Genomic DNA, 144,179 nt, shown 5'->3' on the forward strand with positions numbered 1-144,179 from the left:
CCTTTCAGTATCCCTAGAGATGTCAGTCGATCACGATACACTTGCGACTTCAGGTAACCCCAAAGCCAATAATAGCACGGACTGAGGTCTGGGGACCTGGGAGGCCAACCATGACGAAATTGGCGGCTCAGCACACGATCATCACCAAACGAAGGGCGCAAGAGATCTTTCATGAGTGTAGCAATACTTTTTTTTTGTTCTAAAAAAACCACATGTCATTCCAAGTACGTGTGTCAACTTTTACCTCTCTATCTACATTATTCTGTGATTTATTAAGTTTTCAAATTTATATTGACTTTTTGATCACCCGGTATATTTTTATAACTTCTTGTTGGTATGCTAAATTAACAGGAGATGGGATATTTCTAACAGTAAAAAACTGGGTGTTTTTTTTCGAAAGTTTATAGCTATTGAGAGCAGCATTCTCTCAATGACATCGGTTACTACTTTCTTTGCTGATCCTTCTTTGCTCGGTTTCACAACCATGCCTGTACCACACGCAGACAGGGCTAACTCTTTCTCTCAATTCACATAAAATGGCATATCATAACATAAAGCCAAACAGTAATGGTGTAATGTGTTACCCGAACACCCTGTCTGCAGAATTTGATGAAATAAGAACACTTTTCTAGCATTATACTGTCTATTTATTAACGTCATCACACTTACACTAATAAGGTGGCAGACTTTGACGCCTGTCGTATGACTCACTGAGCCAATCAGTGAAGTTCGGAAGTGGAGGGCGGAGGACTTTAGTATTCAACGTCCCGTCGACAACGAGGTTATTAGAGGCAGAGCACAAGTTCGGAATAGGGAACGATGGGCAAGGAAACCAGCCGGGCCCTTCCAAAGGAACCATCCTGGCACTTCCCTGAAGCGAAGCGATTAAGGGTAATCATGGAAAACAAGGTTTTAATTTTTATAATTGATAAATACTACAATCAATATACGAATAACAAAAATTTACGATTATTTTTCTCACTTATTTATAAATTGACCACATACACTGATGTGCCGAACCATTACGACCACCTGCTTAATAGCTTGCTCCTTCGTCGTTGGAACGAAATACATCACCGATTCTGCGTATCAGAGATCCGAAAGTTTGCTGGTAGGTTTATGGAGGCATTTGGTATTAGATGTCTACGCACTGGTCATGTAATTAGCATAAATAACGAGCTAATGATTTGCGTATGCCGTAATGGCGCCTGATAGCGACGCAGATGGGTTACACAGGATTTACATCCGGCGAATGTGATCGCAGAGACATCAACGTGAGTTCATTATAATGCTCCTCAAACCACTGTAGCATATTTCTGACTCCGATGCACGGACAATTTTACTGCTGAAAGATGACATCACCGTTATGGAAGACATCAAGCACGATGGGATGCAGATGGTACGCAGCTGTCAGCATGTCTTCGATTACCACTCAGATACCATGCAAGCCAAGGAAAATGTCTCCCATAGCATAATAATGCTCCCACCAGTTTTTGTTCATGGTACGCTGCACGTTTCGAGTCGCCTTTGTGGAAACGACCAGCGACCTAGTGTAGCAAAAATGTGATTCACCGAAGAGCCGACACGTTTCCACTGATCGACGGTCGAATCCCGATGGTCCTATGCCCAATGCCATCGTAACTGCGATGTCATTGGGTCAACATGTGAACACATAGGGGTGGTCTGCTGCGAAGCTACATGTTCAACAACATATGGTGGACGGTGTGCTGGTAAACACTTGGGTGTGCACCAACAATGTGCTCTTTCGGCAAAGGTGCTACAGATCACAATCTATTCTACTTTATAGAAGGACAAGCCTACGAACCCCACGTTATGTTAAGAGTCGTGGATGTCCAGCCATTTAGCCCCTAGTTGTAGTTTGACTGTCCTACCTCTTTCCGTAGATGCTCACGACAGTAGCGCGTGAACATTCGACCAGATCCGCCGTTTTCGACATAATCGTTCCCAGGCTCTGCGTAATAATAATCTGACCTCAGTCAAATTCGTTTATCTCAATGGATTTCGCCATTTTCATCCCATGCTAGGGTGATGTCCCGTCCGTGTCTGCTCCGCTTACATACTTTCGTTACCGCGTCACGTACCCGTAATGCCACCAGGCGGCATCCAACGCCACAGTGGTCAAATGTTTTGGCTGGTCAGTTATGTATATTTAACATTTCACCGCCAGATGCCGAACATAAATAATTAATAAGTTGGACAGAAAACGGTGTGAAAAACACGACGCATCAGTGCATACAGCACAAAATTGGTCTTCAGGTACGTACTTTATACACGAATATTTGCAACTTAGATATACAATAAGCAGAAGCAAAATACATAAATAAAAGGAATAATAAATGGTTACACAATAGTATAATTGCAATATTTAACATCTGTTCTGTTTGTAACTCGCGCCCGGATACTATCTGCTATTTCACTACAAGTTCGTGACCCTCAACAGCATTAGCACCACCGTCACTGCCGCCGCCGCCATCACCACCAACAGCATAAAGACAACACTAAGCTTTAAACGAAAGAACTGTAGTAAATTTAGTCAGGTAGTTTTTATTACATCCAGCATTCCATTGTGTCGTCTGTATCTAAATGAATCAGAACGCGTCAGTTTGCAGGCTACTAATACACGATTTACTTGTTTACATCTCTATATATTGGGCACTTAGAGATTAATCAATACCTTCACTAAAACTAAAACTCCTCCCAAACAGGCCATGAAGGTCCAACGGTACCGACCGGCCGCCGTGTCATCCGCAACAGCGCTCGGCAGACCGGATGGTTACCCATCCTAGTGCTAGCCCAGCCCGACAGCGCTTAACTTCAGTGACCTGAAGCGTACCGGTGTTACCACTGCGGCAAGGCTGTTGGCAATCAATATCACAACAGAATACATTTAAATCTCAGAACGAAACTAAACATAGTCTTCCACTCTACTCCTGCTGCTAGTATTTTAACAAATAATTCGCCTATAAAGCAGATGATATGTCTATATAAAACGATTTTACCTTAATATCAAAATATGCTTCATGAGAGACAATTATTGTTGTTGAGTAAATGGTTCAAATGGCTCTGAGCACTATGGGACTCAACTGCTGAGGTCATTAGTCCCCTAGAACTTAGAACTAGTTAAACCTAACTAACCTAAGGACATCACAAACATCCATGCCCGAGGCAGGAGTCGAACCTGCGACCGTAGCGGTCTTGCGGTTCCAGACTGCAGCGCCTTTAACCGCACGGCCACTTCGGCCGGCTGTTGAGTAAATGAATTAACATTTTTGTGCCTGTATAGTATACACCCCTCAGAGCCACAGGCAACTTGGGTATGTAGTAATGAAGGTTTCCCTCTCCCCCGTCCCCTATAATGCTTTAGCCTACTACCCCTTTCAAAATGTGATTGATTATTTATTACAATTTGTCATTAGTGCATGTAACTTACGTGTTGTGACAGTACAATTCAACACGAAACTGACAAATCCCTTGAAGACATCCCCGCAAGCTGAACTGTGGTTTACTTAGTGCTGAATATTTCTTTACGAGACGTATGAATGAAATATGCCAAATACTTCAAAGTACCGATTTACACTGTACAGTTGCACTTTAGACAAAAGCCTATATTTCCGAGGAGATGCATACGTGCAAGAAAGTCACAAAAATATTTCCAGTTATAATCGACTCTTATTAGTTCGAAGTTGAAGAGACCCCAGCAAAACGAATAACTGAGTTTCAAATAACAAAAGTTTGACTGATTAAGTTGGACTCGGGAAAATGCCGGAACGATAAAACGCTAAAACACGCTGTGATTCCAGTAACATTCGTATTTCTTTACAAACCAAAGCAGAAAGTAATACCTAGAGCTCAACCTATAAAAAAATTTGTTGTTTTTATGATTTATTAATTTTTGTTTACATTCACAGTTCAAACGAAAGGTAATAGAAATTTCCGAAAATACATAACTAAACTTCAATTTCATTTTGTAAACAAATCCACGATATTTAGTAATCTCGGGCGTGTTGCGTTATTTGCATTTTCTGTTGTGACCAAACCCGAAAACAAATCATCATCTACTTCTGTTCGAAGGATGTACGTGCTAACTAACTACTTTGCCACTTTTTGAATCACTGATGGAATCGGCTTTTGCTTCTTCATCGTTTTATATTTTGTCATGCAGAACAGCACAAAATTCAATGTCCGCCTGAGCACCACAGAATTCCACATGATTATCATAATGTATGTAATCATCAAATATACACTTCTGCCAATGTCAGCGTGGGGGCGATCTGTTGTGTTGTAGACACTGAATAAATTTTAAACTGCGAAATCGCTAAAATCGTTTGTTCATATAGATGACCGGTTTCGACAATTCTCTGTTGCCATCTTCGGATCTACAGTACAGTGCAGTAAGTGGTGCTATACAATGTATCTCCATGTTGGAATAGCCGAAATCGGATTTCTATATTAATAAAATGATTTTACCGACCTTGGCAGTTGAAAATTTATTCAGTGTTCGCAAATCACCAAATGCCGCATTTTATTCAAAATCAAGAAGATAGACTTGCGAGAGTCAAAAACTTGTGCCTCTTTGAAGTCGTTAGTACAACACACTTTAATACGTTATCCAGCGTTGAATGAACAGAGGAGCGTCGCAAAGAATTGAAAGTCGAAAAAATTACCGAGTGTTAGACAGCCGCCAACTTCCATTTAGTGTTTTGTGGGCGATCTATCATGATAATCCTTCGTTTTATCGAGTGTGCCGAAACACATAGGATTACTTATTGAGGTTTTCTCTACGGATCAGATATCTAGTTCGACGTACCGAGAAAGTCTATTTATCGAGGTTAGAATTAACAAGTGTCGACTGTATACGTAAAATTCATGTTTCCGTAGGCGTCGTTGTTGCATGTAGAACATTCAACAGATATCGTTACGGATGAATATGAATTAACGCCGCCGTAACGATGACACAAACAGCCGAAATGAAACATGCTTATTGTGTGGAAGGGGAAAGTGGACTGGAAGGTCGTAGAGACTCTTCGGAACAGATGAGCGTACAGCGCACGGGGCATAAAGCGAGCGAGCGAGCTGGTTTCATGTGCCGTTTGCTGACAATGTGAGGGGAGGCGCGTTGTGAAATACGTAGATTAGCCACGCGTCACTCCAGGGTGCCCGCATTTCCGCGACGACCGTATCACCGATCGGGATCGAACGCTATCAGCCGTCCTGTCGCCCGCTTAACTAACGTCAACAGACCAGTTTTTACGAAGGTTTCGTGAGTTAAACAAAAACTCCCACAGATTAGCTATTAACATTAAATCACTACCATCAAATCCAATCATTACTGGTGGTGACGTTCACTTAATAGCTTTCCTTCATAATTTCCCTTCAATAATTACCTCCCACGTGTTTAGTGGTTTTCCACTGCAGTATGGTATCATCCTCTCGACACCGTCTTATTTTTATTTTTGTGTATATCCTAGGCAGGCTTACTCCTTGAAGGGCGGGCGTATTGTAACCTAGACGCTCTCAAAGGGCATTGGTCACTGTGGCTCACCAAATATTTTTCTCAGTTTACCACTCGTGCGCCGCTGTTCTCTAAACTAACCAACTAATTGTTGGCTAAAGTTTCACTAAATGGCTGGAGAATTACAGTGCAGTAGTTTTGCCGCATATTTATGACACGACTTGATATTTCATGCATCGTTGGTGTTGTTTGTGGAAACGTCATTCATTCTTCTCTGTAGTTGTTCTTTTTACGGCCATTTTTGGTAAGTAACTGTTTATATATATGACCTGACCGTCCATAAATCTACAAGTAATATTGTATTGTATTGTATGTTAACCGGGGACCTAGAAACGACGGAGAGGCTCCGTCCCCGCCGCAGCCGCAGACCACAACCCCACGATGACTGAAGCAGTCCACTTCACCCCTTCGCCGCCCCACACCGAACCCAGGGTTATTGTGCGGTTTGGTCCCCGGTGGACCGCCCCAGGGAACGTCTCACACCAGATGAGTGTAACCCCTATGTTTGCGTGGTAGAGTAATGTTGGTGTGCGCGTACGTGGAGAACTTGTTTGCGAAGCAATCGCCGACATAGTGTAGTGAGGCGGGAATACGGGGAACCAGCCCGCATTCGCCGAGGCAGATGGAAAACCTCCTAACAACCATCCACAGACTGGCCGGTTCACGGGACCTCGACACAAATCCGCCGGGCGGATTCGTGCCGGGGGCCAGGCGCTCCTTCCCGCCCGGAAAGCCGTGCGTTAGACCGCACGGACAACCGGGCGGACCTACAAGTAAAATTACTTTTTATTCGAAAAGAACTTCCTATAGTTCACAATTAGTAACTAGTAGAAGCTGACCTCGGGAAAGATCAGTTTGGATTCCGTAGAAATATCGGAACACGTGAGGCAAAACTGACCCTACGACTTATCTTAGAAGCTAGATTAAGGAAAGGCAAACCTACGTTCCTAGCATTTGTAGACTTAGAGAAAGCTGTTAACAATGTTGACTGGAATACTCTCTTTCAAATTCTGAAGGTGGCAGGGGTAAAATACAGGGAGCGAAAAGCTATTTACAATTTGTACAGAAACTAGATGGCAGTTATAAGAGTCGAGGGACATGAAAGGGAAGCAGTGGTTGGGAAAGGAGTGAGACAGGGTTGTAGCCTCTCCCCGATGTTATTCAATCTCTATATTGAGCAAGCAGTGAAGGAAACAAAAGAAAAATTTGGAGTAGGTATTAAAATCCATGGAGAAGAAATAAAAACTTTGAGGTTCGCCGATGACATTGTAATTATGTCAGAGACAGCAAAGGACTTGGAAGAGCAGTTGAACGGAATGGATAGCATCTTGATAGGAGGATATAAGATGAACATCAACAAAAGCAACACAAGGATAATCGAATGTAGTCGAATTAAACCGGGTGATGCTGAGGGAATTAGATTAGGAAATGAGAGACTTAAAGTAGTAAAGGAGTTTTGCTATTTGGGGAGCAAAATAACTGATGATGGTCGAAGTAGAGAGGATATAAAATGTAGACTAGCAATGGCAAGGAAAGCGTTTCTGAAGGAAAGAAGAAGAGGAGGTATTGAATAGGATTGGGGAGAAGAGAAGTTTGTGGCACAACTAGACTAGAAGAAGGGATCGGTTGGTAGGACATGTTCTGAGGCATCAAGGGATCACCAGTTTAGTATAGGAGGGCAGCGTGGAGGGTAAAAATCGTAGAGGGAGACCAAGAGATGAATACACTAAGCAGATTCAGAAAGATGTAGGTTGCAGTAGGTACTGGGAGATGAAGAAGCTTGCACAGGATAGAGTAGCACGGAGAGCTGCATCTAACCAGTCTCAGGACTGAAGGCCACAACAACAACATAGTTCAGAAACGGATTTCTGTGTGGTTACTGGCACTAGCATTAGTGCAGTGGCAACACTGGTTCCTGCCAGATCACTGAAGTTGAAGTGTTGTCGGGCCTGGCTAGCGCTTGGATTGGCCACTGTCCGGGTCTGCCGAGCGTTGTTGGCAAGTGGGGTGCACTCAGTCCTTGTGAGGCCAACTGAGGAGCTACTTGATTGAGAAGTTGCGGCTCTGGTCACGAAAACTGACAAGGGCCGGGAGAGCGGTGTGCTGACTACATGCCCCTCCGTGTCCGCATCTGGTGACGCCTAAGGGCTGAGGATGACACGGCGGCCGGTCGGTTCCGTTGGGCCTTCAAGGCCAGTTCGGACAGTGTTTTTTATGTTTTACTGGCGCTAACCACCAGTATGTCCCGCCAAAGAATAATAGAGGAAGAATGTTACCGAATATTATTTGACGAAGATTAAGACTTTCGTCGAGACGTGTACAACAGTTTATTGGCTTCAAAACTAGTGTCAGTGGCTGCTGCTGCTTCATCCTCTGCAACCAAAAATAATTTACCCTCTCAGATCAAGACATACCACTCATACATAGAAGAAAGTATTCGCCGCGAAAGCAGTAAATATTAACACATTCACCCATTATCTAGAAGATGTGCAGTCTGCAGTTCAAGAAAATTCTCAGCCTGAACTGTATGGATGTGTTCTTTGTGCAGCTTCCCTTTGTGCCTGAGAGCAGGCAAAGAACTGTTTCAAGAGATATCACGAAAATTAAAAGAAAGTTATACCAAAGCTGAACCACCAAGTATTAAACCTGTATACCGTAATGGGGTGATGGTTAGCTGCGCTGACCACATTTAATGCTAATATTTTGTTGCTGTTAAGGTGAATTTTAACAAGTCTACTATAAAAACAAATCAAAATAATAAAACTAAAATTTTACAAGCGGATCAAATTTGAAACACGTAATTTATTGCTTATGCCTCTCTAGGGTAAATTTGAATCGCGTTTATCTGCCCCTCAAAGAGCTAACTTCGTCTTCTCTACACCTATACTGAAATCCGTGGAAGTTCTCAAGAATACTTACAGAAATATTGTGAATATGTATGACCTTCTGGAAGAGGTTATGTCACTGTGCTTACACTGGCTGCAGACAACTACTGCAAATATGACTGGCTTACCTGAAAAAAAGAAGAAAACTACAAGTTATGAAACGTGACATACAAGCATAGTCTAATCTAGAGTATTATTGGATACCTTGGAGAGCTCCTCATTGTAAAGTGTTGTCACTTGCGTTGAAACAGTCATGTATCAACATGAACAGCAGGTTGACAATTTAAAGGATGTTACCGTTAGTGTGATAAACCGCTGTGTAAGAATTATTTATTTTCTGGAAGGAAAATTTCTAACACTCGGGCAAAAATGAGTGAGAGGCTCTATGAAACCCGCTCACATAGAAACGATGCCACAAAAACATATTTCCCATAAACATTAAAATGCGATGTGAATGTACTTTAATGTGTAACATGGGCCAAACGAATGAGACGAGAGTAGGTTCATAATTTATACATTAAACTATATCAGAAATCGCCGAGACCTGCGTGTACCAAAGTATATGTATCAGCCAACGGTAATCAGTCCGATGATCTGTTAACCGTATGAGGGTCTCTTAATGCATTCATATCCCGTTCCTATGGAAAGATCGGTGGCATATGAGAGGGTACAGAGTCGGTGCATAGGGCACTGTTGACTGTGATCTGTCTGTCGTTCGTTTTTAACACACTTGTTTCGCATCAAAAATATAAACATGACACCACAATTCACAAACACCCATTACACTCATATTCCCGGAGACAGGAATATTTACGACAGTATTCTTTATATCGCAAGGGGCGGTATTACTGTACGCAGAGAAGACAAAATTTCCAGTTACGCAGCTCTAAAAGCCAACGAGCGTTTCTTTGGCAGTCGTATCATAAAAGACTCATCGTCTGTTTCGTTAGTTGGCAGCTTTCAAGCGTTTGGCTCCTATCTCATAGCCTGTAGTCAGGAACTCTTCTTCAGCCTTTCATTTATCATTCAACTTGCTTTCTCGCGCTGAAAGCCCTGGCTTAAACCTGTACAGTACCACAAAGACTATAACACCTGCCAAGATCGAGTATCAGGTAGGAACGGAGCTGACATTATAAGAGACGCATCTCTATTACACTTGAATGAGTTCGAAGGACTGGTGAGAGTAGACGTCGGGCGAGTGGGGGGGAGGGGTCTGAGAAATCAGGAAAATCCTTTCAGAAGGAGCCATTTCAATATTTGCGTACTTTATTTAGGTTAAGCTCCAGAAAAAAACAAAATCAGGATGGGTCGACGAAAATATGGGGTATACTCATTAGGAAAACGAAGTCCACAGGTTGGTCCTTCAGTACAACTTCTGGATGGTTCTATCGGTCTGCGGGACAAATGTTCTCAGCTCGTCAGCTCGAGGTGCAGGGCACCCCTCTCTACTCGTCGTTAATGTCGTACTTATTGTTTCTAAAAAAAAATGGTTCAAATGGCTCTGAGCACTATGGGACTTAACATCTATGGTCATCAGTCCCCTAGAACTTAGAACTACTTAAACCTAACTAACCTAAGGACATCACACAACACCCAGCCATCACGAGGCAGAGAAAATCCCTGACCCCGCCGGGAATCGAACCCGGGAACCCGAGCGTGGGAAGCGAGAACGCTACCGCACGACCACGAGATGCGGGCTATTGTTTCTAAACCGGGGCTAGGACTTCTACAAAGAACTCCTCAGTTCTTCGACAAGGCTGTTCCAGACGTCCCACTGAAGCAGATATACACTGAACAGCCAGACAAACTGGTACACCTGCCTAATATCGATTAGGGCCAACGCGAGCTTGCAGAAGTGCTGCAACACGACGTGGCATGGACTCGACTACTGCCTGAAGTAGTGGTGGAGGGAACTGACAGCACGAATCCTGCAGGGATGTCTATAAACTGGTAAAGTACGAGGGTTGGAGATCTCTTCTGAACAGTACGTCGCAAGGCGTCCTAGATATGCTCAATAATGTTCATGTCTGGGGAGTTTGATGGACAGCGGAAGTGTATAAACTCAGAAGAGTGTCCCTGGAGCCACTCTGTAGCAATTCTGGACGTGTTGGGTGTCGCCTTGTCTTGCTTTAATTGCCCAAGTCCGTCGGAATGCACAATGGACATGAATGGATGCATATGATCCGACAGGACGCTTATGTACGTGTCACCTTTCAGAGTCGTATCTACACGTATCACGGGTCCCTTATCACTCCAACTCCGCACGCCCTACACCATTACAGAGCCTCCACCAGCTTGAACAGTCCCCTGCTTTCATGATGGGTCCATCGATTCATGAGGTTGTCTCCACACCCTTACACGTGCATCCGCTCGATACAATTTGAAACAAGACTAGTCCGACCAGGCAACATGTTTCCCGTCATCAACAGTCAAATGTCGGTGTTGACGGGCCCAAGTGAGGCGTAAAGCTTTGTGTCGTGCAGACAAAGCGTGCGCATTCGCACAGAAGGTCAATGGCCGGGTAGCCTTTAACTATATGAAGTTGCTATATGTTCCCGAAAGAACAGATACCATTGATGCGAATGCGCACTCTTTGCCCGAACTCTTACGGGAGTCGTCAAATTAGTCTGGCGCGAGTAATCAGTGAATGGGCAAATACCTATTAGGAACACTACGAATATAGGTTGTGGACAGTTGGCAATGTGGGTCTCACGGGAAGCGTACAAGGGATGAGTCCCTGCAGTCGCACTATCCTCTATGCCCTCAGTGACTCAGATGGATAGAGGGTCTGCCATGTAAGCAGGAGATCCCGGATTCGAGTCCCGGTCGGGACACACATTTTCAGCTGTCCCCATTGATGTATATCAACAACACCTGTCGGCATCTAAGGGTTTCGATTTAATTATCATTTCATCCTAGAGAAGCTGCACGGTCATCAATGGTATCTATTCTTTCGGGAACAGATACCATCTTCTTATACAAAATCGTTTGGAAACAGTTACTGTACACAGGATTGCGAATATCATGCTGCCCAGTAAGTTATAATGAAATTGCGCGACTATCACTTGCGAGGAATGATTTTAGACTGCTTCTCAGATAAAATTTATTATCGAAACTCACTTTTCTCTTTTTGGTTTCAATGAATCAGATGGCATCCTCGACTCATGAATGTAGATCATCAAAGAATTAATTCTCTTTAATATATTTAACCTGCTGTATGGTTCAAAATACGGCTCTTTTACCTCCGTTAGAAAATCTATCTTTGCAGTCAGGTTCAGAGGCGTGGTTGGAGAGGGGGTAGGACCGTGTTAATATGAGGTGTAGTGTGAGAAAAAGTTTTGTTTTACACGAAAAAAAAAATACTGATCGGAGTTAGTAAAGGAAATTTAAATTGCAAGTTTTGAATTGTAAGAATATAAATCGACACGTCGCCAAGCCCATCTCTTTCCAACGTGATTAAAAAGCTGAAACATTAAAGCAAATTTACTTATCACTAGTAAGCGATGTTGTATCACTTCCCGTCAATAAAAGATACATGTCAGATAGTATTGTTATTATCACAAATTTACAATTAGCAAATAAAAAGGAGTGCTCACAATGTGCGAGAAAGTCAAGAGGCGATACGTGCCTCTTTTAAGCTGACAGTCGAAAATATATCATGTTTACAAAGATACTTGATACGTATAGATCTTAGGGCGAAGTATAATGAATTAATTTATCATACAATGGGGACATCGAGACAACTTTAGAAGAGACGAAGTAAGCAAGCAACCTGCTGATGATCTAGGGAGGAATGGAGTGAAAATTGCTAGATCAGTCCCTCGTAGCCCACCGCTACTGCCAAGTTGTAGCAAACTGTAAATTGAGGGGTTAGCAAGTCCGACCAGGAACAATCATCTTTTGTAAAACAATTTGTAGTAAGGGTAGAGGCGCTACACCGTCTCTGAAGGGATGTGACGAGTGTCGGAAAAGTCAGAGCGCAGCTGCCAGACCGAGCCCCGGACTTACGGATGAACGAATCGCTGCAGCATACGGCAGTAAAAGAAAAGGATGCACGCCGCGTGGCGCGTCTGAGGTGACGCTAGACAGCGCCGGCACGGCAATAGCTACAGCCAGTGGCGCTCCACTGAGAGGGGGCGGCGCATCGACGCGGATCGGCGGCCCGTGTCGCCGCCTTTGTCTGCCGGACGCATTGTTCCAGGGCGCAATCCGACGGATGCGGCGTGTCGCCTGCCAGGCCCCTAGCAGAGCTGCAAGCACACACACACAGGTCACCGTATCCACTCAGGGTGTATCTGTGGACACTCCATACGTCACTTCATGAAAACACTGTTCAGTTCACGAGCAATGTCAAAGGGAGACGCCCGTGCAGACCTGAAACGCTTTATTATGTGTCACAAGCTGCGACATTGTCGCGAATAAAACAGTGGCCCGTATATACAATAATTTTCCTTTAATTTACGTCTATGGTCACAAATTTTTGTTAACAGATTACCGTTTTCGGTCTATAAATACCATAATCAGATCTGCAGCAAAAGTTGGAAAAAAACATAAATACAGTCGCAGATTGTCTACAGCTTAAAAACAATAAATAGACCATAATGAAAAGTACTACTGACATATATATGCGTTTGTGCGCTTTAAGTATGAAGAGGCACGCCTGTTTTATAGAAACAAAGCCCTAATGTACAGCAGCCATAGTGACATCGTCAAGTGTTTTGTGCAAAATCAGCACCAGCATCGTCAAATATATATAAATATAACATCATATGCACGAGTCATGTTGTCAGTAGCGCTACTGTTCAAAACAAGCTGCCGTACAGTAGCCACAAGATGTCTGTGCTGTAAGTTCACTAAATGTCGCTAATGTAGGCATACACTAGTTTCCAATGATTAATTGAAAAGCGTTAAATAAAAGGGGATGCAATAGTTGAAGTCTGTAATGAGCTTATAACGTATAAAAGGCAAAACAGTAATAAAAAGCGATGAAATAGAACACGACAAAAGTCAGATTGCCAAAAAGAGGAAGAGTTAAGAGACAGTAGTTGGCATATGCTCAAGTGCCAATATTCTAGATAATGACATAAGTAATAAATACCTTTGATTGTGCACGGAATAATATTAAAAAAAAAACCGGCCGAAGTGGCCGCGCAGTTTTGGCGCTGCAGTCTGGAACCGCGAGACCGCTACGGTCGCAGGTTCGAATCCTGCCTCGGGCATGGATGTGTGTGATGTCCTTAGGTTAGTTAGGTTTAACTAGTTCTAAGTTCTAGGGGACTAATGACCTCAGCAGTTGAGTCCCATAGTGCTCAGAGCCATTTGAACCAATATTAAAAAAAACTATAAAACAAATCGCTAAAGAAGCCACTATGAAAGAAAAAAAAAATACTGCACATAACCAGCGCCCTCTGTTAGTTCTAACGCCAGAATTACGCATAGGCGAGAAGTGGTTGGAGGAACGTAACTGCCAGAGGGCCCCTCCTACCCTGGGGCACTCTGTTGCAAGCAAAGAATGATAAAAATCCGTAACAGCGTATGACCAACATTACCTAGTTAATGCAGTATATGACATGATACAGAGAAGGAACACCGAAGCGCCTAGAACCGCTGGGCCACAGCGGCCGGCACAAATTAAGAGCACGGCCTTTTTCCACTCTATGGAGAATACGCATACAATTCTCAATGCTCCTTATGGAATGACCAGTTTCAGTTAAATGCTGTCCTAAAGCAGTTTTGTTCCGTGGCTGTGAGTGTTCTATAAACCTTAATTTAAAAGAGCGGCCTGTTCTCAACTGTACCTGCAAAAAAATGGTTCAAATGACTCTGAGCACTATGCGACTTAACTTCTGAGGTCATCAGTCGCCTAGAACTTAGAACTAATTAAACCTAACTAACCTAAGGACATCACATACATCCATGCCCAAGGCAGGATTCGAACCTGCGACCGTAGCCGTCACTCGGTTCCAGACTGTAGCGCCTAGAACCGTACGGCCACTCCGGGCGGCAACTGTACCTGCACATAGCAATACTGTCACAGATTCAGTTTATAAGCACGTCGGACAAATACAGGGTGATTATAATAAAACTTCCGCAATGTAGGATGTATAATAATTATGGACAATAATTGTTATTTATAGTAGAGAATAATAATTATGTGTTATTTATGGTTGTTCAAAGCAGAAAAATACAAGACTTGTCACAGGTTAAGCTAACATTTTAGACTTTGACACGTTAAGCCACAATACTCGTAAGCGGCAGCAATCGAACAGGGAAAGCCTGCACGTGTGTCAACATTAGTCACGTTTCTGCCCAACGTGAGAAGCAAAGATCAACGACCGAAGAGTCAGTGGGCGCCCTAGAAACTTCGCGACATTGGCAAAAACACAGAATAAATACCTCCAACAAACGAGCGCGAGGTGCTCCTTTGAGGAGGTCCTTCGAGGGGACAAAGAAGACACGAAGAAACGTCGCCTTGACGGACGGACCGATGGTTACTCAGCCGACATCATACTTCGTTACGACTACTTACTAATTAGCCGCTACGGTGCTCGACAGAAGAGGATGTCGGTACCGCGCCAATAGATCAACGCGGAAGATGCCATCACAGATGTTACCAGAAAGAAGTTCGTGTGGTACCTACCCATGTGGCTGGCGAGGACGAAGGGACTGCGGCCGCACCAAGTGGGTCAACTGTGAACCTAGAGGTTGATGAACCCCTCCAGAAGACGCCGAACCTGAGGGTCGCTGGTTGATTCCGGAACGGAGCACTCCGCGCCTCGCCGTCGCCGTTTGTTGAAAACGCAGCGAGCGAATTTACGAGGGGAAGGCAGCGCCGCCGCCGCAGTGAGTCACGGGTACGGTATTGAATGGGAAGAATACGCCGCCGGCGCGCCGCTGCAACACGAGCCGGCGCAGCATCAGCTGTCGCTTGAATCTGCAGGCTATGACTCCGCCGCTCCGCATCCGCGAGGAATCGAGCGAGTTAAAATACACTGTATTACTCTGTTTAAAGGGTCTTATGTCTCAAATTGGCTCTGAGCACTATGGGACTTAACATCTGTGGTCATCAGTCCCCTTCTTGTGCCGGCCGGAGTGGCCGTGCGGTTCTAGGCGCTACAGTCTGGAGCCGAGCGACCGCTACGGTCGCAGGTTCGAATCCTGCCTCGGGCATTGATGTGTGTGTGCTGTCCTTAGGTTAGTTAGGTTTAACTAGTTCTAAGTTCTAGGGGACTGATGACCTCAGAAGTTAAGTCGGATAGTGCTCAGAGCCATTTGAACCCTTCCCCTTCTTATGCCTCAAAAAATGACAGTGGAACCACCAATGTTTCACTCACACCTCACCCATCGCTTCCTTTCCGCCATCCCTGGCAAAACAATGGACCTTTGCTCCGGTCTGTCACTGATGCTCAATATTTACTGTCACTAAACCCTGACCCGTTACAGCTACCTGACAGTGCCCCCATAACACCGAGTGATCGTAGAATAATGAAACTTTGTGGAAACATTTTTAAGGACACGCGCAAGAGAGATAATGAACAACCACTGAAAGAAAGAAATTTAAATTTTTACATGAGAGGGTAACATTTGTTACTCCGCACCGAGTTTATGTTCCATGTTACAAAGACCATCAATGTGACGACCTCCTGCATCCACGACAGCATGGAACCGCACTAGAGATTTCCCTACTGCTGCCCGAAACAATAGTGGACCGTGAAATGTTCAGCAGTCGTGACACAGCTCGTGCACAGCTTGAAGATCGCACATTGTGTCCAGTATTCGCTGTCACGGTAAGAGTAACTTCTTCAATAATTTGTGGCTCAACTGGCCGTCCGTCGCTCCCTGGAGCAATTCCAAAATGGCCAGATAATTAAAACTTCCGAAACGCTCTTCACCCCGATGCGGAAAGAGGACCTCTCCATATTTTGTAATGCGTCGACACTCGCTATTGCTGTTGTTTCCATAAAACAGCTTTACGGGTAAAGCGTTGCTCACCTTGTCCACGCCCATATTAGTTACATGTTCCATGGATCATTTTGCAGGATAGATCGTAATGATATGCAAGGAGTCATTTTACATTCACATCGCAAATTAATTTGTATATACGGTTACATTCCGAACATTTATAAGTCTTTTTTAACAAAAAGAAAAGATATATAGATATGAGTTAGTAATTCCTAGCCACCACCTTTTACAAATTACAATAATACACGCCTTCACCCAGCTACTGCCTGTTTCTGTGCTTGGTCCACTGAAGACGGGCAACTTACGTGCCGCTACGACCAGCGCTTCCGTGATAATGAACCGCTCAGTAGGCAGTTCAGTTGAAGAGGGCAATCACAGAAGTTGGAGAGAAAAATGTACGTAAACAGAAAGTGACTGGGTAACAGAACAAATGCTTCAGTTGATCGGCGATAGACGGAGACGGAAGTACAAAAATGTTCAGGGAAATTCAGGAATATAAAAATACAGGTCACTTAGAAACGAAATAAATAGAAAGTTCATGGAAGCTAAGACGAAATGGCTGCATGGAAATTTTAAAGAAATTGAAAAATAAATGATTGTCGGAAAGACTGATTCAGCATATAGAAAAGACAAAACAACCTTCGGTTAAATTAAAAGCAAGGGAGGTAACGTTAAGAGTGCAATGGGAATTCCACTGCGGAGGAGAGAGCGGATAGATGCAAAGAGTACATAGAAGGCCTCTATGAGGGCAAAGAATTTTTTAATGTGACAGAAGAACAAACAGGAGTCGATATAGAAGGGATAGGGGATCTAGAATTAAAATCAGAATTTACAAGAGCTTTGGAGACTTCAGATGTAATAAGGCAGAAGGGATAGATAACATTCCATTGGAATTTCTAAAATCATTGGGGGAAAAGAGAACAAAAACGACTATTCACGTTGGTGTGTAGGATATAATTATGAGTCTGGCGATACACATCTGACTTTCGACAAAATATCATTCACACAATTCCCAAGATTGCAAGGACGAGTGCGAGAATTACCGCACAATCAGCTTAACAGCTCATGCATCCAAGTTTCTGACATGAATAATATACAGAATAGAAAAGAAAACTGAGGATCTGTTAGATGACGATCAATTTGAGATTAGTAAAAGTACCAGAGAGGCAGCTCTGACGTTGCAATTCATAACGGAAGCAAGAGTAAAAAAAATCAAGACGCATACGCAGGATTTTTTGACCTGGAAAAAGCACTCCACAATGTCAAATGATGCAAGAAGTTCGAATTTCTGAGAAAAATAGGGGTAAGCTACAGGGAAATATGAGTAACATACAATATGTACAAGAGACAAGAGAGAATAATAAGATTGGAAGACCAAGAACGAAGTGCTCGGATTAAAAAGGGTGTAATACAGGGATGTAGTCTTTCGCCCCTACTGCTGAGTCAATACATCGAGGAAGCGATGACGAAAATAAAAGGAAGGTTCAAGAGTGGAATTAAAATTCAAGGTGAAAGGGTATCAATGATAAGATTTCCTGATGACATTGCTATCTTCAATGAAAGTGAAGAAGAATTACAGGATCTGCTAAATGGAATGAACATTCTAATGAGTACAGAATATGGATTGAGAAAAAAAATCGAAGGAAGACGGAAGTAAAGAGAAGTGGCAGAAACGAGAACAGCGAGAAACTTACCAGTAATGGTGATCATGATGTAGATGAAGCTAAGGAATTCTGCTCCCTAGACAGCAAAATAACCCATGACGGACGGACCAAGGAGAACATCAAAAACAGACTAGCACTTGCAAAAAGGGCATTCCTGGGCAAGAGAACTCTACTAGTATCAAATATAGGCCTTAATTTGATAAAGGGATTTCTGAGAATGTACGTTTGGAGCACAATATTGTGTGGTAGTGAAACATGGACAGTGGGAAAACTGGAACAGAAGAATGGAAGTATTTGGGATGAGGTGCTATACAAAAGAATGTTGAAAATTAAATGGACTGATAAGGTAAGGAATGAGGAGGTTCTCCGCAGAATCGGTGAGGAAAGGAGTAAAAGGAAAAGACAGGCAAGAAGAAGGGACAGGATGATAGGAGATCTGTTAAGACATCACGGAATAACTTCCATGGTACTAGAGGTAGCTGTAGAGGATAAAAATTGTAGAGGAAGATAGATTAGATTACATCCAGGAAATAATTGAGGGCGTAGGTTGTAAGTGCTACTATGAGACGAAGAGGTTGGCACAGGAGACGAATTCGTGTCGGGCTGCATCAAAGTCAGAAGACTGGTGACAGAAAAAACATTGTACTGCTTCGCGCCACGCCCAGTATGTGATTCCGGCTGTCTGTACGGTACTCCAGCAGTATGATACAGTCGCTCTGAAACCATCTGCCACACAACTCAACGCACGGTACTCTCTCCCGACCTCGGTGGTACTGAATGCTCCGGTCCGACTGATAACAAGTAGAAGTAAAATAGCAATGTGGGTAAAAAAATGTGGTACAAACGCCATAGTATCACATTGTTGCATAAACTTCTCAACGAGTTTATGTCTTCGATTCGCCTTCCCTGCCTTGGTACTGATTTCACCAGGTCGTCTCATTTTGTACAGTTTCGTCGTGTTATACCTAGATATATGAACGCTGCGATAGGCGCCAGAAATTTATTACTATTGCTCTAATAAGATACCTTCGATCTATTTTGGGCAGTACCTTGAATTTGCCCAAGTTTACATGCGACATCTATTCACTACGCCAAGCGAACATGTTTAAGTTGTTCTGCGCTTCCTTACGATCATCCAACAACGGCAGTTTTTCTGTGGCCAGAAGACTGAGGCGAAATGCAAGGAGGATTGATTATGGTTCCGCGGTCTGGCAGTTGATCCTGAATGTAAATAACTGTAACGATTTATGTACAAATTGGTGAGGAGTTCAACTAATGTTCGATTAGCCCAGTGGTTCCCAAACGTTCTGAGACATTGCTCCTGAGTGCAGGCAGAAAGTAACTAGTAACCCCTAACCCCCAAACACACACACACACACACACACACACACACACACACACAATTAAACTTTAGAATGAAAAAGAATTTTCTTTGATTACTTATTTTCAAAATGACGGAAGGTAAATGATATCTAGTTTTAGAAGGTGTTTTATGAAATCGCAAACTAATAAGTCGACGAGTCAATAGCTACTCATTATAACTAATAATTTTTTAAATACAAGAATGAAGTAGTTCTCGGTGCACTGCGAATGCTACCTACAAGTCCTCCTCTGAAAAGTAGTCTACACTGGGGATAGACACTTGTTGCAAAAGACGTTTCCTCTCCACCTTTCCTCTAGCTAGCTACAGTTGCTTCACCTACACTCTGCAACCCCATTTGAAATCAAACAAGTTGAAACATGTGCACTACACTTAGTTTGTAAATCATTTGATTGCTGGACTCCTTACTTCTGAACTGGCAGAAACTGGAAGACTTCAGATTGCCAATGGTTTGTGGCTGACCATGGCCATTAATAAGAATAACAACAACGATGATGATAATAATAGTAATAATAATAATAATAATAATAATAATAGTGTGTAGGCCAAAGTCAGTGTAGTAGCCACTACATAGTTACAGTTCTGTTGTGCTGTCAATTAGTTCATTTATTTGTTGCGAACTGAATAGTGGAGCAACTTCTGGACTATTGTGGGCACTACCCACAACTAGGAGAGGGCAATTTCATGAGATATTTAAACAAATGTGATGTATGTGTCTGAGTTATCCTGTCACAGATGCATGGTACAAGGTACGAGGGACGTTCAGTAAGTAATGGAACATATTTTTTTTCTGAAGGCAGGTTGGTTTCATTCAGGATTCTAATACACCCTATTATACCCAACACTTTTGGCTACAGAATCGTGTTTCACAATATAACCTCCGTTCAATGCGACGGCCTTGCGCTGCCTTGCTGGGAGGCTCTGTATGCCCGCATGGTACTACTTCTACTGGTCGACGTCGGAGCCAGTGTCTTGATGCATCGATAACCTCTCCATCATCCAAGTACTGATTCCCACGGAGTCACCATTCTTTGGGCCAAACACATGGATGTCGGAAGGTTCGAGATCCAGACTACAGTGTAGAAGAGGAGGAACAGTCCAATGAAGTTTTGAGAGCTCCCCTCGGGTTCGCAGACTTGTCAGGCCTTCGTTGTCATGGACAAGGAAAATTGGGTTTTCTTTTTTGTCGATGAACACGCTGAAGCCTTTTCTTCAATTTCGTGAGGATATCACAATACGCTTCATAGTTGATCTTTGCACCACGAGGGAGAACATCAGATTAACTCCTTCAGAGTGCCAGAAGACCGTCGCCATGGCACTAGCGCCTGGAAGCGCGGCTCTGAACTTTTTCTTTGGAGGAAGATGGTGTGGCGCCACTCCATGGATTGCCGGTTCGAAGTGACGGACCCATGTTTCATCGCCTGTGACGAAGTTTGACAAAAAATTGTCACGATCAGCCTCGTAACGCGCAAGCAGCTCCCCGCGGACGATCCTTCGTTCCTCTTGATAGTCTTCTGTTAGACGGCGAGGAACACAGCGGACACATACTTTGACAACCCCGACTGGCGGACGAGCGTGTCAGCACTACCAACAGAGACGTCCAGTTGTGCAACGAGGCGTATGATTGTGATCCGCCGATCACCTCGAATGAGAGCGTTTTCCCGTTCCAAATTTGCAAGAGTGGCAGCTGTGTGAGAGCGGAAGACAAGCGGGAGATCGAAGAGGTTTGCGCGACCTTCTTGCGATGATTTGCTAATGACTCACCGTGCTTTTGTTTACTGCCAGCTCTCGGTAGGCATTCTGTAAGCGTCTATGAATATCTGCGATGCTCTGGTTTCCCGCCAAAAGATACTCAATGACAGCTCTGTGCTTGGAACGCACCTCCGTTATAGATGCCATTTTGAAGGCTACGTATAGCTCCGAACCCTGTCGGAACTTCATGAAACTATAGACGCTGAAGACGAAATATTGCAAGATGACCTACAACAAATTTCACATTTTTTCAACCGAATTGGCTGAGAGAAAAAGGAAAGAGTTCTGTTACTTATTGGACGCCCTTCGTGAACTATGTGACTAAGAGGATCACATATTCGTTTCACAAGATGTAACCACTGCCGCAGCGTGTCACGCGTTGATGCTACTGTTTAAAAAAAATGTAATTATTCGTAACTTACGTAATCCATATTACAGTCTTACGAAATAAAATAATTCAGATTCGTCACCGAAACAATAGATCCCTTTTGTTTGTACCCTTCAAACTATTTGATTTTAATTCTCGATAGGTAATTACCCCCAGGTAGGGAACCACTGGATTAGGGCATAGGTGAAAAATTACTGGTGACATTAACTATCGTAAAATGCTTGACAGTAACCCAGACAGAGCAACCTAAAATGGAATGACAAAATAAAATTAAATGTAAGAAAAGCAGATGCCAAGCTAAAATGCATTCGAAGAATATTGAAGAAATATTATTCATGAAAGAGGCGGCTTAGAAAACACCCGTTTGACCAGTTTCTGAGTATCTTCCATTGTTCATCAATCTCGGACCCTTACTAAGTTGAATTAATAAAAAGGAATAGGACTGATCTAACGAAGAGCGGCGCGTTTCGTCTCGGGATCGTTTGTATGTATTGTATTGTATGTTAACCGGGGACCTAGAAACGACGGAGAGGCTCCGTCCCCACCGCAGCCGCAGTTGTCCACAACCCCACGACGACTACCGCAGTCCACTTCACCTCTCCGCCGCCCCACACCGAACCCAGGGTTATTGTGCGGTTCGGCCCCCGGTGGACCCCCCAGGGAACGTCTCACATCAGATAAGTGTAACCCCTATGTTTGCGTGGTAGAGGAATGGTGGTGTACGCGTACGTGGAGAACTTGTTTGCGCAGCAATCGCCGACATAGTGTAGCTGAGGCGGAATAAGGGCAACCAGCCGGCATTCGCCGAGGCAGATGGAAAACCGCCTAAAAACCATCCACCGACTGGCCGGCTCACCGGACCTCGACACAAATCCGCCGGGCGGATTCGTGCCGGGGACCAGGCGCTCCTTCCCGCCCGGAAAGCCGTGCGTTAGACCACACGGCCAACCGGGCGGGCCGGGATCGTTTAGTCGGCGCGAGTGCTTTATCGAGATGTTCAACAAACTCCACTGGCAGACGCCACGAGAGAGATGTTGTGCATCATTACTTCCTCCTAAACTCTTCACGAAATGACTGCGATGAGAAAATCAGAGGAATTACTGCTCATTCGAAGGGTTATCGACGCAGTCGTTCTTCCCATGCGCCAATCGCGAATGGAGCAGGAAAGTCGGAAACGATAGCGGTACAAGAAGTACCCTCCGCTTGTAGATTATGGGTGTAGGTGTACCGCCTTTGTTACAGTTGCTTACTTTCGTTGCCGTGGAGCATTCGGCGCTGTAGAGAGCTTGCGGTTAGAATTTAGAGACTTGACGACTTGACGACTTGGCGAGCGTGTCAGTTCTTTTATTGGGTCACCGAGAATTGGATTCTCCAAGATAGGATATTTCCCGAATGCATTGTGGTTGACGCGAAGAATTTCATTTTCTTTGAAGGCTGCTCATGACTGTCGTATGCGTCGCTCTTAGACCGATTACAGTCCACACAGTAGAGACAAAGCCTTGTTACGGAGAACATCCATAAAAGTATTCCGGAGTGGGAAACTGCTGTTGCAGCAGCAGCTGCTGCTGTGTTCGTGAAAGATGCGCCGGGAGTGGGTCAAGGTTCGCCACGCCTCCTCTCGCAAGCAGCAAGTGTAGCGCGAAATCTGGGCTTATTCTCCGAAAGTTTCGCGCAGAACAGGCCAACCGAAGTTCGGCTGGTGGCGGAACTGAACCCTTCGGATAGAAATTTTCCATGCTATCCTGTCTTTACGCCCTCATATTTGCTACGCGCTATTGCCGACTGCGGAGAACTTGTCTCTCATTCTTGGCAACAGTTTCACCCTGTCTCTCTTCCATCCCCCCCCTCCTCTCCCAATCTCTCTCTCTCTCTCTCTCTCTCTCTCTCTCTCTGTCTCTCTATCTGTCTCGCCAGTGGTACCCATCCACTACTTCAATACGGCAATGTCAAGACCCACAAAAAGACACCTAATATGTTCATAACGAACACTTACGGAAAAGACTAGGCGCCGTTTCGAAGTAGCAGTCCGCCAACTCATTCAGTTCGGACCGAGAGCAGTCTCTGCTGTTGCTGGTAAACTGGAAAATCTCTGTTTTAGGTCATTTTCTGTGTTACGACAGCAGGAATGCTGACTCAACCCATCCAAAAGCTCATAAACTGGCATTTTTTCATTCCGCCATTCACCGAATGGTCATCAAAGCGATTGCGGTTAATAATGGGTATAACCAGAATATGATCGATTACCTGCTTAATAAGAAAATCTCCCAAAAATGTTCGACTTTGAGAAATATTCTCCCCACGGATACCACAGAAACTAAAAAATTTATTTCCATCGCTTTCCTGGGTAACTTATCGTATAGGATTAAACGTCTTCTAAATAAAAAATATAACTGCAACGTCTCCTTTTCTACAGATAACAGTTTAAAAAGAAATCTTGTACAGTCAGTAGAGATTGCCAGCGATTGGTTTTCTAATTCAGGTATTTACAAGCTAACCTGTAATAACTGCCCCTCTTATTATATTGGTCAAACCGGCAGAGCTGTGAAAACACGATATAAAGAACATCTTTTAGGTAAAAAAGGAACGAATATTCGCAACTCTACCTTTGCTGAACACCTCTTGATAACCGGCCATACGCCTAAACAGTTAGAAGACACGGTTATCCTACATAGACAGGTCAAAGGACGGAGACTAGATCTGTGGGAAGAGCTATTTATTTTTAAACATCTAGAGCTCAAAGATGGCAATATTCTGAATGATCAGTTGAACCTTGCCTGTAAACAATTTTTCGAAGGCTTTAAACCCGTACTGTTTAATATATAATATTAATGCTAGTAACCTCAGTAGTCTATTTCCTCAGGAAGCTATAATGCACTTTCAAATCTTTCAGTTTACTACCGTTTATATAATGTGTTCTTCTCCCGATGTATGGCTGCCACTACAGCGGCCCTCATGTAATTTTCTCTTATTCTATATTACGTAGTAACTGGATTGTAGACCAGGTCTCGTAATTTTCTTAAAAGCCATTACTGATTGCTCTTGATGTTTTGACTTATATACGTTCTATGGGCTTCACTAATATGGTAATATAATTTTTTTTTCCTTTATTGTAATTTTCAGCACCTCATACAAGGCGGGCTGGCAGCAGCTTAATACGCCGCTCTTCAGCCGTATGGGGTACAATAATATGAGATAGGTGACACAGAAAATACAAAAAATGGCGGGCAAAGAAAGTAGTTACAAAAAAACAAGAAGCCGTTCACGTTGGACGAAAAAACACTAACACTTGTTGACACGGCGCACAAAACACGGAGAGCTGCGACGGCACATGTGAACAGTGGAGTTGTAAGTGCACGAAACACAAAACGAAGCACACACACTAGACACTGACGGCGATGATCTCCGGCGCGCGAATGTTCACCATGCGTGTGCGAGTCCAGGGACCTGCCAAGAGAGGAGGAGGAGGAAGGGGAGTGGGAGAGGGAGAGGAGAGAGCGGAGATGCCACGGGCAGGGGAGAAAGGGGGGAGGGAGGAAGGGGGAGGGGAAGCCCGGGGGGGAAGAGTGGTGGAGGGAGGGGACGGGGGAAAAGGAAAGAGAAGGGGAGGGAAGGGAAGAGAAGGGAGGGAGGGAGGGTGCCTAAAGGAAAGGACACCGGAAGTGGGTGGTGGGGCAGGGTCAAAGTTGATAGGAGGGGTAGATGGAGGGGAGGAGGACATCATCAGGGAGGGGGAGCTGGCGGAAGCCACCTTGGGAGAGAGTAAGGAGGGTGGAGAGATGGAGACCGGGCGGGACGTGGGAATACAGGCGCGGCAGCGGGCGGGGATGGGAGAGGATTGGGGAGACGAGCGGGTGAGGAGGATCAAGTTTACGGGAGGTGTACAGGATCCGTATCCTTTCAAGGAAAAGGAGGAGGTGGGGGAAGGGGATGAGATCATACAGGATCCGCGTGGGGGAGGGGAGACGGATGCGATAGGCGAGGCGGAGAGCATGGCGTTCAAGGATTTGGAGGGATTTATAAAAGGTAGGGGGGGCGGAGATCCAGGCTGGATGGGCATAACAAAGGATAGGGCGGATGAGGGATTTATAGGTGTGGAGGACTGTGTAAGGGTCCAGACCCCACGTACGGCCGGAAAGGAGCTTGAGGAGACGGAGTCGGGAACGTGCCTTGGCTTGGATTGTATGGAGATGGGGAGTCCAGGAGAGGCGACGGTCGAGGGTGACGCCAAGGTACTTAAGGGTGGGAGTGAGGGCGATGGGACGGCCATAGACGGTGAGATAGAAATCAAGGAGGCGGAAGGAAGGGGTGGTTTTGCCTACAATGATCGCCTGGGTTTTCGAAGGATTGACCTTGAGCAACCACTGGTTACACCAAGCGGTGAATCGGTCAAGATGGGATTGGAGAAGGCGTTGGGAGCGTTGCAGGGTGGGGGCAAGGGCGAGGAAGGCGGTGTCATCGGCAAACTGGAGGAGGTGGACGGGGGGCGACGGCGGCGGCATGTCCGCCGTGTACAAAAGGTACAGAAGGGGGGAGAGGACGGAGCCTTGGGGCACACCGGCGGAGGGGAAAAAGGTGTAGGAATCTGTGTTATGGATGGTGACATAGGAAGGACGGCGGGAGAGAAAGGAACCGATCAGACGGACGTAGTTAATGGGAAGGGCAAAGGTTTGGAGCTTGAAGAGGAGACCGGAATGCCAGACGCGGTCATAAGCGCGTTCGAGGTCAAGGGAGAGGAAGATTGCGGAGCGACGGGAATTAAGCTGTTCGGAAAGGAGATGAGTGAGGTGAAGGAGAAGATCGTCGGAAGAGAAGGATGGCCGAAAGCCACACTGGGTGACGGGAAGGAGGCGGTGCTGGCGGAGATGCTGGTGGATGCGGCGGGTGAGGATAGATTCCAGGACCTTGCTGAAGACCGAGGTAAGGCTGATGGGACGGTAGGAGGAGACGGCGGACGGCGGTTTGCCAGGTTTAACACTTTCGCTGCGGCTGACGCTTATAAGCGTCACAAGAATCCACGAGCCAGTGCGGCTGACGCCGATAAGCGTCCGCGCTCACTGTCGGATTACTGTCTAGTTGCAGCATCAAAGCTAGCATCAAAGCGTGTAAAATTTTGTTTTGTGTGGTCAGTTATCTAACGTATATTGTTCGTAATGGCGGCTAATGAACAGATACCAGGACCTTGCTACGTGAAAAGGAGCAGGAAAAGAGTTAAATTGACAGTGAAACAGTTACTTAGTGTACTAGACGACAGTGATTTTCTGTCTAGTGAGGACGAGGCATACCACAGAGATTGTCATTTAGAGGCTGCAGAAGAATTGCAGTGTGATGATAGCGCAGATGCACAGCTTTCGAATCTGTTTCGTAACAGTTCCGAATCTGACGATACGGATCACGGCGATTGTGTGGAAATCGACGACGAGAAAGTAATGCATCTAAGGCGTCATCATTAAGTCAGTATCGAACATGATCCTACGGATGTTACGAGGTCTTGACGTCGGCCTGTAGCTCAGGTGTGCTTAGGAGCGTCGGCTCCGAGCGGTACCTGCCGTTTCAGAGTGTTACCGGCCCGCACTCGCACGTTACCGGGCCGCACTGGAGAGTTGCGCGCCTGCAACGATGCCGCAGCCAAAGTGTTAAGGAACATGAGGATACGGGAGGTTTTCCACAGGTCGGGGTAGTAACCGGTGGACAGGACTACATTGTAGAGCCTGGCCAGGGTGGAGAGGAAAGAGACAGGAGCTTCACGAAGGTGACGGTAGGTGGCACGATCGTGACCAGGAGCGGTGTTGCGTTTTGTGCGGAGTGTATCAATGAGATCCTGTGTAGTGATAGGGGCATTGAGTTCCGTGTGGGAAATGTTGTCCAAGTACTGGAAACCAGGAGCGAGGGGAGGGACAGAGGGGTCAGTTCGATCGCGGATATCCGGGAAGAGGGAGTAATCGAACTGGGGATCGTCGGGGATGGAGAAGACATCGGAGAGGTAGGAGGCAAAGTGATTGGCCTTACTAAGGGTGTCAGGGAAGGGGTGATCATCGTGGAGAAGAGGATAGTAGGGGGAGGGTTTAGTTCCGGTAAGGCGACGGAAGGCCGACCAGAACTTGGACGAGTTGATTGGTAGGGTGGCATTTAAACGGGTGCATGTCTGTCGCCAGTCCCGGCGTTTCTTAGCCGCGAGCAAATTACGAACGTGTCGCTGGAGTTGCCGGTGGCGTCGTAGTGTGTCCGGGTCACGCGTGCGGAGGAGGTAATATAACTTTATATTTTGGCTATATAGACCACTGCATGTAACTCACGGCGGAAGCGCCACCTGTCTTTTTGATGTATGTATCTACGTTATTGTTCCTATACCTCCCACAATGTCATAACGGGAGTGTTAAATGCTTGCCAATTTATTTATTATCACTCTATTTATGAACGCATTTAATATTGATGTTTCAAATGTTACTTCAGTACGCCTATCGGCACATAGTTCGCGACATGAGCGCCACCTGCCCTGGCCGCTGTGCTACTACGCTGGCCGATTTTACTCAGTCGCTTAGGCGCTCTGCAACTTCTATGTACCTATTTTATTTGTCTGACAAACCCTGTTTTCAGGGCTATATTTTATATGATTAATGTAACTATGCAGATGTTTGCCTAAACGATAAGGACATATCACTTCATGTTGTTATAATACTGTAAGTACCAAGAATCTTTATCACATCTTGTAATACAATATTTTCCTAATATATGTTAAACTTCATTCTTGACTCATGTTTCATACCTTAATATATATTACGATGTTCATTGTCCCCAGGCCGTCTTCTGAAGAAGATAGATTTATATCTATTGAAACCTAGGTAAAGATTACTTTATCCTTTGCAACTGGTCGGCTGCTCTTAGTCTGATTTACGTGTAACCGTTGCTGTAGCGCAGCTATGTTTAAAGTACTGAAATATAATTGTGGTTATAAACAGAATAAATTACAGCTACATAATTACTGCGTCAGGAGACCACGGGCCACTCCCTGTACCAAAGTACTCTGAAAACATTCCTGCACAACCTTCGAATCTACATCTACATCTACATCCATACTCCGCAAGCCACCTGACAGTGTGTGGCGGAGGGTACCCTGAGTACCCCTATCGGTTCTCCCTTCTATTACAGTCTCGTATTGTTCGTGGAAAGAAGGATTGTCGATATGCTTCTGTGTGGGCTCTAATCTCTCTGATTTTATCATCATGGTCTCTTCGCGAGATATACGTAGGAGGGAGCAATATACTGCTTGACTCCTCGGTGGTTCAAATGGCTCTCAGTACTATGGGACTTAACATCTGAGGTCATCAGTCCCCTAGACTTAGAACTACTTAAACCTAACTAACCTAAGGACATCACACACATCCATGCCCGAGGCAGGATTCGAAACTGTGACCGTAGCAGCAGCGCGGTTCCGGACTGAAGCGCCTAGAACCGCTCGGTAACAACGGCCGGCGCACAAACTTCGACCTTTCGTCAATTGAATTGGCGTTCACGTAGCGGTATACTGCCGGAAAGATATTAATACATCTGAGAAGACGCCGTCGTTTTTGATCCGATGACGGTATATGCCACAGGGGGATAGATGTAGTGATAATGGTTTCAACGCAATCCTCCTACAGATAGCGTAGTAGCATAGTTACCAGAGTGCCATCTGTGTCTACCCTTTAATAGAGAATGCTCACAGCCAGAAGGCTCACTGTGGTGCAAACGTGTGAAGCAAGCAGGCAACCAAACGACGGAGATGCACTCGTGATTCCTAAAGCCAACGGAATGTGTCAAATTGTGGTCTCCAAAGTGGCGGGGTGGTCTTTTCGGAGAATTGCGACGCAAGTTAAACATGCTGCGTCAATTGTGCAACGATGCTGATATCATGGCTGCTGTAGACGAGTTTCTGGATGTCCACGCAGCACAGACGGCTGCCAGGATCATCGTATTGTACAAGCATCAATGGCAGATCGTACAGTTACCACAGCACATATAATAGGGATCGCGAGCCCAGACATATCAACACAAACTGGTTATAAGCAGTCGGACTACGGGCACACTCACCTCCAGCCTGTCTTCCACTCACGCCACAGCATCGACGTGCGAGGCTCGACTGGTGCCATCAGAGGATCATTGCTGAAGACCACAGCGCGCTTTCGCATCTTCCAAGTGAAAGGTGATGGTGGTTTGGACTTACGACGTAGACCTGATGAGTGCTGTCTAATAGAGTGCACTCGTCGAAGGCACTCTGTCCCCACTCCAGGCCTTATGGTCTGGGGTGCGATACGCTACAACTCTCGTTCACCTTTGGTGTTTCTGGAGAGGTCGCTAACAGCGCTCGGTACGTGCAAAATGTTGTTATAGCCCTTCTTTTGCCATTCTCGCAACAGGAAGGTGGTCTGTTGTTCCAACAGGATAATGCTTACCACACACTGCCCGTAAAACAGAAAGTGCTCTGCAAGACGTGCAGCATCTTCCCTGGCCATTACAATCTCCGGACTTGTCTCCAATCGAGCACGTGTGGGATACGGTGGGGCTCGAAGTGACTGGTGCGACTCGTCAGCCAACAGCTATTATAGAACTACGTTAACAGGTCGAGCCTGCGTGGCACAATGTGACCCAGGACAGTAGTCGATCGACTGGACCCCGGAGTCAGCACCTGCATTGCCGCCAGTGGAAACTACACAACGTACTAATATGGGTGTTTCGGCATGGATACATCAGAACTACTTGTGCATCTGATCTGTAGTGTAATCATTTCATGTACTCCACGGAAATCGTTAGATGAGATGCACATGTACAGACAAACAAATGATTACAATTTCAGAAAAATTGAATGATTTACGCAAGAGAAAGATTTTCACAAATTGAGCAAGTAAGTAATGCGTTGGTCCACCTCTGGCCCCCACGCAGTTATTTGGACTGAGATCGATTGATAGAGCTGTTGGTTGTCCTCCAGAGGGACAGTCTGTCCGATTGGCACGTTAGATCGTGAAAACCTAGAGCTAATTGGAGGGCCCTGCCTATAATGCTCCAAACGTTCTCAATTTTTGAAAGATCCGTCGACCTTGCTGGCCAAGGTAGGATTTGCCAAGTACGAAGACAAGCAGTAGAAAACCTCTGTCTGCGGCCGGGCATTATCTTGCTAAAATGAAAGCACAAGATGGCTTGCTATGGAGGGCAACAAAACGGAGCGTACAATATCTTCGACGTACCACAGTGCTGTAAGGATGCCGCGGAAGTCAACCAAAGGGGTCCTACAGTGGCGCCGCAGTCCAACACTTCTGGTTCTCGGCGACAGTCAGGCTGGCATCCCACCGCTTTGGGGAGCGTTTCCCGACACGTCTTTGTTGGTCGTCGTGGCTTGCTTCGAAACGGGACTCTTCACTAAGGACAATTCTACTCGGCAATGACAATCCAGGCCGAATGTGCGTGGCAGCACTGCCAACGGGCTCGTTAGTGTACAGAGGTCAACGGTAGTCGGCGCAAGGCGTGGCATGAACTCTGTCCCCTTTCTGTGAGCCGCCTGTTAATGATCCTTGTCGTCACCGAAAAAGCCCCAGTTGCACATCGAATCGATGATAATGGTAAATCCTGGGCTCTGAGTGCCTCTCTGCTGGGTTCTAAAATCCTGTCGTCTCTCTTGGTCGACCGCTTTCTTCTTGACAGTGTATTCAATTATAGTCACCCATACCTACCAATATCACCGAATAATGGCATCGCTACTATTCAAATGTCGAGCGATTCGCCGATTATATCAACCGCTTTCTTTGAGCCCAACTGCACGTCCTCTCTCAAATACTGGCATCTGCGTATATTTTTCACGTGTCTGTCTGCTAGGCACAGTTACTGTCCAGCTGAGACACAGAATGAAATTGTCAGAATGAACATGTCCCCCGTTTACTATCGTCATCTGCTGCACGATGAAATTGCGCTGCAGCGTCACGCAGTCATCCATTAGCTGCCAAACTTTACAGGTTTGCATTTTCCGTCGATACCCGTATGAATACCAATCCGTCACTAATTTGCGTGATTCCTTCGTTGTGTGTCGTTTTTTTACGTTAGAGTGTATGTATTTAATTTTTACCTCTCGGTTTTGGTCGCAGTTTGTGTAAAATTTCAGATAATAAGTGTAACATATTTTATCGGTTGGTTATCAATACTTGTCAGATCTCATTGCACGTACTCCCTCGAGAAAAAAAAACTAATACGAGATTCAGAAAGGGCATATCTAACGCAATATGAAATTTTTTTCCTCAACCGATAACTGTAGCTGTATGCACTATGCAGAAGTGTCACGTATACCCTCTGGGACATAGTTTCGCTGGCTGTAGATGGTCTTGAAACTTGCAGAATGGACATATGTGGCACAGTTGTTTCCTTTCTGCACGGCAGGGAATGTCGGCCATCCGACATTGTCTGTTCACCACGAAGGAATTCCAGAGACAACTGCTGATTGAGTTTGTAATATTCTTTGGACTACAATCAAAAAAATATTAAACAACAAGACGTGGAGCATTTAATACTCTTCAGTGATGCCTATCCTGGACAAAACAGAAATTAGACACTGGTTCGTTTTCTGCTTATCACGGTTGATAATGATATGTTGAAAACTGTGATCCACTAACTGTCTGTATGAGGATGTTCATTTTACCCTGTGACAGAGATTTCCCGGCTATTAAATGGTTCATCAGGAAGAGTGACAGTTGTACGGTGGAGAAAAACAACGTGTCTGGTGAATTTAGAGGATATTCTAGCTTTCAAGAAATGGTGACATAGGCACTAGAAAAATATGTCTCCATCATATGAAACTGGAGCAAGTGGGCCGCGCGGTTTGAGGCGCCATGTAACGGGTTGCGCGGCTCCTCCCGCCGGAGGTTCGAGTCCTCCTTCGGGCATGGGTGTGTGTGTATTGTTCTTTGCGTAAGTTAGTTTAAGTTAGATTAAGTAGTGTGTACGTCTAGGGACCGATGACATCAGCAGTTTGGTCCCTTAGCAATTCACACACATTTGAACATTTCGTAGGAAGTGATATCCCTAGGGGAAATAAAATTACTTTTCAAATGTTGAAGTTGAAGCATATTGAATATAATTTAGACATGAAAGTGACGATTGCTGCTATTGAGTACACTGATGGATTAGACATGCTACACTATCCCTCATGGGGAAGTATACATCACTGGTAATGCTCCAAGAACGATAACAAAGTTAAAGACCTGCAGAAACTTGCACAACATATTCCTGTAGCATACAGTGAGTTTTATGAGACACTTTTCAAACGGCCCACAACATCCACAGAAGAAGAGGACAATGAATGAGAAGGAAAACTGGCGGTAATCACTCTATCCAAACGTTCCTCTGAAGATGCGTATCAGTTTTTTCCTTCACTAATTTTCCATCAAATTAAATAACAACAAAATGTTCTTTTTTTGGTGATCGCTGTTTATTTCATTACATTTTTTAAAAATTTCTATGAGAGTAAAAGTCATACTTTTTAATTAAGGCATATTTACAATACAAACAATACATAATAATTGCCTGGTATGTCACATGTCGCAGTAGCTTTCCTTTCAGTATTGTGACAAAAAAGCTGCAGGTAAATTTCATGTGCAAACTCTGTGTTTCAAATTATCTATGAAGTTTTTTGTAGCTGCTGAACATTTTCACTTTTGTCAGACATGCCCTTTCTGCATCTTGTAGCTTTAATGCTTAAGTAACAATTTTAGCAATGTAACACAGTTTGTACATATTTATCAAAAATCATTTACAGCCACCATCAGATGCTATTACAACCTTTATCACTCTAGCAGCTTCGATTTTACTAAAGATCATTGGGTACAAATTGTCTTTCAATAACAATAACTGTGCGGGTATATCTCTGACATTCCTTTACACTCTAACGTCACAAATGCGAACTGTGAATTGAATTTCCTTGTTGAGTGCAGTTCAGCTGCTGATCGTTAGTGAAACAAGAAACTGGTGGCAGTAACACATGTTTCCACTGCAGCTGATGATAGTTGATCTTTCATTCCCTCCTCAGGGAAAGGGGGGGGCATTGTAGTACTTTGTTGAGCCCCAACAGGCTGGGAGTGGAGCAGATGAGTTCCCAACAGCGAATATTTGGAAGGGCATTTCCAGTCCCGGTATTAGCCTGATAACAAGGGAAATCTCCCGAAAACCTTGGAACTGGGGGATTGGAACAGTTGTAATATATTTGTGGGACAATGTTGTCCATAGTCTCAGACAGACAGGAATTGAAATTGTGTGTGTGTGTGTGTGTGTGTGTGTGTGTGTGAGAGAGAGAGAGAGAGAGAGAGAGAGAGAGAGAGAGAGAGAGAGGAATTGTGATTTTCGGGAAGTCTCTCTCTGTCCAAGCATTTATCCCGACTGGTGGGGTCTGCTATTATGGTTAACCGGATTTGGCATGTTAATTTTAAGGGGTGGCCGGATGCCCTTCCTGTCGCTACCCCATAACCCCGCCACCGGGACGGAATGTGTGAACCCCAACTATCTGTGTCTAGTAGTATCCATGGAAGAGTGCAAACGTGTAACTAAATGTCTGGGAGTCGTGTAACTGAGGAGGAGCGTGGGGACCAGCCCAGTATTCACCTAGTGGGATGTGGAAAACCGCCTGAAAACCACACCCACGCTGGCTGACACACCGGCCCTCGTCGTTATTGCGACAGGCGGATTCGATCTGGGGCCGGCGCGTGTAACGCCGGAAATGCATATCCTCCTATTTCCATCTATTGTACTATAATTTTTTTCCTTTACTTGTTACCTGAATATATGACATTTCTGTGTCTTTATATATTGTAATTGTTTTACTACTTATGCATTTATGTCGATGTATAACTGGTTTGTTTTGTAAATATTATTTGTACTTTTACGCTGGGTCTGGCCTAGGGAAAACTATGTTAGCGAACGACTATATCGATAGGTCGTGTGGAGAACCAAATTGTTTAGGATCTTTGGTAGTGTTAACTCTGCCGCATGGAGCGCGGGCAGAGAGAGTCTGGCTGGAGTAGGGCGGTGGAGCAGGTGTGTTGAGTGACGCTCTCGCGAGTTGCCGCGCTTCCGGGGTTTGTCAGTATGTAATTTCGCTCGACTTGCTATGATAGTTTCTGACACGGTGTCGCGGACGGGAAGAATTAGCTGGCGCACATCAAGAGTCCGTTTCGCCTGGTGACCGTGTCGAGAAGAAGGCGCGCCAACATCCAGCTTCTGCAACAGCGACGGCCGACAATGAGTGACTGTCGCCACCTCCTCGATCGACGACTTCAAACCTTCAGTCAACCAACAAGAAAGACTGGAAGCACGTAAAGTTTTAGAACTGTATGGCAGACCTCAGCTTTACAAACTATTGCATCACAAAATTACAGCAATTTAGCATGAACCTTTGTTGCTCATTGTCCCAATTGCATTACCAAGCAGGGTCCCTTCCTTTTCAGGGATGAACCCGAGTGACGTTGAAATTCAAACGCCAGCATTAAAGTAATATCATTCGATTTCACTGCTTTAATTTCAAAGTTCAATTACGGTATCCATAGCTGGCTACAATATTTAGATTACACAAGCACAAATTAAGAGTGCGAGTTTCGTTACCATATTTTAGCTTACCTGTGACTGCAGCTCAGCTTGGTACGTACTAAATTTTACTATTGTTAATTGTTCAGAATCATTTAATTCAAGTTCAAAGTTAAACCTCTTATTTCTAAATTGCGTAGATTCAAGTAGCTTTTGAAATGATTGTTGAGGTAGCCCAAGACTAACCCTATTTTACTGAATTTCGTAGTGCTTCAGAAAAAAAGCTCACTATTAATTACAGTCACTAAATTAACTTTCAATTTTCCGATTTTATTAATTCTTTTGCTAAATTAAGTCAGAGTGTATCGAAATTTATTACTTCTGACAAACATTCAGTTTTCACACAACACGTGTCAACCTTCAGTTGCCACGCTTTTAGTGCTAATTATATGTGCATTAATCTTTCATTTTCAGATATTATAGTAGTTGTCCATAGGACTGGCGACCGTAATTTTCCCCAAATCTCAAATATCTAATTAACGCCAATTAATTGTTAACGTAACGACCGCATATTTACTTTCTTTATTAACTTTACCCCTTTGTAAATTAATTTCCACCAATTTCATTTGCATTTTTCCTTTCATTTAGATGTAACCTTTCATTTAGATGTAACCCTTTCCTCCCTCTTTACCAACGAATTAACTTCCCAAATTTCCATTAGGTGCACGCGGTTTAATTTTTCACTGTCATTAAGGTCGATAAGTGAGGGGGAGGTTACACGCGCCTACCCGAATCCAGGAAGAAGCGCGTTGGCACTCTCGGCTACCCTGGCGGGTTATGATTTTCGGGAAGTACACTGATGGAATTAGAAAGTGTTCCATTATCGAACATCACTTTAATATTTATCACACTTTATTTTATTTCAATTTTTAGTTATTTATTTACTAGGCTCTGTGGGACAATCCGAGTCAATGGTACTTGTTCACGGAACGTGTCAGTGCATAGTTTACAGAATGCCGATTAGAAAACTTAATACTCAAAGAATTATGAATCAATAAAACGCGAACTACCAGAGTGTACAAAGAAGTAACGCGTTACACAGAAAATTTGTCAGCTACTACGAGAAATTCTTATACAGAGTGAAAAGAGTATACCCATAACGAAACCTTTCAACTTGCCTGGGGCTTATGAATCAATTATTTTTTCAGTTCTGCTAGAAACCTACTGAAAATAAAAACTGCTGAGTAGTGCACATCTCTCTGTACAATGCTTACGGAAGTATTGTCCAAGTCTGGTGATCACTGAACGAATGTTGCAGCTTCTTCTGAGTGACCCAATATTGTCAACAACAAACCCCAAATTCGAGTATATGTTTGGGTCGGCACGGTCAGAGTTCCGACACATCTAAGCGACGGCTCACACGAACTGCTCGAAGTGACACCGCAGAACAGTCTGATCGCCCGCTCCTAAGTGAGTTACAGATTTGCCCCAAAATGTAGCTCCATACGAGAAAGTAAACAAGCCTCCGTGTTTCTGAGTCAGGGACAGTGGATGTCATTCTCATGGCGAGGATAGAGGCATTCAGTTTCTGAGTAACATCTAGAACGTGATGCCTCCACGAAAGCCTTCCATCTATCCTCAGGCCTAAGAATTTCTTTAAAAAAAAGGGCGACGGAATGACGGTGTGACCATCGCCGGTCAAAATAATTTCGCTTTTACAACAATTACGTGTCTGTAACTCTACGCACTGTGTTTTATTACAAATAAGCGTAAGTCCGTTCTCTGAAAGCCATGTGCCGACGTTACTGATTAACCTATTAGCTCCATCATTTATATTACGTTTCACGTCTTTCACTATAATACTTTTGTTGCCTGCAAAGGGAACATTTTTGTTTCATCTGTCACGACTTTCCAGGTACGAAGCATTGCTGAAATTTTTCCCTGTTCCAGTTATGTTCCAATTTATGCAAAAGTATTGTCGATTCACGCAATCAAATGCTTTTCTTAAATCAAATAAAATTCCTATTGTCCTCAACCTATCGTTCAGCCCTGTTAGTGCCTCGCACAGAAAATAATAAACAGCATTTTCTGTGGATACTCCCTTCCTGAAGCCAGACTTTGAGTCTGACAGCAAATTACATGTACTGAGATGTGTCACTACTCTCCTATACATTGTTTTCTCATAAACCTTTGAAAACCCTGACAGCAAGGAAATTGACCAGTAATTGTCTACGTTATGTCTTTCGCCCTTTGTATAAAGTTATTTCACATACGGGTACTTCAGTCTGTCAGGAAATTGTCTACAACTAAAAGAGACACTGCACTAGTGACTGAATACAGAACTAATGTATGGAGCGCTGATCCTCATAATACTACTAGAAATTTCATCATAGCCATGGGAATGGCTTTAATGATGTAATAACTGATTCAGTTTCAGCTTTGCTTGTTTCCTGTAACTCCATGTGACGTATTTGTTTCGGAACCCCAGCTTTCAAAAGTTCCACCTATTTAGCTGCACATATAAAATCTGGATTTAAATAGCCGATTACTGACAACGAGTGGTTATTAAATACCTGCACGGCTATGTCGGATCATCATTGCCACACAGAAAATGTTGAGCAACCAAATTCTGCCCTGGTAGCTCTTTAACAATTGACCAATAGTTTTAATTTCGTTCTGAGACGCTTCTGTTCTCTAGGTGCAATGCATTGTTTTAGCCTGTCTAATGATATAGCTCATCTCTATGCTGTATTGTCTGCAGTGTAATTCTGTCATCAGGCTCTGAATGCTCCTCATATTACGATATAGCTTGCGTTTTCTCCTACATGATATTGCAATGCCCTTAGATATTTAAATCATTTGCTTACTAGAAATGTATATGTGCCTGCACTTTTATAATGGGAAATAGCTATCAAAGAAAGCGACAATGGTTTCAAGAAATATATTTGTCGTTTAAATCATCTGTATTGTAAACTTATTGCCAAGTTAGCCCATCGACACTGGCTTTATATGTTTGTAGTTGTTCATCACACTACGGATATTAAATCATTAATCCCTCAATCCATTCAAAACTAACGTTTATCATCAGTGTCAGTATGAGGTAAGACCCCCGTGAGCAAAAATACACTGATATTTGTTGTAGCAGGGAAGCAGAAAGCCTCCAAATACTATGTTGAGGAATTTATTGCCATGCCTCAAACACACGTTGTGTCGGTTCATGACAACTGCTGGCTGGAAGCTGGTATGAAAGTATACGTCTTCCCATTTCATACCACGCATGTTATGGGGTGGAAAACCAGGTTTCCGAGCAGGTCAGTCAATGATCTGTACATTCATCAAAATGTGTATAGTGTGAACTGCAGTGCAGGGTTTGCATTATCGTGCCGGAATATTTGGTACCCAAGGCACGAAATGTGTAACGGCAATGTCGATTTAGAGAAACGGTGCTAGCTGTCTCTTTCCACAAGGTGGTTTACAGTCACACTGGCATCTGTTCGGCTACAAACAAAAGGGGGGACTCAACGGCGTACACCAGGGCTCTACACCATATGCGTGTATTATCTGTGACAGGGTGCCTGTAAGAAATTGAATACGGCAACTCGAGACCTCAACTCCGCTTCCAACACTCTACACCGACGGAAAATCGCAGTACCAAGGAGGAGTCGTGCGACAGAAATGAAGCTGGTAGGTGTGTTTCTTCCCTGAGAGCTGATGTTTCAAACCGATCGCATAAGAGTGGCACTAGTAGCGCCAATATGAGGATGGAAATTAGGTTTGTTTTAAATACACGCTGTAACGGCCGTGAGCTTTAGTAATCTTCGAGATTGATGTTAGTCAAGAATGCCTTTAAGGCGACGAAGACGCCATTACCAACGTCTCACTGTGTGTGTAGGAGGTCGTGTAATAGGACTACGAAAATATGGATGTTCCTTCTGCGATACTGCAGAAAGACTTTGCAGCAATGTAGTCACTGTACATTACTGCTGGCAGTGGTGCTCACGAGACTACGGTCGCAAGATGACAGGCTCCTGACGACGACGTGGCACGAGAGGAAAGACCATCGTGTTTGACGTATGGCTGTGGCGCATCGTACTGCATCTGTAGCACCAATCTTGAGTAGTAGTTGGCACTACAGTAGCACCACGAGTTGTTACAAATCGGTTACTTCAAGGACAGCTCCGAGCCAGACGCTCTTTACGAAAGCTAGTTCTGTCTCAGTGCTACTGATGTCTGTACATTGGTTAGAACGAGGACTGCAACCAACCTGTTTACTTGCTGGACACACTGGACCTACACCTGGAATTATCGTCTGGGGTGCGATTTCGTATAACAGTGGGAAAACGCTCGTGGTTATCTCACGCACCCTGACTGACAATTTGTATATCAGTCTGTTGATTAGCCCTGTTGTGCTGACATTATGTACAGTATTGCAGGGTGCGAGTACATGATGGTTTTTGGGTGTGTCTGACGTTATTGGAACTTTTCATGTGAAGCCCAACAACCCCAACGAACGGGGACGTTCAACTTATGGCCACCTTTCGGACTCTGAGAATGTCGAATCAGTCGTGTGAGGAACACAGGAGCAACATACTGACATTTCTCACACACAGTTGGCCGTAGTGCAATGACTGCACAACGAGAGGTGACGAGGTGGATCAGGACGATAGCGTGGCGAGAGGAGTAGCTAAGGGTACTCTCAAGGAAAATGTTAGGATTTTTCCACTGTTTCTCACGAATAAACGGAAAACAACAGCTGAAATCCGGGCAAAAGTTACAGGCAAACGGCCACCACGAACCGTTGGGAATACTCTGACGTGTGTTTTCCGACAGGAGTTTTCCAACAAGATAACGCTCGCCCACATACCGTTGTTGTGTCGACATATGGCTTGTCCCCAATCGAGCACATACAGGACCTCATCGGATAACTCCAGCGTAATCCACTAACAGCATTAACCGTCCCTCTACTGGCCTACCAAGTGCACCAGGTATGGATCACCATCCCACAAACCGACATCTGCCACCTTTACAACACAATGCATGCACGTTTGCATAATGGCATCCAACATTCTGGCGGCTACACCGTTTATTAATGTGCGAGCATTTCACAATTGTAATGGCTTATCTCCAGCTTACATTACCCTGTGGTCTTGGATTGTTTATCACTTAAACATGTTACCTGGACAAATGTAGTCTCAAAATTTCATTACTCGTCATTAATTATTTTTTGGTGTTGCGATTTTTTTCCGTCAGGGTATTCCCCACGGTTCGTGGTGACTGTTGGCCGGTAACCTCTGCCCGGATTTCAGCTGTTGTTTTCCGTTTATTCGTGAGAAACAGTCGAACAATCCTAATATCTTACTTGGGAGTACCCGTACCTACTCTTCTCGCCTCACTATCTTTCTGACCCACCTCGTCACTACTCGTTTTGCAGTCATTGCACTACGGCCAACTGTGTGTGAGAAATGTCGATATGTTGCTCCTGTGTCCCTCACGCGACTGATTTGACATTCATAGGGTCCGAAAGGTGACCATAAGCTGAACATCCCCGTTCTTTGGGGTTGTTGGGCTTCACATGAAGAGTTCCGATAACGTCAGACACACCCAAAAACCATTACGTACTCACAGTATTCTTAATTTGTAGGAATGGCTTTTTTCAGTATTATAAATACTGAAGTTGGTATAAGCAAGGAAATATAATTTACACATCACACAAGTATAGAAGCACTGGACAATCAGTCTGGTAGCGTTAAGTTAAGGTATTCAAGGTGTAAATCTTTTATTCCCCTCAGTGTACTTTCGTATTTAGTATCCGTATTTTCAAACTATATTTATATTGCAGTGCGTTCAGTTGGTGGACTACCAATTTCATCATCAACGAAGAAAAACTTTTTATGTTGGAAAAAATTGTAGCTGATCGTTCAGTCCCACGATTCAGTATTCGTTACTTGGCGATTTTTCAGTATCCAATGCAACTATTGAGTGATTACCTAACGTTTTTAATTGCTTCGGTTAAAATTACCTGTGTGGCAGTATTCTCTTCACCGGAGCAGATATCGATACCAGATTAAAAGCCCCCAATCTGTGCGAGGCTGCGGGCAGCGGAGTAGGCTTTGCGGGCTGGTATCGGCAGCTGCTGCAGGGGACGGATAGCCGATTGGCTGCGAGCCGGAAACCAACTCGCTGTGCACGTCCTCGAACTCAGCGCTCACGTCCTTACCTGCACCGATTCGTTCGTCTGTAGTTCCCGTGAGTGGCCTACGTAAGTCACTTACCAATCATGCAAACGTCCCACAAACATTTCTACGGCCCCTCATACATCGCCTCACAAAAAACAGGTTCTGCAGTGTGGAGCAATCAAATATGATTAATTCTTCATTCTGTTCTAAGCTAATGTCCGTCATTAATGTGAGTATGAGGTGTGATCTCCACGGACACAAATACATGTATTTGACGGATTATCCAATATTTTATATTGTTTTGTTTAAAATTATCTTTGTGGCGGCATAAAGACAAGTCTTCCGGTCCCGATTGTACACCAATTAGGCTTCTTTCGGAGTATGCCGGTGAAATAGCTCCATTTTTAACAATCAGCCAACCACTCGCTCGGTGAACGATCTACAACTACAGACCGGAAAGCTGCAAAGGTTAGACATATTCACAAAAATGGAAATGGAGGTAAGTGACTGAATTATAGACGAAATTACTGACGTGGATTTTCAGTAGGCTGTCGACACGCATCATAACAGGAGGCTCCCGCACTGGTGGAAGTTATTCCGAGAACGGTCGTTCATTGAGGCGTTGACATGGGGAAAAATGAAAGTTCCAAGAACTAGACTTTACAGGAGAAGCAAAAAACCTTTGTTGGGGTATTTGAAAGGAATTTCAGTTCCACAAACCGGTTGTGAAACATGTAAAACTCATGTGAAACAACCTCATTTCCCGCAAATACATGAAACCTCACAATCTACTAACGAGCAGACACATATCGCAGATGGACCAATGTTTGCTAGGGAGCATATTTCAGTCTGTCAACATTGGCGTGAGTATCATTTATTGCAGGTTCGTGCATGCGTTTTTGTAGCTTCCCTCTACATTTTCTAGATGTACTAACACATCTCGTATATCTACACATCTCAGCATCTATGGCTCCACATTTACTTCGTCTTTGGTCACCGTTAGGTCAGAAGTCGCGTAAGTATCTGAACTGAGTCGGAAACATCAAAGCCTCTTGGTATATTTTGTGAAAACTAGGCCACAGAGCCACTGATCAACGTTTGTTGTCGAATGAAGTGTCTGTAGTGCCCCATACATCCTGCAGATCAGCTGACTAGTGTGCTGAATAACCAGTTTGTTATGTCACGAAAGGGAAAGTGTGATCTGTTTTAATAAATCGACGTCGTATTCTGTGTATTTCAACATATGGCGGTGAGACTGCGGGTTTGCTCAAAATGGTTCAAATGGCTCTGAGCACTATGAGACTCAACATCTGAGGTCATCAGTCCCCTAGAACTTAGAACTACTTAAACCTAACTAACCTAAGGACATCACACACATCCATGCCCGAGGCAGTATTCGAACCTGCGACCGTTCTGATCGCGCTGTTCCAGACAGAAGCGCCTAGAACCGCTCGGCCACTTCGGCCGGCTTGAGGGTTTGCTCCTCGGAGGTTTTGATCAATGTAATCCCCTCTCACTTTTTTGCTTTATGAAGATGTTAACACGACTGCCAGAGAGCTGCAAAATATTTTTAAAAGATTGGCCACATACTTCAATGTGATGACAACGCGTTAGTGAAGCATAGTTGAGATTTAGGATCGTCAACACGCGGCCCGGGGTCTTCTTTTTATTGGAGCATGCTGTATTAACCCCAAAATAAAAAGTCCTCGTTTTTCGACGTTTTAAAATTCATTATACACCTTGCTTTAATTAATCGACGCGTTCAGGCGACCTAACACAAGAAGGCATTGCTGTCATCAACTCGAACGTTGTTTTGACATTCAAAGCCTGTTACTAAGCGTCGTTTTACTGGAGCTGGTATGTCTCTGCCTCACTCCGACTTTTGAGCTGACATACCCGGCAAAAAATCTTGGGAGCAAATCTACAAAGAGATGCTTACCCTACGAGACAGTAAGAAATGCCTCCTTACTGGTTTGCAGGTAATCTTCTTATTGATATACTGTCCACTTTAACAAATGACGAAAGCAGACACCAACACTTAAAAAAAAAGCGCTGTTCAGAGCTGGTAACACTGAAAAGTATGAAGGTTACTCTTGACCACATGTTTGACATGTGACTTGGACTTACTGCCTCTTCCATGCCATAACATTTACGCCTGCCGTTGACGCTATCTTTGGAGAACCGCAGAAACGAAACCACTCCATCTAGCGACTTCATCACCATGCCCCCTTGCAACGGTCCTTACTACTCGCATATTTACCACCAAAAAATTGGTTTTCGGCTTTTTTTACTTCCATGCTTTCACATGTCAAGCCTCCGTTAGAGGCGGATTACAGCTACAAACGTACGAAGTGCGTTCTTGCTGCTGAACCCTTATCTGCGACGCCGGCTGGTTGGAACGCCAGCTAACGCGGCCTGTCCGCAAGCCGCTTACGGCGGTAATTTTCCTCGCGTTCTTTCCTGCGGCGCCGTCCATTCTGGATAATTCCCTCCGCCTTGCATCCATTAGACTTGCGACCGTTTGGCGGTACACAGCAGTTTAATCTGGTGGGCGGTAATACGATGCAGCAACATGGCGGTTAAAGCGCCGCCAGCAAATCCCTCTCGCACAGGGGACAGCAGAATAGCCGCGCTATACTCGTTACCCCTGGCTCGTTCCAAAATGCATGGCCAGGAAAAAGGACTGTAGTGATGGTAACGAACGATGCCAGAAACACTGCGCATTATGCCGAACTGCAAGCCAACTCACATGTGCCAGCAACTGGGCCGTGGGCCGGATCCATACTATCTCTCTCTCTCTCTCTCTCTCTCTCTCTCTCTCACACACACACACACACACACACACACACAAGCACACACAATCACACACACAGATCTAATCACTGAATTAAAACGGTCGACCTGATAACCATGAGGTGCCCTGTGGCTAACAATACTCCAAGAGGAACTGGCTTCAGCGCAATCAATTTTGACGGGGCAGACACGGAGTCTGCGTAAGATGCTTCATGAAACACCCAACAGGATTAAGATATGCGAGTTTCGGGGTCATCGAAGATTGTAAAACTCGTACACTGTTTTTTAAAGGAAAACTGTCAGAATCTACATTTACACTCCGCAAGCCACCCAACGGCGTGTGGTGGAGAGCACTTTACGTGCCACTGTCATTACCTCCCTTTCCTGTTCCAGTCGCGTATGGTTCGCGGGAAGAACGACTGCTGGAAAGCCTCCGTGCGCGCTCGAATCTCTCTCATTTTACATTCGTGATCTCCTCAGGAGGTATAATTAGGGGGAAGTAATATATTCGATACCTCATCCAGAAACGCACCCTCTCGAAACCTGGACAGCAAGCTACACCGTGATGCAGAGCGCCTCTCTTGCATTGTCTGCCACTTGAGTTTTCTAAACATCTCCGTAACGCTATCACGCTTACCAAATAACCCTGTGACGAAACGCGCCGCTCTTCTTTGGATCTTCTCTATCTCCTCTGTCAACCCCACCTGGTACGGATCCCGCACTCAAGAGCAATACTCAAGTATAGGTCGAACGAGTGTTTTGTAAGCCACCTTCTTTGTTGATGGACTACATTTTCTAAGGACTCTCCCAATGAATCTCAACAATTAATTACCAACAATTAATTTTATATGATCATTCCACTTCAAATCGTTCCGTACGCATACTCCCAGATATTTTGCAGAAGTAACTGCTACCAGCGATTGTTCCGCTATCATATAATCATACAATAAAGGATCCTTTTTTCTATGTATTCGCAATACGTTACATTTGTCTATGTTAAGGGTCAGTTGCCACTTCCTGCCTATCCGCTGCAGATCTTCCTGCATTTCTCTGCAACTTCTCTGTATACTACAGCATCATCCGCGAAAAGCCGCATGAAACTTCCGACACTATCTACTAGGTCATTTATATATATATTGTGAAAAGCAATTGTCCCATAACACTCCCCTGTGGCACGCCAGAGGTTACTTTAACGTCTGTAGACGTCTCTCCATTGAGAACAACATGCTGTGTTCTGTTTGCTAAAAACTCTTCAATCCAGCCACATAGCTGGTCTGATATTCCGTAGGCTCTTACTTTGTTTATCAGGCGACAGTGCGGAACTGTATCGAACATTAAAATTAACGCCAGTGTGAAGTAACTGATGTTATGGTTCACGTGCCGATTAAAATAAGCAACTGCAGTAGAAGTTGGCAATAATAATAACATCCGGTAATCGTCTTTTTCTACTTATGATAGTTGAAGAGTACAGTCGGCTATAATAACGCGCGGAAGAAAACTTATTTTTGGTTGAATGTTATGCTGAAATATATGATTAGATATCAAGCCATGAGATACCTCATACCATCATGTCGGACCTACTTTTGCCCTGCATAGTGCAGAAACTCTACATAGCATGGACTCAACAAGTAGTTGGAGGTCCCTTGCAAGATATTGGGCTACACTGCATCTATCAGTTCTTAATTGCGAAAATGTTGCCGGTGCAGCATTTTGTGCACGAACGACCTCACCGTTATACCCCATAAATATTCGATGGGATTCATGTCGGGCGATCTGGGTGGCCAAATCATTCGCTCAAATTGTCCACAACGTTTTCAAACCAATCGCGAACAATTGTGGGCTGGTGACATGGCGCACTGCGGGCCATAAAAATTCCGTCGTTGTTTGGGAACATGAAGTCTATGAACGGTTTCAAATTGTCCCCTAGTAGCCGAACATAACCATTTCCAGTCAATGATCGATTCAGTTGGACCAGAGGACACAGTCCATTCCATATAAACAGAACCCACACCATTGTGGAGCCGCCACCAACTTGCACAGTGCCTTGTTGACAATCTGGGTACATGGTTTCGTGGGATCCGGGCCACACTCGTATCCTGCCATCAGCTCTTAAACTGAAATCGGCACTTAGCCGTCCAGGTCACGGTTTTCCAGTCGTCTACGGTACAACGGATGTGGTCATGAGCCAAGGACGGGTGCAGCAGGCGATGTTGTGCTGTTAGCAAACGCGCTCGCGTCGATCTTCTGGTGCCACAGCCCATTAACGCCAAATTTCGCCGCAATGTCCCAACGGTTACGTTCGTCGTACGTCCGACATTGATTTCTGCGGTTGTTTCCCGCAGTGTAACTTGTCTGTTAGCATTTACAACTCAATGCAAACGCCGCTGCTTTGGGTCGTTACGTGATGGCTGTCGGCCACTGTATTGTCCACGGTGAGAGGTAATGCCTGAAATCTGGTATTTGCGGCACACTCTTGACACTGTGAATCTCGGAATACTGATTTTTCAGACGATTTCCGGAATGGAATATCCTTACGTCTGGCTCCAACTACCATTCCGCTTTCAGAGTCTGTTAAATCCTGTCGTGCGGCCATGATCACGTCGGAAACCCTTTCACACGAGTCACCTGAGTATATATGACAGCTCCGCCGACATACTGCCTTTTTATACCTTGTGTACCAGATACTACAGCCATATGTATATGTGCATATTGCTATCCCATGACTCTTGTCCCCTCAGTGTTCAAATGGCTCTGAGCACATGGGACTTAACATCTTAGGTCATCAGTCCCCTAGAACTTAGAACTACTTAAACCTAACTAACCTAAGGACATCATACACATCCATGTCCGAGGCAGAATTCGAACCTGCGACCGCAGCAGCAGCAGCGCGGTTCCGGACTGAAGGGCCTAGAACTGCTCGGCCACACTGACCGGCCCCCTCAGTGTAAATATATACTCCCGAACTGGGGACCGCTAAAGAGATCGTTAAATCCGGAGATTACACAGAAAACGATTCCTCACATACAAGCAATACAAAAATTTCTGTCGCAAAATTTCGTCCTGCGCAATTTTTTGGCAGTAAATGGACGTTAAAGACTGGCAAGACACTGTAATCACATGTGAGGTAACTACCTGTGTGAGAATTTCAGAGTAGCGCTGTGCAGTTGATGCAGTGGATACAATGCAGTAAGTCGAGGGTTCGATTCTGGGTCGAGGTGTATTTGTTTTTATTCACTAAATACATATCTCAAATTCTTCTGGGCCTGCAGCGTTATGTATGTCTTGTATGGACATTATGTGTACATTAAGCCAAAACGCTGCTTTATGAAACAGTTGTTATTATTGTCAATTTATTTTCATTGGCTATAGGCCTATTTTGGCTCAAAGGCCATTTTCAAGCACTTTCCATATTAAGTCGTTGACGCTCTTGCTGTCAGATATCTTACTCGGTGCGTTTTTAAGCAAAGCACAGGCGAAATTACAAATTACTCGCTAAGTAATGTCTCGGCAGTGGAATTTTTTTTCTTTGTTGGACAATATCGTTAAGATATTACAAAATGTTTACAAGATCTTAACGATATTGGCCAACAAAGAAAAATATTCCACTGCCGAAACACTACTTAGCGAGTAATTTGTAATTTCGCCTGTGCTTTGCTTAAAAAACACACCAAGTAAGATATCTGACAGCAAGAGCGTCAACGACGTAATATGGGAAGTGCTTAAGAATGGCCTTTGAGCCGAAATAGGCCTGTAGCCAATGGAAATAAAGTCACAATAATAACAACTGCTACATAAAGCAGCGTTTTGGCTTAATGTACACATAATGTCCACCACTGCATGTAGTCTGCATGGTACGGTACCTGGCGTCTTAATCGGCATACAGCAATTATAGTGGGTCGTCTACAAAAGATTTGCACTTACATACTACGAACATAGAAATGGTAGTACAAGCGTTTTTTTTTTGCTCAGTTTTTAGAGAAGCCTTTTACACGTCCTGGACGCAAATTGTTTCGCACCACTGCACCTACTAGATCCTAAACCTGTTTTGTGTGTACTGTCCCCCAACAGACCCCATCATTAGTACAAACAATTATACTCGCCATGTTCAGGTCCATTACATTTCGTTACGCCTTTGGGTCACCAATACGTCTACCAACGTGCTTTGCCAATAATTTCCAAACTCGGTTACCGTTTGTAAATGCCATCACCATGGAAGCACTAATTATACCTTTCACCATTGAGTCTGATAAGTGCACGCTGTTTAGTATCTCCATGCGTTATTATTATTATTATTATTATTATTATTATTATTATCATCATCGATGGAAATGTGAAAACATTACATCCATTACCTTTACGGAAACACTGTAATTCGAAAACGTACATTTCACAGTTAGCAGTGTCGGGATGAATCATGTAGAACAAAGCTGTAAAAGAGGTGATACGCTTTAGTTGGAACAGCACGCTGCACTAATGACGCGTTTATACTACACTACTGGCCATTAAAATTGCTACACCACGAAGATGACGTGCTGCAGACGCGAAATTTAACCGACAGGAAGAAGATGCTGTGATATGCAAATGATTAGCTTTTCAGAGCATTCACACAAGGTTGGCGCCGGTGGCGACACCTACAACGTGCTGACATGAGGAAAGTTTCCAACCGATTTCTCATACACAAACAGCAGTTGACCGCCGTTGCCTGGTGAAACGTTGTTGTGATGCCTCGTGTAAGGAGGAGAAATGCGTACCATCACGTTTCCAACTTTGATAAAGGTCGGATTGTAGCCTATCGCGATTGCGGTTTATCGTATCGCGACATTGCTACTCGCGTTGGTCGAGATACAATGACTGTTAGCAGAATATGGAATCGGTGGGTTCAGGAGAACAATACGGAACGCCGTGCTGGATCCCAACGGCCTCGTATCACTAGCAGCCGAGATGACAGGCAACTTATCCGCATGGCTGTAACGGATCGTGCAGCCACGTCTCGATCCCTGAGTCAACAGACGGGGACGTTTGCAAGACAACAACTGTAGTGACTTGGCAAGACAGCCAAGCCACTCGGAGGTAGCCGAAAGGCACGCGTTTAAGCTCACGCAGGCTGGCGTGAGGTCTGGAAAATGACAAGGATTTATAGTAGCCAAAAATAGTACATAGCTTCTGGAATACTTAACTTTAATCCGTAATTGGAGAACATCGCTCTTTATGATACATAATTACAATCTCAATATAACTGGTAATGGCGCCTTGCTAGGTCGTAGCAAATGACGTAGCTGAAGGCTATGTTAACTATCGTCTCGGCAAATGAGAGCATATTTGTCAGTGTAGCATCGCTAGCAAAGTCGGCTGTACAACTGGGGCGAGTGCGAGGACGTCTCTCTAGGCCTGCCGTGTGGCGGCGCTCGGTCTGCAATCACTGACAGTGGCGACAGGCGGGTCCGACGTATACTAATGGACCGCGGCCGATTTAAAGGCTACCACCTAACAAGAGTGGTGTCTGGCGGTGACACCACAACAACCATCTGCACGAACAGTTCGACGAAGTTTGCAGCAGCATGGACTATCAGCTCGGAGACCACGGCTGCGGTTTCCCTTGACGCTGCATCACAGACAGGAGCGCCTGTGATGGTGTACTCAACGACGAACCTGGGTGCACGAATGGCAAAACGTCATTTTTTCGGATAAATCCAGTTTCTGCTTACAGCATCATGATGGTCGCATCCATGTTTGGCGACATCGCGGTGAACGCACATTGGAAGCGTGTATTCGTCATCGCCATGCTGGCGTATCACCCAGCGTGATGCTGTGGGGTGCCATTGGTTACATGTCTCGGTCACCTCTTGTTCGCATTGGCGGTACTTTGGACAGTGAACGTTAGATTTCAGATGTGTTACGACCCGTGGTTCTACCCCTCATTCGATCCCTGCGAAACCCTACATTTCAGCAGGATAATGCACGACCGCATGTTGCAGGTCCTGTACGGGCCTTTCTGGATACAGAAAATGTTCGACTGCTGCCCTGGTCAGCACATTCTTCAGATCTCTCACCAATTGAAAACGTCTGGTCAATAGTGGCCGAGCAACTGGCTCGTCACAATACGACAGTCACTACTGTTGAACTGTGGTATCGTGTTGAAGCTGCATGGGCAGCTGTACCTGTACACGCCATCCAAGCTCTGTTTGACTCATTGCCCAGGCGTATCAAGGCCGTTATGACGGCCATAGGTGGTTGTTCTGGGTACTGATTTCCCAGGATCTATGCACCCAAATTGCGTGAAAATGTAATCATATGTCAGTTCTAGTATAATATATTTGTCCAACGAATACCCGTTTATCATCTGCATTTCTTCTTGGCTTATCAATTTTAATGGCCAGTAGTGTACTATATGCGCTGTTCATCAGACGGCGACCAGTTGCTAAAAGGGAGTAACGCGACTGTGACAGACTCCACGTACATTCGTACACATATAGCATTTTTTGCGTTATTCTAAAACAGTGTGGCAGAAATATGGCATACACAAACGATGAACATGCGGATATGCTTCTGGTCCTTGATGCATCTGATAACCGGGTTGGTGTTGCCGCCCATGAATATGCTGCTAGATACCCTAATCGACGTCATCCAGATAAAAATGTGTTTCGTCTTCGGGAGCTTCGCCTCCGGGAGACAGATTCCTTCGTCCTGCCATGGGTTATAAAGGTCGTCCACGGACTCGTGGTACTCTAGCTGCTGCGGAAGCTATTGTGGAGGTCATACACAAAGAGCGCCAGCGAAGTATATGTAGCGTAGCAAGGCAGCTGCGTGTCTCGCAACGCACGATCGCTGACGTGTTGCACGAGCATAGGCTGCACCCCTTTCATTATTCTTTATCACAGCACCTGCATCCTGCACACTGCCGTCTGTGGATGCAGTTCTGTGAATGGTTCCACCACCACGATTAATAAACACTGTAATATGGTCGGATGAAGCAGAGTTCAGTCTTGAGGGTGTCTTCAATATGCACAATGCCCACCATTGGCGAGTCATTAACCCGCACGTCACCCGCGACCGTGGATATCAAGTTTCGGTTTGGCATCAACGTCTGCCGCGCGGGATTAGCCGAGCGGTCTCAGGCGCTGCAGTCATGGACTGTGCGGCTGGTCCCGGCGGAGGTTCGAGTCCTCCCTCGGTCATGGGTGTGTGTGTTTGTCCTTAGGATAATTTAGGTTAAGTAGTGTGTGATGACCTTAGCAGTTAAGTCCCATAAGATTTGACACACATTTGAACATCAATTTTTGGGCCGGAATATTGGGAGACACGCGTTTGGGTCCCTACTTGTTGCCTGACCGGCTGATTGAATGAAGGTATCATGCACTCCTCTTAAACTATTTGCCTGACGCACTAGAAGATGTACCACTTCACGTACAGCAGAGATTATGGCTCCAACATGATGGTGCACGTCCACACTTTACAATTAAAGTGCAACGGTATCTAGACAGAACACATCCAGCGGTGAGATCCAGTTGTATGGCCTGCGCGTTCACTTGACCTAAATCACCTGGATTTCTTCCAGTGGGGACACTTGAAGGAGCACGTGTATTCTACTCAGCCGACACCTGTGGAGGAACTGATAGCGCGAGTTCATGCTGCTCTCGTATCTGTAAACGCAGCTATGTCGCCAAGAATCCAGAGCTGTATGATCCAACGAGTCCCGCAGTGTTTGGGCGTGCAGGGTGCTCCCTTTTGAGCGCCAGCTCTATGGACAACGTATTCTTTTGTAAATATCACGCGATCATTGATATGAAAGTTAATATTGTCACTGATTCCTAATGCGTTACATCTGAGCGGACACATTGCATGTAGTATAAATGACTAGTAGATACTGAGTTATTTAGCCGTGCAGTCATGTTTAGCATCTCGAAACTGACATTGTTTTGTAGATATTCCATGTTATCACAGGACATTTGCTTCCACAACGAATTTCTGATTTGTCTGACCATGTTTTTGTTATGTTCACCGTTACAAAACACTGTACTATGTAAATGTCGGACACGCATCGCTTAGTAAACGGTGTATATTGCATTATTATGTGCCACAGTGAAAATAGCAACTAAAAGAAAATACGCCTCAACCCACAATCGAACCCTCGACATCCTGCATGCTAACCAAAAACGCTATCAAGTGCACCCATGCACAGTACATTTCTGCGATGACGACAGAGGTCAACAAGTGAATAGTGTTGCCAGACTGCCGAAAATATGTGCAGGACGAAATTTTGTGACAGACATTTTTGTACTGCTAGTATGTGAGGAATCGCGCTGAGAAGTCAGAATGCGCGAATTTTTCTTCGCCCTGTATGTTGTTACTGTCGCTGTTAGTGATCGCTGTTTTCGGTTCAAGATTCTACGTAAGCTGAAGGTTCCAGTTTTGCGCACCATGGAATGGAATACTACAAGAGCAGTACAAGTACAGTCGCTGTGACAGCGTAAATAAGCGGCCATGGACCCTGAAAAAGTGTGACGGATATTTCAGTTTCCGAAAGCTGTATGATTTGTCACCCACTTCGTTAAGATCTTTCCTACCCGTCACCCCTTTGGGGGGAGCGAAGTCTCAGGACGTACACCGGCAATTGATGTGTAATGACTGCTACTGCGAATTATGAAGAAGATGACTTCCGCTTTATGACTTAACAACTCCTATTTCGTTTATTTCATTTCACTTTATTTTCTGCATATGTTACCTAGTATTTTAAAACACATAATACATAGTAATATTGTATTCAGTAAAGAAAAATCATAGTAATGATAATGAGTTACAAAGAATATTTAGCAAGTTGCAAATTATATATATATGGAAATCCCCCCCCTCCCGCCACAGGAACCATGGACCTTGCCTTGCCGTCGGTGGGGAGGCTTACGTGCCTCAGCGATACAGATAAACGTATCGTACGTGCAATCACAACGGAAGGGTATCTGCTGAGAAACCATACAAACGTGTAGTTCGTGAAGAGGGGCAGCAGCTTCTTTTCAGTGGGGGCAACAGTCTGATGATTGACTGAACTGGCCTTGTAACACACCAAAACGGCCTTGCTATGCTGGTACTGCGAACGGCTGAAAGCAAGGCGAAACTACAGCAGTAATTTTTCCCGAGGCATGCAGCTCTTCTGTAAGGTTAAATGATGAGACTGTCCTCTTGGGTATAATATTCCGGAGGTAAAATAGTTCCCCATTCGAATCTCCGGGCTGGAACTACTCAGGAGGATGTCGTCGTCTCGAGAAATAAAACTGGCATTCTACGGATCGGAGCGTGGAATGTTAGATCACTTAATCGGATAGTAGGACAGAAAATTTGAAAAGGGACATGGATCGAGTGAATTTAGATATAGTGGGAATTAGTAAGATTCGGTGGGAGGAGGAACAGGACTTCTGATCAGATGGATACAGGGTTATAAATATAAAATGAAATAGGGGCAGTGCAGTACTAGGTTTTAATAATGAATAAGAAAATACGAACTCGGGTAAACTACAACCAACAGCATAGTGATCGCTTTATTGTAGACAATATAGACACAAAGCCCGTACCCATCACAGTAGTAAAAGCTTATATGCCAACTAGCTCCGCAGATGATGAAGAGACTGAAGAAATGTATGGCGAGATAAAAGGAATTATTCAGATAGTTAAGCTAGAGGAAAATTTAATAGTGATGGCAGACTGGAATTCGATAGTAGGTAAAGGAAGAGAAGAAAAATTTTTAAGTGAACATGGACTGCGGGAAAGGAATGAAAGAGGAAGCCGCATGGTAGAGTTTTGCACAGAGCATAATTTAACTATCGCTAACACTCGGTTTAAGAATCAGAAAAGAAGGCTGTATACGTGGAAGACGTTGGAAGGTTTTGTATTGATAGTGTAACGGTAAGAAACAGATTTAGAAACCATGTTTAAAACTGAAAAACATTACTAGGGTCACATGTGGATTCTGACCACAATTTATTGATCATGAACTGTAGATTTAAATGGAAGAAATTGGAAAAAGTTAGGAAATTAAGTAGATGGGACCTAGACAAGCTGAAAGAGCCAGAGGTTGCTGAGAGGTTCAGAGTGTGCATTAGATAATGGTTGACTAGAAATGGGGAAAGGAATACAGTAGAAAACGAATGATTAGCTTTAAGAGATGAAATAGTAAAGGCGGCAGAGGATCAAATAGGTCAGAAAAAACGAGACATAGTAGAAATCCTGGGATAGTACAAGAGATATTGAACCTAACTGACAAAAGGAGAAAATATAAAAATGCAGCAGATGTAGCAGGCGGAAGGGAATACAAGAAAATTAAAGAGGCCTTTGAGGAAAAGAGGAGCAGGTGCATGAATATAAAGAGCTCAGATGGTAAACCAGTCCTAAGCGAAAAAGGAAAAGCTTAAAAGTGGAAATCGTATACGGAGTGTCAACACAAGGGAGATTAACTTGAAGGCAATATTATAGAAAGGAAACTGGACGTAGATGAGATGGGAGATATGATACTGCGAGAAGAATCTGACAGAACTCTGAAAGCTCTAAGCCGAAACAAGGCCCCGGGAGTAGACGAGATTCCCTCAGAACTGCTGATAGCCTTCGGAGAAGTATGAGCCAGGCGAAATACCTTCAGCCTTTAAGAAGAATGTAATAATTCCAATTCCAAAGTAATCGCTGTACACAGGCGTGAATATTACCGAAATATCAGTTCAATAAGTCATGGTTGCAAAATAACAACAGGAATTCTTTACGGAAGAATGGAAAAACTGGTATAAGCCGATCTTGCGGAAGATCAGCTTGTAATTCGAAGAAATGTAGGAATACGTAAGGCAATACTGATCTTCCAACTTATCTTAGAAGATAGACTGAGGAAAGGCAAACCTACGTTTATAGCATTCATAGACTTAGAGAAAGTTTTTGCATTGTTAACTGGAATGCTCTCTCTGAAATTCTGAAGGTAACAGGAGTAAAATACAGGGAGCGAAAGGCTATTTCTTGTACAGCAACCAGATGGCAGTTATAAGAGCCGAGGAGCATGAAAGGGAAGCAGTGATTGAGAAGGGAGTGAGACAGAGTTGTAGCCTATCCCCAACGTTATTCATCTACATCTACTACTACATCTATACTCCGCAAGCCACCTGACGGTGTGTGGCGGAGGGTACCTTGAGTACCTCTATCGGTTCTCCCTTCTATTACAGTCTCGTATTGTTCGTGGAAAGAAGGATTGTCGGTATGCTTCTGTGTGGGCTCTAATTTCTCTGATTTTATCCTCATGGTCTCTTCGCGAGATATATGTAGGAGGGAGGAATATACTGCTTGACTCTTCGGTGAAGGTATGTTCTCGAAACTTTAACAAAAGCCCGTACCGAGCTACTGAGCGTCTCTCCTGCAGAGTCTTCCACTGGAGTTTATCTATCATCTCCGTAACGCTTTCGCGATTACTAAATGATCCTGTAACGAACCGCGCTGCTCTCCGTTCGATCTTCTCTCTCTCTTCTATCAACCCTATCTGGTACGGATCCCACACTGCTGAGCAGTATTCAAGCAGTGGGCGAACAAGCGTACTGTAACCTACTTCCTTTGTTTTCGGATTGCATTTCCTTAGGATTCTTCCAGTGAATCTCAGTCTGGCATCTGCCTTACCGACGATCAACTTTATATGATCATTCCATTTTAAATCACTCCTAATGCGTACTCCCAGATAATTTATGGAATTAACTGCTTCCAGTTGCTGACCTGCTATTTTGTAGCTAAATGATAAGGGATCTATCATTCTATGTATTCGCAGCACATTACACTTGTCTACATTGAGATTCAATTGCCATTCCCTGCACCATGCGTCAATTCGCTGCAGATCCTCCTGCATTTCAGTACAATTTTCCATTGTTACAACCTGTCGATATACCACAGAATCTTCCGCAAAAAGCCTCAGTGAACTTCCGATGTCATCCACAAGGTCATTTATGTATATTGTGAATAGCAACGGTCCTACGACACTCCCCTGCGGCACACCTGAAATCACTCTTACTTCGGAAGACTTCTCTCCATTGAGAATGACATGCTGCGTTCTGTTATCTAGGAACTCTTCAATCCGATCACATAATTGGTCTGATAGTCCATATGCTCTTACTTTGTTCATTAAACGACTGTGGGGAACTGTATCGAACGCTTTGCGGAAGTCAAGAAACACGGCATCTACCTGGGAACCCGTGTCTATGGCCCTCTGAGTCTCGTGGACGAATAGCGCGAGCTGGGTTTCACACGACTGTCTTTTTCGAAACCCATGCTGATTCCTACAGAGTAGATTTCTAGTCTCCAGAAAAGTCATTATACTCGAACATAATACGTGTTCCAAAATTCTACAACTGATCGACGTTAGAGATATAGGTCTATAGTTCTGCACATCTGTTCGACGTCCCTTCTTGAAAACGGGGATGACCTATGCTCTTTTCAAATCCTTTGGAACGCTACGCTCTTCTAGAGACCTAAGGCACACCGCTGCAAGAAGGGGGGAAGTTCCTTCGCGTACTCTGTGTAAAATCGAACTGATATCCCATCAGGTCCAGCGGCCTTTCCTCTTTTGAGCGATTTTAATTGTTTCTCTATCCCTCTGTCGTCTATTTCGATATCTACCATTTCGTCATCTGTGCGGCAATCTAGAGAAGGAACTACAGTGCAGTCTTCCTCTGTGAAACAGCTTTGGAAAAAGACATTTAGTATTTCGGCCTTTAGTCTGTCATCCTCTGTTTCAGTACCATTTTGGTCACAGAGTGTCTGGACATCTTGTTTCGATCCACCTACCGCTTTGACATAAGACCAAAATTTCTTAGGATTTTCTGCCAAGTCAGTACATAGAACTTTACTTTCGAATTCATTGAACACCTCTCGCATAGCCCTCCTCAGACTACATTTCGCTTCGCGTAATTTTTGTTTGTCTGCAAGGCTTCGGCTATGTTTATGTTTGCTGTGAAGTTCCCTTTGCTTCAGCAGCAGTTTTCTAACTCGGTTGTTGTTCATTCAGAACAAGTAGTAAAGACACAAAAGAAATATCTGGAGTAGGACAGCGAAAGACTTGGAAGAGCAGTTGAATGGAAATGACATAGTCTTGAAAGGAGGATATAAGATGAACATCAACAAAAAGAAGGATAATGGAATATAGTCTAATCAAATCAGGTGATGCTGAGGGAATTAGATTAAGAAACGAGGCTCTTAACGTAGTACATGAGTTTTGCTATTTGAACACCAAAATAACTGACGATGGCCGAAGTAGGGGGGCTATAAAATGTAGACTGGCAATAGTAAAAAAAGTCTTTCTGAAGAAGAGAGATTTGTTAACATCGAATATAGATTTAAGTGCCATCAGGGCTTGTCATCAAGAAGGCAGATATCGGAATGTGGTCATTGAGTTCTGCATTTCTCAGCAACATTTCCTTTATTCGTACTCTCCTATGTAGCTGTGTTTTTATTCCTATCTCTAATATTTTCCTACGTGTTATATGGTTTTGCAGCTAGTGTTGTGTGTTTTGTATTGGAGTGTGCCCCTTCACGTTTTATACCAGAACACGATATTTGATTTTCTGTATCATTCTCCTCCTCCTCCTCCTCCATCCCTCTTCTTCTTCTGAACAGCCGTGTTCGCTATCAGTCCGTCACTCGTAAGCCGAAGTTCTGAGTTTGGGATACCCTCACACCGCCCAGCGCTGAGTGGCACGCTGTTCAGTGCCAGCTGTCGTCGTGGGGGCCTTGGGCACCAGCTGCCATCCCAGCACCGTTGAGCTAACCCCCCTCCCCCGCCGGCCGGAGTGGCCATGCGGTTCTAGGCGCTACAGTCTGGAACTGAGCGACCGCTACGGTCGCAGGTTCGAATCCTGCCTCGGGCATGGGTGTGTGTCATGTCCTTAGGTCAGTTAGGTTTAATTAGTTCTAAGTTCTAGGCGACTGATGACCTCAGAAGTTAAGTCGCATAATGCTCAGAGCCATTTGAACTAAGCCCCCTCCCCCGCTGTACAAACAACGCACCGCACCGCACCGCACCACCGCTCCCCGCGAGCTAGAGAGCGGCACCTGACCGCGCTCGTGGAAAATGGACGCCGTGGGGGAAAGGGGGGCGGTGGTGGTGGTGGTGTAGGGGGGGGGGTCGGGTGACCTACAGTTCACAAGACTACGTGCAAACGTGACGTCGCTCTGAGGTCACACGCTTTATCGAAATGGCTAAAAGTCTGACAATTTTCGCGACCGTTCGGTTCTCAGCAGGCGAAAGGAACATGACGTTCAAAACAATAACATTCATCTCCAGTAGAGAGAACTGGAGGTGACGCTTTTACTTTACTGTAGAATACGTTAACCTCGAAGTTACGTTGTTTATCAATGTGTTGAGTACTGCATCGTGTGGAAAGGGCTGTCGATAAGAGACAGATTAAAGAGGTGGCAAAAATTAACTCCGAAACTTACTGAAAAGTTGTCGAAGATGCTACTCCAAGCGGGTGTAAAATGAATGTGCGCAACGGAAATACTGAACGCGAAAATGAAGGTTTGCCTCGTTTGACTACCCCCTGAAGCAGATCTTAGGATCTCTTAATGGTGATTATCACCTTCTTGCTCTTTAACATTTAAATTACAACATAAACATAAATGAATGATTAAGGGAACTAGTAACTACCAAATGATAAATGCTGTTTCCACTTACACATTTATTGTGGATTAAAAACCCTTTATATTACAAATATTTATATATCAATGTCCAATGGACATAAAGAGATACAAATGACGCTAGCGTGATTGATCAATTGCCCAAATCTGCCCCTTCTTATGGCTACGCGATCTAATATAAATAACTACGTACCAAACACTAGAAGACACTACTTTCAAAGATGATCTACAGTGGTGTGCATCCTCAGTGGAAATGAAATTTACGTGATCACAGCTGTTTAGCTTTATAGCCCTAATAAGCCGAAGCAATTAGCAATATCACCATATGTACTGCGACCGGTGTGTCGGAGTGATGGTTCTCGTACACGACTGCGACGATGGAAGAACTCCAGCCACAAAATACACTCAGCCACAAAATAAACTCTTTCAAACACTAGGACGGCAGAAGGCGATCCTCTGGCCACTATAATACTGCCTTTTCCTCACTGTGTTCCACAGTCAAGAAACGCGAACTCCCAGCCCCAAGGACGGAATTCAGATCACGTCTCTACGTGAGTACAGACAGAAGAAGTGCTCTCAATCACTGAACGCTGCGTGCTCAACGATGACTCCCTAACTGGAGGCAAAGTCCGGAATCATATAAGTTCGCAACAGCACGGTGCCTAACCGTTCCAACTATAAAATTCTCTGAGAGCAAAGACAGGATCAAAACGGAAGACCTCTTCCCTCCACCGCTGGCTTCCCAGCAAAGCTCGGTTCCCCTCCCTCGTAACTCAGAAGGCGAATCATATTCTCGAAACCACGGAATATTCTCCCTCTCTACAGATTCTTCCGAACGCCGACCAACCATATTTTAGTCTTTTGTCGTCCAACGCGGATAGTTTGCGAGGTACGCTTCTCAGAGTAAAAATCCTCGGAAATAACCAAGCCTGCGATTTCCGAGGTAACAATTCCTCATTCCTCTCTGCTGTGTCCAAGATTTTCATAGTTTCCGAAGTATTATCCGGTTATCCTTCCGGCCCCATGAATATCGGCCGGCCGCCGCTGTATTGTGCTTCCGCGCTCAGGTGCCGTTTGATTTCCACCGCCGTTCCAACCTCTACTAGTATAGGCAATCATTCATTACGCCGTTTTGATAATAAAGGCACTCCGCCACCTTTCATGCAATAAGCGTTAACAACCATTTACAAGGTGTTTGTGACAATGTCAGGCTTCTTTAAATATTCGTATATACGATATACAACCTACCAAATGATACCTAATTGCGGTTGTATATCACGGCAAAGTATGTAGATGAGTGCGAAGTTATAGCCACCTTACAGCTTTACAAACTATTTCTCCTAATACGCCTCCAACAACCGCGAATGTGAGACGACTTACTGATTTGCAAGTAAAAAGGTGCTTGAAGCCAGTCAGTATTGAATCCAATGGCGTGTATATTCAACAGTGTTCATTAAGGTGTCTCAACAAAATGAGCATATTTTTAGAGACTCTGAAATCAAGTTTCAGGTGTTAGTCTGTAGTTAGAAAGGGTGGGCAGTCATTATAGCACCCGAAATAAAGAAGCCGCTCATTTACGTCCAATGAATAAACACTGTTTCAAAACACCAACACATTGAGGATCTCTCGAAAACGCGTCGCTATTGGTAAAATGTGTTACAATAAAATTATGAAAAGCGTAATATTGATGGTTAAAGATGTAATATAATTGAAGACGTTTGTTTGAAAAAGAAGTGCCCAGAGAGAACTAGCTTATAAACTCTCTTTTATACATTTTATATATGGGCGAGAGTGTTATCTTTTTTAATTCTGTTGCAAACGTGTCACTCTTTTCTATGCTTTTTATTTTGAAAGGTAGTTTCTTCACCAGAAGATGAACGTGTGAATCTTTATTCGCATTTGAGTGTTTCACGCTTAATTTGCTAATTATTGGCAATTCAACTCAGCCTGTGAGAGAGGGGGGGGGGGGGGGGGAGAAAGAGACAGACAGACAGAGAGAGAGAGAGAGAGAGAGAGAGAGAGAGAGGACGGGGGGGGGGGGGAGAGAGAGAGAGAGAACGCACTCCTATACGTACGCAACATCGAATATCACAGAACATACTTATATTAGTTTAACAAAGAAGTCTCAGAACGTTTCAGAAACGCGGAGGCGAAAAAAACATTTTGGATTGGCAGGACACGAACCAACTCCACAGCTACTCTCCACTCTGTAGCAACGCTTGTAATCATGTAATCACTTCACCACAATCTACTAGTGGACTTTCATGCTTTGTACTATAACTTAAATATAATGGGGGCTTTGCAGCCGATATTTCATTATATGACGTTTAATTATACCAAAACGTACCAAGAATGAAGTGTTTTTATAAATCTTCAATGTGCCATTACCTTGATACGGCACACTTTCATAATATGCAAGTTACGATACGAAATCCAACACGGTCTCCAGGTACCCCGCACCCAGACGCGAACAAGTCAATAGCAGTTCCTACGGTCTTCGATAATTGCGTGTGATGTCAAAATGACGTCACGTTTGCACAAAGTTTTGTGATCTGTAGATAAACCAACGCCGTGGATAGATGCCAGGCTGCGCTACCGGACATGGCCGCACACCTTAACTGCTGTAACGAATTGGAGCAATACAGAGCTTTCATGCAGGCCGCCTTGCTGCAGCCACCCACCTCCGACGGGCGACTGTAACCAACGCCAAACCATAGAACCCTCATCACCCACGGTGGGAAGCTGAAAGCCATCTTGGCAACTAGAAGAACGGCTCTTCCTAACGATCACTGCACACTCGATCTGCTACAAATGAATGGCACTTCACTTTAAACTGCAAAACAAAATCCTGAATGAACTCCACAGTATATGATCACAATATTAGTTTCAAATTTCTTGAGCCCATCTGGTTGTTTAAGTATTTTTGAGCAATACTACGAAGCTAAATGAAACTGAACAAACAAGTAAAATCTAGGGAAAGCGAATAGAAGACTTAGATTTATTGGAAGCATTCTCAGAATGTGTGGTGTGCTCCTGTACGGGAAATCGCTTACAGGAGAGTTCTGCGAGTAGTTCTGGTGTACTGCTCCATTGTTCCAACGCTTGGAGTCTCTACGTAGAAGGCATGACGGCAGACATCGCGCGAATTCAGGAAGCACTACTAGCTTCGTAACAGGTCCACATAGCCGACCCAGAAAGCGAAACAAAAATCCTCAGGGAACTTAAACGAGATGCTTTCGAAGAAATGCTATATTGTTCTTGAGAAGTCTAATTAGGTAAGTTCGAGGGACAGTGTGGGATATTTCTGAAGCTATCACATCGCTAACGGGTAGTGAGAATAAGGCTTCAGTGTTTCCTTCGTTGAATACGCGAATTGAATAGCAGAGAAAATCTCCAATACGCGCTACACCATGAACTATAGAGTGGCTTGCGAGGTATATTGTGGCATATATATATAGATACGTTATGAACAGGAGTTATTTAGTGACAAGGTTACTTTCAGGTCTACTCTGCCCAGATTGGGGAAGTTTTCTGCACTATTGTCTCGAACATCCAAGGACTGACATCAACTACAACAAGATACCACAAAGATCTAATTTCATTTTATCTCTCTAGAGCATACATAAACAATGAGAAATTATACTGCATACTTACACATTGAATGAAAAGACAGCGTTTGTATTATTCTCAACTTTTTGATAAATTTCCAAAATTGTAATTCTGAAGTGTACGTATACTCCGACAAAACACTTTTCTCCTTTTTTTTACTGATGCGGTTACAAACTTGCTACCGGTCTGGTAGTACGTCGTTTCTGTGAGTGACAGTAATTACTGCATTATTCGTACGCTGATACATTGTTCTTTTGGAATGGAAAATACTTGCTGGTACGCAACTGAATGTTTCATTATCAAAGTAGATACACTGACTGAGAGACAGCGGTTGTGGTGGACTTTTATCAAACTTATTGATTAGTCAATGTCGCTATTATACTTACGATTACAGCCGAGTTTATAACGTAGCAACTATCTTTATATAGCTACATTTTGTTTTCCCCTTTCCATACTTTAACATATCATACTCTGCTAAACACTTGTCGAAACCAGTCATAGTCTTATTTGGAATGGTCACCTTCATTGGTTTATAAATATTATTATTTTTGGAGATGTCTGTGCAACAAATTGAAAGGCTATTTGTTTTGTAACGTAGGCGTTTCACTTCCTTTATTTATGAAATCTTCAGTGGTTTGTAACATGTGTTTGTTTTATGTATATAATAATTGTGTTCACTGATTCCAGATATGTGGGTATACTACAGTTTTTTTTTGTTATTCTCTTATTTTTGGGTACGAAAAAACTTTTTGGTTAGCACGGTTAAATTACTGTTTGGCTCTACTTTCTATTTTGTGATTTTATTATTCCATGTGTGTCCTAGAGCTGTACTCAGTTACCCTCTGTACACCAGGATGTCAAATTCAATTCAACACTTTATTTACGATGTGTGTGGGTTATGTTAGTTTAGTATATATAGCGTTGCCAGCTGCCGATGTATCTTTTGTATGTATCTTTTCTTTGTGCTGTGTCTGCATGTTGTTTAATATTCGGTAACCGCAGGCATGGTCTCCCAGCTGATAGTCCATGCTGCTGCAAACGTCGTCGAACTGTTTGTGCAGATGGTTGTCGTCTTGCAAACGTCCCCATCTATTGACTCAGGGATCGAAACGTGGCTGCACGATCCGTTACAGCCATGCGGATAAGATGCCTGTCATCTCGACTGCTAGTGATACGAGGCCGTTGGGATCCAGCACGGCGTTCCGTATTACCCTCCTGATCCCACCGATTCCATATTCTGCTAACAGTCATTGGATCTTGACCAACGCGAGCAGCAATGTCGCGATACGATAAACCGCAATCGCGATAGTCTACAATCCGACCTTTATCAAAGTCGGAAACGTGATGGTCCGCGTTTCTCCTCCTTACACGAGGCATCACAACAACGTTTCACTAGGCAACGCCGGTCAACTGCTGTTTGTATATGAGAAATCGGTTGGAAACTTTCCTCATGTCAGCACGTTGTAGGTGTCGCCACCGGTGCCAACCTTGTGTGAATGCTCTGAAAAGCTAATCATTTGCATATCACAGCATCTTCTTCCTGTCGGTTAAATTTCGCGTCTGTATCACGTCGTGGTGTAGCAATTTTAATGGCCAGTAGTGTATTTTGTGCATGTCTATATCAGCCCACTGGACTTAGTCTTTCACTGAAGAGGATCGCTCTGTGATTGAAATCGATGTGCAATACCAAAAAAAAAAAAAACTTTAAAATTTACGACCAATGATGGAGATCCCTTATTTTCAATATTCGTTTGTTTGTTATGTATGTGCGTGTGTTATTGCGTGTGATGGGACCTCCTCTGGTAATAAGGGAATTTTAAATAGGGAGAATCGCAAATTCTTGGTTTTAGAGTCTTTGCTGGGAGGTTTAGCTATTATTTAGTCTGGTCGTGTTCTACATCTCTGTTCGTTATTATTTAAATTATTTAAGTGGCTAACGTGATTAGGCCACTGAAGATACTTCATAAATAAAAAGAAACGAAATGCGTAAGGCACAAAACGTAGGCGGACACACGCCAAGAATATAGTAGCAGCTAAGGAATGACGGATAAAATAAGAAATCAAAGAAATTATTACATTGAGTGTTCGATGGTCATGGAATGTGTAATGCATTTAAGATTTAAAATGAAAACTTTGTTCTGTTTTTCACAATTGTGCTGGATGCTTTCCATGACGTTGCCTATCCAGCCAGTGCCAGTTTCGTGAGCAGTACAGACAAGCGGGCTAAACTGCACGACGTCGCATTCACAGGATTTGGAAGTGACACCTTGATGTGTCAACAAGTGTCCCGCCCGCATCCTCCGTCCCGCATGGGTGTAAGTAAAAATACCTCGTGTGTTTATAAATCGCTCCCGCTGCAGGCTGGCAAACTGCCCCGACCATCGTCGCTGCGCAGCGGGTAGTCTACGCGCAGGCGGTGATGCGACACTGGAAAACGCCAGCAGCATACGTCCCCAAGCCGCTCCATCAGTGTCGCGCGGCCATTTACCGCATAAACGCTTCTCGTGAACTCATCCTGTCTAAGCTTTCCTGCCATATCAGGCCTCAGTAACGTTAGTCACACGTGCATCGAGCACAGACGACCAAGTCACAAAAGCTTTTAAACTTACCCCTGTTGACGCAAAATAATGCACAAAACCAACTTGCAATACTGTTTACGAGATTTCTGTGGACGAAAACAATTCGCGAAAACTACAATAATAATGTAAATATTCTAATTTAAAAAATTAGTTAAAAGTATAAAGCAAACCACAAAACTATCAGCGTCCTCTCCGTAATTCTCAAAATGCCAACTAAAAATATTAGTATACAGAAAAGAGCATTAGATTTTAATCACGGAGGCAAGAAGATGGTTGTGGAAGTGGATACAACATAATGCACTACTTCCAAGTCGAAAATGAGCACTGAGTATGAATTTCCACTGTTTGTGGGACTCACAGATTTTGAGGAAGCTTTTGTCTCAGTTTATGAAAAATTTGTACATACTGCCCTTTGCGATTCCGAGATATGAACTTACTTTCGAAATTCTTTCACACAATATCTGTAGAATGTCACAGGTATCTCATCTGTTCCAGATCACCGTACACAGTTCGGCGATTTTAGTTGATTTTCTATTCCGTGATCCTTATCTCAGTGTCTATCAATCCGGCGTCGTAACGAGGAATATCACGTTTGAGAGCACTTGCGAACGTGGACAGAAGGATGTTACATGTCTGATTTATCTCATCGCGCAATCGAGCGTGGCGCTAGCACACACCATCTTGGAGTACATTAGCTTAAATTTAACTGCCGTATTTGGTAGTTTATGTATTAGACGTAGAGACGTATGAAAGTATGCCGTTTCAAGGCAGCAGCGCATTAAAAAATGTATCTTTCTTGATGCAAATTCTTGTAATAAAAATTTTAGTCAGCCAGTGGCTGTTGCGTCCCAACTGTGTACGTGAAATGGACTCTGAAATGAACTTGGAAGTTATGGAGGAAAACAACTTTGGAGAAGCTTTGAGTTGATCCAGAAGGTGAGCACAAGCAACTCAACTCATACCGGGAAGCTGCATTCTGAAGGCTGAGATCCAGGTTAGAGCCCCAGAGCGATACATAATTTGAACAATTAATAACTGTTCAAACATCTGCCTTCTTGTTCATGTCTGTTGTCATGAAGATTTATTCGAGATAAAATTGAAATATTTTCAAAGGTCTATTTTCTGCACATTAAGCAACCTCGTATTCATTGATGCCTGGACGCTGTTCTTCGGGATTGAAAAGAGGAATCGTATTACGTTCTTCCGCGATGAAACAGTTTCGAGAGATCATCGAATTCGGTATTTCCAAGCTTCTCTTTTTCGCCTTGTGTCGTGGAGCCAGCATTGGCACTGAGCGACTGACCAGTTGATTAAATCGACGGGAAATCGAGAAAACTGTCTTCTCTCGAGTTGTCCCAGTAGGTCCCCGCACCAGCATCAGCATATCACGTTTCATCTCCCGTAATCTCATCTCTTGACTTATAATGGCCACAAAACCGCCCATTGTAAAAACGGTTGATTTGTACTCACCAGGTTCTTCTCTCATAGGACGTGGACACTCAACGTGCAAAAGCGGTTTCCATAATGTGGCTGCTGCAAGCTCAGAAGGGATCTGTCATATCTCAATGTGTGTGGTCTGCCACCGCAGCACTCTCTAGTCGCACTTGTCGATTACATCTGGTTCCTCACTCTTACAAAATTTCGTTTCCATAAATGGACACGCGTGAGATAGTTTTGTTAATTTCATCGGCGATTGTTACGGATACATAGTAAATTCCGAAGAACAGCGTCCAGGCGTCAATGAATACGAGGTTGCTTAATGTGCAGAAAATAGACCTTTGAAAATATTTCAATTTTACCTCGAATAAATCTTCATGACAACAGACATGAACAAGAAGGCAGATATTTGAACAGTTATTAATTGTTCAAATTATGTATCGCTCTGGGGCTCTAACTTGGACCTCAGCCTTCAAAATGCAGCTTCCCGGTATGAGTTGAGTTGCTTGTGCTCACCTTCTGGATCAACTCAAAGCTTCTCCCAAGTTGTTTTCCTCCATAACTTCCAAGTTCATTTCAGAGTCCATTTCACGTACACAGTTGGGACGCTACAACCACTGGCAGACTAAAATTTTTATTACAACATTTTGCATCATGAAAGATACATTTTTTAATGCGCTGCTGCCTTGAAACGGCATATTTTCATACGTCTCTACGTTTAATACATAAACTACCAAATACGGCAGTTAAATTTAAACTGATGTACTCCATGATGGTGTGTGCTAGGGCCACGCTCGATGAGATAAATCAGACAAGTAACATCCTTCTGTCCACGTTCGCAAGTGCTCTCAAACGTGGTATTCCTCGTTACGATGCCACATAGGTCTTCACGCTAGCTTCCGAGTCCGCGTTCCGTCTGAGGACTGCATGCAGATGAGACCTGTTTGTCCCTACGTATGTTCTGACGTTCACTGTTCAGGACGAGTTCATACGTGCTATGTGTGGCTGTTAGCTCCCACTGTCATCGTCTCAGTTCTTAACCCAAAGATTAGTTAAATGTTCTACACGTCCTTCCTCTTCACTTGAGATCCACTGTTGCCTACCACATCATCTTCTATTCGCCTGATCCTGCTATTCCTCCCTGCTACCATTCCTTCAGTTGCAATTTTCAGCAACGACTCAAGCTGTAATACGAATCCAGTCATTATCTCTCTTCGTTTCACTGAGCTCTTTTTTAGGCATGTCCCTTAGGACACACTGCAGGACATTTTCATTCCTACAGTCGGTTTAAAATGGTTCAAATCGCTCTGAACACTATGGGACTTAACTTCTGAGGTCATCAGTCCCCTAGAACTTAGAACTACTTAAACCTAACTAACCTAAGGACATCACACACATCCATGCCCGAGGCAGGATTCGAACCTGCGACCGTAGCGGTCGCGCGGTTCCAGACTGTAGCGCCTAGAACCGCTCGGCCACTCCGCCCGGCCCCTAAAGGCGGCTTTAGGTCTGTGCACATAGGTGAACTTCCCTTTCTCGACAAATGCGCATGCGTCATTACATTAACATCCAAGTAAAATCACGCAAACTGTTCCAATATCAAGATACCCGCTTTGCTAGCAGCAGTTATCGCCGCAGCGAGTATATTTTGAGACAAAGAACTGTCTGTAATTTACTGCGACTATGGCTTCACTACCGTACTGAAGTCAAATAAATCTGAAAGAAGAAATTGTAGAAAGACGTCCAAGTACTGGGATAGTTATGTTGTGCAGCAGAGTAATTTTATTATGCAGGTCTAGAATTTTGTTGAAGTTCTACCAGGCGAGCTTTGAATAGAGTAGGTAGGTGCGCGGCTGATAATGCCAATCTCCATGTCAACAAGGCGTACCACCAACGTAACAGACCACAGAACGGGGCACACAGGAATGCAAGTGCTGCCGTGCTACTTAAGAAGACATTGTGAGGTAACACTATGTAACATCATCGCCCAAGAGCCACTACAAAATCGGATGTAGACATAAAAGAACCGACTGAACATTCTCATTTTGAGAAGACAGAAGGAGCAATCTGTTTTACTTGTTATAAACTTTCTAATGGAAGATCGCGTAAATGTTTCTTTATTTAAAACAACCGATTTCGACTGATTTTGCTGTCATCTGCAGGTCTTAAAAAATCTTTTTGTGATGAAACGTATTTATTTTAAGTTGGACGTCACGCCAAGCTGTCATGGTGAAAAAAATAACACGTTACAAAAGGTTTGTCATAACTGAAATATTTAAAAACATAAAGCACCTTGTGGAAATGGCTACGTCCATATATACACCACTCACAGATGATTGTCACGTTACAAAAACCAAGTGCACAGTAGCACATCTATTATGTAAACAGACGTGCTACTGTGTGCTGTACACTCGACCTCCTGATCACGACGTGACCCCCGGCACGCTGGTCACAACATGTAATACCTTTTACGTATTGTATGTTTAGCGTGGTGCAACAGATTAAGCTGATAAGGGATACTGTGTTTAAAAACTGTACTCGTGATTACGAAGTAATACTTTATCCTGCTGGGCCACTAACAGTGGAGAAAGACAAAAGACATAGACGCTATACCAATGGCGACAAGGTTAGCTATGACATTCAGAATTCTTGCCACTGGGGACAACTATCCCAATTTGTAGATACAGTTCAAGGTGTCTAATTGTTCCAGGCTCTGGTGAAATCACTGGGAAACTACATTACGCTAGGTTCATGGCGACTTAATGTGGCATTCTCTGGAAAACGAAACACCTGTTTCATGCTTACCGTTTATAGACAACAATCCAAGAACATGCGAATATGTGTCTATTTTTGAATACAGAAAACTGTAGATGTATACGGAAAGGAAACACTGAAAGGATAACACATTTCTGTTTGTGTTTGTGTCAGTCACATACCACCAGCGTTGGTGTGCGTGTGTGTGTGTTTTGGGGGGTGAAGAGGGGAGTCATTTTGGCAGTGGAATTTTCTGCACTGCACGATTTCAATGTTCTTTTATTTGCTCTCGTCAGTGCAAACTATTTATGAATCGAGCAGTTGGTAAAGCAAACAGTACGCTATCAACACATCATGGACCTCAGAATCACTCTTCTGCTTCAAAATGTATTCGCCGGAACAACGAACGAAGGCTTTTTTAATTTTTTTGTTTCGGATTGCCTTTGTTTTTTTCAGGTCGTTTCGTTTCATCCTGTTTTTATTATCCGTGAAATTAACCAGCCACAAACAAGGAAATAATGCACTTCAAATTCCATGTGTATCTCACTGGACGACTCAGCAGCGCAAATTTCAATGCACGCGAAAAACTGAATTTTTCAACAGTGAGGCGTAGCAAAACAAAGCACCACAGGGAGAGAATCACGGACAGGTGAACGACTGTTGCACGTGTCTCCCCGTCCGTGATGAGGACACTCCCGCGCCTGCGCACGGTGGCTCATGCGTACAAATAAAATGCGTGCATGAAATTGCACCAATGCATTCCCACCCTTGCCCCTTTCATGCAACGGATGAGTGCGCCTAGTCCTCAAGCAAATTTGCACAGATGTAAACGCACCTTTACTCGATCAATCCATCTGATCTTAGCTGTCTCCTGTGACACCGCGTTTCGGACGCTTCTAATCATTTCATCCCTGTCGTCCACTTTTGCACCCATGCGGAATCTGTTCCAAACATCGCTCCTTTCCATGAATCATTTTCTAACCTGAAATTTTAAATTTTTCGATGTTATCAGCCACTTTTAAATACAAAGTGCTTCTGCCTTATGTGATCCTTGCTATGTCTGACTTGCATTTTCCGCCTTTATGTACCTCGTCAGACGAAAAAGCTTCGAGACTGGATTAATAAACACAGGGGAAAATTAAGATGGTGGTTTTAATGCCTCAGGTGTTCTACACAGTCTTTCCCCACTTCATCAAAACGCACAGAACGTTCATACAACCTTGTTAAAATGTCAGATAAGTCGTCCATCGAAATTTTGTTCAAGTCGCGTGTCACACTGGCTTGAAAGTCGGTAATGTCGTCAAAGCGCTGACCCTACATGTCATTTTTTTTTTTTTAAGTGGAGGTGTGCAGGATAAACTTTGCACACTCTTTTCTCATCTTCAAACCATTCTCGAGAATGTCTTTAACATTTGATTTAGAGATGCTGCTGCATTGCGAATTGTGACATAGCAGTGTTGACACTCTACGGCTGCACGTCCGCCACTTAACACTGTCTGCTAAAAACTGACTGGTCGAATGCTCATTTGTCGTTTACAATACTGTTAGTTCAAGTTGCCATCGTACTTACTGCGCTGACGTCACTTATACGCCAGGAATAAACCCGTCTCGGAACTATTTGGACGGACGGACGGTGTCCAGGGTAGGAAAATTCATCTGCCTCGTCAAGAGTCTTTTGGTCTGAGTTTGGCATTCAGACGTCCAGCAGGTCCACCTAATATCAACATTGTTACCTTCCTTTTATGTTGATGTGCTTATTGGGGCCATCAGCCGGCAAAAAGTCCAATTTCATTAAGCACACGACACTGTTACTACTTATTTTTAGTGGCTCCTGCTGTGTTGTGCTGATTTTTTGACCGTGACACACAACGCCCACACCGCATACTACTTTCCGTCCATCATTGCGTCGTCCCGCGCTTCCCTAGCCGGGTCGCTAACGCACTCTCTCTGCAGTAGCATTCGACTTGGAGGAGCGCCGGTTCGAATCCTGGCGGTGGGTCAAAATTTTCACTGTTTATATTTGGCTGTAAGCTAAGCAGTAGTGCTGGCGTAATCTTCTAAACCACCAGTGTTTCGGTCAGCGTCCTTGATAAATTTCCAAAATTCTTCGCAATGTCCCATGAAGTGAGGGCATGCGACGCTGTTGCTTGTGATCCACTAATTGGATAATGACGTTAAGCTCGGCGACCCTACGGGTGCTGTTCAAGAGTTGTAGGTTATGTGTCGGCACCGGGTTTCACCCTCTCCCTTTTATCATCATCAATGTACAACACACACATTTAATACTAGACTATACATGCAACCATTACACTCACCTACACTCCAAAAATACACATACGACACAACTGTCTCGTACCCACAAGGAAAGGGGGAAACACAACCTTTCCGACCGATGGCTGAACTCACCTCGTGGAATTCCCCGGCCAACAATGCCATGCGACGTTTACATTTACAGGGTGACAATTATTGAACTGTATGAAGTAAAATCGTCATAACTTCTGAACGGTTGGCGTTAGGACGTCCAAACTGCAAGGTTGGCCGCGGGGCATGATGGGAATTAGTATGTTTTGACTTAGCGATGAAGCCCAGTTTCATTTGGATGGGTTTGACAATAAGAAAAAAATTGGCGCATTTGGGGGACTGAGAACCCGCATTTCGCGATCGAGAAGTCTCTTCACTATCAACGGGTGACTTTGTGGTGTGCAATGTCCAGTCACGGAATAATCGATGCGATATTCCTTGATGGCACGTTTTGACTACTGAACGGTACTTGAAGGTTTTGGAAGATGATTTCATCCCCATTGCCGGCCGGAGTGGCAGAGCTGTTCTAGGCGCTACAGTCTGGAACCACGCGACTGCTACGGTCGCAGGATCGAATCATGCCTCGAGTAAGGGCGTGTGTGATGTCCTTAGGTTAGTTAGGTTTAAGTAGTTCTAAGTTCTAGGGGACTGATGACCTCAGAAGTTAAGTCCTATAGCGCTCAGAGCCATTTGAACCATTTTTTCATCCCCATTATCCAAAGTGACCCTGATTTCGACAAGATGTGGTTCAAGCAAGGCGTACCTCGACTCCATCGAAGCAGGAGACTGTTTTATGTCCTGGAGGAGCACTTTAGGGACCGCATTCTGGCTCTGGGGTACCCAGAGGCCACTGGCATGGGGCTCGATTGGCCGCCATATTCTCCGGATCTGAACACAAGCGACTTGTTTTTGTGGAGCTATATTAAAGACAAGGTGCACAGCAATAACCCGAAAACCATTGCTGACATGAAAACAGTCATTCAGGGGGTCATAGACGGCATCGATGTTCCGACACTTCAGAGGGTCATAGAGAATTTCGCTATTCATCAGCGCCACATCATCGCCAAGGATGGCAGGCCTGTCGAGTGTGTCATAACCTAAATCCGAAGATCAGTAGTGACGTTTGCATGTTGAATAAAGTGTGTGCACACCGTAATTTGTAACTAATTTACGTTTTTTTTCATATAGTTCCTAATTGTCATCCTGTACATTGCGTCTTCGGTACACATATTAAACATCACTGGTGATAATGAGTAGCTCTGTCTCACGCCTTCCCTGGTTTTGGCCTCTTGTACCACTCGGTCACTGGTATTGGCCATCTAGAAATAAATCTAAAGATAGAGAGACCAACGGAGCTACCAAGCTAATACATTGCGCAACAGAACTGAAGGATCAGTTTTTTGAAACCCCGCGATTCTCTCCCATTCTGGCGTATGAGCTGTAAGGTAAGGTATGTCACTTTGGCACCAAATTTCACCACAATTCTGCCCAACGCGACCATGCACGATGGGAAGGGGTCGTCACCACCTCCTCTCTTGACGCCTCAGCGATGGAGGTCAGAACCGCGACATCCAGCGGTGAAATCAAGCGATTTTCTTGTGGGAGACCGAGGAAAAGATTTCAGACACACCAGCGATCAGAATCGATTCGAAAACGCCTAAGGGGGCTATAAAGGATGTCAATGTAACCACCCTCTTCGCTTGATTCACACGCACATTTCGCGATCGGAAACGACAGTTCGCAGTGCGATGGACATTAGGACGACGTTCTTCACTGTAGACACTGCTGCCACCCTTGGGTGTTACCTCTAAGGACATTATGGGCCTGCAGCCCCACTGAATGTGGTCTGACGCATTTGGATTGTAGAGCTGCCGCAATTTTTGCTCTGCTTTACAGCTTGAAATATCTAGGGACTCTTAAAACTTAGTCGACGACATCAGAACGCGATCCGAAACAGCGAAGCGTTGTTATCCTTCTTCATCCCTCCCTTTTATGCGTCCTCCTAGGGCGTGATCACAGAGTGCAACACTAAGATGTGTGTGAATAAAACGGCAAAATGGATCCCTTATTCCGTCCCCCCCCCCCCAGTTCGCAATACCCTCGGTGCCACACACGCACTTTATTTCAGCACGCTACGTGTGCTACTGCGAACTGTCATTTTTGGCCGCGAAATGTGTGGGAATCAATGGACCACGCGAAGGTGTGGTTTCATTGAAGACCATTAGGCCACCTCCTGTGGCGTTTTAGTGTCGATCCTAAGCGGCGATACGTCTGAAATGTTTTCCTCGGCTACCCATAACTAAAACGCATATTTACAACGTTGGATGTCGTGGTTCTGACCTCCATCCGAGAACAGATGGAACGCGGACAGGAGAGGAAGTGATGACCTTTACACCGCGTGGCAAGTCCACGGTCACGTTAAACATAATCGTGGTGATTTTTTGTGCCATGTGACATCATTAACCCACCTCACAATTCACAGGAACTTCTGAGCTGTGATTTCCCCCCCCCCCCCCCCCCCCCCCCCCCCCATGAGTCGACACCTTCCTGGCTGAAGCATCGCCGAGTCAGAGAGTGAAGTCGCCGGGCGTTACGCTTTTGCACCACTACAGAGAAAGATTGTAGGTATCTTTTGCGCTACATTCAAACTTATGCGCCGAAATGAGATTCCGGAAAAGTGATCCTTTAGTTTCGTTGCGCAGTGTAGCAGAGACGCAAAAGGGATAGCGCGGGTAACAAGGTGAAATTGCCGTGCTGTGTTCTGTCTTCGAAACGATGCGGACACTGTAATCCAGACTGTTTCCAGTCCGCAGCCCGTGGTGTAGTGGCTAGCGTTGCTGCCTCTGGATCACGAGATCCCGGGTTAGATTCCCGGCCGGGCTGGGGATTCTCTCCGCCCGGGGACTGGTGTTTGTGTTGCCCTAATCATTTGATCATCATTCGTGAAAGTGGCGAGACTGGACTTTGTAAAGACTGGGCATTTGTACGGGCACTGATAACCGTGCAGTTGAGCGCCCCGCAAACCAAACATCATCGTCATCATCATCATTTTCTCCATTGTCGCAGCAACGTGTCTCCCACCCTTCACTGTATGATCTGCCGCCTTCGGCAATAAGTGTCTCCGCAGCACGCCACGGCTGTGTTTGCGAGCTAAACGGAACCTCCGCCTTGTTCCGCGCTTACATCAGCCGTTTCTTTAAATAGCCCATTGTCTGCCGTTGAAACGGCCGTACGCGAGTTTCAATAGCGTTACGCCGCCACTGCACGGAGAAAGAGACAGTCGTGTCTCAGCAGAAGCGTCCGTTTAAAGGCTTACCACCGGCTATTGTTCACCTCTGCCTTTTTATTACTTCTTCCATCGGGCTGTGGCACATTAAACGGCGAAACTGGTGGATGAACTTCTGCAAGCAGCAATTCGATGTGAAGAAATTTTTATCATGCAGAACAGACACTATTTGGAACCATACAGTCACTAAAAGGAGACGATATCGTAATAATAAATTAGCTTCCAGAAACCAGGGACCAATTTTTAGGAATGACTACTAAAAAAGATAGTAAATAAAACTTAGCAAATGGCTCTGAGCACTATGGGACTTAACATCTATGGTCATCAGTCCCCTAGAACTTAGAACTACTTAAACCTAACTAACCTAAGGACAGCACACAACGCCCAGCCATCACGAGGCAGAGAAAATCCCTGACCCCGCCGGGAATCGAACCCGGGAACCCGGGCGTGGGAAGCGAGAACGCTACCGCACGACCACGAGATGCGGGCACTTAGCAAATGCGTAGAGATCGTGTAAAACAGAAAAAAAAACTGTGGCATACAAAAAAATTTGTTTTGTCTCAGGACACGTTTCAAATACAGAATATGTGTCTATCTATTTGATACAGATGGTTCAAATGGCTCTGAGCACTATGGGACTTAACATCTGAGGTCAACAGTCCCCTAGAACTTAGAACTACTTAAACCTAACTAACCTAAGGACATCACACACATCCACGCCCGAGGCACGATTCGAACCTGCGACCGTAGCGGTCGCGCGGTTCCAGAATGAAGCGCCTAGGACCGCTCGGCCACCTCGGCCGGCCAGGTCAGAATGTTCGGGACGATAGCAAAATACTTCAGCAGACCAAAGCACGTCTTCCGTCACTTCCGAAGGGCTAGTGAAGCGAACGGTCCTCAGTTCATATGTAGCCGATGTTTGCGTGCCCACTGACAAATCTCCTCCCTGCAATGAGCAGTCCATAGACAGTTCGCTTCACTTCCCTGAATCTCTCCGAGAGGGCACAGTAATCGATGCTCCCATCAAGTGACGACAAATATCGGTCACAGGCACATTTAGCAGCTCTAGGTGTCCAGAGTCCACTATGCGCGTAAGGCAGCGGGGCCGTTGTCACACCGCCGAAGATACCATCACTGCGTTATTCCAAGCGGCGAGTACACTGATGAGCCAAAACATTGTGACCACCTGCTTAATAGCTTGTTTGTCTGTCTTTGGAACGAAATACATCACTTATTCTGCGTACCAGGGATCCGAAAGTTTGTCGGTAGATTTGTGGAGGCGTGTGGCATTAGACGTCTACTCACAGGTCACGTAAATCGCGTAAACAATGGACCTCTAATTTGCAAACAAGATGATGGTGCCCGATAGCGACCCATAGGATTTACATCAGGCGAATTTGGTCGCCGAGACATCAGAGTGAGTTCACTATAATGCCCCTCAAATCACTGTAGCATGGTCCTCGCTCCGTGACAAAGACTATTATACTGCTGAAAGATGGCGTCGCCGTCGGGGAAGACATCACGCATGAAGGGATGCAGGTGGTTCGCAGCTGTCAGCGTGTCTTCAAAAATGGCTCTGAGCACTATGGGACTTAACTTCTGAGGTCATCAGTCCCCTAGAACTTAGAACTACTTAAACCTAACTAACCTAAGGACACCACCCACATCCACGCCCGAGGCAGGATTCGAACCTGCGACCGTAGCGGTCGCGCGGTTCCAGACTGTAGTGCCTAGAACCGCTCGGCCACCCCAGCCGGCAGCGTGTCTTCGATTACTATCACAGATCCAATGCAAGCGCACGAGAATATCTCCCACAGCATAATACTGCTCCCACCATGACGGCGTGGACGTCCGATCATTAGCGCCTAATGGTAGTTTCACTTTCTTACCTCTTTCCGTAGGTGCTCACAACAGTAGCAGGTGATCATTCGACCAGCTTCGCCGTTTTCAAGATGCTCGTTCACAGGCTCTACATAATAATAATCTGCCCTTTGCCAAAGTCGTTCATCTCAAGGGATTTCCCCATTTGGAGCCCACATCTTTGCTAGATTGATCCCCCGTCCGTGTCTACTTCGCTTACATACTTTCGTTAACGCGTCACATGCCAACACCATCACCAGGCTTCGCGATGGACAGTCTTCATAATGTTTTGGCTTATCAAACTTTTCATTTTCGTTTCAAGGTCAAGTGGAAAGGAAACGCCATCATCAAATAAAGTTGTGTACACACTACACAGAACGGTAACATAATGCCACACTTCACTTACCCCAGTACCGAACCGAAGAAATGAGGTTATGAGATACCACCCGCGACACAAAACGTCGGAAAGTGACATCACAGAGAAAGGAAGATTACGGCTCGATGTCCCGTGAAAAGCGAACTCATTGGAGACCGAGTACAAGGTCGGACAGGGAGAGGAAATCAGCTGTGCGTTTTGGAAGGAACCAACCCGGCACTCACCTTAACCGATTTAGAGACAGCAAGGAAAACCTAAATATGGTTGACTGGCTTGGGATTTGAACCGCTGTGCTTCCGAGTACGAGTGTCTTCCCACTGCGCCACCTCGCTCAATGAGACGACCAATATCACGAACAAGCGAAGATGATAGAGTTTATTTAACGGCCGAAGGAAAATTCATGGCGGATACTCTTGAGAAAAATTGTAGGATAAATTTTTCGCACGACTGAGAACTGAAAGAATAGTGTTGTATTCGCCAAACACTCTTGACGTCAAAAACATGTGTCAGGAACAGAACCCCCCTGTCACTGAAAGTACAGCGCGACTACAAGTCCGTTAGCATTCAAAATTCTATACTTCACGGAGTAATGTAAGTAGAGGGGTAAAAATTGATTCATAAGATGGTTCAAATGGCTCTGAGCACTATGGGACTTAACATCTGTCATCAGTCCCCTAGCCTTAGAACTTCTTAAACCTAACTAACCTAATGACATCACACACACCCATGCCCCAGGCAGGATTCAAACCTGCGACCGTAGCGGTCGCGCGGTTCCAGACTGTAGCGCCTAAAACCGCTCGGCCACTCCGGCCGGCATGCATCAAATGACATGGGTTTTACTGAAACAAAAATGTGCGCAAAATGACCAACGGATGGCGCTTCATTTGATACAACAGCAATAATTAGGATAACACTTGATTTTTAGCAAAGACGATGTTCTTTATAGCAAATGCTCAACATGTTGCCCGTTATTCATTAACAATAGCTGTAGTCGAGATTGTGAACAGCACTGTACAACATATCAGTAGGTATGGCGAGAAATGGCCGTCAGAGGTTGCCTTTTAGCAACCCTAACGAGGTCGAACGAACACGGTAGACTTGCGAGTTCAGGTAACCCTACAACCAATAATCACCCGGATTGAGGTCTGGGGAAATGGGAGAGCAAGCATGACGCACGTGGCAGCTCAGCATGCGATCCTCACCAAAAAATGTGCGCAGCAGCTCTTTCACACATGGAGCAATATCGGATGGAGTGTCATACTGCATAGAAGTACCGTCCAGGAGGTGTTTATCAACCCGGTTGTTATAACTTTAATTTTGGATTGAATGTCTCTTATTTTTATGTCTTTTGTTATATATATTTCTTCTTTGGTGATTTATTATAGAGAGGATTATATATCGGGCGAAAAGAATATAAATCGTTTTATTATTATTATTTTAATATTTATTCTTTCTATAGGTTTTTTAATTATTAGTCCTAATTTGATTAGAATTTTGTTAGGCTAGGGAAGATCTGACTCCCTCTCCCACTACATCTCATTTTATACACGATGCTCATGCGGCGTCACTGACGTATTGGTGTCCAGCGTCATCGGTTGACAGTTTTTTCACTTGTTTCTGGTTTCACTATAATCCCATGTCATTTTAAGCATTTGTGTCAATTTGTACCTCTCTACCTACATTACTCCGTGAATTAATGCATTTGCAAATGTTAGCCGACTTTTGGGTCACCCTGATATTGCTGTTGTGAGGTAGTGTGCTTGTACACAGTAGCTATACAGCATCGTCAAGAGCCAAAAAGGTTTGAGGAAACTTCGGCAAATCTGAAGGCGGCGCAAATTAGTAACAATTTACGATTCTTTTTAAGAGAAAATATACATTATGCGTCTTTAGTGTGAAGATAACGCGTCGCAGTGCGATCCTGAAGCACGATGTTGATACCGTTGTCCGCATTTGGCAGGTGGATGGTTAGTTGGGAGCTATTTGCATAACACAGTTCGTGCCGTGTGCGATCTCTATGACACCTGTTCATTGTTGGATCTCACTGGAGTCTGGCCTTGGCGTGTGGCGCCCTCGCTGTATACCGCATCTTGCGGTGGATGCAACAAATTGAAAAAGTCGTTCATACATTTCGAAACATCAACACCTGAGTGATCGAGAAAAAACTCTACATTGCGAAGGGCCTCACCAAACGACGTATTTTCTCCCTTCATAGCTTTATTAACTGAGGAAATATCACGCTAGCAAAAATGGTTCAAATGGCTCTGAACACTATGGGAGTTAACATCTGAGGCCATCAGTCCCCTAGAACTAAGAACTACTTAAACCTAACTAACCTAAGGACATCACACACACCCATGCCCGAGGCAAAATTCGAAACTGCGACCGTAGCGGTCGCGCGGTTCCAGAGTGAAGCGCATAGAACCGCTCGGCCACACTGGCCGGTATCACCCTATCAATTCTGGTTTATTAAATGGAAGTATCGTAAATTCTGTCGCTCGATTTCAACGGCTTTTCCCCCTCAAAATCTAATCACAAGTTTCAGAGATATTACATTAAGAACTAAGGATTTGTGTGTTTTGATCTTGAAACCAATTGCTGTCTTTTGTGGTAGTACGTGATTTCATACTCAAATAAGTAAATAACGGTCCAGTAGCATTGATGTGAGCATCTATCAGAAGCCTGAATAACCATCTTTTGCAGAGCTATCGTTGCGAAACGAGCTAGAAGAGAGGCAGTGAGGTACTGGAAAGTACCGACAGGCACGTGGAGCCACACCAATTACGCCAGGTTCCTCAATTGACGATCCATGGCGCATACCGCCCGACCGAGGTGGTCCAAAATCCATGGATTTTGGTGGCCAGGGAGTACGGTAAACTCGTCCCGTTGCTCTTCGAACCACGCACGTACACTGCGAGCCGTGTGGCACGTTGCATTGTCCTGCTGGCAGATGCCATCGCAGGAAAAGCAAACTCCATGTAGGGGTGGCCAAAGTCCCTGAGGACTGATGCATTGTGCCTTCCAGAACAATGATATCACCCAGGGAATGCCTCAAAAACATTCCCCAGATCATAAAGCTCCCTGCTCCGGCCTGGACGCTTCTGACAAGTGTTGCAGGGTGTTTTCTTTCAGACGTTTTACGTCGTACAGGCCAACGATCATCAGTCCGACTGAGCATAAAATGTGATTCATCTGAAAAGGCCAGCTGTCGCCACTCAGTGGACGTCCAGTTGCCGTATTGCCTGCAAATTCCAGAACAGTAGTCAGCATGAACCAGGAGCCTTCTGCGGAGACATATACAAGCCAACATTCGCTGAACGTTGGCTGAGGAGACACTGTTGGTTGCCCCTTGACCCATCTGGGCGGTCACTTGCTCAAAAGCTGCGCATCTGTACACTCGTACACATCTCCGCAGCCGTTGTTCGCCCTTGTCATACATGGCCAGCGGTGAACCGCAGTTGCCACGGCGCCGGTTTTGGATAGCACCGCGAGCCGTGGCTGGCTCATGCTATGCGTTGGATTAAATCCTTGGTTGCTATTCTGTGTTTAGTCTCTCGCGGTTATCGCGATTATGCAATCCTCTCTTTCTGCAGGTGGTAGCAGCGGTGTGTATCGATATTCGCACCTTGGACTGTCTTCGGCCTGGCGCTTACAGATTCCGGCTGGGCTGTGTGCGACCAGTTGGTCAGTTGGCGTGGAGCAGCGAGGAAATCTCCGCGGCGCGTGGTTTGGCCGGGCCCGCTGGTGGCCTCTTGCGATGTCGGAGTGTGTGGTGCTGTTCCCATTGCTACGAGGTTCGTGTCTCACCGATCCTGGACATGAAAGTTGAGTTTTGACTTAATCTACCAATAAGTCATGACTGTTCACATTGTGTAGTTTGGAGTTCGTTGTCGGCTGTTGGGAAATTCCCGCGAGCAACAACGTGTGTTTTCAAGTTGGCAAATTTTAGCCACCCTCCGGTGGAGTTTGTACTTGGTTATTGGAACTGAAGTGCACCAGCGGAATCTTCTGCCTTGTGGCCGTTAACGCTCCGGTTACCTGCCCTGGCCGTTGACGTAACAGGCAGTGTATTTTCCTCATCGTGTTGTCGCTGTCCAGCACAGTGAGTAGTTTGACAGCTCAATGTATAATTGGTTGTGGGCGCCAATACCTTCTACGTTATTCCATTGACCTCCCTGTTGTGTGCTGGTCGGCTGTAGCGGAGGTTATCTGGACGGTGGGTCCGTTGACTGTCTGTCGGTTGGGTTGTCGTCGGATCGACAATAGCTGGGCCGACTGCCCGTCTCATCTAAGCGAGTGTTAGTGTTTGAATTCCAGGCCCACCCTTGGGTGTACTGCCTTTTCTTGTTTGTTCTTGTTGTTTGTACTTGCATGGCTTCTAGCCGATTTTTAGATTAAGGTTGTTTTGCCTTTAAGGCGTCAGATGGTTTGTGCCTTTAGCCTAATTTAAGAACTGTTTAACGTAAAGCCTTTGGAATTTTTTTAAATTAATGTTATTGAGTCTTAAGTGTTGGGCCTTCAGCCCATTTTGAATTTAAGTTGTTTGCTCTTAAGGTGTCAGATTCTTTGGGCCTTCAGCTTAATTAAGGAACTGTTTTAAGATAAGGTTTTGCCTTTTAAATTTCTGAATTTGGTTGAGCTTTAAGTTATTGGCTTTCAGCCGTTTTTAAATTAAAGTGGTCTTGCCCTTAAGGCATGAGATTGTACGGCGCATTCAGCCGCTAATTAAGTTTCAAAACTAAAGCTGTGTTTTTTTTTTAATAATTCTTTCTTGGCTCTTGTAATGTTTGATCAAATAAAAGGTTGTATGTTCGAGTGTAACTGACAGCCGCTTATTTTGGCCCCTTTCCACAAATTAAACTACCTGTCCTGTCCTGTGGTTTAAGCTGGGAGTCTCACACTGTTGTGCCATGCACGGTATACTTCAAACACGGCGGCACTCGAAAAGTTTACAAACTTAACCGTTTTGAAAATTCTTCCACCCTTGGCTCGAAAGCCAATGATCGTTCCGTTTTGGACGTCAGGTAAATCGCTCTGTTTACTCTTTACGACAAAGACTGCATTGTTTTCCTGATTCGCTGTATATACCCTCCACTGCTAGTGGTGCAGCCTACCGTCTGGGAGCGTTTATTGCACGTTTCCGTCGGACACATTAATGTGACTGGACCTTGTACTACACGTTGGGTAAGGAGGAACAGTGTTGCATCGCTGTGACACTGATAAAATTGGCACAGAGTAAATGTAGCTTTCACTCTGTTTGTGATGTTAAAATGTGTCGAGTGTAGGTTAGTTTGGAAAAATATCGCTGCCATTCACAAACAAAGAGTAAGTAGATACGCTAAATCTCTACGGAGTATGCAGATAGAATGCGAAGAGAACAACTGAATTGTTGGCACAAAGGCATCCCGACAGACTACGTCGGACAAGAATAATAATTCAGCGAATTTGCAAAAAAAAAAAATTGTTACTGAAGGGCACTGGAATACTATGCAGAAGATTTGAAGCAGGCTTGCAACGAGCGAAGCGTACGAAATAGAAGTTCTGGCGGCTGTTAAACATAATCCACCTGTTGGCTCCAGAGCAATTACGAGTGCTTCTAAAATAGGTCAGCCCAGTGTTATCGCATTTTGCGCGTAACAGCTTCCACTGTATCGTGAGCCACCCTATTTTCACCTGGGATCGAGTGACCGTTTCAGTCGTTTAGTAATATAGAAGTAATACAGTTACCACCAGTAGAAACTGCAGTAGGTCCATCTGAAGAAGTGGAGTTGATCTGATATCTCTGTAACCAAAACAGCCGTGAAAAGAGACTGTACGTAATCTTATCTAATCATTTATCTCTTGTTTCTTTCTGCGAGTCTAATAACAAAAAAGCTGTATTTTTCTTCTTCAGTAGAGCTATGTTTCTACTATTAAAATGTATTGTTAATGAGAATTGTTTAACCTACTTATGTTTTTATTTATGCACAGTGTAGGCTTTTTGGTTCAAATGGCTCAAATGGCTCTGAGCACTATGGGACTTAACTTCTGAGGTCATCAGTCTCCCAGAACTTAGAGCTATTTAAACCTAAGGACATCAAACACATCCATGCCCGAGGCAGGATTCGAACCTGCGACCGTAGTGGTCGCGCGATTCCAGACTGTAGCGCCTAGAACCGCTCGGCCACTTCAGCCGGCTCCAAAATGCTGTGTTTGGCTGTTTTTGTATTGCAATTTGGTTACTAAGAAAAGCCATCTGTATGAAGGCAAGAGTTATGTTGTATGAACTGGTAATTCATTTTATGTATTGTACTTTGAGCATGGGCATTTAACTTTTTGCTATTACTTTCAACAGACTTACATATCTCAATATACAGACATTCCTAGGATGTGAAATAGGCGAATACTTGGAAGAGAGGTCTTCTGCATATATGTTTAGGCTTTGTGCTGTTCATAGCCCTTTTCTGAGTGAGAACAACGTATGACTAGAGGAAAAGAGCAACCACAACATGTACCGGTAATACGCTATTAAACCAGGCATAGCACAGTGTCATGTTGTGTTATGCGCTAAATCCCTCTGAAATCTTGTTCTTAGATATTAAAGTTCAAGAAAGTGGTTCCACATAGCTTCAAGTTAGAATTTCATTGAATTTTCGGCATTACTTTACAACGTCGGTCAGTTTCGCAGGGCAGCAACAGTACCGAAATAGCTCTTAGAATATGTGGTATAAAAGTTTTCGTTCTTTTATTAGTAAGTTAAATACACCAAGATACAAATGAATTGTGTGAAGGTAACGGTATAAAGAAACTATTCCCGAAATACAATATAAATATGAACCAAAGAGAAGTATTACGATGATGAAACACCAAGCTGCCAGTCTATGATTTACCAAGGAATAACATACTGTAAATTTAAAAAGTAAACAAAACAAATTAAGAAATAACGTGAAGCCTGAAGAAGAAACAAGCAGCTTTCGAAATGTATCTTGTCATCGAAAAATATTGTGTTTTCCGCAAGGAAGACGTGTGAAAGAAACTATTCTGTGAACATTTAAGTATATTAGCAAGGTATAGCATTAATACATCATATATAACATCATAAAAGCAAACAAGACATCAGATAATACGCCAAGAGCATCGGAATTCCGCAAGCCACACGAAAAAGCATAATTTGGCTAAAAGTGCACATTCATACGTACAGTTTCACACTGAAGTGCCTGGTATTAAGCTTCTCGGCATGGTTGTTGGGATGCCAGTTTTCTTGCATTATTATCTCATGTTAAGTTCTATATTATAGCATAATATGTGATCTGTTAATACTATACGGACGAGGGAATGAAAATGTGAAATTGAAACTCATTGAACTGCTGAAATGGCCAACAGCGTGGAATGAAACACTGTGTTTCAAATAAACTGACTATTTCTGCGGCAAATAACACTTTATTTTAGTTGATTAATAAAAGCCAAATTTCTTTAGCAAACCGACAGGAATAAGTCCAGTGTCCTGCAATAACTGCTAATAACATGGAAATAAAATAAAATCAAAAAACTTAAATTAATATTGTTTTAGTTTTCTATGACTATGTGATGTATTTTAATTCTCTTGATAGCTCTCACTCATTTGAAGAAAAAAGCAAAATCACGAAATGTAAACACGGATCACGTGGAGAATACCCCGGCCCCCGCTCCTAGCAGCGCGAATCTGGCAGCTGGCCAGCTTGGGAGTGCCAGAAAAATTTTTCTGGGTAGAGTCTGCCAGCTTGCATCTCACTGCTCAAACAGCCAACAGCCACACTCCAAGTAGCCAGAAGCTGGCGGGAGCACTGCCCAAACGCGACATCAGATCTCCGTTTGCGCCTTTAACCACTAAGTGTCCAGTTGAGGTGTAGCAGGAATCTATGCAGCACTGATGTCAACACGAATCCTGCCTTTCCGTTCCCATGAAACGTGAAAAACTTCGGACCATCTCGACGGTACTTCTTTTCGGTGACTTCTGAGTATTGCCTCCCATTCTGGTCACTGTGTGTTCTTCGTCAATCAAAAGTAAAGGACCATTCAAATTCAGTACCAATCTAGTACAGTGGATATGCATATTTCAACGCCATGTAGGGAAACTTGCAGCGTTCTCCTCTATATTCATCCTTCGAGGCACTTTCTTGTTCGTCACATTGGCTACAGGTTTGCTGCCGCTCCAAAGAGAGTTTGGGCTGAAAACAGAGAACTTTGTGTTCCGATCATTCGTTTCCTGACAGTCGACTGTTGTCGACTGTCATTCGCTTCCTGACTTCATATCGTGCTCACGGTGCAGTTTGAAGATGTAAGTTTCGCTTTTTGCTACAGCATGGCGTGTTAGTTTCGTATCTCACAGTCCATATTCTGAGCAGCTCGCAATTAACTGCTTCCTTGTGCATCTTGGATGCGAATTCATTAGGTTACTTCCTTTGTCCTTTAGAAAATGCGAGTTGTGCAGAAGAGGAACTCTGCAGCTGTTGTTCTTTCAGTTTTCCTAATGATCTCAATATCACATATAATTAATTCACTATTTCGAGTTAGTTTTCTGTGTCTTTTTAACAGTCACATTTAAGTAAGATTCCATGTTGGTTTTCAATCTGAATAAGACTGGTAACTGCGAAATCGATTTCCATTTATAACCCTGCATCCTACAACTTCTCCCATGGTTATACGTCCTTTATGTAATAAACACAGGGTACACATAAAGTCCGGGAACACCTTCAATTATTTATTGCAGAAGAACCAAACATTGTACAGGTATCATAAATATGTCATTTTGAAGAGAAACCCTGAAAGTTTTTTTTTTTTTCACGTATACCGCCACAGTGTAGTTTGGTAATTTGTCGACACTTAGCGAAAGTCGCAAACATGGCGAGTTCAGGTGCGGAGCGAGCTTTCTTTGTGTTGGAGTTCGACAAAAAGCAAGTATGGTTCAGCTGTTCAACGGATATTTAGAACCAAGTATGGTAAGAAGCCACCAACAAGAAAGGTCATTTACCAATGGCACAAAAAATTCGTTACAACGGGTTGCTTGTACCCGGCAAAGAGAAACGGACGTCCCAGTGTGAGCGAAGTGAATGTGGAGTCGAAAGAAATCGGTGCGTCGTGCATCCCGTGAACTCGAAATGGCTCCAATGACAGTGTGGAAAGTCCTGTGACAGAAGTTGTCTATGAAACCATTCAAATTGAAGCTAGTGCAGAAGCTCAATGACGATGACAAAGACAAGCGTTTTGAGTTTTGTTCGCAGTTGTGACAATTGAATGAGGATGGGGATGGCATTGTTGATCTCTTAATTTTTAGCGACGAAGCCACTTTTCACACTAACGGAAAAGTGAACAGGCATAATTGTCGAAGGTAAAAAAGCATCCACACGAATGCACTGAATTTGAGCGTGATTCCCCAAACGTAAATATATATTTGTGCCTTGTCACGTCAAAAACTGTACGGACCATTCTTCTTTGCTGAGAGCACTGTCACTGGATATTCCTACTTGGACATGTTGCAGCAATGGCTAATGCCTCAAATACCATCAGACTCTCCGTTCATCTTTCAGTAGGATGGGGCTCCAGCCCACTTTCATCGTGAAGTTCGTGGGTACTTGAATACGGAGCTGCCGCATCGCTGGATCGGCCGTGCTACAGAAGGGGACAGCTGTTTCATGAAGAGGCCTCCCCGATCACCAGATCTCAGCCCGTGTGACTTTTTTCTGTGGGTACACATTAAAGATCTGGTGTATGTACCGCCTCTACCACGTGATGAAACAGAGCTCGGGCGAGAATACGGGAAGCGACTGCCACAGTCGGCGATGCCATGCTGGGATGGGTATGGCAAGAATTCGATTACCGTATTGACATCTGTTGGGTCACTCATGGTTCGCATATCGAATGTTTGTAAAATAAATAAATAAAACTTTCAGAGTTTCTCTTCAAAACGCAATATGTATGACATATGTACAATGTTTAGTTCTTGTGCAATAAATAATGGAATGTGTTCCCGGATTTTACGTGTACCCTGTATAATTAGAAATACAATAAGTTGTTATTTCAATGTCATGGTGTTTCCGTTACGTATAGTGGCAAAATTATTAATGGAATGTTGTAGAACGTACAAAACTGTTTATTGGGATGACAAGTGTCTAGCACTCGCACGTTTTTATTTCGGCGCTCAAACCGTCACTAATGCAGATTAGTTTGAGTTGCACGCAACGTCCTCATTTATTTGTTGCTTTACAGCAGCGTTTGGTAATTCCGTCCTTTAAATAAATTCACATCTGGTATCCAAGATATAAAGCAGAGTTACTAAACACAGCCTTCCGAATTTTCTTCACCAAAGAAGACGAAGTAAATTCCAATCAAGAACAGCTCCCAACTTGAGTAACTTTAAGCAGATATTCTTGGAGTAGTGCAGCAACTTATATGACCCAATAAAAGCAAGTCTTCCGGTCCCCACTATGTACCAACTAGGTTCCTTTCAGAGTATGCTGATGCAATAACTCCATCCATACTTAACAATCATATACAACCGCTCGCTCGACGAAAGATACGTAACCAAAGACTAGAAAGTTGCACAGGTCACATCAATATGCAAGAAAGGCAATGGGATTCATTCACTAAATTACAGGCCCATTTCTTTAAGGGCGATATGCAGCAGGATTTTGGAACACATATTGTGTTCGAACATTATGAATTACCTCGAAGAGTCCGCCCCTGGTAGCTGAGTGGTCAGCACAACAGAATGTCAGTTCTAAGGGCCCGGGTTCGATCCCCGGCTGGGTTGGAGATTTTCTCCGTTCAGGGACTGGGTGCTGTGTTGTCCTAATCATTATCATTTCATCCCCATCGACGCGCAAGTCGCCAAAGTAGCGTCAAATCGAAAGACTTGCACTCGACGAACGGCCTACCCGACTGGAGACCCTAGCCACACGACATTTGCATTTACCTCGAAGAGAATGGTCTATTGACACAGAGTCAACACGGATTTAGAAATCTTGTTCTGGTGAAACACATCTAGATCTTTACTCACACGAAGTTCTGAGTGCTATCGACAGGCGATTTCAAACTGATTCCACATTTCTAGCTTTCCAGAAGGCTTTTGACACCGTACCTCAAAAGCGGCCTGTAATCAAATTGCATGCTTGACGAATATCGTCTCAGTTATGCGACAGGATTCGTAATTTCCTGTCATAGAGGTCGTAGTTCGCAGTAACTGACGGAAAGACATGGAGCAAAACAGAAGTTACAGGCCTCTGCTGCTCCTTATCTATATAAACAATTTAGGTAACAATCTAAGCAGCCGTCTTAGTTTGTTTTAGATGATGCTGTTGCTTATTGCCTAGTAAAATCATCAGAAGATCAAAACCAATTGCACAACGATTTAGGTAGGTTATGGACGAAAATTGGCAATTGATCCTACATAATGAAAAGTGAGAGGTCATCCACTTGAATGCTAAAAGAAATCCGTTAAACTTTGGTTACACGAAAAACAGTCAAATCTAAAGGCCGTAAATTCAACTAAATATCTAGAAATTACAATTACGAACAGCTTCAGTTGGAAAGAACATATAGGAAACGTTGTGGGGAAGGCGAACCAAAGAATGCGTTTTACTGGCAGAACACTTTAGAAGATACAAAAGATATACTAAAGAGACTGCGTATACTACGCTTGTCTGTCCTCTTTTGTAGTACTGCTGCGCGGTGTGGGATCCTTACGAGATAGGATTAATGGAGTACATCGAGAAAGTTCAAAGAAGGGCGGCACGTTTTGCACTATAGTAATAGGCGAGAGGGTGTCACGGACATGATACAGGATTGGATGTGGGCATCATTAAAACAAAGGCGTTTCTCGTTGCGGCGAGATGATCTCAAGAAATTTCAGTCACCAACTTTTTCCTCCGAATGCAAAAATATTTTGTAGACGGCAAGCTACATAGGGAGAAACGATCATCATAATAAAATAAGGGAAATAAAGAGCTCGGACGGAAAGATAGGTGTTCGTTTTTTCCGTGTGCTGTTAAGAGAGTAACAGAGACTTATTGTGAAGGTGGTTCGATGAACCGTCTGCCAGACACTTTAAGTGTGGTTTGCAGAGTATCCAAGTAGACATAGATGTACATTAGTCTCACAATATAATCTGCTGTCCGTATCACAAAAATGGGACTCAGTTTCGTGGAGATGATGCAATCATATTGGAGCACCACCGGTTTGTATATGGCAGTAGCGTGGCTAATTAGTGTCATACAGCATGTCCAACTGTCGTGTCAATTCCTTTATGTTTCTTCCGAATTACTGGGTTCCTCACTTTTTATTCATGTATGGTGAGCTCATGCTGATGCTCTTGGTTATGGTGTCTTTCACAGTTGCTTCATCGGTGCGTCGTTGCCCTGACAAAATATCGTCCACGAGCATAAAATAGCACTACACTCGCAAGATGTGGTAACTAGAATGGAACAAGACGAGCAAACAGTTTTCTGTTTAACGATCTCCAGTTATTGCTTTACAGTGTAGCGTAATTTATTTATACGCTGACTCATTTCAGACGCCATCAATAAGGCCGACTAACAACGATATAAACTGGAAGCCAGATACTTACAGATCTGTAGTCGTGTTGATGTTACGCAAGTAATGACTGACTGACTGCCACTCCCAACGATCACTCGCACGCTTAAGCTATTACAAAGGCCAGCATTTACGATTCGTCTCATTCCGGCAGAGTGATCGATATATATTGGTGCGCATGCGACAGCATGCGTACGAACATGTTCTACTACGCCGCGCATAAAAACAGAATTTTTCCGGGGCTCTCACCTCGGTTTCTATTGGGGTTAAGGTAGGGTTAAGTGTTTTGGATAGCCCTTGGGCTATGGGCCATTTGAATAATCAACACGAGGATAGTCTTGCTATAACTATCCTACAGCACAAGGGCCAAAGTTAGGATATTACAGACTTCAGCATTCTTCTGTAGCACCACATTTCGAAAGCTTCTATTCTCTTCTTGTCCAAACTCTTTATCGTCCATGTTTCACTTCCATACATGGATACACGCCATACAAATACTTTCAGGAACGACTTCCTGACGCTTAAATCTATACTCGATGGTAATAAATTTCTCTTCTTCAGAAACGCTTTCCTTACCATTGCCAGTCTACATTTTATATCCTCTCTACTTCGACCATCATCAGTTATTTTGCTCCCCAAATAGCAAGACTCCTTTACGACTTCAAGTGTCTCATTTCCTAATCTAATTCCCTCAGCATCACAGGACTTAATTCGACTACATTCCACTATCCCTGTTTTGCTTTTGTTGATGTTCATCTTATACCCTCCTTTCAAGACATTGACCATTCCGTTCAACTGCTCTTCCAAGTCGCCGGCCGCGGTGGCCGTGCGCTTCTGGCGCTGCAGTCCGGAACCGCGGGACCGCTACGGTCGCAGGTTCGAATCCTGCCTCGGGCATGGGTGTGTGTGATGTCCTTAGGCTACTTAGGTTTAAGTAGTTCTAAGTTCTAGGGGACTTATGACCTAAGATGTTGAGTCCCATAGTGCTCAGAGCCATTTGAACCATTTGAACCATCTTCCAAGTCTTTTGCCGTCTCTGACAGAATTACAATGTCATCGGCGAACCTCAAAGTTTTTATTTCTGCTCCATGAATTTTAATACCTACTCCGAACTTTTCTTTTGTTTCCTTTACTGCTTGCTCAATATACAGATTGAATAACATCGGGGATAGGCTACAACCCTGTCTCACTCCCTTCCCAACCACTGCTTCCCTTTCATGCCCCTCAACTCTTATAACTGACATTTGGTTTCTATACAAATTGTAAATAGCCTTTCGCTCCCTGTATTTTACCCATGCCACCATCTGAATTTGAAAGAGAGCATTCCAGTCAATTCCCGCTGGTACAGACAATGAATAATGCCACCAATCTTTATGTTTCCCGGATGAGGATTAATGTTGCGAGTCTTCAGCCACACGAAACGTGTGTTTGTCGCTCCATAAACTCAGCAGAACACAAATGGCGAATACCGGACGGCATCAGTGAATGTAGTTCGCCGTGACTGGTCGCTGTTTATTGACGTATGTCCGCGCTTTTTCACAGTCGTAACACCGGATCGGAAATTCCCATCACCGGTAGGATTTGTACATCGGCATACCAAGTCCTAATTCCCTTGGCGCCAAAAAGCTTTCACTCTGCAGAGGAGTGTATTCTGATGATAATCTTCGTGACACATTACCTCTGTGGGCCAGTTGAAAACGGGGAGGGAGATAGGAAAAGAGGGAGTATTAGAGAACTAGAGAGAGAGAGAGGGAGAGAGAGACAGACAGAGAGAGAGAGGGGGGGGGGGGAAGGGGGTTTAAAATGAGAGGAAGGGTTGTTTCCCCTACTCTGGCTGAACGAAGCACTCAGTGTCGATCCACGAGCCGTGTCCTAGTGGCTCCGGCAATGTGTGTTGTCCCCGTGACTGACATAAGCAATTAAAGAAGACTAGTTTCATACACTGGAGGAAAGGCTTGGAGATTAAATAAGAGAAACTCCTCCCCCGCCAATTGCACCGCCCCCCCCCCCCCCCAGCCCTATATTTAGTGGCAAGTTGGCTCCGTGGATAGTCCGTCAAAAACTGAACAGATCAAGCATGAAAACAGGTAGAAAGTGTACTGAACTGTGAAAAAAGTAAATTAGAAACAGCGTACAGTCCATGCTAAGCAGTGTAATATTGAGCAACAATGTCAGCTGCGGCGTCGTGGTTAAGTGGTCACGGTGTTGTACCGTCAAGCGGAAGAACCGTGTTCAGAACTCCCTCGTGCCATTTATTTTTATTTTCTTTTTTTCACAACATTATGAACTGTCCATCCGGTCATTGAAATGTTTGTTCTCTTTCTGTAGTCTTGACATTTGTCATACTATACATTGGTTATAGAACATGATTCATGTCCTAAGAATAGGTTAAAGTCGCCAGTAAACGTGATGAATAGTGACAGCGCAGGCGAGATACCACATAGACGTCTCGCAGAAATGAAAACAACAAATAACGGAGTGTGAAGTACGCTACAACAAAAGAAATTCAAGAGTCAAAACTTCCAAAACGGAACGCAACCTCAAAAATGTTAAAAATGTATGTTTTGACATAGCATGGAGAAACTATAATTGTGGAACTGTTAAGTTCATTTGTTGCAGTTTATGTGACAAAGTATTATATTTTCATCATTTTCTTGGGAGTGATCAAAGTCACATTCATTCGCACACCTAAATCGGGAAAGGAGGCATATCTCACTCACTTACCATGCGTACAAGTTATATAAGCCCGTAAGGGATTTCTATCAAACGGCACGCGTACTGTCACTAATGCCGTGCCGTGTATAACACACCAGACGTGTTCCCCGGTGGCGGATTCGGTTGACTTATCCCCTTGTCATCAAATGTTTGCGGTTCCCTTTCGAAAACCAATTCCTTTAGGCTGTTAATAGAGTAGTTGTGCAAAATCAACTCTCTTTACAAGTCCCTTCCTTACAAGCCGCTGTTGCAAACTGAGAAATGGCACAAGTGAGCTTTGAACACAAGTCGCCTGCATGGCAGTCCAACACCGTGACCACTTTAACCACGCCGCTGCTGTTACTTCGAGTTGCCCTATACTGCAGTTCTTGTCCTTGAACTGTTCACTGTTTCTACACTCCTGGAAATTGAAATAAGAACACCGTGAATTCATTGTCCCAGGAAGGGGAAACTTTATTGACACATTCCTGGGGTCAGATACATCACATGATCACACTGACAGAACCACAGGCACATAGACACAGGCAACAGAGCATGCACAATGTCGGCACTAGTACAGTGTATATCCACCTTTCGCAGCAATGCAGGCTGCTATTCTCCCATGGAGACGATCGTAGAGATGCTGGATGTAGTCCTGTGGAACGGCTTGCCACGCCATTTCCACCTGGCGCCTCAGTTGGAACAGCGTTCGTGCTGGACGTGCAGACCGCGTGAGACGACGCTTCATCCAGTCCCAAACATGCTCAATGGGGGACAGATCCGGAGATCTTGCTGGCCAGGGTAGTTGACTTACACCTTCTAGAGCACGTTGGGTGGCACGGGATACATGCGGACGTGCATTGTCCTGTTGGAACAGCAAGTTCCCTTGCCGGTCTAGGAATGGTAGAACGATGGGTTCGATGACGGTTTGGATGTATCGTGCACTATTCAGTGTCCCCTCGACGATCACCAGTGGTGTACGGCCAGTGTAGGAGATCGCTCCCCACACCATGATGCCGGGTGTTGGCCCTGTGTGCCTCGGTCGTATGCAGTCCTGATTGTGGCGCTCACCTGCACGGCGCCAAACACGCATACGACCATCATTGGCACCAAGGCAGAAGCGACTCTCATCGCTGAAGACGACACGTCTCCATTCGTCCCTCCATTCACGCCTGTCGCGACACCGCTGGAGGCGGGCTGCACGATGTTGGGGCGTGAGCGGAAGACGGCCTAAGGGTGTGCGGGACCGTAGACCAGCTTCATGGAGACGGTTGCGAATGGTCCTCGCCGATACCCCAGGAGCAACAGTGTCCCTAATTTGCTGGGAAGTGGCGGTGCGGTCCCCTACGGCACTGCGTAGGATCCTACGGTCTTGGCGTGGATCCGTGCGTCGCTGCGGTCCGGTCCCAGGTCGACAGGCACGTGAACCTTCCGCTGACCACTGGCGACAACATCGATGTACTGTGGAGACCTCACGCCCCACGTGTTGAGCAATTCGGCGGTACGTCCACCCGGCCTCCCGCATGCCCACTATACGCCCTCGCTCAAAGTCCGTCAACTGCACATACGGTTCACGTCCACGCTGTCGCGGCATGCTACCAGTGTTAAAGACTGCGATGGAGCTCCGTATGCCACGGCAAACTGGCTGACACTGACGGCGGCGGTGCACAAATGCTGCGCAGCTAGCGCCATTCGACGGCCAACACCGCGGTTCCTGGTGTGTCCGCTGTGCCGTGCGTGTGATCATTGCTTGTACAGCCCTCTCGCAGTGTCCAGAGCAAGTATGGTGGGTCTGACGCACCGGTGTCAATGTGTTCTTTTTTCCATTTCCAGGAGTGTATTTTGCTTTTTTTTCATAGTCCAGTACACCTTCTTCCTGTTTCCATGCTTGATCTGTATTCAATTTTTGGCGGGCTGTCCACGGGGTTCTCTTACCACTAAATCTGAGTGGGGTGCGATGGGAAGTTTGCCTTGTGAGTCCAACTGCATGGATCTTTATTTTTTTCGTGGGCGTGAGAGCTGCCATCGTGTCACAAAGGAGACAAAATGGTTCAAATGGCTCTAAGCACTATGGGACTTAACATCTAAGGTCGTCAGCCCCCTAGACTTGGAACTACTTAAACCTAACTAACCTAAGGATATCACACACATCCATGACCGAGGCTGGATTCGAACCTGCGACCGTAGGAGCAGCGCTGTTCCGGACTGAAGCGCCTAGAACCGCTCGGCCACACCGGCCGGCTCATATAGGAGACAGATTTCCGCAGAACATACAGTTATAAAACTTCCTTAGAGTCACAAAAGAAAAAATCTCAACACCAAGAAATAATTAAAGCAGATTAATGAAATTTTGGTAATATATTTGTCTAGATAACATACTTAAGTGATTAACATTGTAAGATCGTAGGTTAATGTAAGCGCGAGAAAAGCCATTCCAAATTTGAAACGCTGGTACTTTAGTAACAGGTGCAAGCACCAGAATATTGAACGGAGACATACACAGGTGTGTGCATTGTGTGGTACAGGTGCCGTATGTCAGTTTGTGGGCTGGTGTTCCTTGCCTGTTGGACTTGGTCAGTCAACAAAGGGACGGTCAACACTCTGCATAAGGAATGCAAAAGCGGGCCCCTGCTTACCTTTCCAATCTGTGAAATCCGCAAATCAATGGCGTCTTCCATTATCAAAATATTTGTGGTGCAAGTTTCATGTGACTCACCCTACTTGCCGTGAAGATCGCGCAGATACAACTAGATGATAATAGGTCGTAGAGTAGGATAAAAGCAATCATTCTGGCCACACTTCAAAAGTGAGTATAACGGGAATGTACATCACACAACAAGAAGTGTCCTCTGCCACATAGCTCTTAGTGTTTCACAGAATGTTAGTGGCGGTAGACAAGTGATATTCATAACTCACATTCCAGTAATCTTTATGCGGTACTTGGTCGCGCGCTTTGTTGTGTTAAATCAACGGTTGGGGTTCCTTGGGCGAGGGGGTTGGAGGCGTTCGTTTGTTTTCCGTGACACGGGGCGAAAACAGCGGCAGTGGAGATTCCCCCCTCCCCCCCTGCAACCCGGTAGTGGCCGCCGGAAATGAAGGCACTGGTCAGCGGAGAAGAGAGGCCGTGTAATTGATTGGCTGGGGTGGGTGTGGGTGGGGGGGCGGTGGCAGCTGCCGTGTATTGATGGAAGTCTCGCCGTCTGGTCGCTTCTCAGGAACACGATGCGCCCCCGGATTCGTGTTTGCGCTACCAAAATCAGGTTGGTCCGTTCCGTGCGAGCGTTTCTGTGTAGTTCGTGACGCGTTTAACATACAATGACAATGTTCTCCGTTGAGAGGTACTGATCATGCGAAAAGAATTACCATCGCTCAAATAAGAATTTCACGCCCATAACGGAATCTTCTACTTACGGTGTCAACGACATATTAATCTGGTGATGTCAGAGTCGCAATTTCCGTTAAAATAGTAAGATGGAGGAAGGTTACGTTTTATTCTGATGCCGGATCAGTCTCAGTGGATAAATCGGAAAAACATTTAGCAGATTACTGTCATTGCTGCATTGCAGTCCCGCCGTTTAACATCATGTGAAGTGAACGTAACTTTCTCAGATGTGATGTTTTGGCAGACTAGAGAAAGACATTTACTGCAGAGATTTTGGAAATAATTTTAGAAATATATTGTAACGAACATGAGTAACGGTCGTTAACAAGGGGAAGTTATTACAGCTGATAATAAAGGTTTGAGATTCTACTTGTTTTGGTTAATTCCTATAGCTCCATATCAAGAGTAATCACTCAAGACAAAAAAAGAAAATATAAGAGATTCGTGCAATTTCTATGAAATAAATTTCTTCTTAGCAACGAAATGAAAAGATCGGGAATGAAGTAAAATATATTCTTTAGACAAGAGGTTCTGAAAATATAGGAAAATCCATCCCCGAGAAGGAGGGCGGGAAACTATGTTCCAGCGAGGTCGGGGAAAGCGATTTTAATGTCTCGTTGGCATCAACATTTTCAATATGGAGCAGTTCGGAAATTGCAAAAGGGTGTTAGAAACAATCAGCTGTGAAGTGATTGCGAGGAAACCTAAATCTCTATAACTAAATCATTCGAATCCCGAATGGGAGACCGAGTATTACGTCTGCGGCGGTGATGATCTTATCCGAATATCTTCCGTTATATGAAAGCGAGTCCAGGGCCGCCAGACTGCGCTTTGTCGTGTGCTAACTCGTCACCTCCTGTACTGGCACTGGTCCACGATATCACCGCTTCTCCAGTCTCTGCACTGCCTTGATTTCCTGAACTCCAGTGCTTGAAAAATGCCACACCCGTCAACCACAAGACCACAAGACCACTTTGCGTGTCTAATTACGGCGACCGTCCTGTTGTTCCTGTGGAAACAATCAGCAATTCTAATCCAACCTGTCTCCAGTACAACACATTTTCCCAATGACGCATCTAAATACACTACTGGCCATTAAAATTGTTACACCAAGAAAAAATGCAGATGATAAACGGGTATTCATTGGACAAATATATTATACTAGAACTGACATGTGATTACATTTTCACGCAATTTGGGTGCATAGATTCTGAGTAATCAGTACCCAGAACAACCACTTCTGGCCGTAATAACGGCCTTTATACGCCTGGGCATTGAGTCAAACAGAGCTTGGATGGCGTGTACACGTACAACTGCCCATGCAGCTTCAACACGATACCACAGTTCATCAAGATTAGTGACTGGCGTATTGTGACGAGCCAGTTGCTCGACCACCATTGACCAGACGTTTTCAATTGGTGCATTATCCTGATGAAATGTAGGGTTTCGCAGGGATCGAATGAAGGGTAGAGCCACGAGTCGTAACACATCTGAAATGTAACGCCCACTGTTCAAAGTGCCAACATTGCGAACAAGTGACCGGGACGTGTGACCAATGGCACCCCATACCATCACGCCGGGTGATACGCCAGTATGGCGATGACGAATACACGCTTCCAATGTGCGTTCACCGCGATGTCGCCAAACACGGATGCGACCATCATGATGCTGTAAACAGAAACTGGATTCATCCGAAAAAATGACGTTTAGCCATTCGTGCACCCAGGTTCGTCGTTGAGTACACCATCGCAGCCGCTCCTGTCTGTGATGCAGCGTCAAGGGTAACCGCAGCCATGGTCTCCGAGCTGATAGTCCATACTGCTGCAAACGTCGTCGAACTGTTTTGCAGATGGTTGTTGTCTTCCAAACGTCCCCATCTGTTGACTCAGGGATCGAGACGTGGCTGCACGATCCGTTACAGCCATGCGGTAAGATGCCTGTCATCTCGACTGCTAGTGATACGAGGCCGTTGGGATCCTGCACGGCGTTCCGTATTACGCTCCTGAACCCACCGATTCCATATTCTGGTAACAGTCATTGGAGCTCGACCAACGCGAGCAGTAATGTCGCGATACGATAAACGGCAATCGCGATAGGCTACAATCCGACCTTTATCAAAGTCGGAAACGTGATGGTCCGCGTTTCTCCTCCTTACACGAGGCATCACAACAACGTTTCACCAGGCAACGCCGGTCAACTGCTGTTTGTGTATGAGAAATCGTTTGGAAACTTTCCTCATGTCAGCACGTTGTAGGTGTCACCACCGGCGCCAACCTTGTGTGAATGAAACTTCCTGGCAGATTAAAACTGTGTGCCCGACCGAGACTCGAACTCGGGACCTTTGCCTTTCGCGGGCAAGTGCTCTACCAACTGAGCTACCGAAGCACGACTCACGTCCGGTACTCACAGCTTTACTTCTGCCAGTACCTCGTCTCCTACCTTCCAAACTTTACAGAAGCTCTCCTGCGAACCTTGCAGAACTAGCACTCCTGAAAGAAAGGTCCCGAGTTCGAGTCTCGGTCGGGCACACAGTTTTAATCTGCCAGGAAGTTTCATATCAGCGCACACTCCGCTGCAGAGTGAAAATCTCATTCTTGTGTGAATGCTCTGAAAAGCTAATCATTTGCAAATCACAGCATCTTCTTCCTGTCGGTTAAATTTCGCGTCTGTAGCACCTCTCTTCGTGGTGTAGCAATTTTAGTGGCCAGTAGTGTAGATCCTAACTGTGTCGATAAATGTGTCAATCAATTTATAAGCGTTCCAGTAACATTATGGTGCAATATACTGTTTGTTTCCTGCCTGTATAATCTGCTAGCTTTAACACAGTGAAGTGTACGTGGGGCATTCAATAAGTAATGCAACGCTTTTTTTCTTGGCTAATTTCGACTGAAAAAATGGGGAATCTGGTGTGGGACATCGTGGAATATTTCCGCTTCAGCTCCTATAGTTTCATGAAGTTCCGATTTAAGTGGCGGCGCTACGCGTAGCCTTCAACATGGCGTCTGTAACAGAGGCGCGCTCCGAGTCTACGGAGACCTCGCAGTCACAGAAGGGACGGCGAGTTGTTGGGCGTGGCCTCTGCCGTCATCGCAACAAGATCGCGCAAACATCTCCCGTCACCCGCGTGCCGGCCGGCCCCGCACAGCTATGCTATCCTCAGGAAATTTAAGAAACAACTTCAAGGGCCTCGTCGCCACAAAAATGCGAACGAATTTCTCCTTCTCCATGACAAAGCAAGGCGCCACATGAGTCTGCGCACCCGAGAGGAGTTCACAGAACTTCATTCGACTGTTCTTCCTTATCCACCATAGGGGCCGGTTCCCGCACCTTTCGACTTTGTTTGGCCCAATAATGAATGCACTACGCGGGAAACACTAATTGGATGTCGGGGAGTGTATTGATGCAGCACGACGGCTCCAACATCAACCACTACAGCGGTACCATGAGAGCATACAGGACCCCTCAGTAAGTTGGCGCAAGGAGATTGTAGCATCGCTTCTTGAAAAAAATAATGTAAATTATTTTATCGATAGGTGACTAAAATGGAGAGAATTGTAATATTATCTCTGTATCGTAGTATATAAGAAAAGATTTCACTGTCTTCTCTGTCTTCTTCTTCTTCTTTGTCTTCCGTGTCTGGTTGGTTCTGATGTCACATTTCGATTACGGTCTGTAAAGAATTATTTCTATTATATGTAGTGTATTTACAATTTCTATGAAATATATAAGTCAGTATTTAATGCAGTATGTGTTTTTGTTATTAGCAAGAAAGTAACTTCCCTGTCCCCTTTTTTAATTAATGACGTAACAATTAAATGTTGCCCAGGCCATTTGTAATTGCATTGCTGAAGGGACGCCATTGCTGTTAAAATTGATAAACATTTCTTTACAGCTATTTAATTCTGAAAATCTTGAAAGAATTTAATCTCAGTAAAGGTAAAACGGCGTCTGATAATAATTTCCATTTCATTTTAGGCCAGAGGTACAGTTTTATTGAAAGGAATTATTTTAATTGTGTGCGCTGCCACTGCACGTAGGCAGCTATGCTGGAGCATCAAGCCTCACGGAGAAAAATAGTTATTTGAATATTATATTAAATTTGCTTATTCCGTAACATTACAGAAAGATAATTTTTTCTCCATCTTGAGTAAGACGGATGTCTTCATGTTGGAATACGCATGATATTTCTGGCCATAGCGCCCTGAGAAAATATAGCCGTGTGTTTTAATGAACGTAAAAGAGATTTTCTTTAATCAAACATTTTCATTCCAAATTGTCTGCCCCTGGTAGCTGAGTGGTCAGCGGGACGAAATATCATACCTAACAGCCTAGGTTCGATTCCCGACTAGGTCGGAGATTTTCTCCGCTCAGGGACTGGGCGTTGTGTTTTCCTTATCATCATCATTTCATCGCCATCGACACGCAGGTGCTAAAGAACACAAATTAGGCAACGAACACTACAGAAAAGACTTGCACCCGGCGAACGGTCTACCCGACGGGAGGCCCTAGCCACACGGCATTTCCATTCTAAATTAATGGAACATTTTTTCTATCTTTTCAAAAAGTAAATTACGCGGGAAGATTATATCAAAAAACAGGGTTTTGCGGCCGAAAGAGTGGTGAATAATATGGTGCACTAGAATCTTGAATAAAACCAACCTGCTTTTAGAAAAAAATGTGTTGCGTTACTTATTGAAGTCCTCTCGTATATTCTGAACAGTGAAACATACACTGCACGCCTGTGGAGAACAGTTTTAGCTCAGTAATATAAACCATCCTCTTATACAGGTTGCGCCGAGCCAACAGTCATTAGTCCGCAGCCCGTGGTCGTGCGGTAGCGTTCTCGCTTCCCGCGCCCGGGTGGTGGTGGTGGTGGTGGTTGTTGGGATGTTTAAGGGGGACTAAACAGCTAAGGTCATCAGTCCCCCATTCCAAAAACAAGCGAGACAAAGTCGCAGAGCAGATAAAACCCCAAGGGGAAGGAGACTGCCCCCCCCCCCCCCAGGTGCTAAAGAACACAAATTAGGCAACGAACACTACAGAAAAGAAGAGTACAGACGAACACCAGACAGAAAGAAATAGAAGAAAAGAAGATGGCCGGAGACTGGTTGACTGACCACGACAACAAAAAAGGGAAAGAGTCAACCATCCGATGAGACACCAAAACAGCAACAAATATGGAGAGACGCGAGGACAAAAGACACAGAAACGGAAAAGTGCAGGACCCCCCTAAATGGATCCATAAAAAGGACTAGCACGGATCAAATGTAAATCAAAGGCAAGGTGCCCGGGAAATTAAAAGACTGCCGAAGGGTGCGCAGTCGGGGACACTCCAATAAAATGTGGGCGACCGTCAGCCGGGACCCACACCGACACAGGGGGGGATCCTCCTGACGCAAAAGATGGCCGTGCGTCAGGTATGTATGGCCGATGCGGAGCCGACACAGGATAACAGAGTCCCTGCGAGATGACCGCAGGGAGGAGCGCCACACATCGGTCGTCTCCTTGACAGCCCGCAGTTTATTAGGCATTGTCAAGCCTCGCCACTCAGCAGACCACATCCCAAGCACCTTACGGCGCAACACCAGCTGCTGATCGGGAGCCGTGAGGCCGATCTCCAAAGCTGGGGCGTCGAGCGCCCCTTTGGCCAGCCTGCCAACACGTTCGTTCCCCGGGATGCCAACATGACCTGGCGTCCAAACCAAGACCACCGAACGTCCAGAACGGGCAATGGCGGAAACAGCCTCCTGAATAGAGGACACCAGAGGAGAAGAGGGATAGCAGCGGTCGATGGCCTGGAGGCTGCTCAGGGAGTCACTGCAGATGACGATGGACCTACCTGAGCAGAAACGCATATGCTCAAGAGCGCGCAAGATGGCCACCAGCTCTGCAGTAAAAATACTGCAGCCAGCCGGCAAGGAGCGTTGCTCAACATGGGCAGCGTGAGCAAAAGCGTAGGCAGTGCGACCATCAACCAGGGAACCATCAGTGTAGACAGGCTCACAGCCCAGAAATGATTCGAGGAGCGCAAGAAAACGGCGACGGAGGGCCACAGGCGGAACCGAGTCCTTAGGTCCCTGTGCCAAATCCAGACGGACGGACGGCCGGGACAAACACCAGGGAGGCGTAGGTGTACGGACCCGGAAGGGAGGCAGAAGAGGGAATGACCCCAGTTCTGACAGCAGGGACTGGACACGGGCAGCTACGGAAAGCCCAGACCTAGGTCGCCGTTCGGGCAGATGGAGGACCATGTCAGGGAAAAGCAGGCGACGATTGGGATGGTCTGGCGAGCAATGCACATGGACAGCATAGTCGGCGAGCAGTCGATGGCGGCGAATCCGCAGCGGGGGAACCCCGGCCTCCACCAGTAGACTATCTACGGGGCTGGTACGAAAAGCGCCAGTTGCAAGCCGAACCCCACAGTGGTGTATGGTGATGCAGACCCATAGGCCAGGCACCCATAATCAAGCCGGGACTGCACAAGGGCTCTGTACAATCGCAGCAGCGTGCAGCGATCTGCACCCCAAGACGTGTGGCTAAGGCAGCGGAGGGCGTTGAGGTGCCGCCAGCATTTTTGCTTCAGCTGAGTAACATGAGGAACCCATGTGAGCCGGGCATCAAACACGAGTCCCAAGAAGCGGCAAGTGTCCACCACTTCAAGCAGGTGGCCGTCGAGGTAAAGTTCAGGATGAGGGTGGACCGTACGACGCCTGCAGAAGTGCATAACTCGAGTCTTGGCTGCAGAGAACTGAAAACCATGAGTCAGAGCCCATGATGCTGCCTTGCGAACGGCGACTTGCAGCCTGCGGTCGGCGACTCCCGTAGTCGTGGAGCTAAATGAGATGCAGAAGTCGTCGGCATATAAAGAAGGAGACACCGACGACCCCACTGCTGCAGCCAGACCATTAATGGCCACTAGAAACAAGGAGACGCTCAACACTGAGCCCTGCGGGACCCCATTTTCCTGTATATAAGATGAACTAGAGGTGGCACCGACTTGCACCCGGAAAGAGCGGCGCAATAAAAAGGTTTGAAGAAAAGCCGGGAGCCGACCACGAAGACCCCACTCACGCAACGTGGCGAGGATGTGGTGCCGCCATGTCGTGTCATACGCCTTCCGCAGATCGAAAAATACAGCAACGAGATGCTGACGTCGGGCAAAGGCCGTACGGACTGCAGATTCGAGCCGCACCAAATTGTCCGTGGCAGACCGGCCCCGACGGAAGCCACCCTGGGATATGGAGCGAGGAGACCACGCGACTCAAGGACCCAACACAAACGCCGCCCCACCATACGTTCGAGCAATTTGCACAAAACGTTGGTGAGGGTAATGGGACGATAGCTGTCCACCGCCAGTGGGTCCGCACCGGGCTTCAAGATGGGGACAATAACACCCTCTCGCCATTGCGACGGGAACACGCCTTCGCTCCAAATGCGATTAAATATCGCGAGAATGTGTCTCTGGCAGTCCCTGGAGAGATGCTTCAGCATCTGCGCGTGGATGCAGTCTGGGCCTGGTGCTGTATCAGGGCAATCGGCGAGGGCAGCGAGGAATTCCCTCTCGCTGAAAGGAGCATTGTATGTTTCAGAACGACGCGTGTGGAATGAGAACGGCGTCCGCTCGGCCCGCTCCTTTAGAGAGCGAAAGGCGGGGGGATAGGATGCAGTCGCAGAGCTCTGAGCAAAGTGCGCGGCAAGCCGTTCAGCAATGGCGGCAGCGCCCGTGCAGACAGCGCCGTCCAAGGAGAGCCCAGGGACACCCATAGGGGTCTGGTATCCGTAAATCCGCCGGATCCGGGACCACACGAGCGAGGGGGAGACATGGGAGCCCAAGGATGAGACATACCTCTCCCAGCACTCCTGCTTACGCCGTGCAATAAGACGACGGGCGAAGGCACGGAGCCTCTTAAAGGTGATGAGGGTCTCAAGAGACGGGTGCCGCCTATGACGCTGGAGAGCCCGCCGACGGTCGCGAATAGCCTCACCAACCTCCGGCGACCACCAGGGTACAGCCCTCCTCCGAGGGTGGCCAGAAGAACGGGGGATGGCAGCCTCGGCCGCTGAAATGATGGACGTGGTTAAAACACGCACCACCTCGTCAATGTCACCCTGTGGGGGAGACTCAATGGTTGCAGCGGAAGTAAAAGCTGGCCAGTCAGCCCTGTGGAGAGCCCAGCGGGGCAAGCGCCCAGAAGAATGACACTGGGGCAGTGACAAATAGATGGGAAAATGGTCACTACCACACAGGTCAGGATGCACTCTCCAGTGGAGGGATGGGACAAGTCCAGGGCTGCAAATAGAGAGATCGATGGCCGAGAACGAGCCATGGGCCACACTGAAATGCGTGGGAGCACCGGTGTTCAAGAGGCTAAGGTCGAGCTGAGCCAACACATGCTCCACGGCCCGACCGCGGTCATCGGAGACAGTCCCACCCCATAGAGGGTTGTGGGCATTGAAATCGCCCAGCAGCAAAAAAGGTGGCGGCAGTTGGGCTATCAGAGCAGCCAGGACATGCTGCGCGACAGCACCATCAGGTGGAAGGTAAATACTGCAGACGGTAATAGCCTGTGGCGTCCACACCCGAACAGCGACAGCCTCTAAAGCTGTTTCTAGAGGTACAAACTCGCTGTGAAGAGAGTTAAGGACATATATGCAGACGCCACCAGACACCCTTTCATAAGCTGCCCGGTTCTTAAAATAACCCCGATAGCCACGGAGGGCGGGGGTTCGCATTGCTGGAAACCAAGTTTCCTGCAGAGCAATGCAAAGGAAAGGATGGCGGCTGATAAGTTGGCGGAGCTCAGCTAGATGGTGGAAGAAACCGCTGCAGTTCCACTGGAGGATGGTATTAGCCATGGATGGGAAAGGCGTGAAGTGATTGGGGAGGCAGATTACGCCTCCGGGGCCCCTGCTGCTACTGAGTCACCACCTGGACAACAGCTATCTATTGCATCCGAGGGACTGGCGAGATCCATGTCCTCAGTGGACGCCAGAATCTCCACCTCATCCTCAGACGCAGAGCTTGTAGGAAGCGGTGGAATGGGTGCCACCGCAATGTCGGTAGCCTTGGGGAGTTTCTTCTTCTTCTGCTTCTCGCACTGCGCCTTGGGTGGTTCAGGCTGGGAGGGCGTCACTGGGTCAGTCTCAGGGACAGACGATGACCGTGTGTCCCGACGACCAGGGACTGGCGGTTGTTTGATTCCCAGCGGGGTCAGGGATTTTCTCTGCCTCGTGATGACTGGGTGTTGTGTGATGTCCTTAGATTAGTTAGGTTTAAGTAGTTCTAAGTTCTAGGGGACTGATGACCAAAGATGTTAAGTCCCATAGTGCTCAGAGCCATTTGAACAGTCATTATGATGCAGGCGGTAAAGAATGCTAACTATTTTGAGATAAGGAAGCAACTACTGGAAATGAACACTCCGGGCAGTACAAGGTTTGGATGAGCAACGCGTGTAAGATACTAAGGATACAGCGTGAAGTGAAGCGATTGAGCAGCAGTTACATTCACATCATGAACGACGCGTGTCTGCAGGGGGAGATTTTTAATCACGTCTGGAGAAATGAAAATGGATGCACGTGGCTCACCTCAGATCACCAGCAACGATGCTCGAGCAACCTTTTGACTGAAATTACAGCGATATGTCACTCGCACCCTCGGGCAAACTCCACGTAGCGTAGAAGTAGTGATATGTGGTGCGATAGACGTATTACGCGACCAGCAGCTCCGCATATTTAATTGGAAACGCTTATTGGCAAACCCAGATTAATTCTCTACAGTTATACAATATTAAATTAATCTAAACAATGGTCGCCAGCCTTGCTTAGATTCGCTGTCGCTACTCCTGCAGCACTCATAAATGCAAAAATCCAGCTACTTTCAAAAGACTGAAATCCTGCCACTGAACTGGATACGAGCGCAACAGACAATCACTACATCGTCTCCAACTGGTTTGTAGCAACACTCACTGACAACACCACTCAAAAATACTTACGATAAGAGTTTATAGAGAAAAAAAAAGAATAAGACCCACATACAAGGAACGTGTACTTCAGGTTTCCATCGGAAGGAACTGAGCGGGTTGTCTTGTATCGGACCTCGCCAAGTCCACCTACTTTTTGTCAAACACCAGCTGCAGCTGGCTAAGGACCCTACGTTCTATTATGAGGCCTCTGGACACGTGCTCAGTCACTAAACGCAAGACTCGCCAGACCGCAGGACACCGATGAGCCGTTACTAAAACGGCTGCGGCTATCGATCTCTGCGCTGCGGCTAAGTGGAGAGATGAGCAGTCAGAGGAGGACGAACAAGGAAAGAACACTGCACTGCGAGAAGGTGGGCAATTATGAGTCGTGCCGTGCCAGCTATACAGCATCGGTTGACCCCTCCCCACCTCTCCACCTCTCCCCCCTTCCCCCCTTCCCCCCCCCCCCTCTCAATCAACGTTGAGTTCCTTAGCTGCGGATACGATTCGTGTCCCTTGTTTATTCCCATGGAAGTAGATCCTACAATAGAGTATTGTCATAGAATAGAATATTGTTTTCCTGGCAGTTCTGATCACTGCTTTTCTATCTAGTGTAAGTCGACGGACTCTGTTCTGGCTGTCGGCAACGTAGCGTTAAGACTCTTCTTAAATGATTATTTATGTTGATACAGTATGTATTTTAGCGTAATGCTTCATCTCGTCCGTAGTTTTACTAAAGGTGGCCATATATAACTATCGTGTCAAAGCATTTAGAGCGCAGTTGGTGTCGCATACTATTTCAGTTGAAATTTTGTCCTTTTACTTATGTTGTCTAAGAAAACAAGTTTACGTCAGGATTTTATACATATATATTAAAGGACGTTGAGTCAGTATGTAATTGAAGAGATTGAGGCTTAATTTCTGTGTACTGGGAGGTAAATGTATCTAGTTATTTTAGCAAATTTAATTGAATTGTGATTTATGTACTTAATTACTTTGGTTTGTTAACTTCTGCTATCTTGATTATTGTAAAGTGTAAAACTCTATATCTGGTTGTTATCAATTTTTTTTTAGAAGTTTCACTGATCCATGCTAACTCAGCACATTCCACATCCCATGCCCATGCTGAATATCGATTCAACTCGTTAAACCATATTCTGCAGCTGTGCACGGAAACGCATATAGGAACTTTTTCAAAGCTCTCTGCACTGGTACAATAACTTCGATCACTAAGGATCACTCACTCCTGACATGCTACTCTCAACAATCCTCACACATCACTACCTCACAGAGCGTCCGAGAGCGCGCTTCCCCCCCCCCCTCCCCCCGCCCCTCTTCCTTCCCACCTTACCCTCGCCATGACTGCCTGCGATTTTCGATTTCGTTGGCTCCAAAACTGCTCCACGAACTAGTTATAAAATTCAGCCCTTGCAGCCAGTCAGTAGAACAGTAGAATGTGGGCATTTTGATTGAAAATTTCCTACTCTCGCTAATGACACTCTTCAGCAAAGATCCAACGATGACAGCATAGCTCTGTCAAAACCGGTCATCCAATAAAATGCTTCTTTTAACGATCTTGGCTTGTGAAGTTTTCTTCAGCTATCACACACTGCACATCGTCCCCAGCCTGACAATGTCAACAATACGTAACTTCAGCAAAGATCTACTAACTGACAGGCTTCGCATGATGTATTTCCAACATGTGATGGAGGACACATACGTTATTGGGAAAATCATTAGCCCTCTAAACTGGCACAGTCGGCTGACAGCCACAGGTTTAGCAGAATTAAGGGAAGACCTATTCTATCCAGTCGGCACAAAAGACTCCTTCCCCTGGGTACTGGAAACTTACTCTGGCGAACGCAATGGAGAAGCGACATCCTCACACCCAAGGACAGAAAATGGTGTGTCGCACATCTAATAGAACCTGCTTTACTGCCACCGTAGTGGAGTCGTGCATGGCACTTATCATGTTCATTCTAGCGTGCAGCTACGTACCTCTTGTTGTCCACAATAGACTGTGCTTTCAACACGACTGTCCTACACTACACATCAAAAGTAATGCTGTAAACACCCCAGCAACAAGTACCCTCTTCGCTAGAGTGATTGATGTGGTCACATCCAATGGCCACAGCGACTGCTTGACCTCATTCGCAATGCGAACTTCCGTCTTCGACAGCGAAATGTGTGGGAATCAGAGCCCCAAGCAAAGGAGTGGCTTCATTTATCTCACCCCCCACCGGCCTTTCCGTATCGACTGCGAGAGGCCGTGTGTCTGAAATGTTTCCCTCAGCCACCCATTAAAAAACGGCGTGATTTCAAAGCCAGGCATTGGGCTTCTGACCTCTATCGCACATGCGTCGAAACAAGGGGCGAATGTGGAAAGAGGAGGCGTGTGACAACCTTCCCATCGTGTGAGAGTTCCACTGCGGCGCTGTGCAGAACTGTGGTGAGATTTGGTGCCAATGTGGCATCCATTTACCCACCTTACACGTCACATAAACTTCTGAGCTCTGGCCTCTTTTTTCTTTTTCATGTGCTGACACCTTGCTTTTGAATCGTCGTCGAACACGACGGTGATGTCACACTGCTCCTAGCTTTTGTCCGATTACAGAGGAAGGTGGTTGGTACCTTTGAGCGAAATTTCAAATTTATGTGTCTCAATGGGAGGCCATTACTGGGTTACGAAAAAGTGGTGCTTTAATTGTGTTGTGCAGTGTAGTTTAATTTTGTACTGGGAAACGTTTTACGGGTTTTCCACGTATTTACTAACAACATAAAAGTGACATTTAACTGTTCCCAATCACAGCTCCACGCTCGCACCTCACCGGTCAGAATTTTTAGTACGTAGTTTGCGACACTCCCTCCTAATTTCCCCTGTTTCGCTGGACTACAGACCTTGGAACCGTTGCTTCTCACTCGTGTAGATCCTCAGTTGGCATTACGAGGCTGAGTGCACTCCTTTCCACCCGTCCCACAGACACGCCGACCAATAAGCTGCAGAGGAAGACGGGACATTTGAAACAGTGCGGCAAAATGTTAAGTGCGCTTTTATTAGTTGCTATGTGTTATTTGTTGCTATAAATTGAAAGTTGTTTATGTTAATAAAAACCTAAATATTTGTTAGAGTTTTATTTCAAGGTACTTAGCTGAGGATTATATATATCATCTAACCTTATCCCCACAGCATCCTGGTCTCGAAGATATAGGAAATTGCATGGGAGTTCATCCTCTAACTGCATCTCGTTCTTGGTTTGTTTTAAAAAGAACAATTACTGGTGACTCAGCACCGTCTTTTACTCTTCCTAGCTTCCTTCTGAAAGGATGGACTAAAGGCTGGTAACGTGTACAACGAGTAATATATTGAGTTAAATTACATTATTGTGAGTATTTACTTTAATCAGGTTTTGCTGTTTGTTTTTTCCTTGTCCTCAGCTGATTTTCTTAATTAATGTCTTCGCCACATATTCGCCATCGGTCGTCTCAACCAATTGTCGTACCATTTACTTCTTCAAAATCCGCGCCCAAGCGACTGGAGACGACGCGTGCGAAACGGGTCGGTGTGATACGCGTGGCAGTCGTCGATACATGTTTGTTTGTTTCACGTGATACTGCTCTCATAGTGTTAACGTTAATGTAATTCTTCTTCCTTTCTACATATATTTTTGTAACACAATTTTTCAAACAATCCTTCAAAATATAAATACAAATTTTCAACGTAAACAACAGTTCAATAGAAATTACGAGGGAGTACTGAAAAGTAATTCCTCCGAATTTTTTATGCGGAAACCCTTAAAGATTATTAAATAAAACAAATGTTATTAACATTCTACAGCTTTATTCTTCGTGTCGACATATTTATTTCTCAATGTATCACCCTGGCGACGAACACATTTCTCTCAACGAGTGACCTGTTCAGCAGGGCCGGGTAGCTGCGTGGTCTGAGGCGCCTTGTCACGGTCCGCGCGGCTTCCCCCGTCAGAGGTTCGAGCCCTCCCTCGGGCATGGCTGTGTTGTCCTTAGCGTAACTTAGTTTAAGTTAGACTACGTACTGCGTAACCTTAGGGAACGATGACCTCAGCAGTTTGGTCCCATAAGACCTTACCACAAATTTCCAAGAGACCTGTTTGTTGACAACGTCACTGCGGAATGTTTGACTTTGTTGACGGAGCCACAGTCCCACACTTACTTGCAACGCTTCATCACTATCAAAGTGAAGACCTCGAAGGTATTCCTTAAATTCTGGAAACAGACGAAATTCTGATAGGCCGAAGTCGGGACTGTATGGAAGCGTCGGACTACTGCAGTGCTCGTGTGTTGTGTGGTGTTGTCATGCTGGAGGACAGCGTGCTCTATTCGTGGACGCAATTTTCGAAATCGAAATCGATTACAGCACTGTTCTTTTTTCTTTCACTTGTGCCAACGTACTTTCGCGACGAAGCGCAAATTGAGACGAGTATACAGATTTTGTACGCGCCTGTTGGCCACGCTCTGCGCTGACACCGAAGCGCGCGCACGCTGTAATCTTCCTCAAACGATTTTACAGAAACTATTCTGTAAAAATATTTGATTTTTGCCTTGCTTGTAGCGTTATATCTCAGCTTCGTTGCGAATTGTTCATCATCTCGCTAATGATCATAATTATTGTGATATACACATTTTAGTAAGACACTACGCAAAATTCGAAAAGTTTGCAATGAAAAATAGGGGTCACTATGATTTTGCTTTTGGTGCGTATTACACCATATGTTGCTGCGTATAAAATTTAGCTAACATATTGAATTTTTCTTTAGACTTGGGAGCAGTCTCTATCTGTCTCCGATATCGACTAAATGGATACCATGTAGCGCGTTCACTCCCGATCTCACGCCCGCGGGAATGAAATATTCACAACATCCCTCATATCTCCTAAATAGTTCGAGACATCGAAACGAGATTTTGGCGAATGATGTCACACAAGGAGGAGAGTATTTTGCCAGTTTGTAAACACTATGAACTTTCTAATCGATGGCGATATATCAGAAGTTGTACTTTTTTTTTTTGTGACAGTAATTCTTTAAGAGCTATCATCGTCATCGACAGCTAGTGAAACAAGAGTATTTCTTCTCTTATTTTATCGCAATCTGACACAATGAGGTTTTTCGTAAGCTGTTGAGCGCTCTGATCGGCAATTTCTTGGTTAATGAGAAGCCCTGTTTCAGAATTCTGTCACAATAGCTGCTGCAAAATTGAGTTTGTGCAAATTATACTGTGTTTTGGCAAAAGAAGTCCAATTAAACCTGTCAACAAGAGAAATGTGGCCGTTACTCATAAACGGCGATGCTTCTTCGAATCAGAAAAGGTTAACAATTCACACAAAAATAAATAGCCAGTTCTGTTGGAATTTTGGTTGAATCCCATAACCCATCGTATTTTTAACACTGAACGACTGGAATGCGAACTTACCAAAGGATTTTATTCCTTTTCTTCATCTGAGCAGTATTAAAATAATGACGAGGGTAGCCTTCAGGCGTAATGACACGCACACGCCAGATACTGGTTACTCACCTACTGCTTGCCAAACTGACAATGTGTGATTCGCGAATAAAATAGCCGTTACTGAGAAAAGTAAACATTTGATACGTCGCACAACACAATAGCCAGTGTGTCTTCAGCACCTGAGAATAATGCGCGAGACAGGAATGCACGAGCTCGCCATGTGTGCCTTGTGAAAGGAGGAGTTCACATCGTTCGAAAAACAATGTCATGAAAGTAGATCTGCCATTGTCAGCAATACATTTCAACAAATTAAATGTACCAGATCACCACACCCTTTCAGGATACTCATACTTTTGGAATAATACTGACCTCTACTTCATTTGTGTAGCCTCTTGTGTAATTAGTTTATTAATGCTGATAGTGTGTATGCAACCACTGAACTGCTTTTCTCGTCACGACGAGCTGATTAAAACATGTTATTTGTGAGGGCTTCTCGACTGTTTCTAGCTCGCAGTGGAAATGTGATGTCCACATGTATGTAGTATAATGCCTCTTATTACATCCACAACCAAGTAACGACAGTGCAACTTAGGTACTTAATATCCTGGAAGCTTTTTACGAGGGGCACAAAGGGGTCATACCAGTGGAAATTACGCCTTTTCGACTTTTTGTAACAGATCGTTGAGATACGTTAGCATTACAGGCAGCAAGTACATAAACTTGGCCGGCCGGTGTGACCGAGCGGTTCTAGGCGCTTCAGTCTGGAACCGTGCGATCGCTACGGTCGCAGGTTCGAAACCTGCTTCTGGCATGGATGTGTGTGATGTCCTTAGGTTAGTTAGGTTTAAGTAATTCTAAGTTCTAGGGGACTGATGACCTTAGATGTTACGTCTCATAGTGCTCAGAGCCATTTGAACATAAACTTGTTTTACTTTCCTGCCTTGCTTCTAGACCACATGATATTTAATATTCCGTACTTCCTTATTCAATACCCTCGTGATGAATCGTCTGTTCCTTCTTATGACCTGAAAACATTGTGGACGCAGAATCTAATGGCTCACCAGTGCATTGAACTGTGCATTGTTCTTGACAAAAGAATCAAAAAGAAAAGTATACAGTTATAGCGCCATGTTACACGCTACGATTCAGACCCCTCTAGCGGTAGAGAGGTGCAAATACGTAAGCATGAACAAAAAAGATGTAAATGTTAATAACGTTTTGGTTTATTTAAAAAGCTTCAAGAGTTTTCGCGTACATATTTCGAAGACATTACCTTTCACAGTACGCCTCGTATAATTTTAGTGGGTGTCTTGAGGTGTGACTTCTTCAGGAGGAATGTAATAACACGACGTCTAAATGTCGACACTATCAGCAAGAAATATAATTACAAAAGGAACTGCTTCTCTTGAACGAGTTTCTAATCGGAAAACACCCACAACTTTACAGTTAAGTAGTCCTATATGACATGGTAGTTTTGAAAGCTAGATGTAACGCCACTTTACACTCATTGCATTCCCATTCCTAAGGCGTCGGGTCAACATGCTTTGGGAAATGGGCCCAATATTGCGCTTGGAGTCCAAGACGTGTTTCACCTACTGATAGTTTTCCACGCTTTCGTAGGCCAGCAGTTGGACATTTTTTAATATTACCTCTGCAATATTCTTTCGGTAATCAACGTATGTTTCCTTTTTCTGACCGTGTATTGTTTTTTTGGATAATGCACGTACTGAATAGAGTAATATCCGACACATGAAAAAAAAAGTTTGGCCCGACTTTCGTTCCCACGAGTGTGACTCGTGATGTTTACGTTTGGTTCGTATTTGTTCTCAAGAGTTGGACTCGTAAAAGTACGGCACGCGGTTAATACGATGATGTAATGGATCAGCCGCCACTGACGCGGCCGTAAGTGCTTATGGGATATTACAAAAGCAAACCTGTCTTCGTTCAGTAGGCAGAATACGAAGTCCGATGGCGTTATTCGAATATTTTATAAGAAGGTTAATTCTGAGGTAAGAAATTTTATTTATCTTTCCACGGTCACGCATCATCTACATCTACACTTATACTCCGCAAGCCACCCAACGGTGTGTGGCGGAGGGCACTTTACGTGCCACTGTCATTACCTCCCTTTCCTGTTCCAGTCGCGTATGGTTCGCGGGACGAACGACTACCGGAAAGCCTCCGTGCGCGCTCGAATCTCTCTAATTTTACATTCGTGATCTCCTAGGGAGGAATATGTAGGAGGAAGCAATATATTCGATACCTCATCCAGAAACGCACCCTCTCTAAACCTGGACAGCAAGCTACACCGCGATGCAGAGCGCCTCTCTTGCAGACTCTGCCACTTGAGTTTGCTAAACATCTCCGTAACGCTATCACGCTTACCAAATTCCGTAACGCTATCACGCTTACCAAATATCCCTGTGACGAAACGCGCCGCTCTTCTTTGGATCTTCTCTATCTCCTCCGTCAACCCGACCTGGTATGGATCCCACACTGATGAGCAATACTCAAGTATAGGTCGAACAAGTGTTTTGTAAGACACCTCCTTTATTGATGGACTACATTTTCTAATGACTCTCCCAATGAATCTCAACCTAGTATCCGCCTTACCAACAATTAATTTTATATAATCATTCCACTTCAAATCGTTCCGCACGCATACCCCCAGATATTTTACAGAAGTGACTGCTACCAGTGTTTCTTCCGCTATCATATAATTATACAATAAAGGATCCTTCTTTCTATGTATTCGCAATACATTACATTTGTCTATGTTAAGGGTCAGTTGCCACTCCCTGCACCAAGTGCCTATCCGCTGCAGATCTTCCTGCATTTCGCTGCAATTTTCTAATGCTGCAACTTCTCTGTATACTACAGCATCATCCGCAAAAAGCCGCATGGAACTTCCGACACTATCTGCTAGGTCATTTACATATATTGTGAAAAGCAATGGTCCCATAACACTCCCCTGTGGCACGTCAGAGGTTACCTTAACGTCTGCAGATGTCTCTCCATTGAGAACAACATGCTGTGTTCTGTTTGCTAAAAACTCTTCAATCCAGCCACACAGCTGGTCTGATATTCCGTAGGCTCTTACTTTGTTTATCAGGCGACAGTGCGGAAGTGTTGACGGTGGGCCGATAACACAGACGCCGCCGATTTTAATTCCTCCACTCATCATTATAATCGCACTTTGTCACTTTCGCTTATCTTACTCCTTAGTACCAACATTTAGAAAAGGAACATTCTGAGAAAGCGCGGTTATAGGGACCATTACCACCCGTAGCATTTTTACACTGAACGTGTGGGGCATCCCGCATACATAGCTGGTCGAGACGTCTGTTACTTGGCAATTCATGCAGCGTCGTAGGTCTGGTAAGTTTGCACAGAAGTGCTTGTCCAACAGCCTTGTAAGAGAGCGCAAGGGAGCACGGAATTTTAATGGACAACGGACAGAGCAGGCTGGGACAACTGCTGGCAGGGGGTTGGGTGAAGAGACGGGAGGAGAGAAGAAGACAAGAGCAATAAATCAAGGGCTGCCCGCGGCAAGGCTGCGGCGGCAGCTTGCTCCTGGCGCGGCCGCTTTTAATTCTCGCGGGAATCCCTCTTCAGGCAGCCACGCGAGAAGTCCCTTTGTTCCTCAGCTGCGTAGGCTGACAGACGACGGATATTCCGAAAGTTTTACGGTCCAACACGCATATGGCACAAATGTATCCAAATACTGAAATCTTTGTAGTAATGACGATTGATAAGATGACCCACTGTCATGTTTTGGAGATGTCCGTTTGTCTCCTAGAATGTATCTTTCATTCCGCAGCGAAGTCTACGTTGATCTGAAACTTACCGGAGATGAACACTCCCAACTTACTGGAGATTAAACTTCCCTGTGCAATATCAGGACTCAAACCTGGAGCCTCGCCTTTCGCGGGCACTGCTTTTACCAACTGAGTTATCCAGCAACGACCCACTGGGTGCCCTCACAGCTTTACTTACGCTAGTGCCTCGTCCCCTGCTTTCCAATCTTCACAGAAGTAGGGCAGAGGTACACGCAGAAGTAAAGCTGTGAGGGCAGCCGCTCAGTCGTCCGTCCCTTAGCTGAGTCGTTAGCGCGTCTGACGGCCATGCAGCTAGCCCGTGTTCGATTCCTGGCCGGGGTGGAGATTTTCTCCGCTCGGGGACTGTTGTGTTGTCCTCGTCTTCATTTCATCATCATCATTGGCACGTAAGTCCGTCGATGTGGTGTCGCCTGGAAAGACTTGTAACTCGGCGGCCAAACTTCCCGACCATTGATGTCATCCGGTGGCTCTGTTAGAGCGGGGATCGCGCGCAAAACGTTTCGTGTTTGTGGGTCCTGAGTCCCGATCCTGCACAGGGGTTTTAATGTGCCACGTACGTGTGGCGATCATGTAAGTAAGCAAGGCGTGATACCGCGTTAGTATTCAATAAATAGTGTGACGGTCCGCCTATATCGGCCGTATATGCGCCTTTTTTATTTGCTCTTGTAAAACAATAAGGCCTGGGCAATGTAGAAAAATATATGCTGAGCTATGGAATTAAAGCTACAAGTGAGAGAGAATCCTGTGAGAGATATGCCTGGAAAATTGTTTCAAGTAAATCACGCAGTATTTCAAACAGCGAGGGAACGGACTAATCGTCGTTAGTGTGAGCGGTGAGAGCGCCCTGACATTGGTTTAACCAGCAAAGAGCGTCCGGAAACCATTGCTGATTAATGAAGACATAAAATAAATTGTAATGCGCCATTTCAGAATAAAAACGGCCTTAGTTGCGAAAATATTTAATGTCAATGACGCGTGTGACTCTTTTGGGCCATCATGAGATTGTGGATATAAAACAACCGTCATATAGCCATATAAAATGGGAACAACAGTAACTAGATACGTAAACCATCCGTCATAAAAACATATAAAATGCAAGGTAGACCTTGAACACACCAGCTGAAACCGCCACAGTAGTATAAAATAGGGCCACACTCACAAAAATAAATGTGGTATGAAATGCACGCAGCACAATGCCTGTTTGGCTGTGACAGAACAGGATGCAAACACAACGTTTAGTGTGACAGGTGCCCAGGTGGCACGCATGACAGGCCTAAGGTAAATTTACGAGCTATGAAAGCGACGTAAACCGAATACATTAAGGTACACGTAAGTAAGCCGTTGCAACCGCATGAAAACAGAAGTATGTTAAACATAACACAGAATAATTATGTAATATGTTGACAAAGTAGCAAATCAAAATATGTCGTTAACACTGTCGGAGTAAAACAGCTAAATTTTAGATTTGTTGCACAGCGTGTACACACAAAATCAACACACGGAGCGAGATACCGCAGTGGTAGCACACTGGACTCTCATTCGGGAGGACAACGGTTCAATCCCGCGTCCGGCCATCCTGATTTAGGTTTTTCGTGATTTCCCTACATCGCTCCAGGCAAACACTGGGATGGTTCCTTTGAAAGAGCACGGCCGACTTCCTTCCCTCATCCGGTGAGAGCGATGACCTCGCTGTTTGGTCTCTTCCCCCAAACAACCCAACCCAACCCACAAAATCAACAGCCCATCAGATACGGAGGCAGCCGTAACCATTGCTAACTACTGACAAAGGCCTTTTTCTTGTAATTACAACAAAAGTATGAGTTACTGAAAATAAAAGGAAAAAAGTTACAGAATATAACAAAATTAAGTAACCTGCGATAGAAAAAGGTCATTAATAAGCCCCGCTATGAAAAATAGCTTCTCTAACTTCACACGGTGTTTATTTTTGTAAGTGTGGCCTTATTTTGTACTATTATAGCGGCGCCAGCTGGTGTGTTCAAGGTCCACCATGCATTTTATAAATTTTTAAGACCCAACAGTTACTGTTGCGTCCATTCTATATGGCAATATGATTAATGGATTTCATACCCAGGTACTTTTACACAATCTGATCATGCCCCAAAACCGGCCGCAGTGGTCTAGCGGTTCTAGGTGCGCAGTCCGGAACCGCGCGATTGCTACGGTCGCAGGTTCGAATCCTGCCTCGGGCATGGACGTGTGTGATGTCCTTAGATTAGTTAGGTTTAAGTAGTTCTAAGTTCTAGGGGACTGATGACCACAGATGTTAAGTCCCATAGTGCTCAGAGCCATTTGAACCATTTTTCATGCCCCAAAAGTGTAAACGCGTCACTGACATTAAATAGTTTCGCAAACGAGACTGTTTTTATTCTGAAATAACTCGAAACTGGATGCCGTAGCACCCTGTCACAATGGAATGGAATAATTTGCAATGCATCAGTCCTCGCGTGTATTCTTACGTAATGTTATTAGGTGCACGTGATGACTGGGTGTTGTGTGATGTCCTTAGGTTAGTTAGGTTTAAGTAGTTCTAAGGTCTAGGGGACTGATGACCATAGACGTTAGGTCCCATAGTGCTCAGAACCATTTGAACCATTTTATTAGGTGCACCAGGCCAGAATCATTGACTGGGGTTGTTGTTATACATCCATATTTACAAAAAAAAAAAGAACATTTTCATATTCATAGGACACGTACATTAGTATATTCCGCAGAAATGATTAGCATTTGAAACATGGCGGCCCGCGGGTTCAGTGTCTACATCGATATCGCGGCGCAACACCACCGACAGTTAAAACGTGCCTGCGGCTCTCGTTGTCGCTATAGACCGGAGGCAATGGATCAGTGTGGCTAGAGCGGACGTGCTGGACGCCTCGCAGACGTTTGCGCGAACCTTGCCGCCAGTGCAGTGGGTTTGAAAAGAGGGCGCATTATGGGCATGAGAGAATGTGACGCATCCATCCAGGAAATTGCTACTCATGTGGGACGAAGTGTTTCGGCAGTGCAACGGCTGTGTGCAGAATGCATCCCGAAAGGCCATAGAATATGATGAGATGGATCAGGTCGTAGCAGGGCCCACGGCGACCCTGTGCCTACGAGGCAGCAGGAGACATAGTGAACCGATGTGACTGAAATGCTAATCATTTCTGCAAAACATACTAATATACAAGCTCTGTGAATATGAACGTCCTATCTCTTGTCGTTCAAGGTTTCGTGTTTTTTCTGAACATGAGTGTTCATTGATAAGTAGTGTCTGTTCTTTGGGACGACAGAACAGACACCACTGGTTGTACAGCGGCCGTAAAGAAATTATATTACAAAAGATCAGGAGTTCAGCCGCCTGGAGGCACTGAAATGAATCAGTAGCGAAAATTGTACCGCGTCGGGACTCAAGGCCGGATGCTCTACTTCTCTGGAACAGTTGCCTTAACCGCCTTTTTTTGCGTTTTGTTCGTTATTGTTCGTTGCATTCGGTCGTGGCAGACGTTTCATGACATGCGTTGAAGTTCATCAAATGTGTGTGAAATCTTATGGGACTCAACTGCTAAGGTCATCAGTCCCTAAGCTTACACACTACTTAACCTAAATTATCCTAAGGACAAACACACACACCCATGCCCGAGGGAGGTCTCGAACCTCCGCCGGGACCAGCCGCACAGTCCGTGACTGCAGCGCCCCAGACCGCTCGGCTAATCCCGCGCGGCAGAAGTTCATCGTTGGTTCCTTCACTCAGTGTTTTTATTACAGAACACAGCGAATACGCTGAGCTACCTTGACGGCTCCGCCTCTGCCATCCAGACACGTTTTCTATCCAGCCTAAATTCTCAACCTGTCGCGCACAAGTAGCTCCTACAATATGAAAGGTGGGCTATGATATAAATACATGTATGTGTATGAGAGAGAGAGAGAGAGAGAGAGAGAGAGAGAGAGAGCACAAGGTCAGGCAGGACACGAATTGACGTAGAAAACTGGCGCATGTCGTTTGCAAAGAAATCGTCTCAGTTTACAGAAGCTACTGGAAACCTAAATCAGGATGTCTGTACGGCGGTTTGAAGCCCTATCCTTCTGAACGCGAATCCAGTGTGCTGACCATTGTGACACCTCGGTCGGATAGCATGAGAGGCAGAGGTGAGTCGTCTGCGAAGGGACAGGTTCACTAACCTCAACGAATGGACCGAGTAACGATTTCTGAGGAACGATGGTTCACCGTTCCCTTCAGGTCGGTCTCCTTCCCGCCCTGATTTCGTTCAGTCAGTCTCTCTCGTTTTCTTTTCTTTTTTTTTCTTCTTTTATTCAAGTTCAAGGTCCACTGTTCTTTGCTGAGATTCATTTCCTTTCGTTCATTGCTTTCGCTCGTCCAATTTCAAACTGTTCTCGCAATCTCAACTTCTAGTTCTCAAGATAACGCCGTTCAGCGTCAATTGCAGGTAGATTATAACTGTTTTATGGTTATATGTTAAAATTAACACAACAAGCCCAGAGTTACTGCAACTTTTTTTCTAGTGCGTGTTTTCGAGAACAAAGTGCCCATAATTTCCATGTTATCTTTCACAAATAATATTTATGAATAGCAATATTCAAGTTTTCTTATACAACTTTTAGAGATGATGGTATGGCCCAAAACAGGAAAAAAGTCTAGTAAATACAAGCTTTAAAATGCATATCTTATATGTTAAAAAGATGTTCATCTGCGATACTGTGCAACAAATCTCTTCTACTGCAAGCTCTTAGCTATCTATATTTTGGGAGGAGGTATATGGACCAAAACAAGAAAACATTTCTAGTAAACATGGGCTTTAAAATGCATATCTTACATGCTATCATCACTTGTTCCGTAGAAGAGATGTGTTTCACAGCCAAGACGAACAAGTGCTCATATCTCTTAAAGTAAGCACTGTAGAGTCCATGTTTACTGAATCTTTTTTTAGCTCATTTTACTACACGCCAAAATATGGAAAGCAAAGAGCTTCTAGTAGAAGAGAGGTCTCACAGTAGCGAGGATGAACAGATGCTAATAGCTCATACGGTACGCATTTTCAGTTTTTTCAGAGGTTTTGTTACTGAAAAGTTGTTCGTTCGTATCTCACTAATGCAACTTCTTTTAGTTTCATCTGAATTTCGTATATTAAGAAATGAAAACGTTAACTAAAAACATTTATCTACAATCTTTAACAAAAATAACGTCTTTATATTTTCATTTACTCATCATACGAAAATAAACTAAACATTTAATACAGACATACAGTATTACGTAATTAGATAAAAAAAGGAACCGGGAGTGAGTACATGTGAACAGGTCCCAAAAACGATCGATCGGCAGTGAACGTGTTTGCCCGTTTCTGATGAGCAGAGAGTTAGAGAAAACATATAGAATATATGAAATAAATAGGAAAAGTGAGACAAGAATGGGCAGACATTAATAGGAGAGAGGCAGAATAAGAATAACAACTCGCAATTAATACGAGTTACCCACAGATTATCGTCGATAAAAGCAAGATTTTTAAGACAAAGACTATATGGAAGAAAGGAATATACAGAAAATTAAAATGACCTTTAATATTTTCGAAAATGTGAATCATGCTTTAAACCAAGATTCCGTAGGGGCTGAAAAAGTTGACAACCAGTGTGTATTAACATTTTTAGCTTTCAGGAGTAAGTATTAGCACACTGAGTGTTGCTCAACTAACAATGGAGATATAAGTGCTCAGAATTTCTAGGAAAATAAATAAACTGATTAAGGAACATTCTGGAGAGGAGACTTAACTACGACTTAATGGAAATTAAACGGAGGTAGGTGGGTCAGCAAGTGGATGGTAGATAGACCAGGGAAGTTTTGCTGGATCCCCAGGAACGACAGCCTAGCGTAAGGTGGGTAAATGACTTTGTAATACACGAGGTCGCAACACTCTTGCTTAAAGCTGAGGATCGGAATACATTGGAAAATCTAGAAATGGTTTTTATAAAGAAGTTGATGTGAACTGAAAGAAAGAAGTAAGATGACGTCGTTACAGATGGCACACAAGCTTGGATGTGGGAACGTAAATCGGACGTGACATTAAAAAAAGATATTTGGCTTAAACGATTCAGATAAATTAGGGCAAATCTAAAACTGGATGACAGGGTGAGGGATTGAACCGCAGTCCTGCAGACCAGTGCCTCACCACAGCGACACCTCACTATATGACGCACACAGACTGTTGCTATTGCAGCCCCTGCTGCTGCTGCTAATGGTGATGAGCATTATGATTTCATAACATTAAATACAGTAATACCAGCCGAGTTACACATGTTGATACAGACTTGAGAGTAGCAGTTTGACGCAAGGAATATACTACTGGTGGCGTTCAATAAGTAAGGCAACGCCTTGTTATTGTCGCCTAATTTCGGTTCAATAACTTCGGAATTTGTTGTGAGACATCGTGGAATATCCCCGCTTCAGACCCTAAAGTTTCATAAAGTTCGGATACATGGCGGAACTACGCGTAGCCCGTAAAGGTGCGTTCCAAGCGAAGATCTGTCACTGAGTGTCTTATGGCGGAAAACCAGGGCAACACAGTTAGTCGTAGGGGCTTGCAGGATGTCTGTGAAGACCTGGTAGTGAACAAATGCGCGGTGAGTCGTTGGGCGAGGAGTCTGCCATCATCGGAGCAAGGTCACGCATATCTGGCCGATCTCCCGCGTGCCGGCCGTCCTCACACAGCGGTAGCTCCTGCAACGTTGGAACGTGCGGACACTCTCATTCGAGGTGATCGACGATCAAACACCTCGCTGCACAACTGCACGTCTCTGTTGGTAGTCCTGACACTCGTCCACCAGTTTCGAGTACTCCAAACTGTGTGCCCGCTGGGTTTGTAGTCGCCTAATAATAATTCCAATCCCAAAGAAAGCACGTGTAGACAGACGTGAAAATTACCGAACTATCAGTTTAATAAGTGACGGCTGCAAAATACTAAAGCGAATTCTTTACAGACGAATGGAAAAACTGGTAGAAGCCAACCTCGGGGAAGATTAGTTTGGATTCCGTAGAAATGTTGGAACACGTGAGGCAATACTGACTCTACGACTTATCTTAGAAGAAAGATTAAGGAAACGCAAACCTGCGTTTCTAGCATTTGTAGACTTAGAGTAAGCTTTTGACAATGTTGACTGGAATACTCTCTTTCAAATTCTGAAGGTGGCAGGGGTAAAATACAGGGAGCGAAAGGCTATTTACAATTTGTACAGAAACCAGACGGCAGCTATAAGAGTCGAGGGGCATGAAAGGGAAGTAGTGGTTGGGAAGGGAGTGAGACAGGGTTTTAGCCTATCCCCAATGTTATTCAATCTGTATATTGAGCAAGCAGTAAAGGAAACAAAAGAAAAATTCGGAGTAGGTATTAAAATCCACGGAGAAGAAATAAAAACTTTGAGGTTCGCCGATGACATTGTAATTCTGCCAGAGACAGCAAAGGACTTGGAAGAGCAGTTGAACGGAATGGACAGTGTCTTGAAAGGAGGATATAAGATGAACATCATCAAAAGCAAAACGAGGATAATGGAATGTAGTCGAATTAAGACGAGTGGTGCTGAGGGAATTAGATTAGGAGTGGTGGTGGTGGTTAGTGTTTAACGTCCCGTCGACAACGAGGTCATTAGAGACGGAGTGTAAGCTCGGGTTAGGGAAGGATTGGGAAGGAAATCGGCCGTGCCCTTTCAAAGGAACCATCCCGGCATTTGCCTGAAACGATTTAGGGAAATCACGGAAAACCTAAATCAGGATGGCTGGAGACGAGATTGAACCGTCGTCCTCCCGAATGCAATTAGATTAGGAAATGAGACACTTAAAGTAGTAAAGGAGTTTTGCTATTTGGGGAGCAAAATAACTGATGATGGTCGAAGTAGAGAGGATATAAAATGTAGACTGGCAGTCGCAAGGAAAGCGTTTCTGAAGAAGAAAAATTTGTTAACATCGAGTATAGATTTCAGTGTCAGAAAGTCGTTCCTGTAAGTATTTGTATGGAGTGTAGCCATGTATGGAAGTGAAACATGGGTGATAAACAGTTTGGACAAGAAGAGAATAGAAGCTTTCGAAATGTGGTGCTACAGAAGAATGCTGAAGATTAGATGGGTAGATCACATAACTAATGAGGAGGTATTGAATAGATTTGGGGAGAAGAGGAGTTTGTGGCACAACTTGAGCAGAAGAAGGGATCGGTTGGTAGGAAATGTTCTGAGGCATCAAGGGATCACCAATTTAGTACTGGAGGGCACCGTGGAGGGTAAAAATCGTAGAGGGAGACCAAGAGATGAATACACTAAGCAGATTCAGAAGGATGTAGGCTGCAGTAGGTACTGGGAGATGAAGAGGCTTGCACAGGATAGAGTAGCATGGAGAGCTGCATCAAAGCAGTCTCAGGATTGAAGACCACAACAACAACAACTGCTGACTATAAAACAGCAACGAAGGGGCCATCTGTGCGGAATTGTTTGCGCGTTACGATGCTGATCGTGAAAACATTTTGCCGAACATCGTCACAGGCTATTAAACATGGGTTCATCAGTGCGCACCGGAAAGAAAACGGCAATCCGTATTTCCTCCGAAGGAAATGTTCAGAGCCGCACCCTCTGCCGGAAGCCATGGCGATTGTCTTCTGGCACTCTGAAGGGGTTATTCTGCTTGATGTCCTCCCTCATGGCGCAACAGTCAACTTGGAAGTGAACTCTGTTATACTCAGTAAATTAAAGAAACGACTTCAGTGTGTTCGTCAACACAAAAATGCAAACGAACAAAAATGTAAACGAACTCCTCCTTCTGCGATGACAGCGCAGGGCCTCACACAAGTTGCGAACACGGGAAGAGTTCACGAAACTTCACAGGAGCCCGGATCACTCGTCTTCCGACTTCCATCTGTTTGGCCAAATGAAAACTGCACTCCGCAGGAAGCTGTACGTGGATCATGCTGAGGTTACTGATGCAGCAAGACGTTGACTCAGACATCGACTAGTGGAGTGCTACCATGCGGGCATACAGACCCTCGCAGTAGGGTGGCGTAAGGCCGTCGCTTTGAACGGAGATTGTGTAGAAATGTGGTAGGGAATTATATGGTGCATTAGAATCCTGACTAAAACCAACCTGCTTTCGTGAAAAATGTGTTGCAGTACTTACAGAACGCGCCTCGTATGTATACTAAATACTACAACCCAAATGACAGACATAAATAATTAATAAGTTCGGACAGAAAAAATGGTATGAAAAACAAGACGCACCAGGACATGCAGTACACAATTGTTCTTCATATACGTATTTGAAAACACAGAAAGCACACTCAATTAGAACAGTTGCAATTTAGTAAAGGAAACTATTTATAATAGTAACGGCTGTTAGTGATTGTAACCTAGAACATTAATGACACACTAGATTCTTCAGAATACTTACAACGTTCTTCAGATGATATAGATCGTGCTCCTGGCGTATGATATTACACTTCTGTTAACTGCTCACAAGACACTTACCTGAAAAACGAGAAAAATTACATTACAAATATAGCAGACAAATACACTATTTCAACGAGGGTTATGTAATACCGTTCTTGTATCTGGTAATGTCGTGGGGCACTCTAAACAGACATCGCTCACGAGGTATAGCATGTCCTCACTAGTATTAAAAGTATAACTGTAAGTGAGGACACACAGTTACTGATAACAAAAACAACAACTGCAGTTTCACAAGTATTTTGTATTCTGGACAAACTGTAATTAATAGCAAAAAAAGGAACGAGTCCGCGTATGAAAAACGTATGTAGAAATTCTGAAGGATTGGATGGCCAGATGAATAGGCATCATTTGTGATGTAAAACATTAATCGGTTGAATACAGAGTGAGGTGAGGGTACACCTGCTAATATCGTGTCTGACCTCCTTTTGCCCGCCGTAGTGCAGCAAATCTGGGCGGCATCGACTCAACAAGTCGTTTGCAGAAATATTGAGCCATGCTGCCTCTATAGCCGTCCATAATTACGAACGTCTGCCGGTGCAGGATTTTATGCACAAACTGAGTGCAACTGCACCATCGGGACATTATACAGACAGTGCAGCTGTCATCAACAGTTTCTTCCCTTCCTCCGCTTCCCACGCCCGGGTTCCCGGGTTCGATTCCCGGCGGGGTCAGGGATTTTCCCTGCCTCGTGATGACTGGGTGTTGTGTGATGTCCTTAGGTTAGTTAGGTTTAAATAGTTCTAAGTTCTAGGGGACTGATGACCATAGATGTTAAGTCCCATAGCGCTCAGAGCCATTTGAACCATTTTCCCTTCCTCCACAATCAATTACGTAATATTTTTAACTTTGTTTCTACGTTTAATAAAATGAAGTACTAGGGAGCGCTTGCTAGCAGATGCTTTCTACATCTACATCTACATTGATACTCCGCAAGCCACCCAACGGTGTGTGGCGGAGGGCACTTTACGTGCCACTGTCATTACCTCCCTTCCCTGTTACAGTCGCGTATGGTTCGCGGGGAGAACGACTACCGGAAAGCCTCCGTGCGCGCTCTAATCTCTCTAATTTTACATTCGTGATCTCCTCGGGAGGTATAAGTAGGGGGAAGCAATATATTCGATACCTCATCCAGAAACGCACCCTCTCGAAACCTGGCAAGCAAGTTACACCGCGATGCAGAGCGCCTCTCTTGCAGAGTCTGCCACTTGAGTTTATTAAACATCTCCGTAACGCTATCACGGTTACCAAATAACCCGGTAACGAAACGCGCCGCTCTTCTTTGGATCTTCTCTATCTCTTCCGTCAACCCGACCTGGTACGGATCCCACACTGATGAGCAATACTCAAGTATAGGTCGAACGAGTGTTTTGTAAGCCACCTCCTTTGTTGATGGACTACATTTTCTAAGCACTCTCCCAATGTATCTCAACCTGGTACCCGCCTTACCAACAATTAATTTTATATGATCATTCCACTTCAAATCATTCCGCACGCACACTCCCAGATATTTTACAGACGTAACTGCTACCAGTGTTTGTTCCGCTATCATATAATCATACAATAAAGGATCCTTCTTTCTATGTATTCGCAATACATTACATTTGTCTATGTTAAGGGTCAGTTGCCACTCCCTGCACCAAGTGCCTATCCGCTGCAGATCTTCCTGCATTTCGCTACAATTTTCTAATGCTGCAACTTCTCTGTATACTACAGCATCATCCGCGAAAAGCCGCATGGAACTTCCGACACTATCTACTACGTCATTTATATATATTGTGAAAAGCAATGGTCCCATAACACTCCCCTGTGGCACGCCAGAGGTTACTTTAACGTCTGTAGACGTCTCTCCATTGATAACAACATGCTGTGTTCTGTTTGCTAAAAACTCTTCAATCCAGCCACACAGCTGGTCTGATATTCCGTAGGCTCTTACTTTGTTTATCAGGCGACAGTGCGGAACTGTATCGAACGCCTTCCGGAAGTCAAGAAAAATAGCATCTACCTGGGAGCCTGTATCTAATATTTTCTGGGTCTCATGAACAAATAAGGCGAGTTGGGTCTCACACGATCGCTGTTTCCGGAATCCATGTTGATTCCTACATAGTAGATTCTGGGTTTCCAGAAATGACATGATACGCGAGCAAAAAACATGTTCTAAAATTCTACAAGAGATCGACGTAAGAGATATAGGTCTATAGTTTTGCGCATCTGCTCGACGACCCTTCTTGAAGACTGGGACTATCTGTGCTCTTTTCCAATCATTTGGAACCCTCCGTTCCTCTAGAGACTTGCGGTACACGGCTGTTAGAAGGGGGGCAAGTTCTTTCGCGTACTCTGTGTAGAATCGAATTGGAATCCCGTCAGGTCCAGTGGACTTTCCTCTATTGAGTGATTCCAGTTGCTTTTCTATTCCTTGGACACTTATTTCGATGTCAGCCATTTTTTCCTTTGTGCGAGGATTTAGAGAAGGAACTGCAGTGCGGTCTTCCTCTGTGAAACAGCTTTGGAAAAAGGTGTTTAGTATTTCAGCTTTACGCGTGTCATCCTCTGTTTCAATGCCATCATCATCCCGTAGTGTCTGCATATGCTGTTTCGAGCCACTTACTGATTTAACGTAAGACCAGAACTTCCTAGGATTTTCTGTCAAGTCGGTACATAGAATTTTACTTTCGAATTCAATGAACGCTTCACGCATAGCCCTCCTTACGCTAACTTTGACATCGTTTAGCTTCTGTTTGTCTGAGAGGTTTTGGCTGCGTTTAAACTTGGAGTGGAGCTCTCTTTGCTTTCGCAGTAGTTTCCTAACTTTGTTGTTGTACCACGGTGGGTTTTTCCCGTCCCTCACAGTTTTACTCGGCACGTACCTGTCTAAAACGCATTTTACGATTGCCTTGAACTTTTTCCATAAACACTCAACATTGTCAGTGTCGGAACAGAAATTTTCGTTTTGATCTGTTAGGTAGTCTGAAATCTGCCTTCTATTACTCTTGCTAAACAGATAAACCTTCCTCCCTTTTTTTATATTCCTATTAACTTCCATATTCAGGGATGCTGCAACGGCCTTATGATCACTGATTCCCTGTTCTGTACATACAGAGTCGAAAAGTTCGGGTCTGTTTGTTATCAGTAGGTCCAAGATGTTATCTCCACGAGTCGGTTCTCTGTTTAATTGCTCGAGGTAATTTTCGGATAGTGCACTCAGTATAATGTCACTCGATGCTCTGTCCCTACCACCCGTCCTAAACATCTGAGTGTCCCAGTCTATATCTGGTAAATTGAAATCTCCACCTAAGACTATAACATGCTGAGAAAATTTATGTGAAATGTATTCCAAATTTTCTCTCAGTTGCTCTGCCACTAATGCTGCTGAGTCGGGAGGTCGGTAAAAGGAGCCAATTATTAACCTAGTTCGGTTGTTTAGTGTAACCTCCACCCATAATAATTCACAGGAACTATCCACTTCTACTTCACTACGGGATAAACTACTACTAACAGCGACGAACACTCCACCACCGGTTGCATGCAATCTATCCTTTCTAAACACCGTCTGTACCTTTGTAAAAATTTCGGCAGAATTTATCTCTGGCTTAAGCCAGCTTTCTGTACCTATAACGATTTCAGCTTCGGTGCTTTCTATCAGCGCTTGAAGTTCCGGTACTTTACCAACGCAGCTTCGACAGTTGACAATTACAATACCGATTGCTGCTTGGTCCCCGCATGTCCTGACTTTGCCCCGCACCCGTTGAGGCTGTTGCCCTTTCTGTACTTGCCCAAGGCCATCTAACCTAAAAAACCGCCCAGCCCACGCCACACAACCCCTGCTACCCGTGTAGCCGCTTGTTGCGTGTAGTGGACTCCTGCCCTATCCAGCGGAACCCGAAACCCCACCACCCTATGGCGCAAGTCGAGGAATCTGCAGCCCACATGGTCGCAGAACCGTCTCAGCCTCTGATTCAGACCTTCCACTCGGCTCTGTACCAAAGGTCCGCAGTCAGTCCTGTCGATGATGCTGCAGATGGTGAGCTCTGCTTTCATCCCGCTTAGCGAGACTGGCAGTCTTCACCAAATCAGATAGCCGCCGGAAGCCAGAGAGGATTTCCTCCGATCCATAGCGACACACATCATTGGTGCCGACATGAGCGACCACCTGCAGATGGGTGCACCCTGTACCCTTCATGGCATCCGGAAGGACCCTTTCCACATCTGGAATGACTCCCCCCGGTATGCACACGGAGTGCACATTGGTTTTCTTCCCCTCTCTTGCTGCCATTTCCCTAAGGGGCCCCATTACGCGCCTGACGTTGGAGCTCCCAACTACCAGTAAGCCCACCCTCTGCAACTGCCCGGATCTTGCAGACTGAGGGGCAACCTCTGGAACAGGACAAGCAGCCATGTCAGGCCGAAGATCAGTATCAGCCTGAGACAGAGCCTGAAACCTTTGCTTTGGAAGGATTGGTTTGTGGGAGAAGACTGAGAGGAAGAAGGAGATATAAGATGATAGACGACATAAAGGGAAGAGGAAATTATGCAGACCTGAAGAGGATGGCAGAAGACTGGACTGCCTGGAGACCTACCATGTGAAAACCTGCCTTTTGGCAGAACACTTATGATGATAGGGAAAAATATTACTCCTAAGGACTACACTGATCGGCAAGAAAAATTTGCTTTAAATTCCAGGTAGCGTCTCTAAAAATGGAAAAAAGACGATTATAAACTAATTAAGCCAGAGATGCAGAAGTAACAAATTTTAAGGAAACTCATGAAGGTAATGAACTTCTTGTCTGGTTAACACCTCTTGCACCTGTCATGTTGTACAAACTTTCGGGCATGCTCCTGATTAACGCTGCAATGTCCTCTTGATAAACCATCTCCCATTCTTTCAGAAGGCCGCCCTGTCGGTCCTATATGATTTCTAAATGTGCTGATGGGCCCTTCTCCCCAGCTGGCTCTAGGTCCCATACGTGCTCAACAGGATTCAGATCTGGGCTTCGAACACGTCAAGCCTTAGCCATGAATCTGTGCTTCATCCAATAATTCTTGCACATTTCTTGCACATGTGGTCGTGCACTGTCATGTATTAGCATAAAACAATCAACAATAAATGGAGCGAAAGGCACAACATGTTCCAAAATAAATTCCTCCACATAATGTACCGAATTACTGTAAATTCCCCGTTCTCCACAAAGACAAAATCCGTTCTTGCAGTCATTCTAATTCCTGCGCACAACATCCCACCATCAGGGAACCAACGTGAAACCGCACCCTACCTGAGAATTTGCAAGGGGAATAGCTTCTCCCACCTCTCCTGCTGACACTCGCTTTACCGTCACGTGATCACACGCCTAATCGCTACTCATTGGTGAACAACGCTTGCTCCAGTGGTTGTGTTCACCAGCTGCGATATTACCTGTACGATGCTCTTTGAAAAGTTATGAGACTGTAGTAGGCTTTTTGGTTTGAAGCTTGAACTCTTCCAGTCTTCTTCAAACGGTTCTCTCGCTGGCACTGTTGGAGTCGATTCTGTGCTTCAACGGCGAGGATGTTACTGACGGTGGTGGAGAACTTAAAAAGTTAAGAAGTGGTCGTCTCTTGCTGATATTCCTCTTTCTGGGCCTGAGCCTGGTTTCCTTGCAGAGTCTCTAGTTTCCCTGTAGTTTTTTATGGTTCGGGAAATCGTGAAAGGTGTAGTTCTCAACACACCTGCAACGTAATGCATGCTGCGCCCATTTTCCACCAAAGTAGCAGCTTTTATAGCATCTTCATGGCTTAACGACATTTTTACTCCGGAAAACTGATTGTAATAACAGAAAGATTCTACAAACACGCATGACTGTAATACAATTTGCAATAGGTGATATAAGAACGGGAAAACATTACTGCCTCAAAAAATGGTTCAAATGGCTCTGAGCACTATGGGACTTAACATCTATGGTCATCAGTCCCCTAGAACTTCGAACTACTTAAACCTAACTAACCTAAGGACAGCACACAACACCCAGCCATCACGAGGCAGAGAAAATCCCTGACCCCGCCGGGAATCGAGCCCGGGAACCCGGGCGTGGGAAGCGAGAACGCTACCGCACGACCACGAGATGCGGGCATTACTGCCTCACATCCAGAGATGTTTTTCAGGTTGCAGGGGAAAACAATTAGGGCTGGTGCGGTAAACAACTACTCTCAAAGCAACAGCAATACAATACGCCGTCTAAAAAATATAGGATAACGTACTACATTTTGATTAAATAGACATCATTCCTTACGTGTTGCGTTTTTCGTGCCAGTCAGTGTGTACTGATTGAAAATACAGGGTGCTTATAAATGAATATCGGGGTTTTAACGCTTTATAATATTTATTACATTAAACTTAGTTATACATGATATGTCAAATGAAAGAGCAACTCAAACAGTTTTACCAAGAACCTTATAAATGTTCAATGTGAGCACCATTTGTAACACGGCACACATCAAGTCTATAGCAGAGTTCTTCCCAAACGTTGATAAGTTTGTCTTCAGTGATTGTAGCAACAGCTGCTTCAATCCGGTTTCTTAATTCAGGGAGGTCTGCTGGTAGCGGAGACACGTACATACGATCCTCGATGAAGCCCCAAGGGAAAAAATCGCATGGCGTTAGGTCGGGTCAACGTGGAGGCCACGCAAAGCTAGCCCTGTCATTGGGCCCCTTGCGACCTATCCAGCGCTTGGCTATCGACATGATGTGTGCTGTGTGACAAATGGTGCTCCCACGGAACATTTATAAGCTTCTTGGTAAACCTGTTTGAGTTGCTCTTTCACTTGACGTGTCATTTATAATTGTAAGTTTAATGTAATAAATATTATAAAGCGTTAAAACCCCGATACTCATTTATAAACACCCTGTATTGCACAGAACAAATTAAATGTATCGTTGTCATAAATAAAATAGGAATTGTATAAACTTCCTAAAACAGTGCCGACCGGGGTGGCCGAGCGGTTCTAGGCGCTACAGTCTGGAACCGCGCGACCGCTACGGCCGCAGGTTCGAATCCTGCCTCGGGCATGGATGTGTGTGATGTCCTTAGGTTAGTTAGGTTTAAGTAGTTCTAAGTTCTAGGGGACTGATGACCTCAGCAATTAAGTCCCATAGTGCTCAGAGCCATTTGAGCCTAAAACAGTGAAAATAAAAGGAAACATACAAGGTGCCCCAAAACACCGGCAAAGTTACACATTCCTTACACCACAAAGAGGAGAAATGGACAATAAACATGAGCTCTAAAATGCATACTTTAAGAACTACGAGTACTTGTTCACCTCCGCTAGTGTGAACATCTCATCTTCTGGACAGGCGTTCATAGCTCTTGAGGTACGCATTTTACAACCCACATTTACTGTACACTTTTTTATTGTTTTGATTCACACTGTCTCCTCATAAAATATGGAAAGACTTTGAAGTACAAGAGATGTATTTCATAGTACCGAAGATGTACAACAGCTCACAGGTCTTAAAGTACGCATTTAGAGCTCTTGCTCACTAGCCTTTTTTTCCTGTTTTGGTGTTAGGAACCTGTTCCTAAGGTTTGCGGTGTTTTTTTTTTTTTTTTTTTTTTTTTTTTTTTTTTTTTTTTTTTTTTGGGGGACACTGTATATGTTAATGTTTGTGGCAGTACATTGGCTTTTATGTGATATGTAATACAAAAAAGGTTTTATTCGTTACTCATAAATTATTAATGGTGTATAATCAGAAATAAGGAAAAACTGCGTATGACATATCTGGCCAGGATTCCCCTTCTGGGAAGCTCAGCCACCTGGTGCAAATCATTTTATTTGACGCTCGGCGACTTATGCATTGAAGATGATAAAATGTTGATGCGCAGAACACAAACATCTAGTCCCATGCGGAGAAAATCCCCGACCCGATCTGGAATAGAATTTGGGACAGCAACGCTAACTTCAAGACTACAAGCTGCTGACAGAAACAAAGGAGAAAATGCTACAGTTAATATTTCAGAAATATTCTTTTCCGCGCTTTGTGTTTTTGCTATAATTTTGCTTTGCATTTCCTTGCTTTGTGCGAATGAAGCTCTTCGATTGTGTTATTCAACGCCATGACCAATCGCAGAGCATATCTTTTTTGTGTTACAAAAGGATTAGTCTTAGATGAGCAAAGTACAGCTGTCAATAGGCACAGTGACTGACAGCCACAGAAGATTTATTCTTGAATATTTATTTTTTATTTGCACAGCGGATCGTGTCAACTACATATCTGGGACTAGAAAAATACTGGCTGGAGGGGGCAAGTAAACTATAAAGCGAATCCTCTCCACCTTTTTTGCTTGCTTCCTCGAACTAGCGTCTCGCTGCAGTCCTCAATCGATAGAAATCGGGAAAGTGGGAAGCCTTCGGTCAAACTGGATATTTGATTCAGCACAAACCCGCCGACTTTTGAGAGTCTAAAATACTGCTGCGAAGTAGAACTTCATTGTTGAACACGGGCGAGCTGTATGGCGAAAAGAACACACTGTTGCCACATAAATCACTTTAGCGACAGACTTCTGTTCGGATATAGATACTATTTCTGTAGAAGTGACACGGTGATAAAAGCGTGCATTTAGAGCTGCAGGCCAAGGGAAAGCCTTCTTCTCGCAGATGTTATATATAGCTGCCCATGAATCAGGATTTCTTAACGCAAACCGATGGTCGAAATCTATAACGTTCTTGCCCCAATATCATACAGAATGATTTGATGTGGCTGTTTCTCCACATTCGCATGTCGTTGATTGTCTTTTGCCAATTTTATAGGCGTATAGGGGGCACAGTTATGTCCAGTGATAGAAATGTTTCGTGTCTCTTTAAAGATTCATGATCAGTCTTGAATTGCCACGCCAGTGCAGAACCTCTTTACCACTAGAAATCCGTAAACTACACTGACGGAAAAAAATCGAAGCACCAAGAAGAGTTGTGCGAAATAAACGAAAGTGATAGGTGTGTTTCTATATCTGGAAGATGATGTCTATTCAAATTTCGAGCCAACCGCATTAGAGTGGTGTGAGGACGCAAATCAGGTATGCTTTAAATACACGCTGTAGTGGTCTGGAGCCTTAGTTACCTTTGAGATTGGACATGTAAGCTGGTGTTAGTCAAGAATGCTTTTAAGGCGACAAAAACGCCATTACCAACACCTGACTGAGTTCGAACGAAGTCGTTATTAGGGCTGCGAGGAACTGGATGTTCCTTCTGCGATACTGCAAAAGACTTACAGGAATGTAGCCAGTATACATGACTGCTGGCAGCGGTGATCACGGGAATATACGATTGCAAGGATACCGGGCTTTGGAAGGCCACGTGGCACTACCGAGAGCATGGTGCTCGACGTATGGCTCTGGCGCATCTTACTGCGTCTGTAGCAGCAATTCGAGCGGCACCTGGCATCACAGTGACATAACGAACTGTTACAAATCGGTTACTTCAAGGACAGCTGCAAGGAAGACGAGCTGTAGCGTGCATTCCATCGACCACAAAACACCGCCATTTGCAACTTCAGTGGTGTCACGTGAAAGCTCATTGGTGGGTAGGTTGGAGGTCTGTTGTGTTTTCTGATGAAAGCTGGTCCTGCCTCGGTGCCAGTGATGGCCATATGTTGGTTAGAAGGAGGTCAGCTGAGGATCTGTAACCAGTCTGTCTGCATGCTAGACACACTGGATCTACACGTGCAGTTATGGGCTGGGTACGATTTCGTATGACATCACGAGCACTCTCATGGTTATCCCACGCACCCCGACTGAAAATTTGCACATCAGACTGGTGATTCGACCTGCTGTGCCGCCGTTCAAGAACAGCATTTCTTTGTGCCCTGAACCTTAGGCGTATCCTGTGGGCTATTTCGTTTGTGATGTTATGCATAGGTGCCAATGAACCAGGATTTCTGAACTCAAAGCGATGGTCGAATTCTACGACGTTGTTGCCCCAATACCACACAGAATGATTTGGTGTACGTACTATTTCCCCACGTTCGCAACTGCCTGACTGTCTTTTGCCAATTTTATGTGCATAGAAGATAACACTCGCCAACATATCGCTGTTGTTTTCCAACATGCTTTACACAGTGTCTACATGTTGCCCTGACCTGCTCGATCACCAGATTTGTCTCCAATGGAGCACATATGGGACATCATCGATGACAGCTACAACGTCAACCACAATCAGCGTTAACCGTCCCTGCGTTGACTGACAAGTGCAACTGTCATGGAACTCCAACACAAACTGACATCCGTTACCAGTACAACACAATGCATGTTTGCATTCAACATTCTGGCGGTTACACCAGTAATTAATGTGCCAGCATTTCACATCAGCAATGGTTATTTCGCGCGTACTTTAACATGTGATCTTCCAAAGTTAATTACTTCCATATGTTACCTAGATGAATATATTCCTGAAATTTCATTACTCCACATTAATTACTTTTTGTAAAATTTACTATCAAAAACAGCCTTGATCACAAATTATTTATTCCGGTGACCGGTTTCGACCACAACTGTAGTAATCTTCAGACCAATGAGCAAGAACCTGGTGGTAAATCAGTAGTGAAGATGACCACAGTTGTGGTCGAAACCGGTCATCGGAATAAATAATTTGTGATCAAGACAGTTTTTGATAGTTTGTTGGTGTTGTGGTCTTCAGTCCTGAGACTGGTTTGATGCAGCTCTCCATGCTACTCTATCCTGTGCAAGCTTCTTCATCTCCCAGTACTTACTGCATCCTACATCCTTCGGAAACTGCTTAGCGTATTCATCTCTTGGTCTCCCTTTACGATTTTTACCCTCCACACTGCCCTCCAATGCTAAATTTGTGATCCCCTGATGCCTCAGAACATGTCCTACCAACCGATCCGTTCTTCTAGTTAAGTTGTGCCACAAACTCCTATTCTCCCCAATTCTATTCAATACCTCCTCGTTAGTTATGTGATCTACCCATCTAATCTTCAGCATTCTTCTGTAGCACCACATTTCGAAAGCTTCTATTCTCTTCTTGTCCAAACTATTTATCGTCCATGTTTCACTTCCATACATGGCTACAGTCCATACAAATATTTTTAGAAACGACTTTCTGACACTTAAATCTACACTCGATGTTAACAAATTTCTCTTCTTCAGAAACGCTTCCCTTGCCATTGCCAGTCTACATTTTATATCCTCTCTACTTCGACTATCATCAGTTATTTTGCTCCCCAAATAGCAAAACTCCTTTACTACTTTAAGTGTCTCATTTCCTAATCTAATTCCCTCAGCATCACCCTACTTAATTCGACTACATTCCATTATCCTCGTTTTGCTTTTGTTGATGTTCATCTTATATCCCCCTTTCAAGACACTGTCCATTCCATTCAACTGCTCTTCCAAGTCCTTTGCTGTCTCTGACAGAATTACAATGTCATCAGCGAACCTCAAAGTTTTTATTTCTTCTCCATGGATTTTAATACCTACTCCGAATTTTTCTTTTGTTTCCTTTAATGCTTGCTCAATATACAGATTGAATAACATCGGGGATAGGCTACAACCCTGTCTCACTCCCTTCCCAACCGCTGCTTCCCTTTCATGCCCCTCGACTCTTATAACTGCCATCTGGTTTCTGTACAAATTGTAAATAGCCTTTCGCTCCCTGTATTTTACCCCTGTCACCTTCAGAATTTGAAGGAGAGTATTCCAGTCAACATTGTCAAAAGCTTTCTCTAAGTCTACAAATGCTAGAAACGTAGGTTTGCCTTTCCTTAATCTTTCTTCTAAGATAAGTCGTAGGGTCAGCATTGCCTCACTAGTTCCAACATTTCTACGGAATCCAAACTGATCTTCCCCGAGGTCGGCTTCTACCAGCTTTTCCATTCGTTTGTAGAGAATTCACGTTAGTATTTTGCAGCTGTGACTTATTAAACTGATAGTTCGGTAATTTTCACCTCTGTCGACACCTGCTTTCTTTGGGATTGGAAATATTATAGTCTTCTTGAAGTCTGAGGGTATTTCGCCTGTCTCATACATCTTGCTCACCAGATGGTAGAGTTTTGTCAGGACTGGCTCTCCCAAGGCCGTCAGTAGTTCTAATGGATTGTGGTCTACTCCCGGGGCGTTGTTTCGACTCAGGTCATTCAGTGCTCTGTCAAACTCTTCACGCAGTATCGTATCTCCCATTTCATCTTCATCTACATCCTCTTGCATTTCAATAATACTGTCCTGAAGTACATCGCCCTTGTGTAGACCCTCTATATACTCCTTCCACCTTTCTGCTTTCCCTTGTCTTTGATAGTAAATATTACTTTTTGATAGTAAATATTAGTAATAACATTGATCACTGTTTCCTCCCACAATATATTCAAAAGTAATTGCTTTTTGGTGCTGCGAATTTTTTCCGTCAGTGTATTTGCGGTTGGCGGGAAGAGTGGTTCGTATGGTTGGCGCAGAAAAACCTTGTAGGTTCGCGGAACAGCGCTGCCCAGTTCTGTCCTTTCCCGGTGGCCCCAGGACGGAGCCCTGTGGAGCGCACCCCTTTGAGGCCGCGAGCGCCGCTGTGGCAACGCCGCCTGCCGCTGCCGCCACTCGCCACCCGCCACTTGGCAGGCGAGCGGCGTCGCGCCGCGGGCGTCGTTACATGCGCTGACTCATCGGACTCCCCGTGTGCTGCCATCACGCCACGGGCGCAGCCGCGGTTCTGCAAAACATGGTGCGGGCGCACCCGTCCTATCCCTCTCCCCACCGCTCCCCGTGACGATACGCCGTCATCCGACACCCGCTGGAGGAGACCGCTAATTCGTCCCTGCTTATTGTTGTACTTAACCCCTTGTTTTCAGAAATAAAATATTTGTTACGTATACTATTGGGTTGGTGCAAAGTTCGTAACGTTTTCCCACAAGTTCAATAAACACAAAAGAAACGCCTAACAGAGACTTTACTCATTAATAATATATTGAGAGGTGGCATGAGCCCCCTCTCATATTTCTATCTTACTCTGAGTAATTCCATTTTCCTCTCTAATTGCATGCGGTGAAAAGTCGCTATTCCTTCACGCGCGGAGTTCCCACGCATCGTCTCTCGTCACCCGGGTGGTCCGGTGACAGGCGGGTACTGCTGATCTTGAAAGGGATAAGCCGACGAGTGTGAGGGAGTCGAGTGGATGCTTTCCAGAAACTTGGTGAAAACACTTTCTGGCGGGCTACCAGCGAGGCGTGGGAATGACTGGTGTTCCCAGGCAGTCTTGGCGCGCAAATTCCCGTGTTTTCTGCAGAATCATAACTGTGATTGGCTTGCTCAGGGGGTAGCTCCGTGACGTAGCAAAATCGGCGCAGAAATTGGCGGCAAGTATCTCCATTGGTGGAATAATAGTGCGTCAGCAATAGAGTGGAATTTTCCGCCGGTTTTCGATTTTATGATTGGAACGTTTAACCACGACCACTGTCGTGGGGGCGGGAATGTTCGTGTTCGGCTTGTACGGGTGCTCTTGAGAGAGTCGGCTCTCGCCTTTCGGTCGGAGTAGGTTACAAGACTGAGCTCTCGCTGCTCTGGACAGCCTGCCTTCCGTTGTCTGTCTAATATACTTTCATTTAATTGTAACTGTTTTACGAAGTTGCTGAAGTTTCGACTTAAACGTATCTTTCCGAGTACAGTTGGCAATAGAGCGTTCTCCGTACAAACGGCCTATGTTGTCCGTCTTGAGCAGTTTTGGCTAAAGTCGACTGTATCGGAGTTACTGTGTGACTCCGCTTGTTAAAATCAATCACTGTACCGTCAGTGATTGTGTGGCAAGCCTTCTTCGTCTCCCTCAGAGGCGCATTTGTATTGATAGGAAGTCTTTAGTCTGGAAAAACCAGACCAGGATAATTTGTTTCGGGCTATTCTCGTGACATTATCTGTGGTGTCACCGCCAGACACCACACTTGCTAGGTGGTAGCCTTTAAATCGGCCGCGGTCCGGTAGTATACGTCGGACCCGCGTGTCGCCACTATCAGTGATTGCAGACCGAGCGCCGCCACACGGCAAGTCTAGAGAGACTTCCTAGCACTCGCCCCAGTTGTACAGCCGTCTTTGCTAGCGATGGTTCACTGCCTACTTACGTTCTCATTTGCCGAGACGATAGTTTAGCATAGCCTTCAGCTACGTCATTTGCTACGACCTAGCAAGGCGCCATTATCAGTTACTATTGATATTGTGAATCATGTACCGTCAAGACCGACGTTCATCATTAATGGATTAAAGTTAAGTATTCCACCAGCTACGTCCGTTTTTCTAAATGCTAATTTCCTTGTCCTGTTCCAGACCTCACGCCAGCCTGCGTGACCTAAAACGCGTGCCTTTCGGCCTCCTCTAGTAACACGGTGTTGGCTCTCCTGCCAACCACAACATTATCATCACCACGACTGGACGTCGACGCAACCAGCCATCGCTTCCGGTACGCCAGATCTTGTCCTTGCAGTTAAGAAGACAACTTGGTAATTAATGTATGTCCGCAGCACCGTCAGATTTGGGAATTTTGCTCTGTGATAGTTAGAGTTCAGCAGAGCGCGCCTGTTCCCGTCTTTTCTTACGTGGTTCTGTCTTGGGTGTTCATTGTCTGTTACTGTAACAGCAATTAATGTTTGGTTGGCTGGGTGTTTCTCTTAAGATCTGAGTTGCAAGGAATTGGCTCCACATACCACTTGGTCATAAACGTCACAAGCTAGTTTACGGACGACCTCACCTTCACAGCATTTATTTGAGTATCCAGTTTGACGTATTGTAAATGTTTTATGTGTTGTGTTTATTATTTTGAGTTTAGTCATAATAAATTAAATTGTTATTTTGGACAGAACTTTCATTCTGTAGATCGGTAGAGCAACCCTTTCATTTCTCACCACGTTAATGAAACTTATTTATCAAATTAAATTTTTGCAGGTGCCAAACTCTTTTCTACTCTACTTGCAGGGTCGATTAGAGTCAGTTCGCATTTCTTCTTAATCCATGTGCAACAGCAAAAGTCGGAGTTAGAAAAGGGGGGGGGGGGGCTTAGAGCATCATTTCCATATGAAGATTCTAGAAGAATTTAGTGTTAAATACACTGCTAGCCCCGGCACCTCGCAATATTCTCCTTCACTATTGACAACAGTCTGCCAACGCTGGGGTAACTTTGCAATTCCGCGACTGTAGAAATCACGTGGTTTTGAGGCGAAGAACTCATCGAGCCAAGTTCGGAGCGCATTTTCATCCGGAAAGGTAGTTTAAGGTTATTCGATAAAGAGCGGGAGAGGTGAAAATCCAAGGGCGGAAGATCAGATGAATAACGTGGCTGCGGAATGATTTCCCAATACAACTCCTGTATGGAGTTTTTTGTCAATCTAGCAGAATGCGGGTGGGCGTTATCGTGGAGTAACATCACTTCACGCAGTCTTCCTCGTCGTTGTTCTTAGACTGCGTCTGCAAGACGTCCCACTTGTTGACAATAAACGTCAGCAGTGGTGGCTGCACCTCGAAGAAACAATTCGTAGTACAACGTCGCTGTTGTTTGTTATCCAGTAATGGAAATTAGCGTTTGGTGTCATTGGCCGGGAGGCCCCTTACGGGGCAGGTCCGGCCGCCTTGGTGCAGGTCTTATTACGAGGGCAAACCCAAAAGTGAGGTCTCCTATTTTTTTATAAGTACAGAACTCTGTTTGTGTGGCAGTTGGTCACACTGTTACGAAGAGTAAACATGCGCACGCCGCGCTGAGGCGCTCAGTCTTGGCAGCCGTTGAGAATGGAGCTCCCGTTGGATGTTACCGCCAAGTGCGAGTTGCGCGCAGTTATTCGGGTTTTGAACGCAAAGGGCAGTGCGCCGACTGAAATCCATCGCCAATTGACGGAAGTATATGGTGAGTCGTACATGGATGTCAAAAATGTTCGTAAGTGGAGTAGAGAGTTTGCAGCTGGTCGGACCGAAATTCTCGACGAACAAAGGAGCAGGAGACCGTCAATTTTTGAGGAGACGGTGTTGAAGGTTGAGCAAAGCATGCGTGAAGATCGGCGGATCACCGTGGATGATCTCTGCACGTTGGTTCCTGAGGTTTCCCGAAGCACCGCTCACAGAATTTTAACGGAAACACTGAACTGCCGAAAGGTGTGCGCAAGATGGGTGCCACGCATGCTGACTGAGGACCACATGCGGCAACGAGATGTTGCTTCCCGCGCATTTCTTCACCGCCTTGCAGCCGAACAGGACAACTTTCTGGACTCAATTGTGACGGGTGACGAAACCTGGGCGTACCACTTTACACCTGAGACCAAGCAACAATCACCCAGTTCATAACTTTCTGAACAGCATGGCGGCGAGCTGGTATGACACGGGCATACAAAACTGCCACAGCGTCTACAAAAACGCATCGACAGAAATGGTGATTATGTCGAAAAATAGCTAAATACTCAAGCTGTAAACTGATGTAAACCATTGTAGAAATAAACAGGTCTATGTACTTATAAAAAAAAAATAGACCTTACTTTTGGGATTACCCTCGTACATTCGACGCCTCATTGGGCGACCTGTGCACCGGATGGGGATGAAATCATGATTAAGACGACACAACACCCATTCCCTGAGCGGAGAAAATGCCCGACCCAGCCGAGAATCGAACCCTGGCCCGTAGGACAGCAATCCGTCACGCTGACCACTTTTTTTTTCGATATAGTGCGTTGCGTTTGGTCCGGGCGGACGTCACAAGACATCCGTTCAAGTTGATCGTTGATTCTTTGACTCTGTTTTTTTATTACAGAGAGCACGCAGCCCTCTGACCGAACACGCTGAGCTACCGTGCCGGCATCACTCAGCTATCGGGGCGGACTCCTATTATCCAGTGATCGCGACTGACTGCCACAGTCACCAGTAGAGAAGATGCTGCATAGACACGCCTTATCTCCTATGAATGCCATGCTCTGTTGCCTTGATGGATGACAGTTTCGGATAAGGGCTTCCATCTGCAGTTTATTTTTCTCGCCTGTACCGAAAAACATTGGAGATTTTAGATGGTTCCAGGAGAAAAATAAGCTGCAGATGAAAGGCCCGTGTCCAAAACCGTCATCCACCGAAACAACAGAGCACCGAATTCATAGGAGACAATGCCTTTCTACGCAGCAGTTAGTTCCACCGTCTTCAGTGGAGATCGTGATAATTAGTCGCGATCAACGAATAACAAACGACAGTGCAAGAGTTCTGCCTACGGCCCATCAGCGTACAATGTCACGTTTGCTGCCGAAGGGGTAGCGTCGTTGGATGACGCTTCCGGACAGGGGCTCCTATCATCGATTTGTTCCTCAAGAAACCCCCTACAAACGCTTGAGCCGTGTGTGGCTCCTGTTCGTGCCGTATCCCCTGTGACATCCTGTTTTTACGGTACTACCACCTCGTTATGTTAACTTCAATTACTGGTGTCACTGAGTTAACGCCTTCGGCAGCAGTGGCGATTATCGAGATAAGCTCTGGCATATTATCTTTGTTTACTGCTATTACTTCCCGGTTGTCGTGTGTTCGGAGTTAGATCGGATCTGTCAGTGAGTTGGGAGGTGCTAGCAGTGCAGTTCGGACCTGGCAGGGTTTGAGTTGGCATGTGGCACAAGTTCAGTCGGGGGGCGAAAGCAGTGCGGTCCTGACCGCCATGACTCGCCCGACGGTTGCCGACACACATGATTGGAGTGGGGACGACTTGGGTTGGTAGTCGGTCGGTCGTCTTGCCAGATGACGCGTATTTGGCCGGCGATCGATTATGGGTTGGCTGTGTGTGCCGACGCGTGATTCGTCCCTGTTATTGTACAGTCACTGCCGTTAGCATTGTCTAGTTCTTCGTGCAAGTGTTCATGAAACTGTGTGTAGTTTGTGTGATTTTGACTGACAAGTTATTTAAATGTTGTCGGCGTACTGGCTCTGAGGAGTCAGCCAGGAAATCTCCGCGCGGCGCAGTGGACCGGGCCCGCTGGCGGTCTCTACGCAGTGTCGGAGTGTGTGGGAGCTGTTCAGATTGCTACGGGGTTCGTGGCTTACCGACCCAGGGCATCGAAGTTGAGTGGTGATTTGATTACCGAAGCTAGACTGTTCACATTGAGGTTTCCATGGTTGGCTGTTGGGGGTATTCCCGTGAGCAACAGCGAATGTTCGAGTTGGCGAAAGTTTGACCACCATCCGGTGGAGTTTAACTGTATTAGTTATTTGAAGTCCAAGTGCACCAGCGGAATTTTCTGCCTTGTGGCCGTTAACGTTCCGGTTACCTGCCCTGGCCGCTGACGTAAAATTCAGGCAGTGTCCTTTCCTCACCATGTTGTCCGACACGTGTGTAGTTTTGACAGCTTATGCACACTTGGTTGTGGGCGCCTTTTACGTTTTGGGTTTGGAGTTCCTTTTGCACTGGTGGGGTGGAAAGCAAGTCGTCGGTGAGTTCGTTGACTTTCTCTTGGTTGGGTTGCCAGCGGATCGGATACAGCTGGGCCTCCCCTAAGCGACCGTTAATATTTCAAGTGCAGACCGACGCCCGGAAACTTCTGAGCGCCGCTGGCTGACCTGCCTTTTCTTATTGGTGTTTGGTTGTGTATTTTAATGGCTTATAGCCGATGGTTTGAATTTGTATGCTCTTAGTTGGGTTTTAAATTATGGTCCTTCAGCCGATTTAAAATCTAAAGTTCCTTACTTGTCCAGTCTTGCGTTGTTTGGGCCTTCAGCATCATTTAAAATATTTTTTGGACAAAGCTTTAGACCTTCTGCCTTTTGCAAATTTATTATAATTGTGTTTTTCAATAATGGGCCTTCAGCCGCTCTAAAATTTAAATTCCTTACTTATTAAATCTTAGATTGTTTGGGCCTTCAGCCTGTGTAAAATATTGTTTAAAGATAAAGCTTGGGCATTCTGCCTACTAAAAATTATTTTAGTTGTTTTAAGTAAGCGGCCATCTTGTCTTTCAAGTATCAGACTGTGTGGGGCCTTCAGCCTAATTGAAGATAAGCCATGTGTTTTTTTTTTTAATTAATTTTAGCTGTATTCTTAAATCATGGGCCCTCACCCATCTTTAAATTAAACTTGTTTGCTTTTTAAGTGTTAGATTTGTTGGGCCTTCAGCCAAGTTATAGAACATACTTACGCGAGGCCTTCTGCCTTCTAAATATTCTGTTTTAAGTCTGAATTTTAAGTTAATGGCTTTCAGCCGTTTTTAAATTTTAAGTGGTTGTGCCCTTAAGGCATAAGATAGTGTGGCCTAATCAGCCGATAACTAAGTTCAAAAAATTTTGCTTTATTGTTCGGACAACTAAATAAAGTTATATGTGTTTGAGTGTAACTGACGGCCCCCTTTTGGCCCCTTTCCACAATTCCAACTACCTGTTCTGTCCTGCGGACTTAAGCAGGGTGTTTCACCCCTAGAGTTCGTCGCAACTTTACTGGGACACCATGTAGAGGTAAAACAGGGACGACATGTAGCTTCAGTTGGGGAAATCCATTGACGAAGGAAAGATCGTTATTGTCCGGCACCTGGGACCGAGCAACTTGGAAAGGGCGAAACTGATCCGATGTTTATGCCCTACATCACTGAGTATCTGCGAAAACGGTTGGAGGACAGTGAAACCACGAGTAGGCGACAGGGTATGGGGCTTCCACATCTCATTACAAAACGTTGAGAGCAGAGGCTTGCCCGCTCTGTAAAGCAGAATAGGCGATAACAGTGGAAGACCTGATAACGCAAAACAATGATAACGCAGGCATAATTGTTTCGAGCACATCATTCAGCGCACACTGTTGACGCCACTTGCAGCGTCCCATGTTGACCCAGCGACTGCAGTGCGGACAGTATCATCGAGTTTCGACTACGGATCAGTGGAAGCGTTTAGCCTGAGGATATGAATTCGGTTCTACATCTACATCTACATCCACACTCCGCA

This window comes from Schistocerca serialis, chromosome 6 (genome assembly GCF_023864345.2).
Source record: "Schistocerca serialis cubense isolate TAMUIC-IGC-003099 chromosome 6, iqSchSeri2.2, whole genome shotgun sequence".
NCBI classification, from domain to species: domain Eukaryota; kingdom Metazoa; phylum Arthropoda; class Insecta; order Orthoptera; family Acrididae; genus Schistocerca; species Schistocerca serialis.